Below are 108,544 nucleotides of genomic sequence, written 5' to 3' on the forward strand. Positions count from 1 at the left end.
CCTTCTCACTTCCGCAGTCCACCCAGGATTTGTGAAAACACAAATCCTCTCCCAGCCTTGCTTTCCACACCCAAACCCCTGATTAAGTCCCTTACCTTCCTGGGTATCATTGTCTAATCCCTAATCTCTTTCTCACCAGTCTCCAGTTGTCTCGGAGAGTCAAATCCCTTTAGAATAAGGTGGCCCAGTTAGCTGTGAACAGAAAGGCTGGGGGCAGGGAGCTGGGATCTCAGGACTCCACCCCCACCCCAGGGGACAAGAGAGTGGGAAGGGGGTTGGAGACCCCACTCCAGCTCTGGCACTAACTGGCAGGAGTCTGGAGACTCCCCATGGGGAGGGTGGGCCACCATTTCTACTTTTACCTCCTGCATCTAAGATGGAGTCTAGATTCCATCAGCAGGTTTGTTCTTTCCACACCAGAGAAACAGAGTGGCATGAGGGTGAGCCTACGGATTCTGAAGCTAGATGACCTGTGTCCAAGTCCTTGTTCCAAACCTTGAAAAGTTACCTGACCTCAGTGCCTCAGTTTCCTACCCAGAAAATGGCTGGGATGAGATCAAATGAGGTTTTTACAAAAAGGAGCTGGAATCTAGGAATGTATTGGCTGTTTTCTATGGTGTACTTCCTGTTTCTTCCTCCAGAAATTCTAGCCATTCAGACATCAGCCCACATGCCACCTCTCAGGCCTTCCAGCTCCTGGAACTGAGCTGAGATAGCCCCCAGCCCCCAAACCCTTTCTAAAGCTGTTTTATCTATCGCCTTCTTATGGCACTTAGTGGTGTATGTCATTAAGGTTAACTCTCTGTTCTCAAAGGCAAGAGCCATTGTCAGTCATGGTCACTGCTCTATGCCCGACACCTGGAACCTAGGAAGCCATTTGTGGGTACTGCTGGACACTCACCTGGAGGACTGGTCTGAGGAAAGGAGCAGGTGTCCCCTCTTGTCCCTTACCACAGTTGGCAGCTGTTGTTCTACATCTACCCTGTGTGATCAAGGGTGAGTTACTAGCCGGGGCAATGGTGCATACCTGTAATCCCAGCAGCTTGGGAGGCTGAGGCAGGAGGATTGCAAGTTCAAAGCCAGCCTTAGCAATTTAGAGAGGCCCTAAGCAGTTCAGTGAGATCCTGTCTCTAAATAAAATACAAAAAAGGGTGGGGGATGGATGTGGTTCAGTGGTTAAGAGTCCCTGAGTTCAATCCCTGGTAATAAAAAAAGAAAAAAAAAGTGAGTTACTAACGCTCCTTGGACATCAGGGTGAGTAGAGGGAGATAACTGGACAACCAAGGAACAATCTAAGATTTTTTTCTTCCTTTTTTTTTTTTTTTTTTTTTTGTGTGTGTGTGTTGTTGTTATCAAGGATTGAACTCAGTGGCGCTTAACAACTGAGCTACATCTCCATCCCATTTTTTAACTTTTTGAGATAGGGGTCTTGCTAAGTTGCTTAGGGCCTCACTAAGTTGCTGAGGCTGGCTTTGAACTTGCAATTTTCCTGCCTCAGCTTCCTGAGCCACTGGGATTACAGGTAGCACCACCACACCCAGCATAGTCTAAGATTTTTCTAAGACAATTTGTTTCACATTTTGGGGTTCATGCCTACAAGGGCAAGGGACCTCCAGGAATTTCCAAGTAATAAAAATATCACCCTCACCCAGCCTAGCCTTCTCTTGTTGTCAGTGGGCCTGAAGCTACCACGGGTGGTGTGATTCTGTGAGTCAGGCACTTCCTTCCTCAAAGACCCTTTTTGTAAAAATTGGACCCCAGTGTGGCCCCTTTCTCTGGGGGCCAGTCTGCCACCTGGTGGCAGTTTCATAACATTGGCCCTCTTTGTGGTTTCTGGAACAGACACTTATTCCAAATGTGGATTTGCCTTTCCTGTCCTTGGTTCTTCTGCCAGAACCACCATTCCTGGACTCATGGCAAACCTTGTCCTTTTCATAGCGGTCTGTACAGCTTGGTGTCTGACTGAGGAACTCACTTCCAGGAAAGAAAGAGCAGAAGAGGACTCATGTTCATGGAATTCATTGGCCTTACTGTGTACCTATTCCTCTAAAACTTTCCAACACTCCATCCCATCCACCACTGGAATATACATTCCATGCCTGGTCCTTTCATTGACAGTTTCATTTATTTCAAGGTTCCCCTGCAACTTTAGGGCTTAAGGAGAGACAGAGGAATTAGGGTCCCCTCCACATAGGTCATAGCCTAGGGCAGGAAACCTTGTATTCCAAGAAACAAGCTACTTGGAATCACAGAATGTCTGATGAAAAGCCTTCCAAATCCTTTTGTCCAAGTTCCCATGTTATAGCTGGGGACACAGGCCAATAGAGAAGAGGCTTACCTGGAACTACATGGTAAAAGAGTGACAATCCTCTCCTCATTGACTCCACATCTTGTCCCAGAAGTCAAGTAAGTTAGGATCTGTGGGCTTAACTGCTCTGAGGGGGCCTAATGGGCTGAGCATCCTGTTTGTCCATTCCTGCCTCCTGGGGTCCTCCTCACTTGCTCCACTCAAGGCAGGGCCTCCAGGTCCCTCATCTACTTGCAGTTAATTCTGACCCTTGGTTTCTGGTTGCCTCCCTTCTTGGGATTATGCTCTTTCCACCTCATACTACTACATATTTCACAGCTCCTTCACATGCCCACAAATCTCACTGCACAGCATCAGGTCCCTGGCTGGGCTGAGCTATACCTACTCAGATTGAGAAGATATCCTTAAGTTCTTGTTCTCCAGGATAACCAAGGGCTACCTCATGAGAGGACAGTCCACAGGGTACCTCTGGTTACTGACCACGTTTGTAAGGAGTGGCAGCTCCTACTGACAAAAGCCTAGGATGTGGGTATATGTATGTGTATGTGTGTGTGTGTGTATACACACACACAATGTATATATACATGTATATACATATATGTTGGTATGTAGAAATGTTTCCTAGGAAGGAACAATTTATGAGTGATGATCTGTGTTTGATTGGGGCCTATGCTGGGGATAGGTGATCAAGAACCCCTGCATGGGTGGAGCAAGGGCAAGAAGAAAGTAGTTGGGAAAATGATAGGCAGATCATGGAGTCAACAGTCAGACTGATGACAGGTATGCCCTTGTAACACTGTTATCGGGGCTGAAAAATGGGCTGGGATGTTCACAGAATGGGAGAAGCAAGACTTTCCAAGGGCAGCAAAGAGCCTCCAGAGTATACATTGCAACTTATTATTATTACTAAGTATTAAGGATTCAACCCAGAGGCACTTTGCCACTAAGCCACATCCCCAATCCTTTTCAAAATGTGTTTATTTTGAGACAGAGTCTCACTAAGTTCACCAACCTGGCCTTGACTTGGGATCCTCCTGCCTCAGCCTCCCATGTAGTTGGGATTATAAGTGTTTGCCAAAGCACCCAGTGTATCACCATGATTTCCTTCATAGTTTTGTTCCATTTGAAAATATGCCTAAATAATATAGTCAGTTCCATGTGTTGGATCATTTTTCTTGTGGTGAAATTCACAGAACATAAAATTAACCATTTTTTAAGTGAAAATTTTAATGGCATTTAACACATTATTGTGCAACCATCACCTCTATCTAGTTCCAAACATTTTCATCACGCTGAAGGGAAACCCTGTTTCCGTTAAGCAATCACTCATCATTTCCCCCTAGCTCTCCAACCACCAGTCTACTTTCTATCTCTATGAATTTGCCTATTCTGGATATTTCATATAAATGGAATTATAAAATATGTGATCTTCGATATTTGGCTTCTTAGTGTAATGTTTTCTTTTCCCTCCCTCCCTCCCTCCCTCTCTCTTTCTTTCTTTCTTCTTTCTTTCAGGAATTGCACCCAGAGGTACTTAACCCCTGAGCCACAACCCCAGCTCATTTTATTTTATTTATTTATTTTGTGTATGTGGTGCTGGGGATTGAACCCAGGGCCTTGTGCATGCAAGTCATTTCATTTTTAATTTTGAGCAAATTCTTGCTAAGTTGCTTAGGGCCTTGCTTAAGTTGCTGAGGCTGGCTTTGAATTTGCCATCCCCCTGCCTGAGCCTCCTGAGCCACTGTGATTACAGGTGCATGTCATCGTGCCCAGCTTAGTATAATGTTTTCAAGGTTCTATGATGCATCATATATCAGTACTGTATTCCTTTTTATGGCTCAGTGTTATTCCATTGTATGTGAATACTGAATTGTTTATCTATTCTTGTTTATGGACAATTGGGTTGTTTCCACCTTTTGGGTATTATGTATAATGCTACTGTAAATAGATGAGTATAAGTATTTGTTTGAGTCCCTGATTTCAGTTCTTTTGGGTACATACCTAGAAGTGAAATTGGTGGGTCATGTTAATTCTATGTTTAACTTTGTAAGAAACTGCCAGCCATTGCTGAGGGCCATTGCCAAGTAGGAATGACGCATCGAAATTTCCTTGCCAGCGTACCCCATGTTAAATGGACTTGCCTTGGAAATTCGCTGTGACATTGGCATGTGTGTTTGAGAAAAGTGACCCTGCTCAAGGACCAGGGTGGATCCAGGTTTAGGGTGTATCCTGCAGGTTTTAGGAAGTATCTTGCTCCTTGGGTTTAGGGCGTTCAAGGTTTAAGACAATCTGGGTTTAGGGCAGTTCCAGGTTTAAGATTATTCCTGCTGGGAATAGGGCGTATCCTGCTGCCTGAGTTCCTGTTGAGTTCTCGTGGAATTCAGAAAGTATTTTGGGACGTGAATGCGCGGCAGAACTTGGATTTCCCCAGAACATGTGTAGAGGCCGGTGTGAGTTCGGGAATAAAGAATTGCTGTTTGAATCTACAAGGTGTGAGTGGCTCATGATCTTGTGCCCAGCCAGACTGCGGCAAGCCATGGACAAGGTTTAGATTTCCCAACATTTTCATCGACACTTATTATTTTTTCATTTGGGGGGAATAGTCATACTGTTATCCACATTTACTATACCAGTTCACATTCCTACTGTTGATCTATTATGAATTAATTTTTGTACATGGTGTTAGGTAAGGGTCCAACTACATACTTTTGCGTTTAAATATTCAGAGCCCCCATTTCTTGAAGAAACTGTTCTTTCTCTCATTGAGGTATTGGCACCTTTTCAAAAATCAATTCCATGGGTTTATTTCTGAACTCTGAATTCTCTTCCATTTGTCTACATGTCTGTTTTTATGCCAGTACCACACTGTTTTGTAAACAAATGGAAGAGAATTCAGAGTTCAGAAATAAATCCATGGAATAAATAATAAATAAACCTGTTTATAGTAGGTTTAAGTCTTCTAACTGTGTTCTTTTAAAATATTTTGCTATTCAGGGCCCCTTGCAGTTCCATATGAATTTTGGGATATGTTTTCCATTTTTAAAAAAAAGAACATTAGAGTATTGATAGGATCTGAGTGCAGTTGCATACACTTCTAAATCCAGCAACTCAGGAGGCTGAGGCAGGAGGACTGGAAGTTCAAGGTCAGCCTTAGCAATTTAGCAAGGCCCTGAGCAACTTTCAAGACCCTGTCTCAAAGTAAAAAATAAAATGGGTGGGGATGTAGCTCAGTCCCCAGTAAACCCCCCAACACACACACACACACACAATTTCAATAGGGATTAGTTGGGCATAGTGGCACATGCTTGTAATTCCAGCTACTCAAAAGACTGGGGCATGGGGGCTGGGGTTGTGGTTCAGTGGTAGAGTGCTTGCCTGACATGTGTGATGCATTGGGTTCGATTCTTAGCACCATAAATAAATAAATAAATAAATAAAATGTCCATCAATAACTGAAAAAACCCAACAACATAAAAACAAAAAGACTAGGGCAGGAGGATCACAAGTTTGAGAACCACCTGGGAAACTTAGACCATCTTTTTTTTTTTTTTTTTTTTTTTTTAAAGAGAGAGGAGAGAGAGAGAGAGAGAGAGAGAGAGAGAGAGAGAGAGAGAATTTTAACATTTATTTTTTAGTTTCTGGCAGACACAACATCTTTGTTTGTATGTGGTGCTAAGGATTGAACCCAGGCCGCATGCATGCCAGGCGAGCGGGCTACCGCTTGAGCCACATCCCCAGCCCCTAGTGAGACCATCTTAAAAATATAAAGGACTGGGGATATAGCTCACTGGTAGAGTGCTTATCTAGCATGTGTGAGGGCCCCAGCACCATCAAAAAAAAAAAAAAATTGAACCTGTAGTGACAATTCATTAGTTTGACTGTCTTTTCATTTATTTATTTTATTTCAGCAAGGTTTTGTAGTTTACAGTGCACAAGCTTTATTTCCTTTTTGTTTTTATTAATTCCTAGGTATTTTATTATTTCATATACTATTGAAATTGGAATTGTTGTCTGAATTTCCTTTTTGAATTATGGTATATAAAACCACATCTGATTTTTGTGTATTGATCTGATATTTTGAGCTTAGCTAGTACATATTATTTGGAGACCCTCTTTTGTGCTCAGCATTCTGCAAGAATTTATCTAGGGTGCTCCTCATAACTGGTTCATTAATTTTTCCTGTTGTATAATATTCTACACATAAAGATACCAAAATATATCTTTAGCTATCTTTTCATATTTATTGGCTCTTTTGTTCAATGCCTATTTGTTTCTTATGCCCATATCTATATATTTACTTATTCTTCATATGAATCATTTGGTTGCAAATATCTTCTCCCAGTTTGGGACATTTTCTACCACTTTATTCTGCTGTTTTCATTAACAGGAGATTTTTTTTCATTTTATAATGGATACATTTTCAATATTTTCCTTTACAATTTTGCTTTTATGTCATAAGGAATCTCTTCTGACCTTGAAGTATTGTCCTATTTCTTTCTAAAAAATGTTTGAAGTTTTACTTTTCATGTTTAGGTTCTTAATCCAGAAGGAATTGATTTTCTGTTTATGATATACAGTAAAAGTCCAATTTCACTTCTTTTTCTAGTGGTTAAACTGATTGCTTAGCAAAAGTTTTTTCTTTCTTTCCTTTTTTTTTTTTTTTTTTTTGTACCAGGGATCAAACCCAGGGACTCTTAACCACTGAACCACATTCCCAGTCCTTTTTGTATTTTATTTTGAGAAAAGTTCTTGCTAAATTGCTAAGATTGGCTTTGAAATTTTGACCCTCCTGCCTCAGCCTACCCAGTTGCTGGGATTACAGGCATGCGCCACCACACCCAGCTTCTTAGCAAAATTTTGGAAGGGTCCACCACGTATCTCCTTTCATTTCCCAAAATGCAACTTTCCCTCTGACACACCAGGTTTACACTTTGTCGGTTTCTGGCCAGTTTCATGCTCCATTTGTCTGTTTTTGCACTGATATCAGGCTATTTTAGTCTATCTCACTATTCTTCAGGAATACTTTGACCATTGATGTTGATGGCTGGATCGGAGTTCACTGTAAGATTCTTTTGTTTTTCTGTTTGAACTTTTTATATTATGATAAAATAGGTGAGGTAGTGTCAAGATTCATCTGGCCTTTTTTCTTTTTCTTTCTTTTTTCTTTTTAAATTTACTGTTCAATTTTTAAAAGCCCCCTGAAGCTCAACATTTAGAGAAACGGACCAATTTTAGGACAGTAGTGAAACCTTCGCCTTCCAATAGGCGTTAAGAGATTATTTGTTGGGGGTAGGGCAGTCCTGATTTTTGTCAAGCCCCTTTCACAGATGAAGTAAATGACGAAAGTGACCCGCCTCTTTGCCCCATCAAGGATCTGTGTGCTTGGGCTAGTCCCGCGCCCTCTAGTCCCTCTTCCTGTCCGCCGGGGACCCTTCTATCTGCTACCCATGTCAATTTCTGTCTTCTGACCTTTGGTCAGATGGAGATAAACCCAGGGAAGAGCGGGTGTTAACATGATCCTGGCCACACTATGGGCCTCCACAGAGCAAGGGCCAAGACCCACAACCCCAAATGTCCCTCGCTGCCGTCCTTCTCAGGCCCTGATTGCGATTCTGCCTCTCCGGATTACCCTTTCCAATTATCTCCCTCGGTCTACCCTGCGCCAGGAGGACTGGACTGTCTGACAATATTGCTGGCTGGCCAACGCTTGGTCTTTCTCACTCGCGCCTCGAAACCAGGACCCGGGCTCCGCCCCCTTTCAGCTTCCGGCCTCCGGGGCCGGGACCCTCCTCAGTCACAAGGGGGCGCGCGCGGCCCAATTAGGGCACGGAGCCTCCAGGATCCGTGCCGCCCCTCTCGGCGCCCCGCCCCGTCCGGCAGTGGCCCCGCCCCCCCCCCTACGCCCCGCCCCGTCCGGCGCGGCGTAGCTCTCTCAGCTATCTCCGCCGTGCCTGGGACCCTAGGTCCCTAGTCTTGCTAGCGCGCCGGGTTCGGCCATGGGGCCCGCCGTTCGCCCCTCGCTGAAGTCGCCTCCGCCCCCGCCACCTCCGCCAGCCCCGTCGCCGCTGCTACTGCTGCTGCCTCTGCTGCCGCTGTGGCTGGGCCTGGCGGGGCCCGGGGCCGCGGCTGACGGCAGCGAGCCGGCCGCTCGAGTGGGGCGGGGCGGAGCCCGCGCAGTGCGGGTGGACGTGAGGCTGCCGCGGCAGGACGCTCTGGTCCTGGAGGGCGTCAGGATCGGCTCCGAAGCCGAGCCGGCACCCCAGCTGGGGGGCCGCCTGCTGCTGGTGAGCGCGCCTCGCCCAAACCCCCCATCTGATACCCCGCTATAGACCCCGCATCCAGAACTCACCTTCACCCTGGACCAAACCGAGCTGACAGCCCAGCGCTCCCAGCCCAGGCTTCCTAGGCCCCCAGCATTCAGGCTTCCAAAAACTTATATACTTCTGCAATCTCGTTCCCAGACCCTGACCTTGTATTTTCTGTAGCCGACCCTTCCACCTCTCTTTTCCACCTTTCCCTGCCTTCCTCTTCTCATGGCCCTTGCTATACAGATGGACATCGTGGATGCTGAGCAAGAGGTGCCAGTAGAAGGCTGGATCGCAGTGGCATATGTGGGCAAGGAGCAGGCAGCTCAATTTCACCAGGAGAATCAGGGCAGTGGGCCGCAGGCCTGTCCCAAGGCCCTGGTCCAGCAGGTGCAGAGGGTGTATGTGTGTGTGGGGGGGTGGGGGGTGGAGGGCTGGAGGAAATGGTCCTCCAGCATCTGCTAGTGCCAGGCTACCACATGGCTTCTAAGGAACTTTCAGAGAAGCCATGAGCATGCGTGGGTCCCCTGTTTGGAGAATTAAAATAGTATGGTGTTGAAGCAAGGAGGTGGAGGGAGACAGGAAACTGGACCAGGCTCTAGAAGCAGGTGATGGGAATCTGGGTTGGAGTGAGGGGACTGCCTTGCTCAGTCTAGGGAAAGGACTAGGATTTTGAATTCTATAGAGCGGAAGGAAGGAGAGTTTCCTCCCTTGACTTCAAGGAGCTTATGGCTAGTCTATCCAGAGGGAACACTCATTGCAGAGCAAGGAACTAAGAGCAGCTGGGGCCACAGGTGTTGAGACAGGTGTGCGGCAGGGTATATGCTAGCTTCCCACCTCTGTCCTCTTGCAGATGCAACGGGCCCTCTTCCTGGGAGCCTCTGCCCTACTGCTTCTCATCCTGAACCACAATGTGGTCCGAGAGGTAAACTGGAGTAGGCTCTGAGGGTGAGCAGGTTGGAGTAAGAGCAACAACCAAGGCCTGCTGACCTCCCTGTTCCCTACAGCTGGACATATCCCAACTTCTGCTCAGACCTGTGATTGTCCTCCATTATTCTTCCAATGTCACCAAGCTGTTGGAGGCACTGCTGCAGTGAGTTGGAGTTCGACCTCAAAGGACTGGGCCTAGAACCTGGGTGTGGAGTGTTCTGGCTCTCCCAGAGGGTTCTCAGAAACAGGACTTAATCTGTTCACCTTAAGACTGTGCTCTCCCTGGCTGAAAAATGGGGGAGGAAATAGGATGGACACATGGGGCCTGGAGGGAGGGGGTGGCTTTATGGGCAGAGAAGACTGGTCCCAGCAAGGAAGAAACAGGATACCTAATTGATGTGCTCTTCCTTGGTATGAGGTGAAAACTAGAAAAATCAACAGCCAGGAAAGGCCTGAGAGCCAAAGTGGAAAGCCTACAGGAATGACATTTTGGTATATCCATGCAGGAATAGGGTGGGTGAATGAGTGAGTCTGGGCCTTTTTTTCCAAGGGCCCTTCTGCCTGCCCCCTATGTGACTTTCCTTCCTAGGAGGACCCAAGCCACAGCTGAGATCACCAGTGGAGAATCCCTGTCAGCCAACATCGAGTGGAAGCTGACCCTATGGACCACCTGCAGCCTCTCCAAGGATAGTTATGGAGGATGGCAGGACTTGGTATGCCTGGGAGGCAGTCGTGCCCAGGAGCAGGTAAGTCAGGTGGGGCCACATATATGCCTTGTCTTAAAAAATCCTGTGGCCGCTCCTTGCCTTGATGACACGGATAGCCCTTCTTACCTCACAGGGCTTATGTGTTTAGTGACATGGTACTGTGGGCTTTCAGTGACACATCTGGCCCAGGGACATGTGTAGTTAATTTAGCTCTTTCCATGATCATCTTCTCCTACCTGGTAGCCTTCCTTGGCTTTCCATTATCTTCATAACAAAGTTCTGACTCCTTAGCCTGGATTTCGTAGCCCTCATCACTTATCTGTTTTTTGAGTCTTCTGTTTATGCTATGGCTCCACTGTGCCAGTCACTGAGCTCCTGCCTCTGGGGCTTGTCCATGCTTGACTTTAGGCATTGATACTCTTTTTCTTCATCTTCATATGTCTGGCAGAACCTTCCCAGCTCATCTTGCCTGCCTGCTTGAGAAAGCTCTGTACACTCTCTGTTCAGCCACAGCTGTGCTTTGCCAACCTTTTACAGGCTTTTAGGACAACCCATAATGTACACGCACGTGTTGGGGAGCATGTGTTTCTCCTGGTGGCCAGTTTTGCCTCTCAATTTCCTGATATTTGGTATTCTCTTGGGTTGGGGGTGTAGTTCAGTAGTAGAGTACTTGCCTAGCATGCCCAAGGCTCTGGATCCAAGTCCCAGAACTGCAAAAAGAAAGTATATCCTCTCCTTAAACATATCTGGAGCCTCTGCTTTGTTTAGTGTGCACACTAAGTAGCTTCAAGTCAGATAGGCTTGGATTCAAATTTTGGCTCCAAAACCTTAGCTGAGTGATTACAGACCTAGTATTTAACATCTCTGGGCTCATGTTCCTCATTTGGGAACACGACAGTATACTGTTGATTTTTTCAACTTTGGCCATACTGCTTTTATGGGGTGTGCCCATTATAAATGTTGGGTGGCCATGGCAATTGGGGTGTCAAGGGTGACTGGTCAAACATTTCAGCCTGCTAGCCTGATGGGCTATTCTGTAGTGGCCACTCAGCAAATCCTGCCACATATCAGTCTGTCTCGGCATAGTATGGGACACAGAACTAGGCAGGTCCAACTCTGGGCTTGTAGGGCCCAGTCCTGGAGGCAGATATGCCAGAGATGCTCTGTCAGATATCTCTGCTGGGATGCCATGCTGGCAGTAGCATAGGACCTTCCAGGTCATAGCAAGGTCACCTGAGCTCAACTTAGGGAGCTTTAGGAGAGCTTCCTGGATCAGGTGCCAGCACCCCACTGCAACTGGAGAGGAGATATAGGCAGGCTCACAAATACCACTTGGTAGTATTCCCCAGAGTGCCCTTGTCTCAAGCAAGAACATCTCATGGCATTAGTAGCCCCCAACCTGGTCTAGAGTGATGGCCTTTAACCATCAAATTACTTCTTAGCTCTTCTCCTCTGCCATGGTGGAAGTTTAACTTCAACATTGGTTGGGAAAGAACATGAAGGCACAAAGCTGCTAGGAATGCCAATAGTTTTTAAATGAATGTTTATTAATAAGAACACATATCCAGGCTGTGTGAAATAGCATGCCTGCATGGAAGAGAATGATGTCTTACTCTGCCACATCATTTCCTGAGCCAGCTTCTCAGTGATCAAAGACTAGTAGCCAAGTGGTAGAAGCTAAGTTAAGGTCAATGTTCTTCTCCCAGTAGGTTTTATAATGGTTTTTCAGTCATGTTTCCCAGCACATTCATTTCATGACTAGGAGAGGCACTGAGGATATAGTGTGACCATGTCAGAAGTGGTTCCTCCCACCAACAGGAGCTTGTGGACCACTGAGGGCAGCAGCAAGGAAACACGTGATTAAAGTGACATGAGGAAAGGGCGGAGCAGGTGGAGACCAGAAGGGAATATCACCCCAGTGGTGCAAGAAATGGGGTCCAGCTAGGCGCAGTGGTATACCCTATAATCCCAGTGGCTCAGGAGGCAGAAGCAGGAGGATTGCAAGTTCAAAGCCAGCCTCAGCAACTTAGTGAGGCCCTAAGCAACTCAGCAAAATCCTGTCTCAAAATAAAAAAGGGCTGGGGATGTGGCTCAGTGGGTAAGCACCCCTGGGTTCATTCCCTGGTATCCTCCACCCCCTCAAAAAAGAAAAGGGGTCCAAAGGCACACTATTTCAGGGGAGGGGTAAGGAAGAATAGTTTCTGAGAGAGGGAGCAGTACATGTGTGGAAGGGCACAAACATGGAAGGAGCGAGGAGTATGGAACAAGGAGAGAGGCAGTGGGTAAAGGAGGGAAACTGTGCTATGGGGTCAAGTTTGCAGGTGAGATCCCCTGTCTGTGGGTGGGAAATGGGTGGGCAAGGTTGAGGACCAAAAGGTCATGGGATGGAGGAGGGGTGCATGAGACCTCTAGGAGAGCAAAGCAACAAAGCTCTGGGGCTGGCTTCAAGATTGAGCGTGTGAATGTTCAGCCTGGATGGAGGGGAGTGGGAGATGGCAGTGCCTGAGAAAGCAGTCTAGGAGGATGTGCAAGATAAGAATGGGTAGAACGATGCCGGGGACAGATATGGCTTTCCTTGCAACTGGGTGAAGCAAACATAGCTAGAGGCAGATCCTGAGGATCATCCAGGTAGGAGGGATGGAGGCTTCAGAAGAGGAAGCCAGGAACCTGGGGGGACACAAAGGCCTCCAGGGCATGTCACCTGGCTGGTCTCTGGCCGTGGATATTCCTAGGGAAGAGTGTGGGGCAGCTCCAGCACCCTTGACACCCACCTCCCTCCCCAGAAGCCTCTGCAGCAGCTGTGGAATGCCATTCTGCTAGTGGCCATGCTCCTGTGCACAGGCCTTGTGGTCCAGGCCCAGCGACAGGCATCTCGGCAGAGCCAACAGGAGCCCAGCGGCCAGGTGGGAGCCAGACTGAGGGAGCCCTGGTGCCCACAGACCTTGGGCCTGCAAGACTGTGGTTGTCCTCTCCTGACAGGTGGACCTGTTCAAGCGGCGTATAGTGCGGAGACTGGCATCCCTTAAGACCCGGCGCTGCCGTCTCAGCAGAGTAGCGCAGGGCCACCCAGAGCTGGTCACTGAGACCTGTGCTGTGTGTCTGGACTACTTCTGCAACAAACAGGTAAGTGCCCTGGGCAGGATCAGCTGAACTTGGCTTCCTCGACCATATTCCTGAGAGAGCTGGAACCACCCCAACCAGGACTTTCTCTTCCCAGCCCCTAACCAGGGCTACAAAAAGCAGAACTGGGATGGAGGAGGGTGGTAGGCAGGCCCCAGGGGGTTTTGGTTTCCCAGTTCGGGTGGGGGTTATAAGCCTGGGGCCCCCCCTTATGGAATCCTGTCCCTGTAGCTTGAGCCCATTTTCCCCTGCCCTTGTAGTGGCTCCGGGTACTGCCCTGTAAGCATGAGTTCCATCGAGACTGTGTGGACCCCTGGCTGATACTCCAGCAGACTTGTCCGCTGTGCAAATTCAATGTCCTAGGTGAGCATCAGGGGGTGGGGCCCTTGGCTGACCCCTTCTATCTGACCTACCTGATGCCTTTCTCCATGTTCTTTCTCCTTCCCTGCAGGGAACCACTACTCAGATGAATAGCTGGGGATTCTGGATGTGGGATGGAACCTTCCCACCTGTACCCTGAGACAGGACAGCCTGGACTTCTGGGACAGGACAGTGGGGTGGACAGGACTGCCAGTCCTGTGGATGAAGGAAGGATATTGCTCCCACTGTGACCTTGTTGGGAAGAAGGGTCCTTCAGCCCCCAGGACAAGGATGCAAGCCAGGACCCACCAGGCTAGGGAGACAGGTCACTCTGGGATCTTTCTCTATAATCCTGGGACATCTGTGTCTGCCCTTGTCATGGGTAGCTCTGAGGACCCTGGGGAAAGAGAATGTGGGGCCCAGTGCTGCTGTCTCCAGCCCCGGGAGCTCTCAGTGTCCCTGAGGCTACAGAGGCCGGGTTTTATGCTTATTTATTGGGGGGTGGATTGAGGGAAATGTTCTCTGACCTTTGGGTACCCTGACCTAACCATGTTTCAGAATATGTCTTGGTCAAGGCTGTGATGTTAAACCCAGAGACGACTCTACTGCCTGCTGCCGTCAATCTGGGGCACTGGGAGCCATGGGTCCTGCTGCTTGTTCAGCTGGGCTCCCTTCCTGTGCCTGGCTAGGACCAGAGGCCTCAGAAACCATCCAGTCCTGTTCTTGGTTGGGCTGTGTATTGCTGATCAGGTTACTTGAAGCCACAGGATAAAAGTGGAACATTTTCCAAGGGCATCCATTTTTTAAGAGTTAGGGTAGGGAAGTTTTAATAGTAAAATAAATGTGGATATATTTTAATATGTAAAATTTGAGTGAATGTTGCTGGTGGTAGGTGGAATTCTCACATGGCTCCTAAGGTCCCCCCCATTCCTACCTTGTCATGAACATGCCTTGTATTGTCTCTGGAATGGTGACTCTTAAGGGATTTTACCCCTATGATTAGCTTATGTTATATGCACAGTTGACTTTAAGGTAGGAAAAGCACTCAAGTAAGCCTGACCTTGACCTGGGCCTGTTAAAAGCAGAGTTTGCTCTGGTTGGTAGAAGAAAAAAGGAAGTCAGACACTTGATACCTGAAGGGGATTCAATACAGGGGACAAAAGTCCTGGCCCTGCCTTTGGTGGCCCTCCTGAGGCTCTGACTTCCAGGACTTAAGAGAAATCCTTCATAACCAATTCTTAAAGGCATGGAGTTCCTCTGTGAATGAATGCCTGGTGTTCTTGGGTCCTTAATGCCCCAGACCCAGGATCAGAGCCACGGTGGGAGGCTGAAGGCACTGCTGCACTCTGCTTGCCTCAGTGAGCCCTGAGCCAGCATCCTAGCCTCTGACTCATTGCTTGCCTCAGATGCCCTCACTGGTCTTTCCCCTGTACATCCCCCACACCCTGATCTTCCTCTTTGTAGGTGCCTGGACTACTTCTGCAACAAAGAGAAGATAGAGACCAGGTTTACCCCTTGGTACTTGCTGTGAGAATAGTAAGATTTCTTCACCTGGCCCAGGTGCTAGAAGCTTCTCTTTGTGATGTGCTCTCCTTTCCCCAAGTCTATCAAGAGGGAGTCGGGAAGCTCCTGCCTACTGATGGCCCACAGTGCCAGGTCTCTGCTCGTTGAAGACCTGCATGGTATGGCCTCAGCCTCCAGTCTGGGCAGGGAAGGAAGGACTCTTTGTCCAGTTTAGCCATTCTGTGAGGCCAAGATCATCTTGGTTAGATGGCTGAGCCTTTATTTCATTGGGAGTTGCCAGCTACTTGTCCTCTATCCCTACCTCTACCACAGCCTACAAGGGTGGTTCCTGGGGCTGGTTTGCAGTACCCTGGCCCCGGCTTGGTGACAGTCTCCTCCTCAGCTTGGCCAAGGTCCGGATGGGGTTCTGGGTACAGATGGCAGAGTGGGTCATGTCCTCTAGGGAGGATTTGTTGGGCCAGGTGGAGGACTGCCGAGGTGGGGATGCTCGAGACTGGCCTGGCAGAGTCCTGCCTGCACTGCTTGTCCTGCTGCCAGGAGGGTGCCACCTGCCTAGAGGCCTGAGGGAAGACAAGATCACAAAATCCCCTGTGAGCAAGGGGGTCTATACCACTCCATCTGTCCTACATTTGACAAAGACTCACTCACCCTGGGGATGTACTCTGGGCCTGGGCCCGGGATGCTGCTCCTTGGGTTCCCTTGCTGGGAGGGGACCAGAGCTGGTCCTGTGGAATCATCTGCAAAGAAGGCCAAGCTCTGTACCCTACCCACTGTACAAAGAGGGTATCTTAGTAGAAACAGGGAGGGAAAGCCTGAACTCATAGTTCCTTCCACTAAGTGGTATGACCTAGGAAGCTGTCCAGGGCTTTCCTCAGCAGCAAACCCTCAGGCAGGCAGTATATATGGGAAGGTTCCTCTGACATTTGATGGTATTAAAAAGTCTCTAAGGGTTTTTGGAGATAGAGGACACTGGAACTTTAACATCCTCACACCTTGAGTGAAGTTTCACAAAAGCACTGCTTAAATACCAAATGAAGATGGCTTTCAGCAGGCTCCCAGGCAACCTGAAGATCTTAATGGGTAGAGGCCTCCTCCAAGTCCCAAAGGGTTACCCTCTCAGACCCACCTTGAGGGCCCCCTGCTGGGCCACCTCATGGATTTTGGACAGCATTGACTGGAGCCGCCCGTTCTCCTCCTGCAGGACCCGGATACGGATGTCATTGGCCTGCACCTGCCTCTCCATGTCATCTGTGACGTTGCCAGAGTCTGTGGAGACATGATATCTGGGACCCCACCACATTGGGTCTGCCTCTTGTGCCCAATGGGACAGGACCTAACAGGACAGGCTTGGAGCTAGGCAATGCACTGTGCTTCCCATCCATTGCATCTTCATTCTCCTAGGGCCTTGTTCGAATTCACAGTGATTTGGCAAAAAAATGAAAGAGTGGATCTCTTATCTCCAGCACCACAAAAGGGAAAGAGAGAATCCCTTCCAAGGTCACCTGTTTTTGTTGTGCCAGAAATACAGTGAATTTGTCCTAAGAATCATCCAGGCAGCCCTGGATAAGTCACAAGAATTCAGCTTGGATGTTCTTTCCCATGCTTGCTTCCAGCTGTGTAAACCTGGGAAAGTTACTGCCCACTTTGATTTCTGGTTTCCTGGTTTGGAAAAAGAAGCTTCCTGCCCTCAGAAGGGCCTGTCACTTAATGCTCAGAAATGATCACTTATAATGATCAGCTAAATTACAATGCATCTTCCCAAGAGCTCTGTGACAGGATTCACTCCAGAGTCTTAAAGGGCTGTTAGGGGCTGAGAGGAGAAAAGAACCCGTTTGCCTGACACTTAATCCTGTGCCAATGTGGGTACATAGCACTCCTGAGCATGGGCTCTAGCACTTTGGAGAGTGGGGGGCTGTGTTTTATTGGAACCAGCTCTGTAGTATGGTTTGGGGAGAGAACCAGAAAGGGAGACACAGAAAAGCTGAGCAAGGACTGGCACGTGATGTGGTGAAAACCATGCACTATAGGCAGCTAGATCCATTTCTAGATTCTGCTGTAGCAACCATAGGCAGTCACCTCACCTCTGGGTTTCCATGTCCCCTCTACACAAGCGGTGGACAACACATAAAGCATGTTATGTATTGTCATGGTGACTCTAAGGTCTGCACTTCTAGTTGTCACACCTTCCCCACTACCACGTACATTGTGGACTGAGGGAGTTGCAGGCCCAGTGTTCTGCCAAGGTGAGTCTTTAGTTGCCCACTCAGGCCCAACAATGTCTTTGGCAGCATTCCTAGGACCCTACTTGGGATCTGGGCCTCCATGGGCTTGTGTAGGTCAGGAAAGGCCACCAGCAACCGCTCTCGCTCCCTCAGCTCCGCCAACTCCCGTTGCAGTTCTGAGATGGTCAGTCGTAGATCTGTTGTCACCTGCTCCATGTCCTGCTTCTCCCGCTGCAGGCTCTGCAGTAGCTCCTGGGGCAGGGAGAGGTTCAGATCTGGTCCCAGGATGGCTCCCCTAGGGTCACTGCCCCACCTCCAGACATAGGACAGGCTCACAGACACTTAACAGGTTAGAGGTTCCTCTGATGAAAGGGAAGCCCCCCCCCCATCTCACCCTGCCCATTTTCACCTGCTGGGCCTGGAGCTGGCACTGTTCCTGCTCCCTCTGGCTCTGCAGGTTCTGTAGCTGCTCCTCCACCTGGGCTCGTTGGGCCTCGGCCTCTTCCAGACTGCCCCGTAGCTCCTCACGCTCCTGGTCCAGGATGTCCAGCTGCTGTAGCAGGGCTCGCTGTTTGGCTTGCAGGGACTAGGTGAGAAGGATGGGCAGGGAGGCTGTGAGGTCCACCAGTCTAGGCCAACATGGGACTAGTATCTACAACCCTCCCAGTTCCTTCCCTTGTGCCATGAGTCTGTGTACAGGGGTCTGTGCACATACATAGAGGGAAAGTGGGCAGAGGGGAGACAGCAGACATGTACACCCAACCAGATCCAGTTCAAGTCCCCAGCTTGCAGACCCTCCACCCTTGTAAGGCAATTAATTGGCTGACCCTGGAAGCCTTCGCTCCCACACATTTTTTTCAGTCATACACAGTCCCTACTAGAAGAGGAATTCTGGCAAATAGGCTTCTCTTCTTTTCCTCCAGTGTCATATCAGCCTGTCATTGAAACTCTTACTGCCTGACTTGCATTGACTGTAAAGCAGTGAGAACCACTGTTAGTGTGCTGAGTCTGGCTCTGCCTCTTAGCTGTACAGCCTGGGAAGCTTCCTTAATCTCACCGAGCCTCAGTTTCCCCATGCATGAATGGGAATGACAGGAGTATGTACTGCCTACTATTGTGGAAGGGAGTAAGAACAAAAGGACTGCAAAGCCTGAAGCCCAGTGCCTGGTTGAGGGTCTTACCTCCTGATGGCGAACCATGCTGTCGACACGGGCCTTCTCCTTGTCCAGCTCTGTGCTGGCCCAGCGGATCTGCTGGCCAGCACTGTCCAGCCGCCCTGCCAGCAGCTGTACCTGCTCCTCCAGCTGCTGCACCTGCCTTTCAGCCACTGCCCTGCGCTCACTTTCCTCCTGCAGCTGCTGGGTCTTTGCTTCTGCAGGATCCAATGAACAAGCATGTGTTGAGGGGGCGGGGTAGGGCACTGGAGCCTTTGGGAGGGAGACCCTGGACTACCTCTGACCCAAGATGGGACCCAATGGGAGGTCACATTATGTCTCTAGGCTTGTGTTCTCAGCCACAACATGTAGCTCTGGACCCCAATGAGGTGGGTCTAGAAAACAGAAGATACTTTCTGGGTAGGAGGTAGTACCCCAACTCAGGTCATCGCCCAACAGTGTGGATGGTCAGGTACACCCTCCCTTTCTCTTTGCCCCAGAAGCTCAGGGAACAGAGATGGAGGATGCTTGTACAGTCACCACTGGATTGAGATATGGCATGGTAACATGCAATGGGGTTCCTTACCCATTGCCTGCATGGACTCCTGTTGCTGCTTCAGCTCCTCCTCTAGGGTGGCCACCTTTGTTTTTAGGTCACATGTTTCTAGAGCAGCAGAGAGAGAGGTCCTTCAAAGGGTCTTTTGGGACTAGCCATCAGCCCTCATACCCAATGCATGCTGCAGAGCAGAGGCAGCCATGCAGTGTGGAAGAGGCCACCAGATGTTGCCAAAGAAGCCCTGGGGAGATGCTTGAGCCCCCAACCTGCTTCTCACTGGCTGGCTGCTGTGTGCCTATACCTCTCTAGGCCTTGGTGCCTTCCATGGAAGTAATGGTGAGGCTTGGACTTGCCCCAGTTCCTCAGGCTTCAAACCATCAGAGGATACTGAGAAGCTCCAGTGCTGGGAGCTGTATCTCTTTGGTCAAAGCCAGAGAGACTGCTCCACTAAGGGGAAAATACTAGGGGAACAAGTTCCCCAGAAGTAACCCTCAATGACCTCCAGGAGCAAGTGGATTAATATCTTAGCTCCCTCCCCTTCTGATGGGACTACTCTGAGGCACATGTACCATCCATTATCTCCTGGTGTTCCCCAGTGGGACTGAGCTCTAGCTGCTCCCAGTGTCACCAGCTGGATGGACATGCTCTTCTTTGCTACCTTCTCCTCCTTGCCTACTCCCCAGGCCAGGTTCCTTCCACGCAAGCTGTGTCAGGGTCTACCTCAGAAAGTGTCCATGGCAAGACTTTAGCAGAGCCCATGGGCACTGAATACCAGCCTTTGGGATACAGACCTGCAAGTAAATGCTGCCTGTCACACTCCTGCTGGGCCATGTGCTGCTCAGCCTCTTCTGCCCGCCGCTGCCGCTCGCCCTGCTCCTGCTTCAGGGCATGCTCCAGCTTGCCCACCTGCTTCCTCAGTCCATCCTTCTGTCCCTCAGCCTCCTCCAGTTGGGCCCTAAGGGGCCCAACAAGTTGAGTGAGAGTGCTCACATGCTTACTGAGGCGTGCCAGGTCTTTGCTCTGCTCTGTTGCCCAGTGGCCCATGGTGGCAGCTGGTAGTGGCCTGAGCCCCATGCTGTCCTGTACCAGCTGCTGGAACTGACCCAAGGATGAGGGCAAGTTCTGGCTCTGACACAGGCTGATGACCACTTTGCCCACTTCCCAAAGGCTGCCCTGGACACTGGTACATGCATCACAGGGTACCAGCGCTGTCTCGATGGTCTGGGACTGGACGCTTTTGGTGTTCTTGGATGTCCCAGCTGGATACCTCAAGGAGACTCTGACAGGGATTCTCTGTGGCCCTTGGTAGGTATGGGTCAAGCCTGATGTTGGGGAGGGAGGCTTGATGAACTTGGCAGTCATACATTCAGGACTCCTGGCTGGCTCTCCCTTGGCTGTGGGCTTAGAGATGGGAGTCTCTCCTTGTTTTGCCCTTTTCTGGGGTTATGAAAAGAAAGGGAAAGCAGGTGAGAGAGAAATGGGCCTGGGAAGTGACCAGTTCCCTGGGGATGTTCTGTAACAGCCTTGCCCCAATGCTCAGACTCTCAAATGATATCTGACAAAACAGGAGTAAGAGAAAATGTGACTTTTCCTGTGACTCAGCTTACTAAGCCCAGGCTTCCTTTCTTCTGCCCCCACCCTCACCCCAAATTTGATGTGATGATATACATGGTATTGGGAGAGTAACAGTGACAGGAACAGCAGCCAATTACTGGGCCCTTGCTTGCCGCCATGTCATTATCACCATTCATTTAATTTCTTCCTCCTCATGGTGACAGATGTCCTTCCCTACCAGATGGTTTGGAGGACTATGGGATAACCCATACCACATGGGGCCTCATCTTAGCCCTACTGTACAGATGAACAAACTTAGAGTCTGAATAGGTAGGATTCTCCTAAAGTCCCATGGCGTAAATGGCAGAGCCAGGAAGCACAGATATGACCAAAGCCTACTTTCTTAACTGCTGCGCCATGTGGGCCTTGACTGGGAGGCTGCAGAGTTTACCCTGCTCCCTGTGAGCAGTAGGGAGTCAATGAAGGATGCAGTGCACACAGTGGCACACTAGGAAGCTGAAGTTGAGGCAGGGTGTGAGGGGTATCACCATTGGGGGCTGGGGCCCATTCACCTGGCCAGCCACCTGCTGGTAGAGCATGCCCAGCCTTAGCAGGCTATTCCAGAAGCGTCGCACTGTGAGCCCCACGGACATGCAGGGCCCTGCAGCCTGGGCAGGGGGCATTGTCTGACCTGAGCCAAGGTTCTCCAGGTAGCTGGCGCAGCTCTGAAGTAGCAGCAGGAGCCTGTAGGCAGAGATGCCATGGTGGGCCAGGATCAAGATGGGCTAGTGTGCCCTCACACCACACAACTGGCAGCTTCAGTCTCTGGGAAAGCGGCCCAGGCATCAGGAACTTGGAGAGTCTCTGAATCTGCTGCTGGGTCAGCTTCAATGACAACTCAGTGGCCACTGTCTCCAAGAAGCCCTCCCTGGCCCCCAGCTCAGCTCATGTGCCTCTTAGGAGCCTCCTGGTGGCAGCCCTTCTGCCTGGTTGTTCCCCGAACTTGATCAGGGAACTCAGGGAGGCCAGCCTGGCTACATATAAGGTATATTCTGAGTGCCTGGAAGTTCTGGGTGAGCAACTACCTTATATCAAGTGCTCTAGAATCTTTACAGATGACACAGCTGAGACCCCAAGAAGTCAAGGCCCTCCACAGCCACAGGGTGAGCAGGGCAGGAAAGATGCACAGTGCAGCCTCCTGAGTGTAGTCAGGGGCTTCTCCCACAGGCTGACCTACTTTTATGACAAGGGAGACTTGGGATGAGGTCTCTGTGCTAATTTCCAAGTTCAAAATTAGAGGCAGGCATTAATTTAAGAAAAAAGGGTGTTGAAAAGATAAGTTTACATTTGCATGAATATGGAGTTATTTAAAAGGTATTGTATTCACAGCATATGCAGGAAGATAAGAGACCTTTTCTTATTTCAGATGCAGGAAAGGTATCCCAAACCCCTGGGGTTTGGGGAGGAGATGCCAACTGCTTCCTGGCCTTGCCCCATCTGTATCTTGGGGACAGTGGTGCCTGGCATTGTGCCAAGCAGCAATGGGGAATGGGGACACATCTGGAAAGAGGGTAGAACATGGCCTTGGCACAGCAATCTGTGCTCAGACAGACCCTAATGGTGGAAGATGCTGTGCTGTCTTCATCCTTAGCTCTGATTCCATTCCTTGAAATGACCTGAGTACATCTAAATGCCACACTGGGGGCTAGAGGTCAGGGTTCCCAGGCAAGTCTGAGTCTGAGGTCCAGTGGTCTCTGGCAGGAGTTACTTTTATATACACAGGAGCCCAAAGGAAGCTCTAGTTAATTTGGCCTGAAGTGGGTAGGGGGGCATTTCAGTAACAACTTCACAGAGAAGGAATGGGTCAACAGAGCTTTGATAGATGAGAGGGGCTTGGTCAGACCAGCAGGGAATGGGTAGAGCACTGAACAGGGGGATAATGCGTAATGCACAGTCACAGAAGAAGGAAGGTGTGTTCTAGACTCATATTTATCTGGCTTCTTATAGGTTACAAATGGTGCTTTCTTACCTACAGCTCCACCAGGTCTCAGAGTAGTAATCCTGCCTTCTCTGTTTCCGGGTGAGTCATGCTGCAACATCCCTGCTGCCTGTCAGGCCCCCATGGCTTTACTGTCATATAAGTTTTTTGAGTACCAAGAGCCTAGGTTGCAATTTCCAGGAAGTAGAAGGCTAATGACCACATTAATTTTTTAATTGTTGTTGTTTTGTATGTGTGTGTGCTGGGGATGGAACCCAGGGCCTCAAACATGCTAGGCCAATAGGCTCTACCACTGAGCTACATCCCCAGACCAGTCATGCTAACTTTAATGACAGTGTAGAAGTGGTGGGGGCTGTAGGGAATCCACTAGCCTTTTCCCAGCAGGACCAGGGAGTGGAAAAACATCCCATGTCTGGCCTTGTGATGTGTAGAGGGAACAATACAGCCCACAAGACACCAGGAAAAAGAGCCTGGGATGGAAACTCTGAGCAATAGCTAAAGAGTCCCAGACACAGAAACCCTGAGACAGTAGTTAGAACTGTGGTGAACCAAGGACTGAAAGGGGTAGGTGGCAACTCCCTGATAATAGAGGCAATAGGACAGCACAGCACTGAACACAATAAAAAGGTGAGGTCATTTCAAGGGTCCTGAGCTGATGTAGCCCCTGACAGGTACTCAGTAAATGGTGATTCTTTTACCCATGTCCTCACCACCTCTAGAAGGGGTTCCTACAGCTGCAACTGGTATAAGGGGCAGATGCTAGCATCCAGGGATGTCCAGATTCTACCAAGGCCCTCACCTGTCAATGACCAGCTCTAGCAGCACTGCATGGGACAGCTGCGTGAATTCGGGATCATCTGGCACATGGTCATAGTGTTCCAGCAGGGCCACCATGTCGAGGTCACAGGCCACACGGTCAGGGAACTTCCAGGAGGGGAAGCGCACAGGCCCAGCACGTGAGAACACATCCACAATAGCACCCTGCAGATCAGTGAGGTCCTTGCGCAGGCTGTCCATGCAGGACTGGCTGCCCAACAGATGTGCCATCCCCACCGCTCCTGAGGTGGGCAGAGAGAAACCCTGTTAGTCAAAGTTAGGTTATTGCTGCTGAAGGAATCTTTGGAAAACCCTAATCTTCCTGGTTGCTTCTCAGCCAAAATTCTGCCCCTGACCTTGGGGAGAAGTCTGTTCCCAATCCCTAAGTAACAGACTTTTCAGGACCTGGTTATGGGTGGCCTGGCCAGCCTCCCTCTCATTCACCCAACCCTGTACCCACCCTACCTATCCCATTATTTCTCAAGTACTTCCTGAAAGCCTGCAAATGCTGGGCCCAAATGTTGGGTGTATACAGCTATGAACAGGAATGTGTTTATCACCTTTCCCTCCTAGGACAAACTCTCAAACAGGGGTATGGACAATTTAAAGAGTTATAGCTACACCATGACAGGGAGTGCTGGGATATACCAAACCACTGCCATCTCCTGCCTAGACTAATGCAGCAGCTTCTGGCAGTCCTACACTTTGATCTGCTGCTGTAATTTGATCAACTTTGGCTTAAGAGATCTGCACCAAACTCTATCTGACCACATCAGCTGGCCAACAACCCCTCAGGACTCCCTATGGCTCTATGGCCCTTGGGAGAAGGCCATATTCTCCCAAGGGCCATAGAATGGCCGCATTCCTCACCTCATAGTCTACCCTGCCATATTCCACTCCTTCCACCATCAGCTGTGAGCAGCAGTCATGTGCCCTGCACACTCATTTTTGAATCCTTGCTCATCTGTCCCAGTCTGAATCATGTTTCTCCATCGGATTCCTGTCACCTAGCTAACTCCTTTCATCCTTGAGGGTACCCAGGAAGGCTACCCAAAGTACCCTCCAGGCTGGGTTAGATAATCCCAAATCAGCCCTGATCCCTCACTGCTGTAATAGCCTCCTCTCTGTGTCAATAGTCATTGTGGTATCTTCAGCATGGTCAACTGGGGCCTTGCCCATTATAGATGTTTACTGGCAAATGAATGATTGAGTACTGAATAAAGAAAAAAAATCACATAGGAAATTTAAAATGCACTGACTTTGGGGAAAAATAAGGTCTGAAGTGTAAGAGATGAAAACCTGGAAACTTGTATGGAGACCTATTCTAACCAACCTTGTTCTTCCTGGCTTCATGGCCTCAAGCAAGTCACAACAGCTAGCACTGAGGACTGGAACACTTCCTGGTCTCATCACCCAGAATGTGCCCATATCTCATACTTCCTCTAGATAAGATACTTCCCTCAGATTTCTACCCCTATGTCCCCTCTTCAGGAAAGCCCTCCAGAACCCCAGGCTGAGTGAGGTCCTCTGTTATACATTGTTTTTAGCACCCTGTCTTTTTCTTCCAAGCATATGCCACCACCAGAATGGAATCATTAAATATCTGTATGTAACAGTTGTCTGTCTCCCTGTGTGTAGACCTTGTCCTTTGAGTATGACCTGACCAGTTGGGCTGAGGCCTGAGGACCAGTTCGTTCACAGGTGCTGGGAAGCTCAGGTACCTGAGGATGATACTCCATAGCTGAAGGGAACTCAGTCTCCAAGAGAACTGGGCTCTGCCCTCACCTCTCACATGTGTCTGCCTACAGTGCTGGAGTGACCCACTGAGTCTGGTTCTTATACTCTGGGTCTCATTCAGTTGCCTGGCTTCCTGTATTTGCTGCAAGACTGGCCTCAAGCTGCCCTTCAGTACCTGGGAATGGATGAAGGCAAGAGTGAGTGAGTACATAGTCAGGCAGGAGTTCCTGGGGTGGGTTGGAAGCTATCTAGGAAGAAGGCGCTGGAGAAATGGGGTGAAAGGGTGGGTGGGATGCATGCTTTGAGCCTAAACACAATGGGTGTGCTTCAATAGTACTAGCTTTGATTAAACAGCCTACTGTGCCCTACTTCACTGAATTTCCCTCCTTTACATAGAAAAGGAAACCTAGGCTCTGGGAAGCTAAGAGGCTAGCCTAAGGTCTCCTAGGGAGCTGGGATTCTGAATCTAACATCTCTGCTCTTTTGTTAGGTCATGCTCTTTCAATAGCAGCAGTGTCTAAGATAAATAAAATGCAAGGCACATATGGGGTTTAGATTTTGTACTTGCCACTTATGGGGTACAGGAACCCTATCTCAAAATATGGCATCTTGGAAACTGAGAAACAGAAGCAGGAAAGCCTTCTCACCTTCCCTTCATCTTTCTTCCCTAAAATGGGCCATACAGCCTAGAGAGGTCATTCAATGACCTCCTCCTTCCCTTCTCTCCTAAAGACCTGGTGTGGCAGTTGTCCTCTCCTATATAGCAGATTGGGAAAGAATGTCACACAAGAATGACAAGAAAAATATGAACAAATAGTCCTTGCTAAGTGTCTCCCTTTTTGTCCTATCATACTGTGATATCAGGATGATTGTGAATGAAAATACACAGATGTCTTGGTGTCTTTGGGTCTTCGCTTCTAAAGCCTTGCATGTCATGGAAAACTTTAATTAAATAAGTTGGTATGCTCTTCTATTGCTAATTTGTCCTAGTTATAGGGTCCTCAGCCAAAACCCTTGTGATGGGTAAGGAAAAGATATTACCTTTTCTCTCCTATACCACATTAAGAAGAGTAAAAAAAAGTGGCGAATTAATTTTAACAACATTTCTTTACTTGAATATACTCAAAACATTATTTCAACATGAACTCAACATACAATTAAGACTTTTTTTCACATTTTAAAAATTAAGTCAGCCGGGCGTGGTGGCACACACCTGTAATCCCAGTGGCTTGGGAGGCTGAGACAGGAGAATAAGCCGGCCTCAGCAACAGCGAGAAGCTAAGCAACTCGGTGAGACCCTATCTCTAAATAAAATACAAAACAGGGCTAGGGATGAGGCTCAGTGGTTGAGTACCCCTGAGTTCAATGCCCAGTACACACACAAAAAAAGGCACCTGCTGGGCATGGTGGCACACGCCTGTAATCCCAGCAACTCAGGAGGATGAGGAAGGAGAATCTTGAGTTCAAAGCCAAACTCAGCAGGTTAGCAAAGCACTTAGCAACTCAGTGAGACCCTGTCTCTAAATAAAATATAAAAAAAGGGCTGGAGATGTGGTTCAGTGGTTAAGTACCCCTGGGTTCAATCCCCTGTACAAAAACAAAAAATAAAAATAAAGTTACCTAGTGTCTATTTGACCTTTATTTACAGAGCATCTCAATTTGCATCAGACAGTATTCCATGCTTTTTTTTTTTAATTTTTTTTTAAGAGAGAGGTAGAGAGGGAGAGAGAGAGACAGAGAATTTTTTAATATTTATTTTTTAGTTATCGGCGGACACAACATCTTTGTTTGTATGTGGTGCTGAGGATCGAACCCAGGCTGCACGCATGCCAGGCAAGCGCGCTACCGCTTGAGCCACATTCCCAGCCCAGTATTCCATGCTTAAAAGCCATATGGGCTGGTAATTACAGTTTTGTACAATGCAGATGTAGAGGATCAGATGCTGCATTCATTCAGCAAACAGGGACTAAGTATCCATACTGCTATGTCCTGTATCAAGTCTAGGGACAGTGGTGCATACCTGTAATCCAGCAATTTATGAGGCTAAGGCAGGAGGATTGCAAGTGTGAGGCCAGCCTGGGCAACTTAGTAAGACCCTGTCTCAAAATGAAAAATGAACCAGGGTTATCTTAATGGTAGAGCACCCCTAGGTTCAATCCTCAGTATGGGGTCAGGGGGGAGACAAGAAACAGAGCAGGACATACAGATATCTGTCCTCTAGGAAACAATTATATCTGAGGGTCTCTGAGGGTAAACTTGGGTGTGTCAGATTCACTCAAAGGCTAGGAAGATGCATACATGTGTTGCTTTGGCAACTGCCTCTTGGGAGATAATGCTGCCTAAGAGATTTTTGTCCCTAAGGAGTGAAGTGGAAACAGAGAAGAAAAACAGAATGCAACATTTGGGTTTCCTTCCTGGAATGAGCATGAAGGAGATAAACAAAGAAAGCAAAAAGCCCCAACTCAGGAGGAAGCAAATTCAGGGGTAAAGGTCCTAGAACTCATGAGCTTTCTGGTGAAGGTACCAAGAAACACAGGTCTGTTCACCATCAAATTACTCCAGCAGCCATCTCAGGTCATCTTGGATACCAACTCCCATTAGATTCTGGTTCAGATAAGTAGCAGCAAAAGCTAAAGCATTAAGAATATCCAAGGTTGGGCTGGGCTGATATAGCTCAGTGGTGGAGTGCTTGCATTGCATGCACAAGGCCCTGGATTAACCCCAGCATGAAAGAGAGGGGGGGGGAGAGGAGAGAAGAGAATATGAATGAATATGAATATCCAAGGTTATCTTTAATCATTTCTTTTGAAAACTGAGGTTATGCAGATGTGTGATTTGAGAAGCACTTAGTTCACAGGGTGGACTTCTGACTCCCAGAGAAAGGCAAGAGCCTTTTGTTCACTCCTGTTCAACATTCAGGCCCCTCCTCTTTCTCAGAACTAGCCCCTTATACTACAGGTAAAGATTATGCCTACCTCCAACCAGTGTACTCACTGAAATTCAAAGTCACCACCATGAAAACACTATAGAAACTCTTAAACTACCTACATGGCAGTTGTCATCCTCTAACCTGAAACTGCTAATTGCCTGGATCTCTGGGGACACCAAAGAGATCCCAGCCTTGACTAAAGACAAAAGAATAACCATCTGCACTGGTAGAGAAGATGGGCCTGAGTTTAGACTTCCACCTATCAACTCTGAACTTCATGGTTTTTATCTATAAATAGGATGCTATAAGGAACAAGTGATTTAACCCATGTAGTGTTTGGCACTGGGTCTGGTTTGCAGTAAATACTTAATAAATCCTAGCTTGCTTGCTTTCTATTCATTTACTTACTACAGGGTCTTGCTCTTTTGCTGGTTTTCAACTCCTTGGCTCAAGTGATCCTCCTATCTCAGCTTCTGGGGTAGCTGGGACTACAAGCACGTGCCATTGAGATGGGTTCTAGCTATCATTACCGTTCTACGTTAATAATAACAATGACATTAATAAGGTAAAGTGTGCAGACAGGGGAAAGAGTCTTGGGAGAGAAACTCTTCCTATCACTGCCCCATCTCACAGACGAGAAAATTAAAGTCCAGCAAGGGCTCTAAATCAGCTCCCTGCATTCCGGAGTTGAGAGGAGAGGGGACATGGATGAGAAGATCTTGGCAGAGGGAGAGAAGCTTGCACGATTGAAGCGTGTCTCTGCAAAACAAGGAGTACGGTCTGCAAGGCCTAACCTGTGGGAGTCAGGGTCAGAACCTGACCTGATCTGAGAGGGTCCAGTGGGGCTTGAGGAGGAGTCTAAGGAAGGCAGGGGTGGGACTTAGAAAAGGTAGACCCACGGGTGTGAATTAAGGATGTTAGATTTGAGAGGGGGCCCTGGAGGAAGTGGGCCTGAAGCGAAAGAGTCTAAAGGAGTAAGAAGGTGGAGTTTTGAGCCAGTGGAACTAAGTGGCCGGGGCTCTCCACCAGGAGATGCCAAATCTGAGGAAGCGAGCGGGAACCTTGTAAGGCGGGGTCGATGGGAACACGGAACTGGCCTGTGGAATAAAGCAACAACCACGGCCGCGAGGTTAGACCGGCGGCTGTCCCGAAAGTAATGTGGAACATCTCACCTGTCTTTGAAGTCCTGGCCTTAGCTTCGGCGTCTAGCTGGCTCATGGAATTACACCCAGGGCGCCTGCAGCTCTGACGATCCTTTGAAAACTCTAGCCTAGCGTCAAGAGTGTTGCCATGGCAACGATGCCGCGTGCGGCCGTACCCACCCGGAGGAGCAGGAAGCTCGCCATAGCCAGGGGAGGGACCGGAAGTACGCCAGTCGCGCCTCCGCCACGACAACCCGCTTAGCCGCCGCCATCTTGTGAGCTCGTCGTACGGTGGGTGCGCGAGTCTGTCTTGACGCAGTACCAGTCATCGATACCGAGGCGGACTGGCAGCCCTGAGCGTCGCAGTCATGCCGGCCGGACCCGTGCAGGCGGTACCCCCGCCGCCGCCCGTGGCCACCGAACCCAAGCAGGTACCGCGTCCCCCACCTCTACCGCAGTCCGCGCCGGAGCCTAGGCCTGGGCCCTCCCCTCCAGCCTTCCTCACTCCCGCAGAAAGAAGCGGCCCCTTTGGAGGGTTTGGAAGGACTACAAGTCCCAGGAGGCAACGCGCTTTCCGCGCTGTGCGGCCTTCCCTCTAGAACTCTAGTTCTCAAAGTAGTCCGCAGACCAGCAGCACCGGCATCACCTAGAGCTTATTAGAAATGCAGTCACTAACCCAGACTTTTTAAGTAGACATTTTTAACAAGATCACAGTGATTAATTAAAGTGTGAGAAGCACTGATTCAGCCCATCCACTAGGCTTTTGTCTTGTAATTCCTAATTTCCCTACCTTCGTGGTACCTTTTTGGATGTTAATTCTTAGCATCTACTCTGCACTTACTGTGCTGGGATTCAACATTACCAAAATGAATGAGGCACTACCTCAGCTTTAGGGAAGACGAACAGACTAGAATACCCACCAAATGTTTATTGCCTTGATTAATATAAATGATGAAATGCCACTCACCCCTAAAGTGCTCAGTCGGCTATTGGTGAAACAGATGCATCTATATGGTGTGGTATCACAATACTAGAAGTACTGGATACAAAGGAGCCGTTAAAAGTTCTTGCTGGGGTAGAGGAGAGATGACCATAGTTGAAGTGCACAGTAAAGAGAGGTAAATTATTTTTAGAAGGATTAATAGGAGTTCACCAGGAGGATGATTAGGGAAGGAAAATGGCATACTGTAATCATTCAGTGAACATTTACTGAGCTCACACTGTATGTTGATCACTGCTTTGGATTCAGAATACTCCAAGCAACAAGACAGAAAAGACCCATGTCCTTTCCACCAGTATTTTTGTGTTCTTGTCATTTTCCTAGGCACTAGGGGAAAATAAGGTAATACCAGGTCGTAAGTTCAAAAGCAGCAAGATAAGAATCAGATAGTGCCTCTCCCTGATCAAGGGTAAGTGAGCAAGTGTGACTGAAGTGCAGGGTGGGGAACATGGTAGCTGGAGATATGATTCTTAGGATTTGACCTTGTCCTTATAGAAAATGGGAAAAATGGAAGAATTTCTAGGTAGTAATAGTTCTGTTTGAGATTCAGGTGGTCAGGCAGTAATGAGGGGAATTGCTAGGGGGATCAGAGATACTGAGGAGCTAGGCATTGTGGGGCCCACCTCTAATCCCAGCCTCTTAGGAAACTGAGGCAGGGGGGATCCCAAGTTTGAGGCCATCCTGGGAAACTTAGAGACTGACATAAGTGCTGGGGATGATGTAGTTCAGTGCTAGAGCACTTGTCTAAAAAGCCTTGGGTTCAGTCCCCAGTACTGGGAGGGTATTTACTTCATAGGGTTCTTATAAGGGTTGTAAGAGTTAATACATTTAAATGCTTTTAAAAGACACCTGCAACCTACTTTGTTAGGCTTTTACAAATAAATAAAATATTTACAAATAAATATTATCATTGTGGAGGCCCGGGTTTCTGGCCTGTGTGAGTTGGAGACCATCTATGAGGTTAGAAATGAAAAGTGCAAAATGCCAAGGAGTAGGCTGCACCTAAAGCACTGTGGCATTCCAAAGTGATCTGGATTGATTTGGCTGGATTGTTCAGCCAAACAGAGGAAGTAGGGGACATAGTTAGGATTGCCTCACTAATGTGAATTCAGTAAAGAGAACCAAAAGCAAAATTTTAGGGGTCTCTAGCATTATAGGATAGGAGGCAGGAAGGAATCATGAGCAAGAAGGAAAGATAGAATGAGGCTTTGGTTAAACAGTTTTGTGAAGGGATAGTCACTGGTGTTGTCCAGATAATGGTTGTAGTTGATTATTGGCAGTTGTTTTTTACCTTGGCAAGAGCACTTTGAATGTGGATCAAATGGGAGGTAAGGTAGTGGAAACTCAGGATGTTAAGCTACAGTAAGAAAGGGAGGGAGAAGGCAGCAGTGGAACAGAACTTGAAGGCAGGGCATAGATTTTATTTTTCTAAGGTGAAGGACTTGACCCTTTGTTTATTACTAAGGGAAAGAAGCTACTGGATAAAGAACATGATAACTTACAGGGAAATTCGGCTATTCCAGGGGTGCTTCACAAAACATCAGTGCATTGAATGGTGATTAAAGCTATGGAATAGATACAGAGAGAAAGGGAATTCAAAGCAGAACGAAGCCGCCAGCAAGGAATTACCCTTGTGGGTGTTGGGTGTTGGGTCCTAGGAATTAAACAAGGCTTTATACATGCTTAGCATATATTCTACCATGAGCTACACCCCAGCCTTCCTGTTTCTTTATTCAGCAATCAATACGACTGGTCTGCAGATTAAATGTTCTGTGCCAGGCACAGTGCTGGGTGCAGGGTTACAAACATGATCTTCTGGGTTCTGGTCATCTTCTCAGAAGTAACCAGAGCTGCTGCATCTGAATCACTTGAGCATTTGGTTAAAATGCTGGTCCCACTGAGACCTGGAGGGGAGCCAAGGAAGCTCCCCTTTTCCTTGATTCCCAGGAGAAACCTGTGTAAGCGCCATGCAGGTAAGAGAACTGCTTTTCTGAAGCAGAGGGTTCTAAGGAAGTCTGCAGGGCAAAGTTTGTGCTGTAAACAATATCCTGGAAGGGTATAATGAGTTGGGATGAGGGAAATTCTTCCCCAGACCTGGGACTTCAAGACTTTAATTTCTATTTTCACAGCCAACTGAAGAAGAAGCACCTTCAAAGGAAGATTCCACCCCTTCCAAGCCAGTGGTTGGGATTATTTACCCTCCTCCAGAGGTCAGGAATATCGTTGACAAGACTGCAAGCTTTGTAGCCAGGTAATGTAACTACTTCTGCACAAGTGGGTCAGAGGTGGTTTGTGGCATGAAAAGCTTCTGAATCATCACAGAAGTAACCTGTGTTACAAAAGATTTTATTGGCTTGGATGTGTTAGTTTGTCCAAAACTACAACATGGCAGTGAGGTAGCCAACAGATAGGACTGACATTTCCAACATAGCACAGAGTCTCACCCTCTGTATCCAAAACAGGCCTGAGTAGATGCCTGGAAAGCTATTCTATCATAGACAGTTTGTCTGAGCTGCTGGCCCGAGAAAGGTAAAAAGGAGTTGATCATTCTCATTGTACAGGGACCATATTTCACCAGCCTCAAATGACCCCTCTGCAAAGTTGAGTCAATGAGTAAGCTGATTGGACTGAATAGAGCTCATTTACGTCATGCAAATGTTAGCTGCCTTCCCAAATGGGATGGAAGTTGGTCAGCCTTCCTCCTGGCTCACCCCATTGTGCTTATTTATATACACTCACATATCCTTAGATGGAATCTTCTTGACTCCAAAGAGCAATACATCCCCTGGTTTAGGGTATTTAGAGTATTCTTATGACAGCCAACAGATTATATCCAGCCTACAGTTGTTTTTGTTTGCCCTCACAGTATTCTTTTAAAACTCGAATTAGTTGTCAGTGCTTAAAAGGGAGGAAATTTCACAATAAATTTGGATTTCTGGCTTTCCTTTGGGGAACTGGCACCTTCTTTTTTTAAAATATTTTTTAGTTTTTATAGTTGGACACAATATTTTTATTTTATTTATTTATTTTTTATGTGGTGCTGAGGATTAAACCCAGTGCCTGGAATGTGCTAGGCAATAGTGCTCTACCACTGAGCCACAACTCCAGCCCTGAAACTGGCACCTTCTTGCTGGAAAGCTATAGCTATCCCTGAGAAGATTATTGCCCTCAGTTGGGGAATGTGTTCTCCAGGGGTTCATGCCTTGACAGTCACTTCTTTTAAGGCAGAATCCTTAATATTTTATGTAATTTAATGGATATTCCTTCCTTTTCCAGCCTCCTAATAAAATGAAACAGAATTACTCTAGTTGATATCTTTCACTGTGTCCCCCGTGTACGGATTCATCTCATCACATATCAAGGGCTCTGAAACTGCTGCTCTGTTCTTGATTGAACATTATTAGGCCATTATCAGATTTCAGGCATCAGGTGTTGTTTAGAAAAACTTTTAATGTCTCACAGCTCCCCTTGTGTCTTGCCCTTTTCCCCTGATATTTTTAAAACAACAAAGAAGAAAAGGATGTTGGGTGAGGAATCACTATACTCTTACTATCAGAATAGTTTCTGCCTGTTGTTTTCAATTTTTCTTCTTTCTTTCTGGGCCTTGGCATCCATCCATTTTGAGATCCTTGTGATACTAGCAGAGATCCTTTAACAACTTTCTTTTTCTTTTGGTGCTGTGTTGTAAGCCCTTCTTCATATTGCTCTGTAGTCTTCCTCATGCTGTGTGGAGTGTGATTTTCTAAAAGGAGCTTTTCTTTCTGGGTTGGGTCTTCCCTGCATTTTCTTGTCAGGCCTTCTGTTGACAGGATGCATTGTGTGCAGGTGGTGGGTCATCTTTGACTTAGCTAACTCCTTTCTATTTTCCTTTGAGATTGTTTCCAGTGTTTCCATTTGACCAACAAAGCCACAGGGGAGTCTTGGCATTTTCTTTCCCTTTTAGATTGTTTCCTTAGAAGAAAATACCACAGTCTACGATCATTTTAAAATTATTTAAATTTTTTTTGGTAGTACCATGTGTTCTCCGGAGCATTCTGCCTCCAAGCTACCACTCCATCTCTTTTTTAAATCTTAGTTTAAGACAAGGTCTCACTAAGTTGTTCCACGTTGGCCTTGAACTTGAAATCTTTCTGCCTCAGCCTCCTGAGTTGCTGGAATTACGATCTGTTCCACTGCACCTGGCTAAAAAAGACTTCTTAAGGGCTGGGGATGTAGCTCAGTGGTAGAGCAGTTGCCTAATATGTGCAAGGCCCTGGATTTGATCCCCCAACACTACATTAAAAAAAAAAAAATGAACAAACAAAGTAAAACATTTTGCCAAGTAACTTACTTTCCAATAAAGTATTTTGTGTAATACTTTGCTTCCATAGACATAATAGTTGGCCTTATCTAGTCCCTTAAAAATAAATATGCCTCCATGTGTAGGTGAATTTTTAGCTACTTTGATTGCTTTTGTACGCATTTTTAAAATACATGAACTTGCTTTTGTTCACATAGCAATGAGGGGATAGGCAAATTCTTCACTCTGGGAGAAAGCCAGCATGTATGACTCTTATCGTGTTTTTGCCAAGGTTGTACACATATTTTGGAGCAAGCAGTAGAATCTTCAGTGGAGTGTGATTTTCCAAAAGGAGCTTTTGTTTCTGGGTTGGGTCTTCCCTGCATTTTCTTGTCAGGAAGCTGAAGTGGAAATTACCCTTAAAAAGTCCCATCAGCCGGGTTGAGTCAGAATCACATCTTTTTCTGCTGAAATCTATTACTCGTGTTGGAGGGGGTAATTCTAAAATTACACTCAGCCAACTTAACACCACAGAATAGCTTGGAATGAACATGCGTGCCTTCTCAGCATTGGATCTTTTCAGTTTCCAGATGTGGCAAGGTTGTGGCTTAGGAGGCAGTGATGTGTGGGGACAACCAGAGCCCCCTTTTCTAGTAGTACTCAGTCTGCTTTGGGCATTTGCTGTGCATGATGACCTACTTTAGCAGGATTTAAGTGTGCTTTCACCCTTCTCCTCGTGTGTGGTTTGCCTTATGTAAGGAGGTAGAAAAATGCTTCTTCCCAAAGCATGAGGTTTCTGTTGGGCTAGTGCACTGTCAAATTGAGACCTCATGGTGTTAGTCACACTATAGGATGTGACCAGACTTGCTGAGGCATTAGTCTGGGTGTTGAAAACCACCAGCATGGTATAGATTGTTGTGGCTAATCTGGGCCATAGAGTGGACTGCATTCTCTTGCCCTCTTTGATAGAGCCAGGTGTACAAAAGTCTGAGGGGAGTAGAGCAACATGACTGGCAGCAGCCCTGAAGCTGTGCCTTGGTGTGTTCACCTTTGAGTATAGGGCTCTGGCCAGAGGAGCAATAAAAGCCCCACACTCCTCTCCTAATAACCAAATCGTCTTGAATGTTTATGGAACTGGCACTTCTACCCTTCATAGGAGTAATAGCCTCAGGCATTTACAGGCAAATCTATGATTCAAAAAGACTGGTATCTCCTGAAGTAATTTGATTTTCTCAGTAGTACTTCAGGTTACAGAGGCAAGGTGATGTTAGCCAAATTTTACACACAGGGAAATTGAGGCAAAGAGTAGTTTAGTAACTTGCTCTAGGTCATAGTGAGTTGTTAGTGAACATGAAACTTCCATGTGTCTTTTAAGGTTTGTGTGCTTTCTGACTGACACAGGTGTTATGTGTCAGCGTGGCACTTTGAATTGTTACCATCAGGACTCTAAAAATCAGGATTTCCTAAATATCATGTTAGAGACTTTTTTTTTTTTTCTTTCTTTCTTTTTTTTTTTAATTATCCTGAGGTTTTGAAGGCATGCATACTGGGAACATGGGGCATACCTGGAGAACCATCCCAGGCAAGGAGAGCAGTAAGGAGAAACCCCCTAACTCTAGCCAGTCTCACCACACCTGTCATCTGAATGTGCCCTATACATTCTCATAGATTATTTCAATTTCCATGGTTTTTTAGTCCTTCTCATTACCTGGAGGACAAAGTCTCAGTTAGGAATTAATATATTTTTTAACACCTCGCCGAGAACTAGTCTCAGGAAACTTTGAGCTAAACTTTAACAGCATTACTCTGTTGACCTCACTTTGGGCTATATTTTGTTAGTAAAGGCATACTAGTATTTATTTGGGGTAGTAATATGTATCTTTTAAGTGTGTTTTTTTAAACTGAATAATGTTTATTAAAAGCAAAAAGTGATAGCTTGGTTGGTTTGTGGAGGTGGCAGACCAAGGACCTAAAGAGTGATAGAAGTTAGGGTGGTCTATAGGTAGAGGTGGCCTAGGCCAGGCCAAGTGAGTCAGATGGCACTGATTGCTGGTGCCTGGAGGCTTGAGGAGGAAGTCTGTTGTTCTGAAAGATGGGCTGCTTTGAGCAGGAAGTGATGGCAAGAAGAGGCTGGAATGGATGATGTTTTGAATCTGAGCAATCATAGATACTGTGGTGTTAATTCTTATGTCTTTTTTTCTTCCAGAAATGGGCCTGAATTTGAAGCTAGGATACGACAGAATGAGATCAACAATCCCAAGTTCAACTTCCTGAACCCCAATGACCCTTACCATGCATACTACCGTCACAAGGTCAGCGAATTCAAGGAGGGAAAGGCTCAGGAGCCCTCTGCAGCCATCCCCAAAGTCATGCAACAGCAGCAGCAAGCCACCCAGCAGCAGCTTCAGCAGCTTCCCCAGAAGGTTTGGAGCTTACTCCTTTTCCCCAGATTGAGAGGGAGGCAAGGACAAGGGGGGTGTGGCACATAAATAACTGTTGTCCACATCTCACAGCCACCCAGGGGGACAAGGGAAGCTGTTATCCCTATCTTAAGGAAGCAGGCAGTGCTCAAGCAATGAGGTACTGATGACAGTTGGCATTTCCTGATTACTACTGGTCATACTTTGCTCTGTGCTTTATTGACACCTCTGAAGGTCTGCATTGCAAAGGCTGATTGAATGATTATTTTACAGATGATGAATCTGAGGCCTGTAGGACTTTGATTTACTCAAGGCCTTCTCCATGGTATGAGGGCAGTGCTCAGTGTGTGAAGGACCTCCGACCTCCTGCCTGATTAAGCTGAAGGATATGGTGTGGCCTAGGCCTCTTTGTGCCATTCCTTCCCTTCAGTCTGGGCTGTCCTAATACCACCCTCCCTGCATTGGGCTCAGGATCATGGAGTCCACCACTAAGGACTACTAGGGTTGTAAATAAAGACAGGAAGGGCCAACACATTTTGCCTCTTGGATAGTCCTGGCCTAGTCTGTTCATTTTGCTTTCTTGCCACCTGGTGGAAAAAGCTTACTTACATGGGAAGTAAAGATTAAAGACAGGTTCTAAGAAATTGTGTCACAATTTACTACTCCTAGAGCCTCAGATTACCTCCGTTTTCTCATCTGTAAAAAGGGCTCATAGTAGATGATTCATTTACCTTTATATAGTGGGTTTCTGTGCATGTACATAGGTCTTACTGCATTTCTATCCCCCTTAAGTAGGATTTAGTAAGTCAGTTTCTGTCAATATTCTGTCATGCACTTTTGGTCCTCAATTTCAGGGCAGGGTCAGAGATACAAATGGACACAGTCTCTTTTAAAGTCATTCAGGGAGTTGAGGCCACAGTTGACCAAGAAATTAATACTCTTTTGAGTTAGGATTCTCTCATGCCAAGTGCTGGTGGTGTGTTAATAGAGCATAATAGTCCACAGCCATTCTTCTGGGTGGTGGTGCTACCTCTCTTTCTGGAGCTGTTCCACCCCTATGCCACTCACCTCATACTTCCTCTATATTTTAGGTCCAAGCCCAGGTGATCCAAGAAACTATTGTGCCCAAAGAGCCCCCTCCTGAGTTTGAGTTCATCGCTGACCCCCCATCCATCTCAGCCTTCGATCTGGATGTAGTGAAGCTGACAGCTCAGTTTGTGGCCAGGAATGGGCGCCAATTTCTCACCCAGCTGATGCAGAAAGAGCAGCGCAACTACCAGTTTGACTTTCTCCGCCCACAACACAGCCTCTTCAACTACTTCACAAAACTGGTGGAGCAGTATACCAAGGTATCTAGATGGGGCTGGGTCATGTGTTGGGCCCAGGGAGGGAAGGCATCTCAGCAATATCCATTCATTGTCTGCAAGGATACTGCTTGTCTGTGAGCTTATGGGCAAATATTATGAAACCCAGTTTAAAGTAAAAATCCTGTTTAGTTATTTCTTTAAATTCAGAAGAGATGTCTTATTTATAAAGAGAAATGAAACATATGCTTGCATTCTACCAATAGCTGATTACCCACTATGTGACAAGGCCAGGTTGCTAGCTGCTTCTAGGTACATGTACCTTTTCAGTTTTCCTAGTATAGAACTTAAGAGAAAGCAAGCCCTCACTGGGTCAGTGGCACATACCTATACTTCTAGCTACTCTGGAAGTTGAGGCAGGAGGATTTCAAGTTTGAGGTCAACCTGGGCAACTAAATGAGAATCTATTTCAAATTAGGGCTGCAGGAGTAGCTCAGTGATAGATCCCCCCTGAGTTCAGTACCTACTATTATGGAAAAACAAATGAACAGAGAGAACCTGGACAAGTCAATACTGGTATTTAAAATTATCAGCTCATTAGTTTATTGTTAAGAACATTGGTACAAATTTGCCTCGGGCACATTTTTCTTGGTGCATATATAGCTCAGGTTGTTTTCCTTTCTTTTTTAGTGAAATGGTTTACATTTCTATTTTTGATCAATCTAAAAAAAATATGTTTGATCTAAGTTGAAAAGACTCGGGGATTTCCTCAGACTTCTTTTACCCTAAGTATATAATTTAAAAAAATTGTAGAACTGTGTATTTAGAAAATTACCAAATCTCTGAGCATGATAGTACACACTGAAGACCCGGGATATTACTGTGATAAAGCACCCTTGGGTTCAGTCCCCAATACCAAATAACCAAATCCAGAAGCTAGTAGAGTAGCTTGATTATAATCATTGAAGAGTACTGTAAGTACACGGGATCCATTTATGAGAGTGCTGGATTCCTCAGTGACTCCCTTAACATCCCTCAGTGGACTGCCTCCATGGTTAAAGGTTACCATTATTCTGTTACTTTTCTGTTTTTTTTTTCAAAACTTGGTATTTGCATTTACAATTCTGACTTGAAGGCCCTAGTGTCTCTCTAACCATGGAAGACCCTATCAGTAGAGATAGATTCTAAGGCTAGAGGTAGAAGGAAGAGCAGGGTGGGGTCATCCTTTTTGCTACTGGTAGTAGAAACTATTGAAACAGTTATAATGGCTAGCTGTCCAGAACAAAGGTAAGGGCTAGGGATGTAGTTCCGTGGTAGAGTGCTTGTGTAGTGTGCTTGAGGCCCTGGGTTCAATTCGTAGCACTGCAAAAACAAAATGGTATTCCTTCTCTCAGTAAATGTAAATGTCAGATGGTATTCAAGGTGCTGGAAATGTAGTAGTGAACAGAAGACAGAATTTCCTGTCTTCATAAGAGTTTCTAATCTAGTGGGGAGGAAACAATAGGTACAACATCAGTCTATGTCAGATGTGATAAGTACTATGGAGAAAAAGAGGATGGAAATATAGGGATGTGGGATGAAGAAGTCTGAGTAGCATTTTCAAAGGATAGAGCAGACTAGTGTTAAAGAAGCAGCCATCACATGCTGACCATGTTTTGGGTAACCTTCCAGTATTTGCATACTTTTTCTGCTAATCCTTGAGCAACCTTTTTACATTGGTGGTGTCATAATTTTGTAGAAGGAAGCCAAACTGGGATTGTTAGGTAACTTTCACAAAGTCCCCCAGCCAAATGGATCTGGAATTGGGACCCAGAATCCCTTACTCTTGCCCAGCAAGTCTGCCTTTCCGTCTTGTGATATAATAACACTAATGTTTGCTTTACCTCTTCTATTTTAGATCTTAATTCCACCCAAGGGCTTATTTGCAAAGCTCAAGAAAGAAGCTGAAAATCCCCGAGAAGTTTTGGATCAGGTAAAGTGAATAAGATTTCTTGTGACCATTTAGTAAGTGGGGGTTCAGGTTCTACTCTGTGAGTTCTGTGTTTAGAAACACTCTGAGGTAGTATAGGTTGAGTGTCCCTAATACAAAATGCTTCAAAAGTCCAAAAATATAAGAAACCATTTCTAGGCTATGCGTTTAAGGTTCATGTGAAAAGCAATTGGATTTTGTGTTTAGATGTGGGCTCTTTCCCCAGGATATTTCATCATGTATATGCAAATATTCTGAAATTCAAAACATTCTGGCCCATAATTATTTCAGATAAGGTATGTTCACAGGATGGTTAGAAGAAAGGCCTTGTGGCTACAAAGGCCAAAGAAATCAGGTTTCATATGATGCTACATTCTTCTTTACTCTTAGCTTCAGTAGGTCTGTTTTCTAACCAGAAGGCTATCTTCCAAGCAGATTCTCTGATGATGTATGCCTAAAAGCTCCCAGGCTTTCAGAGTTGAGAAGGTGTATTGTTGCTAGCTGATCTTAGTGGATACTTGAAGGTTTTGTTTCTCGGGTTTTTAACATTGCTGGTTTTCTTGAGAATACTAGGTTATCATTCAGACTTCCTCAAAGATTCTCCTACTCCGAACTCAAAACTCAGGAAGTCCCTTGGCAATTGAAGAATACCAGAACTTGCCCTTGGCATCATTCTGGTGTGAAGAAGATGCTAACTTTGGTGGATCCCAACCTTATTCGGAGTAGACACTGACTGAGATCAGTACCATGTTGTTTCCTATCCCTGTAGGTATGTTACAGAGTGGAGTGGGCCAAGTTCCAGGAGCGTGAGAGGAAGAAAGAAGAGGAGGAAAAGGAGAAGGAACGGGTAGCCTATGCTCAGATTGACTGGCATGATTTTGTGGTAGTAGAAACAGTGGACTTCCAACCCAATGAGCAAGGTAGGTCTGTGAGGAGAGTGCCTCCAGTTGGGAACTTGGAAACCCCTTTAGATGTTTCCAGAGGGATTTATCACTGTTTCCTCTCTGCTCCCATTTTATTTCTACCACTTTGCCCAAATTAAGTGCAATTCAACAAGTGTTTTGCCTTATCCTGAATGGGCCTTTGTAGATAGAGCAAGGAATCAGAGTGCCAACCCTTGGAGAACTGGACCGGCAAATAGGTGGGCCTTTGATGTGGAATCCTTTTGACTCTGGCTCATATCCTGTTAGGGAACTTCCCTCCCCCAACTACACCAGAGGAACTGGGGGCCCGAATCCTCATTCAGGAGCGCTATGAGAAGTTTGGGGAGAGTGAAGAGGTCGAGATGGAGGTTGAATCTGATGAGGAGGATGAGAAACAGGAGAAGACCGAAGAGCCTCCTTCCCAGCTGGACCAGGACACCCAAGTGCAGGACATGGATGAGGTGAGCTCTCAGGTGGCTTGTGTGCTGACCTTTCCCCTGAAGCCCAGGAGATCAGGGTGATGCTATTCCCCGAGTCAAAGGTTTAGCTTCCTTGTGAGCCTCCAAAAGAGGCGTGGGCCCTAAACAAGGCTGGACTGACTCTATAGCTGCCCAAATCCAGGCAGCACAGAGCCTCTTTCCAGCTCTGATAACAAAGATGCATTCACAGGCAAGGATCTGAAAGATGTACTGGCCCTGTTCTGTTTCTTTCTCTTTGCCTTAGAGGCCCTGCCTCATGCCAGCCCTTAGTTAGGGAACTCTGCATCACCCTGTGCTTTGATGACTTTTGAACTCTTAGGTCCAAATGATCAGTAGTTCTCCATAGCTTTTCTAAATGTAGCCTATAGTCTAAAGGGAATAAATCAATAAAAAAAGAAACAAAGAAATGAAATGTGGCCTATACTTTCTTTCAGACATCCCTACCCACTTCCAGCCTGGCCCTCCAAATAAGCACAGTCTCCAGAGTCAAGCTGTTGTCCCCGCTCCCGCCCCCCTCCCCACCCAAAGAATTTGTGTGCAGCCTGAGAAGAAAGGGTCCTTGTGTCTGTGGGAATTGAGTTTTTCTCTTCCTCCCAGCATTGCTCTGTGAGCAGCTAGCATTGAGTGTGGACTCTCCTCTTGCACCCCTCCCCTGCATGTTAAGTGTTCTTGGCCTCTTGGGACTGCCTGGTGCCAGCTGCTAGAAATGCCTGGGAGGAGTGTTAGCACCATGGCCCCTGGTGCTCCCATTCATGCTGTGAGGAAGTAGTTTGGCCTGCTGCCGGCTGGCCTCAGCTGCCCTCAGCTGCCCTGGGAGGCTTAGCACATGGACGTTGGCTGGCAGAGGCCAAGGCTCCTTGCCACCATGAGAGCTGCCAGAGCTCAGCTGTAGGTAGCCTCTTGTCCCTTTTCTGAGCCCTGCCACTGCTTTGCTTTTCAGGGTTCAGATGATGAAGAAGAAGGGCAGAAAGTGCCCCCACCCCCAGAGACACCCATGCCTCCGCCTCTGCCTCCGACTCCAGACCAAGTCATTGTTCGAAAGGACTATGATCCCAAAGGTATGGTCTGCTTTCTAGCTCTTGGGCTGCCCGGGAAGGTCCTGCCTGTCTTTGTGTATTTCTTAGATTGGGCAATTTCTAGGAGGTCTTGAGGCATCTTTTTTTGGTAAGAGCACTGATAAACCTATCTATTATAGGCCTCAGGGTAGGAAATAAGATTTAGTCATTGCCAGTGTCCTGGAACCAGGTATAGGAGTGTGCTCACCAGATGCATCATCAATGAATGATGCATGAATGAAATACCACTGTTTTACCTCAGCTGCCACCCTGTTTTCTCATTTGGACATCTCTTTGCCTTTTAGCTTCCAAACCCTTGCCTCCAGCCCCTGCTCCAGACGAATATCTTGTGTCCCCCATCACTGGGGAGAAGATCCCAGCCAGCAAAATGCAAGAACATATGCGCATTGGGCTTCTCGATCCCCGCTGGCTAGAGCAGCGGGATCGCTCCATCCGGGAAAAACAGAGCGATGATGAGGTTTATGCACCAGGTGAGGTGGGGTGTTCCTAAAAAGACTGTGCAATGTCTAGGTCATAGTCACCTTGCTTTATACAGATAAAGAAAGCAGCAGTTGAAGTTAATTAAAGCTTTTGAGGGTAGGTCTAGCCTATGATTTTGCCAAAGAACTTCTCATTTCTAAGAAATACTCTCCAGAGGAATCTTCCAAAGGCAGGCACTGACATAGGTGACATGTGCTGTTGGCATCTCAGCAGAATCTGATCATAGCTGGGAATAATACTGGCTTCTGAGCTTTCTTAGACTAATGGTTGAAGTACCGTGACTCCTAGAGGACCCACCAGTCCTCTTTTAACTACAGTTTGGGAAGCAGCAGAGTAGGGAGGGAACTGCCAGGGGCAGAGCACCAGGCTTTTAGTCCTGATTGCTAATTGTTCTCCCATCTGCCCTCTCTGGCCCATTATTCTTTTATAACTCAGGTTGGACAAGTGTTGGGTCTATAGACTTAGGGTCAACTGAGCAGTCCTTCTGCAGGCTGAAAGGGTAAGAGTACAGTGTTAGACTGAGTGTCAGCCTTGCACTGTGGATCCAGCTTCTGTCCTACACTCCCGGAAAGCTTCTGCCTTGTTTGAAGAGCACTGAGTTTAGCTTCCCTTTCTCTCTTCCCATTGTGTGGCTGCATAAAGGTCTGGATATTGAGAGTAGCTTGAAGCAATTGGCTGAGCGGCGTACTGATATCTTTGGTGTGGAAGAAACAGCCATTGGTAAGAAGATTGGTGAGGAGGAGATCCAGAAGCCAGAGGAAAAGGTATAGCTTGAGTGGATCCTTTTGTCTTCCTGTTATCTGTCTCCTACACTTGAGCTCAGTTTTAGAGATCCTGTGGCTTTGCTTTACTTTGCAGGTGACCTGGGATGGCCACTCAGGCAGCATGGCCCGGACCCAGCAGGCTGCCCAGGCCAACATCACCCTCCAGGAGCAGATTGAGGCCATTCACAAGGCCAAGGGCCTGGTGCCAGAAGATGATACCAAAGAGAAGATTGGCCCCAGCAAGCCCAATGAAATCCCCCAGCAGCCTCCACCTCCATCTTCAGCCACCAACATCCCCAGTTCAGCCCCACCTATCACCTCAGTACCCCGCCCACCTGCGGTGAGCTAGCAGCACTCTGATCAATTTTGGGGTTGGACACAATTGACTGAGAAAGGAAACTACCTTATAGTGAGGCCTGAATGCTGTGTGGGTCAAGTTAAAAGATAAAGAACTTTTTAAATGAAAGTGGGGATTGCTACCCTGATCTTCAGTCTGCACAGGTGGATTGGAACAGGGAAGAAGACAAGTGACAAATGTGAAAAACATGTTTGGTTTAAAGCACAGAAGAGCAGTGTGACTTAATGGGTCTTTGAAGCCTGCTAAGCCGTCACAAGGAGGCTTAGTTGAGGTTAACCCTTTTAGTTGCTCTCAGTGTCTTCTAGGAGCTGCTAATTGAGTCTCACGTGGTGAGAGTGTTCACCCTGGGCCTCAGTGCAGTTTCTGTCATGTGTCCAAAGTGAGGCTGTGGTCTTTTGGCACCAGGGGACTGAGTCAGAGCTGTCCAGCTTCCGTTCTCAGATATAGGTGGCCAGTTGCCAGCTATGTGTGCCCTTGGAGTCAAGTCGAAGCTTCCTGTGACCTGTGGATTTCTTTCCCCCACAGATGCCGCCCCCCGTTCGTACTACAGTTGTGTCTGCAGTTCCTGTCATGCCCAGGCCCCCCATGGCATCTGTGGTACGGCTGCCCCCAGGCTCAGTGATAGCTCCTATGCCGCCTATCATCCATGCACCCAGGATCAATGTGGTGCCCATGCCTCCCTCAGCACCTCCCATCATGGCACCCCGCCCACCCCCCATGATTGTGCCAACAGGTCAGTCTCTCTTATATCACTTTACAGGCTACTGAGTCAGGGACCACAAGCTAAGCATTATCCAAAGAGTTGTGGCTAATGTTAGTGGCAATTCTTCTAGCTGGGTGTCTAGCCCGGAGGAGAGCCCTGGCATCCCACATAAAGTATTCCTGAGCCAGGAGCTGGGAACCACATCTTCTAGGGAAGTGTAGGAGTCTATAATGGTATAGCTGGTGTTTGCACCCAGGGGTCAGGCCCCAGACAAGCTCAGAGGCCTGAGCAATGCTTGTTGTTGGCTGGCAACTGCTCCATCCATCAGTCCTGCTCCTCAAGTGCCCTGCTGCCTGATATGGGCAGCCTCCCAGGGCCCCCAGCCAGGGAACCTATTAACTGCCAGATTGAGCAGAGAGTAGCATTTCACACCTCTCCATGGAACCTTTGAAGTCTCTCCCTTCACTTCCTCGCCAGCCCTGTTTCCCAGGCTCCTCCTCCACTCAAGGGTTGTTGTTTCCTCTCTGCAGCCTTTGTGCCTGCTCCACCTGTGGCTCCTGTCCCAGCTCCAGCCCCCATGCCCCCTGTCCACCCTCCACCTCCAATGGAAGATGAGCCTGCCTCTAAGAAGCTGAAGACAGAGGATAGCCTCATGCCTGAGGAGGAGTTCCTTCGCAGGAATAAGGTCTGTGATCTGGAGTGCTCTCTGGCCTGGAGCATCCAGGTCCAAGCCACACATTCCTTCAGTCCCCCTTTTCTACTCCTATGGTTTTAGTTTTAGCTTCTGAGGTCTAGACTAGCCATTAGAGTCTTCACAACACATATTCAAATGTGGGGTTAGCAGCTGGGGGAGCAGAGAGCAGTGGTGATGGTGGTGGTCATTGCCCCTTGGTGTGTATTCCTGTAGAAGCCAATAGGGGACCCAGCTGCACAAGCAGCATGACCTAGGTATGACAGGAACCTTGGACACTTAGAGGGAATCTGGGCTTGCCTGTAGCTCTACCCCAAAAGGACTGCTTGTTAAGAGTACTGATATTAGGGTAGATAGAATCCTGGACATTGACAGTCCCTAGGAAAGCTATTATGCTCCTGTGAGGAGGCAGAAAGTTGCTACTTCTGCTTTCCTAAAGGATTTGACCCAGTCTCTTGTTTTCTAATACTAAGAAGTATTTTTAGTAATTCTTCTTCACTCAAGTTTGGGGTAGAGCTAAGCACATCATAGGTACTTTCTTTTTAGTGCTTACAATGTCACTGTACCACACTTGTGGCATTGAGGTTCAGACCTTGTCAGCTATGATCACAGGCACTTTCTGTTTAGTGTTCACAGTGTCACTGTACCATACTTGTAGCATTGAGGCTCAGACCTTGTCAGGTGGGAAGCTGATTTGTTAACATAAGTCTTCTGGCTTGGGTTAATCTTTTTTCCCTTTGTGCTACTTGGGGTTTTCAGAACATTTTTACCTAACTGCTTCACCCTACTTCCTGACTCAACAGGAGACAGGGCAGGTAGGGATCCATTATTTAAAGAAAGAAACAAAGTCTTAGGGGAATGACTCATGCCATGTAGTGAATTTGGGGCCAGACCCCAGGAGAGGACAGGTGACATTGTCTGGACAGTACTTGAAACAGCAGAGCATAGTTCATTGTTGGCTCAGGGATTCCACAGGCATAATAACCACCTCCTTTTTTGCAGGGTCCAGTGTCCATCAAAGTGCAGGTGCCCAACATGCAAGATAAGACGGAATGGAAGCTGAATGGGCAGGTGCTGGTCTTCACCCTCCCGCTCACAGACCAGGTATCGGCTGCTGCGCCCAGTTGATATCAGATGCGTGGGAATCAAGATGTCAAGAAACAATCTCCTCTAGCTGGCCTTAGCAAGTGGGTGAATGACCTCTCCTTTGCCTTACAGGTCTCTGTCATCAAGGTGAAAATTCATGAAGCCACAGGCATGCCTGCTGGGAAACAGAAGCTACAATATGAGGTGAGTCAGAATGTCCCAAGTCCTGCCTCTTGAGTCCCATGGAAAAGAGATTTGGATGTGGCTGAGTCCATTCCAGTGACATTGCTGGCTAGGAGTCCTGGTAACTGATAATGGGAGGCCCTTGTGTGGGGTTCCAAATACCCTTTGCTTCAGCAACTGGGGGAGATCCAGAGACAAGACTTGGGAATCCTCTGGTAGATTGCTGATTCAGTGGTGAGGCCTGCCACACTGGTGTGTTCTCAGGTGGCCTGGCTCTGTGTGGACACTGAGGAGATGTCTGGCCTAAGTAGGTCACATGAAGTGCTTCATTCACCTCTTTGGACTTGAACATGTCCACACTCTGGGCCTATTTCCTTCTCTATAAAGTGTGGCTGTTGGATGAGGTGATCTCTAATGGTCTCATGATTTGAGAGTCAACCTCCATGGGCTTGATCAGGATCAGCATCTTGCAGAGTTGAGCTTTGAGCTAAATGTCAATGAAGGGAAAAAGCATCAGTTGGAGGAAAGGCAGGAGAAATCATTCTAGGAGGAACCAGAATCCTCCCATGTATCCCGCCCTAGTCTTCCCTCAAACTGCTAGAGTTCAGAGTGTGAATAGGCCAAGTTCAGGGTTTTGAAGCTGTATTAAGTACTCAAAGCTAGGTGCCATGTTCTATAAAGTACTCCCATCTATTTTCCAGGGCATCTTCATCAAGGATTCCAACTCACTGGCTTACTATAACATGGCCAATGGCGCTGTCATTCATCTGGCCCTCAAGGAGAGAGGTGGAAGGAAGAAGTAGAAGAAAAAGCCCTGCTTTCTGGTGCCATTTGGCTGGCCTCTCATGTCTTCTACCCCCATCTTATACCCAGGAGCCCACTTGGGGCCTCAGGTGCTCCCTGCACATTTGTTCCTTTTAACTCAGTTTGGATATTCAAATTGTCCTGTATAGCCCCACTCCCCACCGCATTAGTAAGAGTAGCAGGGCTTTCTGAACCACTCTCTGGAATCCCTTTGTGTTAGAGTCTTGATTTGAAGTCCTTCGTTTCTTCCGGCACCCCATTAGGAATTGAGAACCCAGGGATGTCCTACAGAATAGTTTCATAGTGCCAAATGGCACTTGGTTAGTAGAATATGATTGATATTGTCATTTTGTATCTTGCAGTGGTCTAATAAACCTCTTAAACTCTTCTTGTGAAAGCATTGTAATAAGACTTGGCCCTTGTCCACCTGTGCCTCTCCACACTAAAGGCAGTAGGAACACTGTACAGGACAGAGTAGCTCCCCTCAGTTTGTATCTGAATTCTTACATTTTATGTTTTATATATTAGGGCCAGATACAGGCTGTTATTTTTGGAATCACACTATCACAGGGAGGTAGGTGCTGCTAGGGGTGTTCAGAGGGCAGAAAGTGAGAGTGTTGAGAATTGTTTCCTGGTTTTAAAACCTATGTTGTGAAGAGCGCATGTGTTTGAAGATTCTGAGAGTTCTCCATACCTTTTTTTTTTTTTTTAAGTTGTTGATGAACCTTTATTTTTGATTTATATGCATTGCTGAGAATCAAACCCAGTGCCTCACACATGCTAGGCAAGTGCTCTACCATTGAGTTACAACCTCAGTACCCCCAATGCCTTTTTTTTGGTATTGGGGATTGAACCCAGGGATGCTTAACCACTGAGCCACGTCTTCAGCCCTTTTTTTTTTTTTTTTTTCCATAGTTTATTTAGAGACAGGATCTTGCTGAGTTGCTTAGGGCCTTGTGAAGTTGCTAAGGCTGGCTTTGAACTTGCGATCCTCCTGCCTTAGCCTCCCAAGCCACTGTGATTACAGGCATGTACCACTGTGCCTGGCCCCCAATGTCTTTTATTACAGTCTTTCCATTTGGTCCTCCTTCTTGCCCAATTAGGTCCTTTTCAGGACACAGAGGGGTAAGACCATTCCCAAGGTCACAGAATTGGTATTCTGATCACCCCATTCCTCTCAGGCAAGCAAGCTCAAAGCTTCCAACTGCAAACCTATGGCTCAGGCAGTACCATTCATGTGGCTCCATTACAAACTGCTGTCACATTTTTAACTTGGTCAGTGTGATTTCATTCCTTACCCTCTGACATTTATTTGCCTCCAACCCAGTTGCTAGAAGTTTGCCCTTTGGGCCAATGCCAAAATTTGGCTTCCTGAAGTGGGCTTCATGGTTTGATGCCTAAAGTTAGCCCACTTGTTTCTTTTCCATAGACAAGGCCAGAAATCCTCTTGAACACTACCAACTGGGCCTTATTTCAAGAGGTAAAAGGGGACCAGGAGACCTGGGGGAGTCTCATACTCTCAAGTTCTCCTTTCTGGGAGTAAAGGCTAGGGCAAAGTGTTAGGGCACTAGTCTCCTCCATAGATTGGCAGATCATACACTGCCTCTGTAGCTGAGGCTGTGACAGGAATCCAGGAATGCTGCTGGGTGGAATGTGAGTGAATGGGCCCTTTGAGCTGCCCTGCAGGGAATGAACCCAGTTTCCCGGAGCTTCTGAATGAACATCTGTCCTGGCCCCCTCAGTTGCAAGAGGCCCATTGACCAGGAGGCCTTGTGACCATCAGTGGCTATTGACCCAGCCACTGCATCCTGTAGGTAGCACCTTGCTATTTACAGAGTTGCTTGCAGAACTATTCTGGTTCTCATTGCTCTTGCCTGAGGATCATCATCTTGTTTTTTAACATGAGGTAGAATATCCAACATACATAGCCAGTGAAGGCTTTGGAACACCAAAGTAGCCCATGCATTCCTGGTCACCACCCTGTCTGTGCTGTACCACCAGAACAGACTGTGAAATAGAAAGAAATGTTTCTATTTTGGGATCACTGGGAAACCAAGTAGGACTGGAGTCTTTGAAAAGTTGCTGTAATTTTTTGTTTTTAATAAAGAGTCAAAGCCATCTCATTATCCTGCCCAGACTGACCTTAAACTCCTGGCTTCAAGCAATCCTCCTGCCTCAGCCTCCCAAGTAACTGGGGACTTTTTTTTTTTTAAAGATTTGCATTCAGAGGCTCTAGAAGCACTAGAAATTAAGGAATTTCCTTTTCAGTTCTACTTGCCGTTTGAAATAAGTGCTCAACACATATCCCTGGAGAGGCCAGTAATCATCAGTCCCATTTCACTTTATATATTAGAGAATATGTTCAATGGTTATATTAGGTAAATGTTAGAATATATCCGTAAATGGAAATACATAGTATAACTATAGCAATCATATATGTTATTTGTCCCTGTTATTTAAAAAAATCAGGCAAAGTAATAACAGGTCATATTTAAGGGTAAATACATACACATAAGATTTTTAGAAATTTACTTTTTAAAAATAAAAAGTCTTGGGGCTGGGGCTCAGTGATAGAGCCCTCACCTGGCATGTTAAGGTACTGGGTTCAATCCTCGCCACCACATAAAAATAAAAAGTATTGTGTCCATCTACAACTAAAAATATGTATTAAAATAAAAAGAGGTGGTATTATGATTATTAACTCTACTTATTTGGGGAAATTGCTCTTAACTATTTTGCATTACTATATTTTAAAAAGAATAGGTAAACAGTTCTACGTACTTTTGGACTCTATAGTCCAAGAAGCAAGACAAGATAAAATCTTATGGTGAAGAGAGTACTGTTCCCTTAAGCTGAGTTAAATTAAGCCATCAGTGTTCCTTATCCCTGAGCTGTGGTGACTAGATCAGGGGTAGGCATGTGACCCAGTATTAATGTTTGACATACTAGGAAATGCAGGCTTCTCTCCATTTGAACAGAAGCTACCAGAAGACTTGTGTGGATATATGGAGAAGGATGTGAAGCCTGGATCTGCTGCCTTGAGGGGCTCCAGTTAGAGAATGAAGCAGCCATAGGGAGGTCAAAGATATACAGAAAAAGAAAAATGAAGCCATATCTCTGGTGACATAATATCTGGATTAAACTGCTCCTGAAGTCTTCCCTACCTGTGAATTCTTTTTAAACTTTGGGACCCACTAAATATTTGTGGTTTAAGCTTACTTGAGTTGTGTTTTCTGCTATTTGTACCAAAAGATTATCCTCTGCATTGGGATAAATAAGCTATTTATAGCTTGCCTGCTCTTCATAGGCTCCTTGATACTGATCATATCTTCTGAGCCTCAGAAGGTAACAAAGGCACTTATGTGGGCTCATGGCCCATGCTCATAGGTAGCACATGTAAACTGCACGTTGTAGCATGTTGGAAGAGTGACCTATGTGAGCATCAACTTGCAGGAGTCACCTCTGCAGGATGAGACTCAAGGATATCAACAAATTCCTATTTCCTTAGTAAGTATCTCTTATCTTCAAACGAATGTCCACAGTAGCCAGGCAACCAGGTCTCATAGTATTGCCTAAGACTTCTCGTACTTTGCACTCTAGTGAACCACATAAATCTGTGGGTCTCTTATTCATTTATTCATTTTTTTCTGAGGTATTATGTGGTCTCACTTTGTTTCCTGGGCTCAAGTGATCCTCCTATCCCTGCCTCCTGAGTAACTGGAATTGCAGGTACCACTGCACTTGGGACTCTCGTTCATTTATTCAGCCCTCCCCCTTCCTGCTCACTCCAACCTAACCACATCATCTTATGAACCTCCTTCTTCAAGGAGAAGCTTTGTACCTCTGCTCTGCTTCTTGTATACTGTTTTCCCAGTTCCCACAGAAAGGCTCCCTCACTACCATCCACCTCCCACTCCCATCACTGCCCCAGTATTCTCTGTGTCTCACCCAGTTTTCTTTTCTTCATACTGACAAATGTTCTATGCTTATTCATGTTCTCCCTCTTCCAGTGGACCATAAGTTCATTTAGGGCCAGGACTTTCATACCTCTCTCTCTCTCCCTCTCCCTCACCCCCATCTCTTTAATGGTGCTAAAGATCAAACCTAGGCCTCACATATGCTAGGCAAGTGCTCTACCATTGAGCTCCTCTCCCAGTGCTTTATCTCTTGTTCACTAGAGTAATGCCTGGCCCATAATATATACCTATATAAAGAACTCTAGAATTTAAAGGAAGTAAAGGAACTAATATATCCTGGAGACTTCAGAAACAGTCCATGACACACAAAGTAATTTCTATTTTTCAGAAAAGGAAAATGAAATTCTGAAAAGCAATTTTATATAAAAACATCCAGTATTGGGGCTGGGGCTGTAGCTCAGTGGTAAAGCACTTGCTTCACATGTGTGAGGTGCTGGGTTCAATCCTTATCACCACGTGAAAATAAATATACTGTGTGTTCATCTACAACTAAATAAATGTTTAAAAAAAAACCCAACACCCAATTTTGAGGGGTACAGCCATAAAGCAGCGTTCTAAACCGTATGCCATTGATTAGATTTGAGTTAACTTCCATACCGTGGCCACAGGCTGTGGTGGGAAATAAGACAATAATGAATTTGCAAGTGCTTTGCAAACTATAAATGCTGTTATTCCTGTTTGCTATTTACTGGGCAACTCCATGTGCCAGATGCTTAGATTATATTGTTACACTGAAGTTTCAGAATGACTCCTCCAAAGGGGTATTTTTTCAGTAATTCATTTTACAAGTGAGAAAATGGCCTCAGAGAAGCCAGATATGATAGTGTGTGCTTGTAGTCCCAGCTACTTAGGAGACATGCAAGAGAATTGCTTGAGCCTAGGAATTTAAGGCCAGTCTGAGCAATAGTGAGATCCTCTATCCCCTCCCCACCCTTCACCCCCCCCCCCCGCAAAAAAAAAAGAAGGAAGAGAAAAAAAAATGGCCTCAGAGAGAAGTGATATGCTCAAGGACACAGAAGAAATTTGAATCCTGAGTGGGCTGATTTAAGATAATTAGAAGATGGGGCATCAAGATTTTAACTGAAATAAGGTATAAATAGTCTCTCAAAGAAAGACACCAGGTGTCTTTAACCTGCTTCTACCTACATTCCAAGTATTGTTAGGAAAATGTCTCCTTATGGGCTCAATAAAATATGTTTGAGGTGTGACCCTAAGACCAAAGTTATGAAGCCAAGGGCTGTAGATTTTTTGCTGTGTTTGCGGTTTCACATCTGCTCCCAAGTATATTTGGTTCCTTTCTCTCCCTTTTCTGGAATAGGCCTATGCCCCCATGCAAGGCCTACTCTGCCTCTCCTGGAAACTGGGACCTAGAGCCCACCACTCCCTCTAGAACCGTTAGAAGATACGTCCTTCCAGACTGAGGGTTTAAGATGAAAACAACCTAGGCCCATTCCCATGCTTGCCATTGTCCTATTGAGTGTTGAAAGCACTTGAAAAATAGTGTATATCTTTTTTGTTTATGGAAAACCAGAAGCCCATGGAATGTGAAAACTGCACAGTAAAGACTTTAGGAATATCTGGGCCATGTGGTGTCAAGGAAACATCTGTCAAAATCAAGGTTTAAGACCTCTTGGAGTTTGCTTTGTGGCCTTTTGCTTCCTACCTTGGTCCCTGCCCCTCAGAGCTAACTTTTCTAATCTCTTCCTCTTTCTGGGCCTGTCTACCCCTCTGGTCTGTAGGGGAGAGTCATATCATACCACAGTTGTAAGTTTTAAACCATAGAGTACTAGACTTAGGTGAGGAAATATCATTAACAATCTCTGGGGTCAGAAGTTGGCTACTTGCAGAGTGGGTAAGACCATATAGATATTATTGGTCTTTTACCCGGCATGGTGGCACATGTCTGTATCCCAGCCACTCCAGAGACTGAGGCAGGAGGATTGTGAATTCAAAGCCAGCCTCAATGGAATGTGACGGACATCATTATCCAAAGTACACGTATGAAGACATGAATTGGTGTGAACATACTTTATATACAACAAGAGATATCAAAAATTGTGCTCTATATGTGTAACAGGAATTGTAATGCATTCTGCTGTCATTTATTTTAAAAAATCAATTGAAAATAAAAAGCCAGCCTCAGCAATTTAGGGAGGCCCTAAGCAACTCAGTAACACCCTGTCTCTAAATAAAATACAAAAAGGGTTGAGGGTGTGGTCAGTGGTTCAGTGCCCCTGGGTTCAATCCCTGGTACCAAAACAAAAAATGGTGTGTCTTTCCCAATAAAAGCAGTAAGAGCTGGGTTCAAATCTTGTCTCTACCATAAATTAATCTTGAGACCTTAGGCGACTGACTACTTTTTTTGGTACTGGGGATTGAACCTGGTACTTTATCACTGAGCTGTATCTCCAGTCCTTTTTATTTTTTATTTTGAGACAGGGTCTCTAAGTGGCTGAGGCTGGCCTCCAATTTGCTATTCTCCTGCTAGGATTTTAGGCATGTATCACAACATCTAGCTCAATGGACTACTTCTGAGAAATTTAGTTCCTTTTCTTGTGAAATGGGATTAATAATAGTATATATCTTTTTTGTTTGACACTGGGGATTGAACCTAGAAGCACTTATTACTGAACTACATCCCCAGACCTTTCTATTTTTTATTTTGAGACAGGATTTCTCTATGTTGCTGAGGGTCTTGCTAAGACGCTGAGCTAGCCTCAAACTTTTGATTCTCCTGCCTCAGCTTCCTGTGTTAGTGGGATTAAGGTATAGACCGACAATAGTATATATCTTATTGCTAAAAGATTACAAGAGATGGTACAACCAATTTGTACAGTTTTCCAGTTCCTCAATGGTTAAACAGAGTTAATGTTATAACCCAGAAATGCCTCTCTTAGGAATTTCCACCCAATAGAAATGAAAATGTATGTCCACAGAAAAGCTTGAACCTAAATGCTTAAAGCAGCATTATTTCTAGTAACCAAAAAATGGAAATATCTAAATGATCATCACTGAGGAATTGATAAACAAAATGTACTATATCCATACAATAATATTATTAGCCATAAAAAGGAATGAAATACTTCTGGGTATGGTGGCACTTACCTGTAATCCCAGAGATTAGGGAGGCTGAGGCAGCACGATTGCAAGTTCAAGGCCAATCTCAGCAATTTATTGAGGCCCTAAGCAATTTAGCAAGACCCTATCTCAAAACAAAAAAATAAAAATATGCCGGGTGCAGTGGTGCACACCTGTAATCCCAGCAGCTCAGTAGGCTGAGACAGGAGGACTACAGGTTCAAAGCCAGCCTCAGCGACTGTGAGGTGCTAAGCAACTCAGTGAGACCCTGTCTCTAATAAAATACAAAATTGGGGTAGGGATGTGGCTCAGTGGTTGAGTGCCCCTGAGGTCAATCCCTGGTACACCAAATAAATAAATAAATAAATAAATAGGCTGGGAATGTAGCTCAGTGCTGGTAAAGCACCTTTGGGTTCTATCCCCAGTACCACTTAAATAAAATAAAAATAAATGAAGTACTGATAAGTGCTACACATGAACAGATCTTGGAAACATTAAACAAAGAATCTAACACAAAATCCACATATGAGCCAAGTGTGGTAGCATAGCACACGTCTGTAATCCCAGCAGCTCTGGAGACTGAGACAGGAGGATGGCAGGTTGGAAACCAGCCTCAGCAACCTAGTGAGACCCTGTCTCAAAATAAAAAAAGAGCTGGGAATGTGGTTCAGTGGTTAAGTATTCTTGGGTTTAATCCCTGGTACAAAAATCCACATAGCGTTGTTTATATGAAATGTTCAAAGAAGGCAAATCTATAGAGAGAAAATAGATTAATGGTTGCCAGGGACTGGGGAAGGAAGTTAATGGGTAGGAGTATGTTTTGGGGATGATAACATTTTTATGTTCTAAAAATAAAGTGATGGTTGCACAACTTTGTAAATATGTTAAAATCACGGAATTTTAGCTGTAAACAGGTGAATTTATGGCATGATAATTATATCTCAATAAAGGTGCTAAAAAAAAAGTTTATCAGAGCTGGGCATGGAAGTGCATGTCATCCCAATCCCTAGGGAAGCTGAGGCAGGAGGATGCCAAGTTAGAGGTGAGTCTGAGCAACTTATACCCTGTCTCAAAAAGCGGGGGGCAGCTCAGTAGTAAAGCATCTCTGGGATCAAACACCAGTCCCACCCACCAAAAAAAAAAAAAAATTAACGCGTAGCTAAATAAATGTGGCCTCCCCTCACTCCCCCCACACCCCATTGGGGATTGACTGCCACAGATCTACATTCCTCCTTTTTATTTTTTTAAATTTTGAGACAAGAGTTCACTAAGTAAAAACAATCCCCACCCATGCTCCTAAAGTCTCTCAAGGAGCAGGCCCCAAGATGCAGATGCGGAATCCCTGGGGAAATACCTAGGCCTTCAGCCTGCAAGGTCTGGAGGGGACAGGCCCAGCCCGCGTCAACCGGAAAAGCCAGAGAAATCCTCCAGGTGAGTTCTCATGATTGGCAGCCTGGCGGGGGAGAACTCCGGGTGACGGCTGCTCCGCCCCCTCACGTTGGGCCTGTTGGCGCCAGCCTGGGGGAGGTGGGCGGGGCCCGGGGTCCGCAGCGCCCATCGGGCCTGGGGGGAGCTCCCCGGAGGGCTTGTAGCCCCGCCCCGGGCCTTGCGGTGGCCAATGGACGCGGGGCGTGGGCGGGGCGTCGGCGGCGTCGGCAGAGGCCGGGTGGCTGAGGTGGCTGAGGTGGCCGCTGGGGCTCAGGCGGCGGGCGCGGCTGGGATGGCGAAGAGCAGCGGAGAGAATGGGCCGCGCGCGCCCGCGGCCGGTGGGAGCCTGTCCGGGACTCGGGAGAACCTGGCCCAGGGCCCCGACTCCGCAACAGCTGATGAGCTCAGCTCTCTCGGCTCGGACTCGGAGGCCAACGGCTTCGCCGAGCGCCGCATCGACAAGTTCGGCTTCATCGTGGGCTCACAGGGCGCCGAGGGCGCGTGAGTAGCTTCGGGGGTCTGAGCCAGGGGTTGGGACTAGGCGCAGGACTCACGCGGGGATGGGCCTGGACTCGGGCAGAGCTGCCCTCACGACTGATCGACTTGTTCCGGACCCTACCTACCCTAGACAACCGAACCCTTTTTTGCCTGCCCCACCCCACTTCGTCCCTCCCCCCCCCCCAGGCCCACCCCCTCGGCAGTTCTACTTCCGACCTAGGAGCAGTCAATCCCACCTATCCTCCCCTTTCCCTATTCTTATCCCCTAGACAAACTGATCTGTCCCACAGGAAGGACCCACAGTGCCCTCCCAAATAAGGAACAACAACCAGCACCTGCTTTAAATCCACTTCTGCCACTGTGACCTTAAAGCTGATTGACTTTGCCAACTCTGGGCAGGCTCACAGATTTGGGACCCCCCAAAACACAGATGTTCTCCATTTCTCCCCTCCCTCACAGAACCACAGAGCCCCTGTCTCACAGGTCGAAAAGGACCCATTGCCTTGCTCTTGTCCCATCCCAAGACAGACTGATCCTTACTTTAAGACAGACACAGACTTCTGGATGGACTGACACTGGTCAGCTCCTTCACAGACAATCCCATCCTGAGACAGTTGGTTCTTTCCCCTCATGGAAGGCTCAGGGGGTGTTTCCCTACCCCATCAAAGGCAGCTTTCCCATTGTCACTGGCAACAGGTGGGCAGACACTTCTCCATTTTCCAGTACCTATAGGGTAGCAGAACCTTTTTGGGCAGACACTCAACTACAGGAGCTAGCAGGCAGACTCCATGGATGCTGTGGGAATGTACACACCCTCCCTGAGGGTAGGCAGGGAGAAAGCAAGGTACCTGCTCATATTGTAGCACATCAAGGTGCCCTATCCTAGAACATTCAAGCATCCATCTGGCAGGCAGAGAAAGCTGAAGCAGTGTAGCATCATCTTCCCTCCAACCTGGGTAGGCTGGGCAGCCCCAAAGAACCAGTCTTCCCAGAGAGTGTATGTGTATGCTGGTGGTCTGTAGAGAAGATAGACTCCAGACCCCACTCTCATCCCACCTGTTGTGTCACACAAGACTAGTGCCATGTACAGAATTGACAAGCCTCCTTCCTAATGTGCCTTCCATTCAACAGAGAGCCCTTTGGTCACCAGTGGAGACCCTACTCCAGCAATGACCCTATTCTAGAAGGTCTTCTTCCTTTCTCTGACCAGTTAGGACTGCCCAATGCTCCCTTTCTCTTATGACTTCTGTTAGTGCTTTGACTATCTAAGAACCCAACCCCACACAAGCAGCCCTGAAAAAGTCACTTCCGGGATTTTCTCCAGCCCCAAAGCCTCTTATTCACCAGGCCTCCTTCTCTCTAGGAGAAATCTAGGCCCCTCCCATAAGGGGAGTTTCCTCCTTCCCCTCTGGATCTGTCTCCTTCTGCTTCTCCCCAGTTGTTCACAGCAGCTGGTTCAGTCCAGGACTCAAGAGAGTGCCCCTCATTTCCATCTCTCACCCTGACTTGATGTTTTGTCCCAGTTTCCCAGGGATTTGCTGTGAGAACCTAAAGGGAACTTAGGTGTGGCTTTGATTTGGGGTGCAGTCACCAGGGACCAGGGTACAGGGAAGGATGGGATCTTGAGAACTAGGAAAGGAGTTTGCAGTTTCATTGTGATGTCTTGAAAGGAAGACTTAGTACTTGTTGGTGAGTTATGGAACATGAGAATTCCTACTACATGCTTACCAGGCTGTTAACCAGAGCTCAGAATGCAGAGTAGTGTAATGTAGTGGGAAAAGACTGGACTTAGGAATCTTATATGTTGGCTATGAGACCTCAGGCAAGATCTGAGCATGTTTACTCATTGTAAAGGGCAATCATAACATCTGCTTCCAACATTACTGAGGGAATTAAATGAGAATTGGATATACAAAGTTGCCTAGCACAGTGCCTGGCACAAGTGGTGGCCCAGAAAATGTTAATTTCCTTTCTTTTCCTTCTAAGGGTCTGGGAAATGAGGAGAAAAATGAGGGCGTACCTCTGGTATTTGTGGGCAGAGAGAGGCCCAGTGGGAGTACCTCCCTTTGGCTGTAGTCCCCAACCAGGCAGCCAGACATCTGTATTCCCCACCCCACTAACCACAAACCCGGGATGTGGCTCTGCAAACGCCCTCTGCATCTCTGGTTCTGTAGGACTGGGGCTGATGTGGGATCCCAGGTCTGCTCCTTTCTCTCCGCTTTGCTTGCTTGAGCTTTTGGGTCAATAAAATCTGTGTATCAGAAAGCTTGGGTGTTCCTTGTTTAGTTTGAATTGTGGTTCCAAAAAAGCCAAGAGTAATTCCCTGCCCAAGGCCAAAGAAGGGAAGTTATGGGAAGTTTCAGGGTGACTGCCTTGAACCCAGTCTTGTGGTTGAGGGCTAGGAGTTCATGTGCTGTCTCAGAGAAGTGAAACATTAGCACTGATGGCTATGGTGGAGATGGTGGAGACTCTGGCTTCAGAGTAAAGGTCCATTTCAGCCACCCTGGACCAAAGGTTGTCTCAAGAAAAGTCAAGTTTTGGTAATTGCCAGGGCCTGGAGGAACGGGGAAGAAAATAGATCAGTCTTCTTGCTCAAGTAGCTGTTAGGTACCAGACCTGAGTAGATCATAAAATCATAGACTGAGCTGGAAAGAATCTTTTTTTTGTAAAAAAATATTTTTTAGTCGTTGATAGACCTTTATTTTATTTTTTATATGTGGTGCTGAGAATCGAACCCCAGTGCCTCACACATGCCGGGCAAGTGCTCTACCGCTCAGCCCCAGCCCCAGCCCCTGAAAAGAATCTTAAGAAATCAATCAGGGGCTGGGGTTGTGGCTCAGTGGTAGAGCGCTCGCCTCACATGCGTGAGACACTGGGTTCGATCCTCAGCACCACATAAATGTAAAATAAAGACATTGTGTCCACCTATAACTAAAAAATAAATATTAAAAAATACAAATAAAAAAAAAAGAAATCAATCAGCTTAACCTTTACCTAAACTTCACTTAGAAGAGAAAATTGAAGCCCAGAGAGGAGAATAACTTGTTTAAGATCACAAGCATATGCCAGACACAGTGGTGTACATCTGTAATTTCAGCAAGTAGGAGGCTGAGGCAAGAGGATCACAAGCTTGAATCCAGTCTCAGCAAGCTTTGAGGCCTGTCTCAAAAATTAAAAGGGCTGGTAATGTAGCTCAGTGGTTGAATACACCGAGTCCAACTTCCAGTACTGAAGAAGAATTAGAAAAATCACAAGTGTATTAGTGACAGAACTGGGACTTAAACCTAGGGTTTCAGACTCCTAGGACAGGATACATTCCACAACCTTCACCAGATCAGATGAGTAGAACTGAAGATACCTAGCACAAACCTGTCTGCCCTCTCCTTCCCTAGCTTAGTTCAGCACTTTTTACTATATCAGCACTGTATAAGGCTAACAGGAAGGGTAAGAGTGTGTTGTCATTACTAGTAGATTAGCATGATAGGTTGGACTAGGATCAGGCTTATTCACCTTTTTCTCCCTCAGGCCTGCAGTAGAATAAATGCACAATATTTATTTACTTATAGACATTCCAAGTCAGAAAGCTAAAGTGACCCTGAGAGATGGCCATTGTCATATAGATAGGTAAACTGAAGTCTAAGAGAAGTGATTAGCCTCTACTCTTATCTGTCATATGAGCCTATTGTGCAGGGAAGGTTTAGTGAGACAGAGGGATTCCTGCCTGCTCTTGTGCAGTAGTCAGAGGCAAGAAGGCAGCCAGCCCGTGAGTGACCCTGTGGGTGGCATAGGCACAGACAGAGATGCTGGCAACATTAGTTCTTGTGGTTTGACTGGAGGCTGAGCTGGGCATTGAAGGCTGGGTGGGCCCAGGTAAGGGGAAAGAAGTGTTCTCAGCAGGGAAGGGTGGGAGGAGTGCTGTTACCCTTCCTATCACTTGGTGGGTAGGAAGAGCAAACCTGTTAAGTGTCCCTTCTGCAGCCTAGAGGAGGTGATCAGGAAGGGAAAGAAGTATACAAGTTGAATGCCAGGTCTTTTGGCCTGAAGGAGATGATGAAAGGTGTATCCCTTACTTTCTTTCTTTTTCTCATGTGGTTGTTAAGACTGGCCTCCTGAGGCTAGAGCTTCCCACCCAGACCATGCTCAGTCTGCAGGCCAGATGAGGTGAGGAGCTATGCTCTCTGACATCCCGTGGGCGTTGGCTTCCTGTTAAGGGAACAAGGGATCTAAACTGGGCTCAGGGAGAAACATCTGGAACAGCAATGTTGCATTCTTCAATTCCTCTGTCCCCTGGGTCCTCTGCTTACAGCCAACTGTGGCAGCTCTATGACTTTGGAAATCAGAACTGGCTTAATTGGCATCCCTTATAGATTGTGCCAGTTTTGGTTGAGGTGAGGCCAGGGCCCTCTTGGCAAGCCAAAACTTGACTTCTTGCCCTCCCACTACCTTCTCTCATTTTTAAGCTCAGAGAATCCACTTTTCTTGAGCTATTACAGGTCCTGGGAGAGCATGGAGCTGGCAATAAGTGGTCCCTGGGTGACTCATCTGGAAGGAGGCAGTTATACATGTGGGGCCCTGGTCTGTGACTCTAGACCACAGGCCCTCCCATTTTCTCTCCTCCTTCCCTTCTCTCAGCCTCAAAAGAAAATCCGGTTTGGTGGCCCTGTGGGTGTTCTAGGGCCTCAGACAAGACCTGACTTGGTAAAGGCGGGGGCAGGCACCAGCTGCTGCCCTGGGAAGGTGCCTGTGTGTCCGCCTGCTAGGAAACCTTAAGCTGTGGGAAAGAGATAAAGTGGTGGGACCTGCTTGATGTTTGGTCCTCCCAGCATCTGTCCTGAAACAGGACCTTCAGGGGACAGTGAGACCTGGTTTTGTTCCAAGCATCCAGTCTATTTACACTGAGCAGGGAGAAAGAAAATGTTCCCTCCTCACATGAGCTCTTGAGTCTGTCTGTGTGACCATGGATGTGTTGCTTCACTTCTGAGCCTCAGTTTCTCACCTGCAAAGTAGTTGCAATAATACTGGCTTTGCAGTATTGTTGTGAAGTTTAAATGCACTAATGACAAAAGCCTGGCACAGAGTAGGTGATCAGTGAATGTTTTTCCCCCTCTTAAACCCTGGAGTAATTAATTAGTGGTCTGTCTTTCCATTTTCTGAGGTCCCACACCCAGGGCAGGAATTAGCAGAAACCTGGCTACCTCCCCATCCCAGTGTGGAGGGCAAGACAGGTTTTAGTACAGTGAAAGTTCATGGCTCTTCAAGCAGGAGAAAGGCCTGGAGAGAAGGATCCTTGGGGAATCCCTGGAAGTGTGGCTTAGCCCTTCCATAAACCAGAGTCTACATGGTATTGGTGTTGACTCCAGAGTGCTACAAAATGGCAATCTGATTTTGATATCCAATCTGTACCTTTTGGAAGAGGTATTTGTAGTGTTTGTAGGCAAGGCAGGAATTGTGTTCTTGTACCTGTGAGGAATCTGAAGCTGGGAGAACCTTTGCATTAGTTCACAGTGGAGACAGACCAAAGAGGGATCCCAGGTGTTTGACTCTCAGTCCAGTACTTCTCTAGCTATATGGCACTGCCCACTCTTACTGGCCTGTTGAGTCTCCAAGCACAGGATGCATTGTCCACCAGACCAGGACCCTCCACCATTCGTCTGCAGTCATGTCCTAGTTGATCATTTTCTTTATGCTCCTGGCAGCACACCTGATGGAGAGATGGTCTCCTTTAGCCGATTAATTTGCCCTTGGCAAATCTGCTACTATTCTGGTTCAGGGGACCTTCCCTGGCAGGGAGAAAACTGTCCTGGATGTCCCACTGGCAAACCAATACTCCTGATACTTAGCCTGCTTTAGAAGCCCCCTATCCAGGATTTGGGGGTAGCTGCCCACTTTGGCTTTCTGTCTGATCTTCCCCTTCCCCATCTTTCTTACCTTGACCCCAGCCTATTCCATTCTATGCCCTGTCTAGCTTCTCAGAGACTGTCACAGCCTAGCTCTTTGCTCCTCTTTAGGTAGGAAAGTAAGTAACAGACACAACAGCCTGAGAAAGCAAGCCAAAGTTTACTTTTGCTGGCTTAGCCATTTCAGCAGTGAGCTTACTTACCAAACATTTTTTGAGTACCTACTTTGCCAGACCCTGTGACTAGAACAAGGTATACAGAACTGAACAAGATGTCTCTATCTTGTTGCCCTCAAGGAGTTCACAGATTGGTTGGAAAACAGAATCACAAACAAATCTTTACAATATTGAGTGATAGACGCTGTAATTGAAGTCTGTGGTTGTTCTGGGAGTATATAAGAGGAAGCAGCCTTTTCCACCCACAGGAGCCTAGAAAGAAGTGGCATTTGATCCAAGACTCAGAAGGGACAAGCCAGGGCAGTCCATTGGGTGAGAGGGAACACATGTGCAGCATTCCCCTCAAAAGTCAACAGTTTGAGAATTGTAGATACACCAAGAGCAGAGGTGATAAGAACAGGCAGGAGAACAGAAGTAAGGGCTAGGAAAGGAAGATGGGTTGACAAGGCTAGTCTTGGATGTCAGACTGAGGCCTCTTGTTTCAGAAAGGTTAGTCTAGGTCTGGTGTGGAAGATGGCAAAAATCTGTATCACAAGTAGAAAGACCTGTTGGGAGAATCCATGATAGGCCAAGAGCTCTAGTGAGACCTGGAAGAGGTCTGGAGCCATGAGGAGGAAGGGCTGGCAAATCATTAAGGCTTGGTGTTTAACTGGCTGCATGGACTGGAGAGGTAGGAAGTCCTTCCACAGAGCCCATCCTAGCATCTTCTGGCTACAGGAGGCAAGGCGGGCTGCACCTTACTCTGCAGTGGTCAGTGGGCTGCTGCTGACTTCATTTTGGCATAGCACTGGACTCCTCAAGGTACCTGATCTGGCTGACATGTCCAGGGCAAATCAAGGGACTCTTTGTCTCCCTTCAAGCAGGAGAGCAGGTTGGCTGACCTGGTTGGAGAGGGAGTTGGGTGAGTACTGACCTTTGTGGTCTCTGCCTGATAAACATATTGGATGGCAAGGAAAGCTCCAAGGAGTGCCAGGCTCCACTCAAAGGAGAGAGGAATGAGGCCCAAGGACAGGGAAAACAACCTTAGGATGTGTGGCAGTTGGGAAGGGTAGGTTTGGGCCTTTGGACATAGCATAAACTGGTCAATGGGAGGCAGATGATAGCTGAGGCCTGGCTTGAACTCACCTAGTATCTTTTTTTTTTTTTTTTTTTTAATATTTTTCCCTTAGTTGTTGATAGATCTTTATTTTATTTACTTATACATGGTGCTGAGAATTGAACCCAGTGCCTCACACATGCAAGGCAAGGGTGCCATTTCAAGGCCAAATCTAGTATCTTTATCTGTTCATGGAGCTGGTGCCTTAATTGAGATAGTGGAAACAAGTCCCACACCTTTGAGAAGGCAAACTCTTTATCATTTAGGGGTACCACCAGAGCTGATGGCTGTATAGCCTTTCTTCCCCTTCCTTGAGCCTTAAGACCTCAGACCAGTTCCAAGTTTATATCTTGGAGATGAGAGATTCTAGCTAGAAATGTCGATTCAGGCTGATGTGTGGGGAAATTCTGTGAATCAGGCATAGGGTTCCAATCCCAGCTTTTCCACTGACTCTTGTGGTTTGTGACGTATGCTCATCTTCTCATCCAACCCCTTAGCCCTCACTTTGTGTACAGTTCTGTGCCAGGCTCAGGGTAGACATTGATCCTACCCTCACAGGACTTAGAGCCTAGCAGGGAATTCAGACATTAAATCAGTAATTACAGGTGTGGCTGTGTACAGAGGACTGTGAGGATCAAACACAATAACTGGGTTAGGAACATAGTGTGAACAAAGACTGCTGTACAGGGATCAGGAGACCCAAGTCCTTGGCCTCGCTGACCCCCTAACTAGGTGTGTGACCTTGAGAAGCTTGCTTAATCTTTCTAAACCTCAGTTTCCTTCTCATATAAAATAAGGCCATTCTACTGGCATGATGTTGAAGAACATTCTAAGACTGACCTCAGAGTATATGAAAAGTGCTTTGAAAGGTTCTTTATGTGGTAGTTTTTCTACTGCAAGGGGTCATTGTGGCACATCATATAGAAGCCAGTGCTTCCAGAATATTGTGTTACCCTGTGAGTAGACCCCTCTTTTTTTTGCAGGACCAGTGGCCCTCACATTTTGGGAAGTAAAACCAGATTGAAGGATACTTTGATTTGCCTGGCTCTCTAATCCATAATGAACTTTCATTCTCCTATTACTTTGTAGTGACCCTTATGGAGCAATGGGAAATTGGTAGACTAAGGTTTTTTTGTTTTGTTTTACCTTGTTAACAGGTAAGGAAACCAAGGCTGAATAAGTAATGAAATGGACTTGGAATCTTGGATTCTTCCAGTTTTCCATCTCACCAGAGCTGTGGCTGTATAGCCTTTCTTCCCCTTCCTTGAGCCTTAAGACCTCAGACCAGTTCCAAGCTTATATACTTCTTTTTTTTTAAAATATTTTTTATAGCTGTAGATGGATAGCATATCTTTATTTTATTTGTTTATTTTTATGTGGTGCTAAGGCTCGAACCCAGTATCTCACACATGCTAGCAAGTGCTCTGCCACTGAGCTACAGCCCCAGCCCTTGATACTTCTCTTAACAGGCTTCTTGGGTTGTTTCTGTCTGAGTTGTTATGAGAGATGGCACAACTCCTGATCCAGGTCTGCCCACACAGCTCCTCACATGTACTCTAAGGTGAGGTGCGAATGGCTGGGTCATAAGGAGCCCAGTGTGGGAGTGTAAGTGTAGGGAACTCTTGCTCTTCCTCAGTGTACTCTGGGCCCTGGATGCTCTGTGTTCAAAGCAATCCTTCCTGGCCGGCCACTTTAGGAGGATGCTCCTTCTTTCCCTACTCTTTCTGTCTTCACTTTATAAGAAAGGACAACCTAAACTGGCCTGGGAGAGCCTAGGTTCAAGACACCAGCAAATTCAGCTTCAAGTTCTGGCTATGACCCTTCCTAGGCATGTGACTGTTCTGAGTCTGTAAATGAGCCATTGATGACATTGGTGGAGGGTGGGGGGCATTAAGAGGATTAAGGGAGATGGTGTTGGAAAAACACCCAGCACATAGTCTGCCATAGTGTAAGTGCTCTGTGTCTGTGGTACATGGTGACTTTCATACTTCAAGTGTGTATTACCCTCTGAGATTTCACTTCAGACCTTTGGTATAATTGTGAGGAAGCAAGGCAGCATGGGAGTGAAGATCTGGCTTCCCGCACGTGCTCTGACCACCCATTCTTGGGGTTGAGGCAGGAGCCAGTCCCTCTCAGTTTGTAGTGAAGACTTGGGCTTGCCAGGGCAGGCTGGGAATTCCCCCATCAGTTCCTCATTGAGACATTTGAAGCAGGGCCCTCAGCCAACCCTGCTCTTCCCTCTCCTTGACTTGTGATGAGAAAGCAGAAGTGAGACAGAGGTGGGCCTCCTGAGAGCTTCAACCCAGCATATGACCAAAGGACTGCCTGGAGCCTTTGCCCTCCTGGGTTGGGGCAGTCACCTGGGAAAGAGTCCAAGCTTGCTTCATAATTACCACTGCCATCCTCCTGCATGCCTTGTAGACCTTCCTGCTGTACTTCTGTCCTGCCTCTGAGTGGCTCCCTCTGGCTTTCCAGCATTGTCCTGGCAATGCCATTTCACAGAGGAACCTGTATGGTGGATCAGACTTTCAACTACCTCACTTCATTTAATTCTCTGATATGTAGTTGTCATCATAATCCCCATTTTACAGAAGCATAAACCAAGAGGCAATATGACTTGCCAAGCATCACCCAGCTTGTGGCTGTGAGTCCATTGAGCTCCAAGCTCTTGGAACAAGGCTTGTGTGCACTGAGCTGAGCAGACAGCATTCAATACTATAGTTGGGTGACACAGCAGGAGAAGAGGAAGACCTGGATTTACTTCCCAGTGCCATCCCCTGCTTGCTGTGAATCTTGGATAGTTACCGGCTTACCTGAGTTTTCTCATCTATAAAAGGAGTTTGATAATTAGAGGACCTATCTCATGGGCTTGGTGCCAGGATTGAATGAAATCATGTAAGTTAAGTGCTAAGTAGTGTCTGGTGCATAGCAAGTGTCTTGTGTTGTAACAGACCTTCAGTTAAGTTAATTGACTATTAGAATTGTAATGTTGTAAAAGGCCATCATCAAGCAGATGTGTGCAGCTCTGTGCTGGCTTTAGAGGAAGATCCAGACCTGGTATCAGGCCAGAGAGGGAGTGCTGTTCATCAGGCTCTTACTGTGCTTGATACTACTGGTTTCCAGGTAGAGTTCATTGCTGAGAACCCTAAAATGAATAGGGCCTGAGCTCACAAAGTTAACAAATTGTCAACACACATTTATTGAGCACCAGCTAGTTGTCTGTTCTAGCAGATAGCACTGTTCTTGACCTGAGACACACTGCAGAAAATGAGACTGACAAAGCCTCTGCCCTCCAGAATTCCTTGATTTCTAGGGAGGCACCTCCTTATAGAATGCTTCCTTAGCAGACTGGACAGTTGGGTAGGGAAGCTGTGCCTCTCTACTGGACTGTCCACATTCCCCAAACAAGTCATTCCCTTTCCTATTAACTTGCACTTGCACGTACTGGGCCTACTGCCTGGTGTGTCCTTTTCCCTTTCTTGGCCTGGTCACTTCCTGTCACCCTTCAAACCCCAATTTAAAAGTCAACTCCCCTTTGAAGCATTTCCTAAACATTCCCACCCTCATCCTAGGGACTTCTTGCAGGCTCTTCGTCCTTTTCATTTCTGTTTTTTTTTTTTTTTTTTTAATGGTACCAGGGATTGATCTCAGGGGTACTTAATTACTGAGCTACATCCCCAGCCCTTTTAAAAATTTTAGACAGGGCCTCACTAAGTCCTTAGGGCCCCTCTAAGTTGCTGAAGTTGGCTTTGAACTTGTGATCCTCCTGCCTCAGCCTCCTGAGCCACTGGGATTACAGGCATATGCCATGGTGCCTGGCCTTTCATTTGCTTCTAGGCTAGCACTTCTGTGCAGGCTAGTTATTTACCAATTCATTTATCTCCTTTGCCAGATTGACCTCGTCAAGGGCAGAGACTGCATTTTATTCATCTTTTAGAGATTCAAGGCTTAGAGCACAGCTCTAGAGAGAAGTGTATGGAATGTAATGATTGTGCTGTCTCCAGAGCAATTAGGAGAGGCATTGTAGAGATGAGAGGCAGATCTGAATGGGGTCTACTAGGATGAGAGGAACCAAATTAAGAGGCTGGGGGCAGGGAGGCTGAAGAAGGGTGACTCAAGGGGAGGGCTGTGTAGATATGCAAGTAGAGGTGAAAGGAGTGATGTGCAGGAGGGCAGAGAGCCTGGGCCTGAAGCTTTTCTTGGTGAAGGAGGACAGTAGGCAGCCATGAAGGAGTTTAGGCAGAGGTTGGGCTTTGTGCAAGCAGTTGAGACAAGAATAATTTGATAAGATCTGTCAATAAGATCTAGCAGTTTGGAAGGGTGGGTGAAGGGGTCATGTGTGAGTCAGGGTAGCCCCCCGGGTGCCTGCAATGAGATTGTGATCCAAGGACCCAGTCACTGGCAAGGAATTTTATGTATGTATGTATGTATTTACTTACTTACTTATTTATTTTTGCAGTACTGGTGATTGATTTCAAGGGTACTTTATCACTGATATCCCTGGCCCTTCAAATTTTATTTTTGAGACAGGGTCTTGCTAAATTTCCCAGACTGGCTTCAAACTTGAAATCCTCCTGCCTCAGCTTCTTGATTACAGGCATGCACCCAACACTGGCAGGGAATTTAATACACCACTCTGCTGGCAGAAGTTGAGGTTTGGGGAAGGGATATTTTCTGTGGAGAACAGTCTCCATAGCTTTCTGTGTGTGCCAATGAGGTCTGCTGTAGGGTTTCTGCTGTTGTCTGTTCCCTTCCCTATCTGAGCAAGGCAGAGGAGGAGGGATGCCTTGCTTTTTGGGGCCAACAAAACTGATGACTAAGGAGACCATTTTTTTTGTATCTCACACAGAGCAGGGTGGAGCTGAGCAGAGTGCTGAGGGCACTCTGCCCAGGGCACCAAGGCCAGTGAAGGGTGGAGAAAACCTGTTTACCACTGTGCACTGACCCAGAACCGGAAGGAGCAGAGCCAGGGAATGCCTCATGGGAAAGAGAGGCAGGTCCAGCACTCCTCTGCACTAGGAATAAGGAAAGAAAAGCAGGACCTGTTGATGGCCAGCCAGATCCAAGGCAGGTGGTCAGACAGCTACAGACCATCATACTTTCCACACTACTTACAATGTGGTCTTAGGCAAGTCATTTACCCTCTGGGCCTCAGGTGCCCCGTCCCCTACAGCTTTCTAGGGATTGTATAGACTTACTGGGTGATCTCCCAGGCCTGATTGTCAGCCATTTGCACACCAACAGCCTACCCTCTCCTGCAATCAGGTTTTCTATCATCACATCTTTTGGAATTGGGGTAAAAGCTATTTTAATTTCAGTTGTTACCATCCATCTCTTGGGGTAATGAACTCTAGAGGCTGTTGTCCAGTGTGTAGATCAGTCTCTTTGCTTATCCTTGCTTCTATATCCAATTCTGGGTATGGAAGAAGACGCTCCTTTACCTTCATTGCCTCTGGGTCTGTGATTGGTTGTCTCTGCACATCCACTCCCACACTTTGGTGGGACTTCCTCCGGTGGTCTCTTCTTCGTCCTGGAGACTCAAACATGAAAGTCTCCTGTTATATCCTTTACTCCTGCCCTTCTCAGTTCCGAGAGTGGAGAAGAAGAGGGAAGCTCTGTTGTGTGCAGGTCACTTAGTATCTATTGGATAGGTTAGTGCTCAGGTAGCAACCTTCACTTCCAGGCTATGTAACCATGGGCAGATTACTCAACCATGCTTAATGTTAGTCTATTGACTGGAGATTAAAACAAAACAAAAAAAAAGCTACTTCCTCGGGGAGTTATGTGTCCATGTGGTGCTTGGCAGAGTTAGTACATGGCGAGTGCTCAAATTGTGTCAGTTCTTATTGCCTCATGCCATCTTTACCACTGCTCTCCAAGGAGATTGCATGGCTCATGTGTTATAAATGAGGAACTGAAAGCTCAAAGAATGGAGAAACCCTTCCCCATTTCACATAGCTATACAGTGGCAGAGCTGAGATGACAAGACAGGAATTGTTTTATTTATTTTTTGCATTACAATTCTTATTACACATATATACCACTTTTTTCATATCTCTGTTTTTATATAAAGTATGTTGACACCCAATTTGTGTCTTCATACATGTACTTTGGATAATGATGTCTATCACATTCCATCATCCTTGCTAATCCCCTGCCTCCTCCCTTTCCCCGAGAAGACAGGAATTATAGTTTGTATGTAAATTACACAATCTTTTGGAGCCTCAATTGCTTCCTAGGTAAAATGGGGATAACCCTGCCCTGTCTACCTCCAAGACCTGTGTATGGGGACCAGTCAGATTAGAAAAGGGATGTGAAAGTTCTAGCTAAACTACATCAGTTGCCTAATAGCTGCCACTTACTGACCACCCAGTAGGCTGGACCAACAATACATTTATTTCTCACTGAAGTTTTATGAATATGTGGTGTGCATTATGGTCCCATTAAAGATGAGGCTTAGGAGGTCAAGTGTTTGTCTGTAGTCTCCTGTTAGTAGATGGAAGAACTGGAATAGGTACCTCTGTAGGTTGACTTCAAAGTCCCTGCTCTGTTTATTCTCCCTCATGTCCCACTTTGTCTTCTTGATAAATGAGATGATAAGATCAACTGTGGTCTGTGACCTCAGGGTTTCTGCCTGGACTGTGTTTCTCTTCTTTTGGGCAGACTCAGGGAGTAAAGTGAAGTTTGTTTCTTTTTCTTCTTGACTTTTTTTTTTTTTTTTTTAATACTGAGGATTGAACCCAGGGATGTTTTACCACAGATACACATCCCCAGCTCTTTTTATTTTTTAATTTTGAGATAGAGTCTCACTACATCTCACTAAGATGCTGAGGCTGACCTCAAACTTGTGATCCTCCCGTCCTCCTGCCTCAGCCTCCTGAGTTGCTGGGATTATAGTTCTGTGTTACTATGCCTGGCCAGGAGTGAGGTTTGGAGAAGGGGTTTAGATTAGTTGCTTGGGTTTACCTTTCATCCTAGGATAGAGGGGTCCTGGGCATGGGTACCACTTCTACTGAGTCTGCCAAGCCAGGAGGTTGAGAAATGATGTCTAGAAGTACAAACCAAGAAAAAGCCCCAGTTTTGGGAATGAGTCTTGTGCTTCTGAGGTTTTGGAAGCCTTCAGCCTCTGGGTTTTGGGAGAAGGCTAGGGACTTGGAACCCTGCAGAGAATGAGGTCTGTGAAGTGTTACTGCCACCTTGGGCTGTTGTATGGCACAGCATGGCTAAGCCTAGCTCAGTCTGGGAGCCTGACGGGATCTCTAGTCAGCTGCCACCTTTGTCTTCTCTGACTGAGCCTTTTCTACTCAGGAGACAGGGCTGCTGACAAATGGCAGATTGCCCAGGCTTACCATCTCTGAGGTTGGGCTTGTAAAATGCCATCTGGCATATTGGCCTCACTGAGCATTGCTAGACATGGACAGACCACTCACTGGGGCAGTCAGAACTGAAGGAGGGGGTTAAACTGTCTCAAGGAGTAGGGAGCCAGATTCAGTCACACAGCAGAATCTGGAGAGGGCCTAATTTCCTCATAGCCTTCCCAGGGGAATTAGAGGCAACACACAAGTCACTGTGGCAAAGGAGAAGATCTTGTTCTTTTATTTATTAGCTTTGTGACTTTGCCCAAGTCATACAACCTCTCTGACTGAGTCAAGTCTCTCATTGGCCAAACAGAAATGGTCTGTGAGGACTTCTCTTTACATGGCATTAGGGGATAAATAAAATTGCTGTATGCAGAAATGGTTTGTGGACCTGAATGCAGTACAGGTGGAAGTAATGATGTCATGGAGAAAACCACTTAGGCATCTGTTGAACACCTGTGAGGGGTGTGGTGGGAGTTATTGAAGAAGTTCAAGATCCAGTTGGGGAGAGGCAATGCTGAGCAATGGGCAAATTATAATGAACTGTTCATTTCAGACTTCATGTTTTAATTTATTCATGAACTGGTGCTAAAGTCAGTTTTACAGAATTGTGACCAGCATTTAATAAAAGAAGAAAAAAAAAGTAAAAGCAGAATATAATATTATAAAATTGAACTGAAAATATCAGTGTGCATTGGTACATGTAAAGGCAACTTGTTTCATGAAACATATTTAAGTTATATATGTGTGTATACACTCAGTATGAAATGTATTTCAGTTTAAAAAGTACGAGAAATGGTGTTCTAAGCCAGGATAAAGGTCTCCAGATTGGAGGGCAGTTAATGACATCTGGGCTGGCAGGTGTGCTGGCTGTGTAGGGGCTAGGGGTTTGGAGTGGAAGAGCATAACAAGGGTCAAAAGCATAGACTGTGGAGTCAGAGAGGCCTGGATTTGGTTCCAGCTCTTCCCCTTACAGCTACATGGTCTTCAGCAAGGCACTTTGACCTTCCTTACTAAGTCTTGGATTCTACTGTGAAATGGGGAGAATATTAAGCTAAGGGTTAATATGAAATGTACATGTGATAAATGTACATAAAGCATTAAGAAATTAGTAAGTAGTAAATGGTGTATGAATGGTAACTACTATTGCTGATGTTTGTTGTAATTGGGTTTTTTTAATGGTACATTGGTCCCTGAAGTACTGTAACTTGGAGAGGGACGAAGAAGAAAGGAATGAGTAGGTGACAAGGGATAAGCATTGTGTGGCCTCAGGAGAGGATGTTGAGATTGTAGGTAGAAAATACCAGGACAATTTTGTCATAACACGGGGGAGAAAATTTTAATGTAGAAATTGTTCAACAATTGGGTGGCTTCCTCTGGAGATAATAAGGCCCTATCCCTGCCAGAATTCCAGTAGAGGCTGGGCCCAAGAGACTGTTTCAGTAGGCTCTTTGGTTGCAGAAACTTCCTCAGGCCACCAAGAGCGGTTTGCTGGAGGGTGAGTGAGGTCCTGATCTGAGGCATACCCCATGGACCACTTGGTTTCTTTCTTTTTTGTTTCCATTTTTTGTTTTATTTTTATGTACATCTTAACCACTTGGTTTCTTAATATGAAGTCAACTTTTCTCTCACCAGAAATTGGCTCATGCCCTCTGTCTGCCATCAAGAGGATGCCACCTCAAGGCCTTTACACCATTAAGCTTTTTGCAGGGACCCACTCCCTCCTACCCCCAATCCCACCCAATTGACTTTAGGTTCTTCTCACAGCCCCTTTCTGGGCATTCTTTGAAAGTCAATTCATAATGCAGCCTGTCTAAACATATAGGGAAAATGAGGCTCAGAGTAAGGAGGAGACTTTATTGTGTAAAAAGTATTCTTGTATCAGACAGCAGTTGTACCAGGTGCTTTCTGGAATCCTGACTTATTTGATAAAAGGATATGTGAACCTTCAGGTTTTTGTTTGTTTATTTTTTATTTTTTATTTTATTTTTTTAAAGAGAGAGAGGGGTACAGAGAGGTAGAGAGAGAGAGAGAGAATTTTAATATAAATAAAATAAATTTTTTAGTTATCGGCGGGCACAACATCTTTGTTTGAATGTGGTGCTGAGGATCGAACCCGGGCTGCACGCATTCCAGGCAAGCGCACCACCGCTTGAGCCACGTCCCCAGCCCTGTTTGTTTGTTTTTTTAATGGATAGTCTGCAACTACTCAGGAGCATATCCTGTACAGAAAGAGACATCTGCCTGCCATTAGAGAGTGTGCTGAGTGGCCAGGTGTGGTGGCACATGCTTATAAGCCCAGCAACTAAGAAGGCTGAAACAGAAGGATCAAGTTTAGGGCCAATCTGGCAACTTTTAAACTCTGTCTCAAAAACAGCATAAAAAGAGCTAGAGAGATAGCCAATGGTAAAGTGCCTCTGGATTACATTCTTAGTACCACACACGGACACAAAAAGAGAGTGTGCTGAGTGCTGAATACACCCAGACCTCAAGTGTCTTCCTTCTCTCCATTCCTAGGTAGATTAAACTCCTCTGTTGTAGAGGCCATTTAAATGACCATATTTCCTCAAATTTAAGGTTTTAAAAATTAAAACATCACCAGGCATGGCTGGGCATGGTTGTGCACGCCTGTAATTCCAGCAGCTCAGGAGGCTGAGGCAGGAGGATTGCAAGTTAAAAGCCAGCCTTAGCAACTTACTGAGGCCCTAAGCAACTTAGGGAGACCTTGTCTCAAAATTTAGAAAAATAAAAAGAGCTGAAAATGTGGTTCAGTAGTTAAGTGCCACTGTGTTCAATCCTTAGTACCCCGCCTCCCTGCCAAAAAAAGAAAAAATTAAAATATCTTTTGATTGATATGTTTATTTGTTTTGGTACTGGGGATTGAACTCAAGGCACTTTACCACTTTCCAGGGTCTTGCTAAGTTGTTGAAGCTGACCTCAAACTTATCATTCTCTGCCTTAGCGTCTCAAATCTCTGGGATTACAGGTGTGTGTCACTTTGCCCAGCTGACATGTATATTTAAAGCAGTGGAAGTTTTTATTGTTTATCCATGAGAAGGTCTTACCAAATGATCAGCTAAATCATGTATCTTAAAATCAGAGGTATCTTAGAATCCAGGAAATATGGTTATTTGTTTTGTACCCTTTTGAAATTCCGGTTTGAGGTTTGAAATTGAGGCTTTGAAACTGTCAGAGCTGTTATCTGACATCAGTTAAAAGAACTCTTAGTATATTCCTCTGTGTATCTATAGTTGAGAGAATGGGTATCTTGGAGGCCTTGCAATAAGATTTTTGCCACCAAAGTTAGACTCCAGGAATAAGATATCAAATGGGTATATATTTAATCATGTGGGAATTCTTTGAAACTGATACTCTCGGATAAAAGTCTTGCCCTCTCTGAGCCTCAGTTTCCTCATCTGTGTAACAGGGAGACTGGATCTGATGTTATCTATATCCATAACGGCCAGAACTTCCTGTTGACTCTGTGAGTGCTTCTTCAGTTAACTTGCTGGCTTATCTCCTGACTTATTGCATAAGCAAGTGCATTATGGGTGGTGGAAGTCACCGTGGCCTGGGGTATGTAGGCCTTTGGTTTCTGCTCTCTGGGGTTTGGGGGTTGCTGAAGATGGCATGTCCTTTTGTAAAGTACCTGACCAAAAGATTTGAACCCTACTTTACTTTATCAAGAAAGGAAAGAAAAGGAAGAATGTCCTTGTGACCTATTTCTATCTCTAGGTAGTGAGCAGGGCAGCAGTTCAAGCTGTGTCACTGTATGCAGGGTCCCTGTTTATCCTAGGCTATAGTCCCTCCTCAGTTGTTCAGCTCCAAGACTGCTGTCAGGCTCCAGCAGTTCCCCAGATGAAGTGCACTGAAGAGGAGGACTTGCCCTTTTGTGTCCCAGAGGCCTCGGCTCTGCCAGGGCCCCTCCCTCTGCTCTTCCAACCAGTAAAAGTCACAGCAGCACATTTCCTTCCGGTAGAGAGAGAAGCAGAGACTAAGTCTGGGCCAGGCCCTAGCCCCACCACATCCTGTTCCTGAGAGCTGATCTCCTTTGAGTGCCTCCTACCCTGTGCCCATTTCTGAATAGTCAGGCAAAACTGAGTGCCAGCCATCTCTGGGCTAGGATCTGTCTTAGAAATGAGTCCCATTTTCCCCACTGGTTTGCTGTTTGGCTTTGAGTAAGTTACCTTCCTGGGTATCTTACCTCTTTGAGCCTCTGTTTCTTATCTCATTAATATTTCATTTTCTTAACATAGTCAACTACTTTCTTAATTGAAAAATATTTTAAAAGTACAACAAAGAAATGTAAAATATCTGTAATCCACTACTTAAAAAAAATAAGAAAACAGTGTATATGTGTGAGTAAGAGATGCATACATATATTTTGTGTTCTTCTTTGTTTGCTTTCCAACTATTAGTCTCAAGGCTAGATAGGAAATATATGTAGAATACATAGACTACAGATATTAGTTTCCTTCTTTTCTTTGTCCCTCAGAGTTGTGTAAACTCTTTTTTTGGGGGGGTGAGTACTGGGGATCGAATTGCTCAATTCAGGGGCACTCAATTACTGAACCACATCCCAGCCCTATTGTATTTTATTTAGAGACAGGATCTCACTGAGTTACTTAGTGTCTCACTTTTGCTGAGACTGGCTTTGAACTCATGATTCTCCTATCTCAGCCTCCAGAGCTTCTGGGATTATATGTGTGTGCCACCTTGCCTGGCTTCTGTGAACTCTTTTGAGTTCCTAGGACTCACTCCTTGGAGGAAGCCAACTCAGTTGATGTACCTCTGGCTAAGCCAGGGATTTCCACCCAGCTTACCTTCATCTGCTTTGGTGCTGTTCTACCTGCCTGGGTGGATCTCAGTGCTCACTAGAGTGTCTCCACAGAGGTCAAGAGTTTGTTCTAGTCATGGGCACACATCATCTTAGCCCACCCAAGGCCCTGGCCCTAGGTCAGTGCTGACACAGTGTGATAGCTGCTCAGTTGATACGTGTTGTACAAATATAAATGATGTTGTTTGAAAGGGCTTTGAAGTATAATATGAAGATTTTAATAGGAGATACAACTTGGAGAGCATTCCTGCCAAGGGATTAGAAGTATGAGTAAAGGATAAGAGGTGGGAAAAGGCAAGGGTGTAATTGGGGAAACTCTGAGTAACTGGTTCAGGTGAAGAGGTAAGCATATTTCTGTACTTGTTTGGCTAGTTTTTGTGTCCAACTCTGCTCCTAGCACACAGGCCTTCTGAAGAGCCTTATTTATATTTACTGAGGCAGGCCCAAGACAGGAATGCTTGGCTTTGATGTACAGATGTACATATTTAGCCTCTGCTTCAGAGAGGCATGGTGAACCCTGGCCCTTTGATACATTTAGGGAGTAGGTATTTGAACCTGGTTTCTCTCTGGCCTCTGCCTTTCACGGAGTGGGGCACCATTCCCTCTCCTGTGCAATAGAGCATTCATGAGTTCACGGTCCTGAAGGGAAGTTCAGGGATGAAGGTCAGGGAGGATTCAGGTCTGGCTAGGCTGGTGTCTGGGGCTGAAGCCAGGGCCTTTGCTTCTCTTGGCACATCTGATGGGTGCTGCCCTCTGCTCCACAGGCTGGAGGAAGTCCCCCTGGAGGTGCTGAGGCAGAGGGAGTCTAAGTGGCTGGACATGCTCAACAACTGGGACAAATGGATGGCCAAGAAGCACAAAAAGGTGAGGGGCCTGACCTCGGGCCTTGGGCTGGGAATTGGTAGTCTGAGGAGGAAAAGGAGGAAGAGGGAGGAATATCATCAGCTTAGGAAAGCAGGGGCTCTCCAACTACCAGGCTGCCTTCTTCCATCAGCCAAACAGGGAACATAAGCTGGCTGGTGAACAGAGGGAAGGTTGGGCCCTGGTAGATGATTTCAGAATCAAAGAACTTTGTCCTGGAGTTAAACTTCAAAGTTGCTTGTAGCCAGTAGCACTTATGGGCAGCTTTGCTCTAAGTGTAGTGAAAAGGCCTAACATGCTTAGCAAATCAGAATTTATAATCCTAATAACAGCTAACTTGTAGGGATTGTTGGCAAAATGCTGAGCACTTGACCCTAAAAATCCTTTCACTACCCCATCAGGATGGTAATAGTGGCAGGATCTGCACTGATGGATGACCTACAGAATCAAGATTTGAACCAGGAAGTATAACTTTAGCACCTGCCATCTTAACCACTACAGGAAAGGCTTCTTCACACTTTACATCAACTTGCTGATTTCCCTTTTGTCTCCTGGACAAAATAAAAAAAAAGTACTCACAATTTACAAAATCTTATAAAAATGAAAACTACTAGGAGTCTTTTTCTAGTCAGGCTATCCTTAGGCACTCTCTCTCACTCTGTGGGAATACACTTGCATTCCACTCTGAAGTCTGTGTGTGTCAATGTCCTCAGCAGGACCTAGTTATTCCCTGGCCTAAAGGAGACCTGCTGAGACACTTATGGCTTACAAGTTGCCAGTCCACAGTGATCCCTGTGTTGTCTGCTGACACACTGATCTAGTATCACTGGCTCAGTGGACTAGTGGAAAGCTCAGGAGTAAGTCAGGGATAGGCTTTGGCCCAGTCTCATGCCTTTCCACTTTTCATGCCCATGCCTAGTTGTATAACTTTGGGTAAGTCCCTTCACTCTTTGAGCCTCAGTTTCCCTGGTCAAGTGAGAGAGAGAATTTTGTTGCGAGGGTCCTATAAGGTGGTGCTTCATAAGACTATAAAGCCTTGAACTATGGTTTGAGAGGCTTGTGTGGACCCAGGTTCTTTACTGCTAATCTACATGGGGCACTCATTTTTGACTTATAAGAACATCTTTCAAATGTCAGTTTCTCTAAAAAAAGATTTTTTTTTCAATACTGGAGATTGAACCCGAGACCTCATGCATGTTCTACCTCTGGGCTCCATTCCCAACCTTATTTTTGAGACAGGGTCTTACTAAATTGTCAACCCCGGCCCTTAAACTTGTGATCCTTCTGCCTCAGGCCCCTAAATAGTTGGGATTACAGACATGCACCTTTTTGCCTAGCTATTAAGATATTTATATTTCCTCAACTGTTTCCTGCCTGACTTTATGATGTTTTCCTTCCTCATCCTTCCTCAGGCCTTTCCCTGAGCTATAGCTTGTTCTCCAGCTGTCTGTTGTGGTAACAGACTGCTCTTGTGAGCAGCATGACTCCTCTTCCTCACTGCCTGCAGGAATCATGGCTCTGGCTTTCTCTCCCTGGCCTCCTTTGCAAACAGGGAGTCCTGAGGGAACCCTTAGGGAGTTTTCTCAGCAGGACCATTCAGCAGTTTTCCTTTTGCTCTTTGCTTCCCTGGCACTGTGCTTAGAGCCCCAGGGCTGCTCATGCCCAGCAGAAGATTCCACAGGCCTGTTTTAACCCACCATACCTGGAGGCCATAACCCACTGCTCTGCTTCAGACCAGGACCACTACAGAGTACCCATCTTTCCTCTTTGGCTGTGGTTACCCTGGACAAGCCCCAGGAGCTCTTTCTGCCTGGCTGTGGAGGCTGTGATCTCCTTTGGTCAAGAAGTCACAGCAAGGAAAATACTATACCTGTTTTGGGAAGTGTGCTCAGATCCAACACTCCTCCTAGATGACTCCTGCCAGGAGAGGAGGGTGGCTTCCCTCAGCACCCTCAGCTGTGTCCAGGACAGAAATCTAGACAGACAGGGCTAAATTGCTAGAATACAGTCTTTCCCCATGGGTCCCTGACTTGGATTTGCTTAAGCAGTGGCCCTGCCCTCCCAGAATTCAGCAGGCAAGGGTGTGGCCTTGCTCAGCTGTCATCAGAGCCCCTCTATCTCAAGGTGTTGCCTAAAAGATTGGTAATCCTTATGCTTTTTGGGAACACTTTCTTGTACTTGTTCCTAACACATCCCTACCATCCTCCCTGAGGCAGGCAGAGTGGATGACCATTTCCTTATCTTTGTGCTGAGGAGAGTAAGAGGCTAGATGGAAAAGTCCTGAACACCATCTTCTTTATCCTAGGTTTCACTCTTGGTTTTCCAGCCTTAGCTCCCTACCCTGGGCCTGTCTAAAAGCAGAGCCTCTTGGGGAACCTCAGTGGACTGAAAATACTCCAAAACTCCCTTGGAGTAGGGCACATGTGACAGAGATCTGTGATGATGGAGCTGCCTGCCTCAAGCTGGGCTTAATCAATTTGTGTGGAAGCTTGAGGGATCTGTGACTCTGGGCTGAACAACAGCCAGTCAGTTGCCAAAGCCTGGCCAAAGTGACTTCCTTAAGGTGACCCTTGTCCCACAACAGCAGGAAACTTCCCAGTCAGGGGCAGTTCCCCTCCACTCCCTTCCTCTCTCCCTTTTCCAGGCAATTCCAGCAGCTCAGTCTTGGCTCTTATGAGCAGCCTGATTCCTATTCCTCACTGCCTGCAGCCTGTCTCCTTCCTGATTCTTGACTTTCTTTGACCCTTGGAAAGTTTTCTCTTATTTGTGCTGATCATCAGGAAGGCCAGGTCTTATGTTCTCCCTCTTCTGAGAGTTTCTAGTGGGACTGTTTGAGGGGTTTTCCAGGTGAGGGAAAGTTAGGTATGAGCTAAGGCCCCAGAGCTTCTGTGTTAAATATCCTTCTGTGATGGAGGGCCGAGAAGAAGCCATTACTTATTGAACACAGATTGTGCGTCAAGCCCCACACTGAGCACAGTTGCCCCCTTCTAGTTCAATCCTTTCAGCAAGTCTGAAGTGGTAGGTGACATCATTCAGATCTTAGAGTTGGTAAGAAATGATTGGCCCAAGGCCAGTACAAGACTCAGACCTACATCAGCTACTCTCATGCCCTGTGTACTCAGCTCCTTTATCTCAGGCCAGACTGCTTAGTGTATGGGGCTGAGGGTGTACCCCAGTCTTATATGCCAACATCTCATAGTAAGGGCTGCAATCAGAATTTACTCCCAGCCAGCTGCCTCTTTCCTTGTCACTGTCAAGGTCCTCTCCGGAGCTCAGGGTCAAGGAGAGAAGAGAGGGAATTCCTGACCAAAACAATGAGAGAGCCTTCCTTTTGAGTTTTGCTGAGAGTTCTCCAGGCTGACTGTGTCCTACTGTACAGCTGCTTAAACCAACACCCTCCATGAAAGTGTTTGGACCACACCTTTGGATGTATTCTGGTTCATCTTGTGAGCAGCCTTTCCTATGGCTGCAACTGTGCCTTGTGTGGTGCAGATCCCTCTCTGGTGACAAACTATGGGGTAACTCAACTTGTATGGTTCCATTTTGATTCAGAAGTACAGTAAGCCCTTAGTATTTGTAGGTTCACACCAGTAGATTCAGCCAACCACAAATGGAAAATATGGTTAGGGTTAAATGATTATATCTACTGAATATGTAGACTTTATTTCCTGAACAATACAATATACTATTTACTTAGTATTTACATTGCACTAGGTATTATAATAAATGATCTAGAGATGATTTAAAGTATATGGGAGGATGTGCATAGGTTATATACTCCCTTTATATAGGGTACTTTATATATTCTCCTTTTTATATGGAGGATTTGAATACCAGAAGAATCTGGTGTCCATGGGGGTTCTGGAACCAGTTCCCTGTGGGAGATTGTAGTTATGGGCAACCAGAATTCTGTGACAGACCTCAGGAATACCTTTTTATTTATTTATTTTTTTTTTGCAGTGCTGGGGATTGATCCCAGAGCCTCTTGCATGCTAGGGAAGCGCTCTACAGGAGCCACATCCCCAGCCCAGGAATGAATGCCTGTTTTGTCACTGGACCAGGAGATGTGCACTCTGCCATCCCCTGGTGGTAGCATGTCTAATTTCAATCCCCCTGTTCCCACTGTAGAATCTGCATTATAGTAACAGTAGGAAAGTCCTCCCCTCTACCCCACCCTGCTTTTCTGCACTTGCTGATATACTGGGTGAGGGTCCACCAAGCCCTGAAAGACGAGCCTGGCTCAAGGAGCTGCCAGGGTGGATACATGGTCACAGCTGTCTTTTTGATTTTCAGATCCGCCTGCGGTGTCAGAAAGGCATCCCACCTTCTCTGCGGGGCCGTGCTTGGCAATACCTGTCAGGAGGCAAGGTGAAACTGCAGCAGAACCCTGGGAAGTTTGATGTGAGTTTGCCTTCCTTCCTTCACCCCACCCTTCCTTCCATGTTTCTGGGTTGGGCGTCCTCCCGTGGCAGCAATTCCCCATATGCTAACCTGGACCTCAGCCGAGGGCCAGGGATGGGGGCAACTGACAGAACCTCCAGTCTTGTGCTTGACAACACAGGACTAGCAGACTGTTTTGGCCCAGTCTTGGGAAACCATGACTCCTGGAGGCTCTGTTCATCTGAGGGTGTAGCCTTGAATAGACCTTAATGGGATGGATAGATTTGCCAAACCCCCAACTCAAGTTCTTTGTCTTCACAATTACTCAGGTTTGTTTTGGGGTACTTATTGAGCTACCTCCTAGTTCTTAGTCATCAGGAGGGATAATCAGAGCATTTCCCTGTTTGGGACCTGTGCTCTGGGCCTCTATGGGGCTTGCCTAGCAGGACCACAAGACCCTTGACACTGTCTGGCCTTTCATCCTCTTCTCTTCCTCCTACCTCCAAACCAGACCAGACATGCTGCCTGAAGGGGTCATCATCCCTGAAGGTAGCAATTCTAAACTCCCTTCAGGAGTGAGAGGTGACTCTGTGGCCAGAGACGGTGCCCTCTGTATCCATGCCTCCCTCTGCCCTACCCCTCTCTTGCTGCTCCCAACTCAGTGACTGGCCAGAGTACACTACCCCTCCATTCACTGACCTGGGCAGTTCCTCCAACCTACTCCCCTGGGGAACTGGGAGGAGGCAGTTGGCTTCCCCAGAATTGCCCCAGCTTACCTGCCAGACCTCATCCCAGGCATCAGGGTTTCTCCCAGGCCACTGGGACTAATAACAGGCAGTGAGACAGAACTGTCAGCCACTAGTTCTTTGTGGACATCCTTCATGCTTTGGTGAACACTCCTGTCTGGCTAGACCTGCTCTCTGAAAAAGGAGGATAGGAGCACAGCAGGGCAGAGTTTCTGTTGTTGCCCTGAAAAGGCTGAGAGCTATTAACTGGCAGCACTTGGCCCCAGGGAAAGAGGTACTGGTGGGACATCTGCTGGGGGAAACTGTGAATCAAGGAAATTGGCTATTCCCATAGAGCACCAATACCAGGCCACACTAGAGTGGCTTTTCAACTCCAGTGTCTTCTTCCCAGTGGCTACATCTCCATTGCAAGGGGCTACTTTCTGGGTAGGGTGGGGAACTCAGGGATGAGAGCCCTGCCCCAAGTCCATAGCAATGTCTGGCTGCCAGAGCACAGGCCCGAGAACCAAGAACATGGGGGTCTGGCCAGCGTCCTGGTTGCACAGTTCAGCAGGTCCTCAGTGGGTGTAGCAGAGCAGGGTTCTGTACATATATGTAGAGTGGTATGTCCAAAGAAGAACTGGCTACCCGCTGTGACATTTGCAAGGTTGCCTGTGCAAGGAAGTTGATTTGCTGAGAAAAGGCCTTCTTTTTTTTTTTGAGGTGATTTTTAATTTGTTTTAATTAGTTATACATGAGAAGTAAAATGCATTTATGCACTTTGATATATCATACATAGATGAGATATAATTTCTCATTTTTCTGAGTGTACATATTGTAGAATCATATTGGTTATGCAGTCACATATATACATAAAGTAATAATGTCTGTTTCGTTCTACTATCTTTCCTATCTCCATATCCTCTCCCCTCCCTTCACTTCCCTCTACCTAATCTAAGGTAATGCTATTCTTCTCTGGTACACCCCACCCCACCTTATTGTGAATTAGCATCTGTATATTAGAGAAAACATTCGGTCTTTGGCTTTTTGGGATTGGCTTATTTCACTAGTATGATATTCTCCAACTTGATCCATTTACTGGCAAATGCCATAATTTCATTCTTCTTTAAAGCTGAGTAATATTCTATTGAATATATATACCACATTTTCTTTATCCATTCATCTATTGAAGTACACCTAATTTGGTTCCATAGTTTAGCTATTGTGAATGGAGCTGATATAAAAATTGACATGACATCTCATTTTAAGCAATCCTAAGTAATCCTGTGAGGCAAACATTATTACTACTATTCTTATTTTATAAATGAATATTGAACTTATCAATTAGTAGATGCCAACTATTTGGAGAAGATTTGGTTATGGAGAATATAGTCAATTAGATAATTGCCAAATATATGCTTTGTTTTCATACCTTTGTGGATGAAATATAGGAGATTCTGCTACTTTGATGCTGGATTTGAATGTTTGACTTTAATTATCCAATGCAATTCTGGCAGACAAGAAATGAATAGAGATTTGAAATGTGCTCGTGCAATCTGACTTGCTCTTCTGCACTTCTGCTATCACCATGAGCATAACATGCTCATGAGGACCCACAGGTATCAGAAACATGGAAGACATGCAGACGAGACTGGACTGACTTGCAGCTTGGTGCCAACACCTGTTGAGCGTAGCCTACAGCTATAAAATGCTTTTAGTTTGACCAAACTCAGGTTTGTGAATAAGAAGAAATGATTGTTGTTTTAAACTGATGAGCTTGGGATGGCTTGTTAATGCAGCGTTATTGTTGTAAGAGCTAACTGGTGCAGAGAGGAAGAGAAAATGTAGAGTAAACTGCCCATAAAAAAGAATAAAATGAATTCAAATAAAAAAATTGACATGGATGCATTACTGTAGTATGCTGATTTTAAGTTGAGAAAAGACCTTTTTTTAAAAAAATATTTTTTAGTTGTAGATGGACACAACCTTTATTTATTTTTTTGTGGTGCTGAGGATCAAACCCAGTGCCTCATACATGCCAGGCAAGCACTCTACCACTGAGCCACAACCCCAACCCCGAGAAAAGGCCTTCTTGATGCTCTGAATCTGAGCAGTGGGTCCCTGAAGTAGACTTGGGAGCCCAGAGATTGGTTTGCTAGCAGATTTTTGGTTTGCTAGGAAGGACTTTTCCTTTAAATGACCCAAAGGAAACAGACAGGAATGGGAAGCTCTCTCCAATGCCTCACATGCATGAGCCATGGCAGGAGTCTAGGGAGTGGGCTGTGGTATTACTGGGTCTTCCAGTTAACACAGTGCTCTAGGTAGCTGGTTCCATCTCAACAGTCAGGACAGATTCTATAGGACTTAGCTACTCCATTTTTTCCTGCACTTGCTATTTCTTGTGTCTTTCTTGGACAAGGAGGACTTTCCTGTTCTTTTTTTACCTGTTTTTCTTCTCTGGTTTCACCTCATGATGGTATCAGCACTGTGCAGGCTCAAGAAGGTCCCAGGCCCAGTGATGGCAATTCTGGCTTCTCTGTGGGTGGCCCCTGCCTGGCTTTGATTCCCAGCACACCCCTTCTCCCAAGAGTGATTGCAGCTATCTCTTTTACCTTTTCATCAGCCTGAGTGTGATTAGGTAGGTACCTTGGGCTGCTGAGGTACCAGATGAACACATTCTAGGAACTAAGTTTAGGGGTTTTTAGGTCCCTATACCTCATGGGAACCACCAGGAGAATTTGTGGGGATCTTCTCTCCTTCTGAAAAAAAAAGAAAAACTGGATTTTGCTAGGAATACACAGCACACACACAGGCCCTGTCTCGAGTGTTCGTGGGGCTCCAGAGGATAACACACCTTCCTTCACTGTGGAAACCCCAACCCCTTCCTCTCCCTCAGCCTTCTGTACTCTTTCACCTTTCCTTTCAGTCCTTACTCTATGGTCAAATTTCAGGCATCCTAAATTCTTTAGTTTAATACTGGACACCCCTATTAAGGGCATGAAAGGGAGAGGGACTTGTATGAGGTCACCTGGTGGTATCTTCTTAGGATATTTGCTGAAACCTCCTTTCCTTCCCAGCACCTTCCCCGATGCTGCAGCTTGTACTTGGCTCAGCTTCCCTGCTCAGCCCTTTTAGTTTCCTTCATATTTATTTTTCTTTCTTTTCTAAATACTGAAGCATAACTTTATATAGGGAAAAATGTACAGATCTTGAGTGTGCTGTTCAGTGAGCTTTGACAAATAATACTCATCCTTATAACTGACATGAAATTCAAAAAAAGGAGCATTAAATATTATTCCTGGGACCAGCCAATTCTGCCAGGAATGCTCCCCTCCACTCTCCCTAGCCCCTTATATGTGCCTTTGTCTTTGTTTCTAGGAGCTGGACATGTCTCCCGGGGACCCTAAATGGCTTGATGTGATTGAGCGTGACCTTCACAGACAGTTCCCTTTCCATGAGATGTTTGTGTCCCGTGGAGGTCATGGGTGAGCAGGACTATAGGCTGGAAGAGGGGCTCTAGGGCCTGTCCCTCAGTGGGCAGAGTGGGTGCAATGAGATTGGAGGTATCCTTGGGGGCCCAGAAACCAGGTATACCAGTATCCCAAATTCTGTCAGTATTTCCCTTCTTTTTTTAGAGAGAGGATTTTTTTTAATATTTATTATTTTTTAGTTTTCGATAGACACAACATCTTTATTTTATATTTATGTGGTGCTGAGGATCAAACTCAGCGCCCCACTCATGCCAGGTGAGCGCACTACTGCTTGAGCCACATCCCCAGCCCAGTATTTCCCTTCTTTGATTTATGTTTGATAGAGTTCTTAGCATCTCCTCTGGGCAGCTTTCATCATTTATTCCCCAGAGTGCTAGAGCTTGCCCACTCTGGTCTTCTGCAAACAGGTTTTTGTTGTAAAAAAGGGATAGTGAGGATTGGGTAGGAAGAGGGTATGCAGGAAGGGACTGACTGGGACAAAGCTGCCAGTGGAGCTGCCAGTGAGGGGCTCTAGCCTCCAGCCTGATACCTTACCCTGTACCTCTCTGACAACCTGTCCCAGTCCTTCCCCTTTCCTCCCTCACTTGTCATGGGGGAATCTCTTCCCACCTTCCTTCTTAGTCAGGTGAGAATCCATATGCTACAGTGGGAGGCCAGCCCCTTGTTGACCACAAGTAGGTCACCGCCCCTTTCCAGGAAAGTGCAAATTCTGAAGGAGGTCCAGTCCAGTGGTTACAGGTGGGGCAGTGGATGGCAGAATCAATCTTTCATGGCTGTCCTGCCTGACTTCTCTACAGCCAGCAGGACCTGTTCCGTGTGCTAAAGGCCTACACGCTGTACCGACCTGAGGAGGGCTACTGCCAAGCCCAGGCGCCTATTGCTGCTGTTCTACTCATGCACATGCCTGCTGAGGTATCATCAGGCCTTGGACACATGGGTGGGCAAAGGGACCAACCCCAGTAGCAAGGCCTGATGTTTTTCTTGCCCATAGCAAGCCTTCTGGTGTCTGGTACAGATCTGTGAGAAGTATCTGCCTGGCTACTACAGTGAGAAATTGGTGAGTACTTTGCTGGCCTGGGACCTGACCCCAGCTGGATGCCTCTAGGCTCTTCTTTCTACAGTCATTCCAGGCTGAAGTCCTGGAGTCTGGTCTCCCAGACCCTGGTGTCATAGGTGCTACATCTCTCCCTCCAACCACTTGGGCCATTTGGCAGGACTGAAATTCCTCCAGAGCACAAAGTTCTTCCTGCCTCTGCTGTGGTGGCGTAGGAGTAAACTTCTGCCTGAAGCTCTATTCCCCTCAAAACTCCTCCTTTCTCAGCTTTCAGCTTGTGTGGAGCTTTCCTTGGCCTGAGCAGGGAGAACCCTCTGTCAGGTACTTGTTGAGCATTCCTGTTCCTGCCATGTTCAGGGCACTCAGCACTGTTATCCCCTCTCCTAGTCCCTTTTCACTATAAGTTCCATGAGGGGACCAGCTGTCTAGTTTGCTCACTGCAGCTTTGGTCATGACCCCATGGCCTTGATGTCCCCCCAGGAGGCGATCCAGCTGGACGGCGAGATCCTCTTCTCATTGCTGCAGAAGGTTTCACCTGTGGCCCACAAGCACCTCAGCCGTCAGAAGATTGACCCGCTGCTCTACATGACAGAGTGGTTCATGTGCGCCTTTGCCCGCACCCTGCCCTGGAGCTCTGTGCTGCGTGTCTGGGACATGTTCTTCTGTGAGGGTAACCAGGCTGGCCTGGGGGGAATTTCAGAGCCCTGGTAGAGGCCTCCTTGCACTCACCATCTGCTTCCCATGCAGGAGTCAAGATCATCTTCCGGGTGGGGTTGGTGCTACTGAAGCATGCACTGGGCTCCCCAGAGAAGCTCAAAGCCTGCCAGGGCCAGTACGAGACCATCGAGCAACTGCGGAGCCTCAGTCCCAAGATCATGCAGGAAGCCTTCCTGGTTCAGGAGGTTCGGCCCACACTTGCCCCTTGTGGCGACTAGGAGGGAGGAGGATTTGGTAGGGTTCTGCTCACAAGGATGGGCTACCCATGCTGGGCCCACTGCTAAGCAGCCCTGAACAGGGCAGATGGACCTCACCTTCCTGTCTCGGTGGGGCACAGAGAGGCCTTGGTTTGTAGGACCTTCCTTATCCAAGCCACTGGGGAATGAAGAGGAGCTGCAACCTATAACCTCTTCTTTCCTGGTCCCACATTCATGGCCTGGGCTTTATTTTTCCTTTTTCTTTTTCTTTTCCTTTGTGGATACCACTCTCTCAGGCTACAATGAAGTGATACATGAGTGGCCAGCTTCTATGGCTTGAGGCCAGGGGATAGGGCTGATGCCATTGCGTGGGGAAGAAATAGAAAGCAACAGCCCATTTTTGTACTTGCTTTACCAACAACTGCTGAAGACTGTGCCATTATCCCTATTTTATGCATGAGAAAATGGAGGCTCACAGAGGCAGGATCATAAAGTGACTCCCCCAGTCACCAACCAAAAAGTGGCACAGCTGGAATTAGCCCAGGAGGCCAGGGTGCCCTAGGCAGTTGGGGGGCAGGGCATGTGGGCCAAGAATGGGTGTTGTCCTGAGCCTTATTTCTCTTGCCCAGTAAGAAAGGCAAATTGACTTGTGTGTTGTGAGCAGCTTTTTCCTCAGAGGCAGTAGGTTTCATGTCCCTGGCACTCAGCTCTGGGACTTGTGACCACAGCTTGGGACCAGATTCTCATCTTTGCTGGGTTCAGCTGTTATCAGTGAGAGCTGGGAAATGCTGAAGGGAGAGCAGGGGTCCAGGCTGAAACAACTGGTGATGGTCCTTCTTCTTGGTGCCCACCTGCCCCTCACTGCCCCTGCAGGTGGTAGAGTTGCCTGTGACAGAGCGCCAGATTGAGCGTGAGCATCTCATCCAGCTGCGGCGCTGGCAGGAGACACGGGGTGAGCTGCAGTGTCGCTCCCCACCCAGGCTGCATGGTGCCAAGGCCATCCTAGATGCAGAGCCCGGCCCCCGGCCTGCCCTGCAACCTTCACCGTCCATCCGCCTACCCCCAGATGCACCCCTCCCTGGCTCCAAAGCCAAGCCCAAGCCTCCCAAGCAGGTTCAGAAGGAGCAGCGGAAGCAGACAAAAGCAAGTGGGCAACTGGATAAGTCCCTGTCCCCCAACCAAGCCGCGGTAGTGACGGCTGCAGGAGATGCATGTCTCTCACAGGATGTGCCCTCAAAGGACCTGGCTTCTCAGGACCCAGCACCCCAGGACTCAGCACCCCAGGACTCAGCACCCCAGGACTCAGCACCCCAGGACTTAGCCCACCACTGCTCCCAGGAGAGCCTGACATCCCAGGAGAGTGAAGATACCTACTTGTAACCCCGGCAGCTCAGGCCTCCAGGGTGGGGGTCTCCACACACCTACATGATTTGAAGACTGATGCTCCAGGTCCTGCTCACCCAAGGGTCCCACTGCTTGGCCACTGGGCTGGGAGAGTCTGGCTGGACTAGCACAGATTCTGCCTGAGCCTCCTTATTTATTTTCTCTAGAGTGGAGCTCTGGCTGGCCCAGCCAGGGCAGACAGAAGCCAGGGCCAAGTGGGTGGGGCCTCATTCAGCACCCTTCCTGGATGCTCCCAGGATTAGGGTGCTGGCATGAGGAGAGAGGGTGGGGTGCCCTTTGTGTAAAATAGAAATGTGATTTTGTACAGAAATAAACAGGCTTGTGTAGAGAGTTGGTGTGTAGCTAGGGACTGGGAAGGGGTGACACCCTGGTGCTTAGCATCTCTTCTCCACATCTCTTAACCCAAAACTATCCTCTTTGAGAAGTACCTTTGGCAGAGGAATTGCCAATTCCAGGACCAGCCCCTCTTACTGGCTCCATCTTCCCTGACCCCATCCCTTTCCTCTGCCATGGATGAGGGACACCAGGGCTTGGGGCCCACCACTGGATCAGAGCAGGGTTATGATTTCCTGGACTTAGGTCCCTATTAATAATCATTGAAGGGTAAGGGCTTCCTGCAGAGGTGGCTTCAAGCTCTTTCCCCTCCAAGGCCTAGCCAGATGCCACTTCAGGTCCTGATTAGCTTCTGAGTGCTCATTGGAGATTGGGAGCTGGCACCAGGGGTAAGGAACCATGAATGTCCTCATGCTCAGCCCAGACCTCTGTCAAGAGGCAGACAGGTGAGGGGAGAAGTCTGGGTCCTTGATAAAATGCTGCCTTATGTTTACTGAGCACATACCTGTGGCAGGCAGGCTTGGTTGTGTGGTGTGCCTGAGAGGTAGGGAACTGGAGCCGAGTGGGAAAGGAGCCTTGCCTTCCGACATGAAGAGTCACACTGGCACCTAGATCCCTTCACTCATCTCCCTCTCCTGACCAGTTTTCTAGTGATCCTACTGCCACTGAGAGGCCAGGCAGGCATTTGGTCACAACTGATGACTGGCAAGACTGAGGACAGGGTGTCCCTGGGAAAGGCCCCCCCCCTTTCTGCTGAGGAAGCAGCTTTTCCAGTCAAACAATAGAAGCTGTTCCTGGCAGGAGACCAGGCTGGGCCAGGCCATAGTGGGTGGGGAGGGTGGAGGGAGGAGCAGAGCCTCCCTGTGAGCTTTTAGGCATTGGTTGTGTATGAGACATCTTTTTCTGGTACAGCTGGGGATATTGAAGCCTAGGGAGGTGAACTACCAGTGGAGGCTCAAGGGAGACCACCCACTTCCTACCCCTGCCCATTACCCTGTGTTTTCCCACCCTATCTTCACCTGCCCTGGGTGAGATGGGCTCAGTCTGAGAAACACTCCTCCTTCCTCCAGTTCTCTAGGGGACAGGCCAGGATATCATGGTTGCACAGAGTTTCCTGGAATACCTACAAATCCAAGAATGCAGGGAATAGGTTTAGCGTGATCCCAGGTGCTTGTGGTGGAGGTTCCAGAACAGGTAGAAAGCCTGCTCACTATTACTTTAACCCACTTGGTTCAAACCCTCTGTTTGAGGCCAGAGGATGCTTGAGCCAAAAAAAAAAAAAAAAAGGCCCCTTGGAGCATGCTCACCTCTACCATGAAGCCATCTGAGCTTGCTGATGCCTGCTCAGCCTTGAGGTCGTCTTAGACCTTGCAGAGGTCTGATAAGAATCTTGGGTGCCAGCCAGTTCTGGGGGTGTCCTTGGGCCTGAAGCAAATTAAGATGTGCTTAGGCCAACTGGGTTCTGCTAATGCCTACAGGCTCTGGGAAGGCCTCTGCAGAGCTCAAAGCCCAGGCCTAAGGTCTAAGTATCCTGTGAGCCTTAATTGCATGGGTCTGTCCCTGCAGAGCCCTGGTCATCCCTAGCCCAGGCACTTCTGAGTATCAGTTTTATTCAGGGACCTCAAGCTGGGGCATCTTCAGTGCTCTACCCGACTGGCAGAGGTGACTTTGCCTTACCTCTGAGCTCCTGGTGGGGAGTCTTCTCTAGAACTGGGTGAGAAAAATGGGGCCACCAAGGCCTGGTGGCCCACTTGCAAAGTGGAGAGGGGATATTATCAATACCAATCCTAGGCAGCCATTGCTTTGGGAACGGGGGGGGGGGGGGACCTTTGTCACCACAACTTCAGTCAGCTTTGGAGGTTTTGCCTCATACGAAGCCAGAAAGAGGAAGGACAGAAATGCCTCACACCATCACACATCTCGTTCCGGGAATTTGGGGGCAGCATTCTACTCCCAGTCAAGCTCTGGTTTGTCACAATGCCCACGTGTGTGCCCCAGAGGACAGAATCAAACCCGTGTCTACTAAACAGCGGCCAGCTGGCGGAAAGGGCGGAGCCTAGGGGTGGGGGCGCGGTCAAGGCGGGGCCCAGGGAACGCAGCGGGTGGAATCAAGCGGTGATTCGGGAGCTAGGGCTGGGGGGTGGAGCCATCCGGGGTGGGGCTCGGAGAGCTGGAAGAAGCTGGGTGAAGTACTGGTGTGGAAGGCGTGGCCACCTTGCATAGGCTGCGCATCTTGAAGGGCGTGACTGTCAAGTAGCTGGACGCCCAGCTGAGTGCCCTGTTGGGCGGATCTGCAGTGTTGTGAGCGGCGTGTATAGTCCCGCACAGCGGCTCCTTTAAGTCCGGGGCGCCACCCCTGCCGCCCCGCCTCCGGCCTCGGTTTAGCTGGCGGCGGGGCTGGGGCCGCGCGAGCCGAGATGGAGCTGCACATCCTAGAGCACCGGGTGCGGGTGCTGAGCCTCGCCCGCCAGGGTCTCTGGCTCTACACCCACCCTCTCATCAAGCTGCTCTTCCTGCCCCGCCGTAGCCGGTGCGCTCCCGGGTTCGGGGGCGCCGATGGGGGGGGGGGCTCTTCACTGTCTCTCCCGGCCAGGGTTGGAGGATTAGGATCGTCGCGAGGCGGGCGGGAGCGGGAAGGCAGGCGCTCCCCCTCCGGCCGCCATCCGGCCTGGGCCTACCCTCCCGGGGACCGCCGCCTATCCGGTCCCGGAGGCTGCATCCCAGGGCCAGTCAAGGCGCAAACAGCCTGGAGTGGGCAATGCTTAACTCCGAATGGTGTGAAGTGGGGGCATTCCTACCTGGCCACTACGGAGAGCTTCTTCTCGACGCCTCCCATCAGGTCAGAGGGGCCGGCCTGGGGGCCCAAGGTCCGATGACCCTGGTGTTGTCTCGGGTGTGAGCCTCTCCTCCCTGGAGTAATGGAGGGGCCGGAGGCTACGGGGAGGGAGTTTTGGAGGTGGACAACAGCCCTTGCCTGGGGAAATGGGGCCCACACCCCTTTGCCAGGGGAAATTGAGCCTGCGGATGGGGGCCCGGGCAGGAAGGCGCCTGGCAGGGGGTCCTTTGGGAAGAATTGAGCTCAGTCCACCCCCACTGCCCCCTTCCCGGGAGTGCTCCACTCCAGGCTGAAGATCCTCCCTACTCCCGACCAGGTGTAAATTCTTCAGCCTGACGGAGACCCCCGAGGACTACACGCTCATGGTGGACGAGGAGGGCTTTAAAGGTGGGGTCTAGTCTCATGCTTCCCTTAATGCAGGATTCCTAACGGATGCTGGGATCCAGATCCCAAGAACTTGGGCCTTGAAAGGCAGATGGATCTGGGTTCGAATTCTACTCCACCACTCACTGGCTCTCTTGATGAAATCACTTTCCCTGAGATATTTCCTCTTTAGTAAAATGGGTATAGTTACGGTAGTGATCTAGCAGGGTCCCAGGAGGGTATCATAAAAGTGAAACTGTCAGGGAGGGGTCACTTAATAGCCTTAGGCCAGTAAGGAGGGGGGCAGGTATCTTAGCTACAGGTCCGGACTTGAATGTGTGGGGTGGGGGAAGGAGGTTCCTGCTGCTGTTTTAACCCCTGGGCATTGTTTTCTGTTGGACTTCCCCGGGTATACATCAGCTCCTCCCCTGCTGGTCTAGGAACTCCTGGAGTCTGAGGGTTGAGAAAGGAATGCAGGAGCAGGCAGCCAGGGCAGGGTCCTGGGGGCCTCCTGGCTGTGCCTCTGGGAACAGCAGCAAACCCGGCCCTGGCCCTTGTTCAGAACTGGCCGCCAGCCTGGTCCCTCCCTGGGCCCTGGAGCTGCTGTCTCTTCCCACTTCTGCAAGAGTTACATCCTTACAGGCCGGGGTCAGACTAACCAACTGGAGGCCGTCCTATCTCCTTGCTGCTCCACTTCAGGCCTTGGGTTCCAAGTTGCTACTTAATTTCAGGGAAGTCTGGATCTGCAAACGAGGAAAAGCCCTTCCACCCACAGGCTAACCCAATCTGCTTGCGCCCCCCAGTGGTGCTTTGTGATATAAAGCCTCTGTTAATGCTCAAAACATTACTTTCGTCCCATTTTACAGATAAGGAAACAGATCATTTGCCCCATAATAAGTAATTAGCAGAGCTGGTATTTGAAACCAGTTAGTTGAGTCTGGAGTTCAGATTTTAATGGGAAGGTTCAACACCCCCCCTCCCTTCGCCAACACACACACAGTACCCAAAGCACTTCTCAGTCTGCATACCTATGGGTATTACTCTGCAGCACTAGGGCGAGACAGCTCTCATCTCCAGACTTGCCTATATATTGCTGACCCTCCAAGGCACAGACAGGGAAATTAAGTCTCAGAAAGGGGTAGGGCTAGCCCTGAAGGCCCTTACTAGGCATTTGCCTCCTACTACAGAGCTGCCCCCATCGGAATTTCTGCAAGTGGCTGAAGCCACCTGGCTGGTGATGAATGTATCGTCGCACAGTGGTGCAGCAGTGCAGGCTGCTGGGGTCACTAAAATTGCTCGCTCAGTCATCACGCCACTGGCCGAGCACCATGTATCTGTGCTGATGCTATCCACTTACCAGACAGACTTCATCCTGGTAAGTTTCCCATAGGTATAGGCACAAGGCAGCATGGGCATGGGTGCCTGGGGGCATGTGATGTGCCATATGCCTATGGCCCAGGTGCGGGAGCAGGACCTGTCTGTGGTGATCCACACTCTGGCCCAGGAGTTCGACATTTACCGTGAAGTGGGTGGGGAGCCTGTACCTGTTGCCAGGGATGATTCCAGCAACGGCTTTCCTCGTGCCCAGCATGGTGAGGTCTGCCTCTTGACACCTAAACTTTCCAGTGGGGCTCTTCCCTTATGCTGGTGGGTCTGGGGGCATGGGAAAACCAGCAAACGCTAACTGCCTCTTGAGCTGGGAGGAAGAGTGGGAGGTCCCAGGCTGGTTCCTGGAGTTTGAAGTAAGCCGGCCTGGGGTTATTCCCAGACTGACCATCAGGGGTCGCCCCAGCCCGTGAATGCCTTTTCATCTGGCGCCCTGTCCACCTCAAGCAGGGCCCAGCCCCACAGTGCATCCCATTCAGAGTCCACAGAACCGCTTCTGTGTTCTCACACTGGACCCTGAGACACTGCCAGCCATCGCCACCACCCTCATTGATGTCCTCTTCTACTCTCACAGGTGGGTTGTGTGTACATTTGGTCTTTGTCCTCACACCACTGTTTCCTTCACTCTGACTCACCTTTGTCCTATCTGCTTTGTCTGCACCCTGTTCCCTTGCTGTGTCTTGGGGTTCCTGGAAGCCCATGGTTTCTGCATGCCCTTCACTGATATTCAGGGAAGGTCTTAACCTCAAAGTTAGAGCCTTCTCCTGTGGTCAGCAGAGCCACTCTCATCATTCCCTGGTCAGATCCTCTACCTCTGGGGTCTTTCATCTTCATCATGGACAAGGCTTATTGTCCTACCCCATCCCCACCAGCACCTCCCAGTAGAGATTGACTGTAAGTAGATAGAGTGGGCTGGGTGTTTGGCAGAAACCCTGACCCTGCTGTCCCTCCCTAGTGCCCCCAAGGAAGTGGCCCCAGGCAGTCCTGAGCCCAGCTCCATCCAATTCTTCGCCTTCTCCCTCATTGAGGGCTACATCTCTATCGTCATGGATGCTGAGACACAAAAAAAGTATGATTCCTGATTCTAGGTGGGCAACAGACCCTATGCTAGCCTGGGGAGGGAGAAGGCAGGGCACCAGACTTTTTGAGGTCTGCATGCACACCTGCCCTAGGGACTCACAGTGGGATAGGGACAGATGGGGGTGCCCTGCCTATCACCCACATGCCTCCCCAGATTCCCCAGTGACCTCCTGCTGACCAGTTCCTCAGGCGAGATGTGGAGGATGGTGCGCATTGGTGGACAGCCCCTAGGCTTCGGTGAGGCCACTCCCTGTGTTGGGGGGTAGGGAAGGCCTATGGTGTAACCACAGTGGCCAGTGTAAGCCTTGTGTGTTCCTCCTTATCCCTTAGATGAATGTGGGATTGTGGCCCAGATTGCGGGTCCCCTGGCTGCTGCTGACATCTCTGCATACTACATCAGCACTTTCAATTTTGACCATGCCCTGGTGAGTACCATGAGTTGGGGCAGGGGATCCTGGAGGGAAACTGAGGCCCAGAATGGAGGGGCCATAAGGAAATCCCAACTGGGCCAGGCAGGACATCTGGGCATTCCTGATTGGATTCAGTCCTGGCCCTCCTTCCTGATCATTTGTCCCCAGGTGCCTGAGGATGGTATCAACAGTGTCATCGCAGTCCTCCAGCGAAGGCCAGAGAGCCTGGCCTCCTAAGGCCTGTAGGGATCAGGGCAGAATCCCAGATATTCTGGGTTTCTAGAGACTTCTCTAAGCTATTTCCTCAAGCTCTGGGATGATTTCCCCTGTTCCTGGCGGGGGAACCCTCATTCCACTCTCTGTATATAAGCTGTGTGCTGGCACCGGCTCTCGTGGACACGTGTACACGCACAGGTGGAATGGGCAGGTGCTAGCCCGACCGTGTGTCTACCCATGCGGGGAACATGGTGCTCTGGGGCTTAAGCCCCCAACCCATCATTCCCTGTAGTGGCCTCAGCATTTGCACAGTCCCTGCCTGAGGCCTGAGCCATCCCCCTCACCTCCCCTGAGGGCCAGCTGCCCCCACTGGGCAGGGTCCCATGTCTGGCTGGATCGCCTCCAGTCAGGCAAAATCTTGACAGTGCCTCCCCCCTCCTGGGGCTTCCAAGAAAAGTGTTTTTTTACTTCTGTTTCACTCTCTTTCTCTCTTTTTTAAAAAATCATCTGTTAATAAAAGACTTTATATTGACTAGACTGGGCTGTGGTCCATGGGGCTTATCTAGGGCTTACTCTCAGCCAGGGCAGTCCCCAGGCCTTGTTCTCTCCCTGTGTAGCTGTTGAGAATTGGGCTCACCTCACCTCGCTTGCTGCTCATGATAGTTACCTGAGCAGAACGTGAAACATCACCATGTTCCAGATGAGGAACCGAAGCTTTGAGAAGTTCACAAGTGATAGGACTCAGTGAAGGTCACATGACTCCCACCCAAGGCTGTCTGCCTTGGAAGTCTGGGCTCTTTTTCATTCCTTGCTGCTTCTGTTCCCACAGAGTTCCTGGCCTCATGTCCATCAGGGGGGTCTGAACATGGGCAGAGACTTCTGGATCCTTCTGTCTGGGCATCCCCCAAGCCATCTGGGTACAAGTGGGCTGGTATGAAACCCATAGAGGAGGGCCCCAAAGCCCCTTTCTTCCAGATTGTGGCTTGCTTGCTTTTGGGCCTCACCTGAGTTCTGATGGTCCCTCTTGTTGGTGGAGAGGTGAGGTCAGTTCTCACCACCAGGGCTTTTTTAGAGCAGTGGAGGCAGGGTCCCTGCATGCTGGGAGGTCCCTCTGAGGCTTGGGAGTACGGAACAGGTGAGCCCACCTAGAGCCTGCTCGGTCATCAAGGGCTGCACGCCTGGGCACATCTGGGCCTGGATTTCCTGCCGTAGGGCCCGCCTTCCCACTCTGCAAGGCCAGGACTCTGCTGTAGTCCACTTGAGCCCCCCCCCACCAGATGCACCCAAGAGGTTATCAGGTGCCTTCAGCCTAGACCCGCCCATGTTAGGAAGGGAAGAAGGGTGTGACTTCTCTGTATTTGGAGGTCGTGGTGGCTCCCCAGAAAAGCCAGAACAGGGACAAGTCCTCTGGCAGTATGCCCGTCCTCCCTCTGGGAACCCCAAGGCTTGGGACTCAGGGTGCAGATCAGGCTAGCCGAGAGCACAGTCCCGGCCCGGTGAGTGAGTGGTGGGGACCTGGCCAGCCCCTTCCCTAAGCCTCAGTTTTTCATCCTCTGCCTCCCGATGCATAGAAATGTGGGGAGCAGCTCCTTCAGGAAACCTGGGAAGGGAGGATTTCTTTTCTTTTTTTTTTTTTTTAAGTTTCTCTGTGGTAGGGGTAGGATGGTGAAGTCTTGCTTATTTCCTCTGGAGAGCTGGTGTAGACACTGGCTTGGGAGGTGTCCTGGACCGGAGGCAGAGCCTTCAGAATCAAGATTCTTGGGGCTACTTGTGTGCCTACAGAGTTCCTGGCCTAAAGTCCAGTGTCGGGGTCTGACCATCTGTCTCTCTGCCTGTGAGTCACTGTCTGGTTGAGTGTTTCTCACTGTGGCTCTCTAAGGACATCAAGGTCTTGACAAGTCCCTTTAACTAGGTCCCAACATGGCCTTAACTAGTTTGGGGGACTGATCTGGGTAAGGGCTACTGGCAAGGCCCAGGAGGCTGGTCTGACATGGACCCAGGCCTAGTTGTCAGCATATCCACCTGTGTCTCTGCTACATATCTGAGTGTGTCCATGAGGAGGGTTTTTAGTTCTGAGGGTAATAGAGTCCTTGGGGGGTCACAGGGCTAGACCTCAGCCTCTAGCAAGTCACAGAGATCTGCTCTTGGAATGTTAAGGAGATTCTGACCCATCTGGGGTCAGGCACAAGGTTTCCCAGGAACAGGGGAGTGCCTTTCAGGGAGGTGACCCTGGACCTCACACCAGGCTGAGCCTTGAGTTCTCCAATATTGAGGCGAGGGATCAGGCAGCCACCTCCCTGTCTCACCCAGGCCCCCAGGGTGTCCTATGGCAAAGGAAGCTAGTGTGGTCAGCCTGGGCCTGGGATTGGGCTCAGCTTAGATCATTCATAACCAGAATTGGGGATACTTGCTGGGTCACAGCCCACATCCTTGACTTCCCAGCCCTGTGAACCCCCGACTACCTGTCCACATCACAGACAGTGAAACTTAGTGTACATGACCTGCCCACTGTCCCTCAGGTAATACTAAGTTGTTCTCGGGCTTCTGGTGGCCCTCCCAGGGTCCAGCTTTTGCTGGGAGGATGTGGGCCTGGGCGGGGGAGGACGTAGATGAGGAAACTTCAGGCGGGGAGAGGCAGTGGCCCATTTCTACCCTTTCTGATCTTCCTGCCCATACAGAGGAAGTGACCTCTCAAGCCTTCCTCAAAGATACGGGAGAGGAAATTTGGGGTTTAAAGACCTCATCTCCATCCCTGCCAGGAAGAGCAACCTGGTCTTGTGCAGGCCAAGTTAGTCCACACATGGCTTCTTGGTCCTCTGTAGAGATGGAATAAGAAACTTTGATGTCCTTCTTGCCCCTTGGGAAGGGCCTGAGCTGGAGGTAGATGGAAGGGGCCAGAGGGGAGGTGGTGAGGGTCTGCAGCTGGTTGACTGTAAGGGGATGAGGAGGACTCTTCTGTCATTTACCTGTGTGTGTATAGGGGAGGTGCACTATTAATTTATGTATATATTCAATGTAGGTTTTTGTCATCTCCATTTTACACAGGTGGAAAGGAAGCACAGAGAGGTAAAGTGACTTTCCCCAAATCACAGCTGGTCATGGCAGAACCAGAATTCCAAAAGAAGGTTAAATGTGCCCACAGGAGCCTGGGGAGTTTCCCTGGGGGAAAAGGCACTTTAGCTGAACCCTGAGGAATGGGGAAGGTTTTGCAAGATTCTTGCAATCCCTGCTGTCTGCGTTGGTGGCCTGGTGTCTGCTGCTGGTGGCAACGGATGCGTGGGCAGGCACGCGAGGCCTGGCCCTGGCTCCTCCCTGACCCTGGGCTAGGCAGGGTGGGTGTGTTGGGCAATGGCTGCGGTTTGAGTCTCACTTTCCCAAGCAGCCCCTGGTGCTGGGGCTCTAGAACCAACATTGCCTCTTGTGGGGGTACCCAGGGTTCCTTCCCAGGAGGTTAATGTAGGCCATGGATGTGGGTACTACGTGGGCATGCACGTGTGGTGCACGGGTATGCATGTGCTGCCTGGGTTTATGCTCTGTGTGTGTGCACAGATGAGTCCATTTGGGAAGGAAAGTGTGAGGGTATGTGTGTATATGTGTGTAAAGTAGCCTACACCTGGGTTGAAGGGACAGTGTGTCCTGGCACGGCCGTTATTTGGACCTCTGGGGTGAGCATCTGGATATCCATGTCTGTTTATGTGGGGATGTCAGCTGTGGGCCTGGCTCCGTCCCTGCCTATGCACCTGTGTGTGTGTGTGTGTGTGTGTGTGTGTGTGTGTGTGTGTGTGACATGTGAGCATGGAAGTTCTGTGTTACTGTGTATTTTTGCATGTTGTGAGCAGGTGTGTTGCACATGTTGACATCTTTCATGTTCACGTGTTCACATATGTGCCCGAATGTATCCCACATCTCCTGCTTCTGCCTGATCGGTAGATGGGTTTGCTGCTCCACCTGCCACCTCCCTAGTGCTGGCTCCAGTGGCCGGCTGTCAGAAGGACAACTCTCCTGTGCTCACTAGAACAATTGCTATGCCTCTGTCCTACCCCATATCCTCCGCCTTCTGCCCTCCTCCCTTCAGCCTCAGCCTCTCTAGTTTCCCATCTACCTCTCCACACACTCTTCTGCCTCCCGTCCTGCCTGCAGCCCCTGCCTTCCTCTCCAGGTCCCTGCCCTGACCCCGTGAGACACACCCCTGTCTCTCAGGCCCCATGCTCCTCCCATACTGGGGACCCCACACTTTCTAGAGCCCCAATTCAGTCAGTTGTCCTCATCTTTGTTGCTGCCCCTGGCTTCCTGCTGGCCTCAGTCTCCCTTTCATTTGGCTGCACAGGCATGTGCATGTCCCTTCCCTCTGCCATCACAGCCCCCTGCTCAGGAAGTCGCCTTCAAGACCTCCCTGCTTGGCCTGCCGATTTCCCCCACCCTGCCCCTCCAGTGCTCACCCTACACTTGTTCTCCCTTAGAGCTGAGAGACTTCAGGGCACTGTGGTGCACATCTATAAACCCAGCAGCTTGAGAGGCTGAGGCAGGAGGATTGCAAGTTCAAAGCCAACGTCAGCAATTTAGTGAGGCCCTGTGCAACTTGGTTGGCTCCTGTCTCACAATAAAATATAAAAAGGGCTGGAGATGTGGCTCAGTGGTGAAGCATCCCTGGGTTCAATTCTTGGTACAAAAAAAAAAAAATGAGACTCCTCTCCAGGCTACCATAAGGCCCTCCCCTTCACTGGCCTCTGAAATTTAAGTTAGCCTTTTCTAAGTCTACAGAGAGCCCTTGGGCCAGAGGTCACTAGGTAGCCCAGCAAGAAAGGCCTTGGGGTGCTGTGTGTGTGTGTGTGTGTGTGTGTGTCAGTGTCAGAGAGAGAGAGAGAGAGAGAGAGAGAGAGAGAGAGAGAGACAGAGAGAGAGAGACAGAGAGACAGAGAAATAGAGTTAGGAATGGAACTCAGGGCCTTGCTAGGCAAGTGCTTTACCATTGAGCTACACCGCAGCCCTTTTTATTTTAATTTGAAACAGGGTCTCAACTAAGTTGCCCCACCTGGCCTCAAACTTATAATCTTCCTGCCTCTGCTTCTCAATTTCCTGGAATTATAGGCATGCACCACAGCACCTGGTATTAACTTTTTTGAGGTTCATCCACATTGTAGCATATGCCAGTACATCATTCCTCTTCATGGACAAATAAGATTCCATTGTATGGCTTGACTACATTTTGCTTATTATGTTTTAATTTTTTTTTATCCAAGAATTGAACCCAAGGGCACTGAACCACTGAGCCACATACCCAGTCCTTTTTATTTTTTATTTTGAGACAGGGTCTCGCTAAATTGTAAATTGCTGAGGCTTCCTTTGAACTTGCAATCCTCCTGCTTTAGCTTCCAAGCCACTGGGATTTCAGGCATGTGCCACCATGCCCAGCTTCATTGTCTTTTGAAGGACATTTGGGTTGTCTCCACCTTTCTGCTTCTAAGCTCTGCCTTCTAGACTGGGGAGGTGCCCAGCATTTGAGTAATGCCATATTGTACCATCTTCTTTCCAGGAACATTTAATGGACAGGGTGAACTGTCCCCAGCTGATCATACTCCATCACCCATTGAATGGCCACTAGTAGGTCATTGGATACAGCAAGCCTTGATGACCTTGTCTCCCCTCCCCCCATAGGTTTTTTTTCTTTTCATTGTCTCAAGAATTCTTAGCCAGGTGTGGTGGCTAAAATATGCTAAGATTATAGGCAGCATATGCCTATAATCCCAGTGAATTGGGAGGCTGAAGCAGGAAGATCACAAGTTCAAGGCCAGCCTCAGCAATTAACCAACACCCTAAGCAATTTAGTGAGACCCTGTCTCAAAAAATGAAAAGGTCTAGGGATGTAATGTGGCTCAGCAGTTAAGCACCCTTGGGTTTAATCTCTAGTACCAAAAGTACCCCAAACAAACCGGAGGGTTTCCCCAGAATCTCCCCAAGAACCAGGGGGAAGAAAGGTGACGCCACAGCACCTATTCCAAGCCGTTTTCTCTGGTCAATGATTGGCAGTCCAGTGAGTGAGTCCCACCTGTGTGTCCCAGCCCCTGGGATCTGGCCTTTTCCCACTGCCTTTCTCCAATTGCCTTCTCTGTGGAGCAAAGTTGTGACTCTTCTGTACTTAATGTGCCTGTGCAGCTGGCACCAAAAGGAGGCTCTGAGCCCATCCCACTTCCTTCTGCCTTGCCCTCCCCCACCCTGTGGCCATCCTCAATTTTGTGCAGGAAAAAGGACTCCCAGCTTCAAATGCCAGAAAACCAGCTCAGCCAGCAAAAAAGAGATCTGCTTCCTGTTGACATGCCATGGGATTGGACCTGCTTTGACAGGAGCCAGGGCTCAGGCTCTGCCTCCCTGTCTGTGCTGGCTCCATTCATTCCCTCTCAGCAGGAAGGTTGGCTTTCCATAGCTCCATAGTGGCCTAAAGGTGACATTTGGGTCAAAATCCTCAGCCATCAGAGGTGTGCTTCCTATGTCCAATGTCAAGCCCAAGGAAGGGTTCTGATTGGTCCTGCTAAGGACACACAGGGGCAGTGTAGACCTCTGTGATACTGTGAAGGCCAGCTGGACCCAAGCCCCCTCCTCTAGACTGGGGTGTGATGAGTGTCTGATGAATGGGTCTTCCCAGCTCTTGCACGTGCTGGGTATTGGTTCATATGTGAAGCGGGAGAAATGCTTTGACTTTTTCTTTTTTGGTTTGTTTTCCAGGAAAGTGTTGCAATCTGCAGTGGGTGAAAAGGCACGTTTTGAATTCGTTTTTGTTTTTTTTTTTAAGTTATCATAAAGGAAAAAGTCAGCGTCTTTAAGATTGAGGCTGCCCAGAAATGGGATCACATGCTTTGTGTATGGGGAATGGCAGAAATAAGATTTCCTTGGGAAAGGGAACAGGGAGAGCACATGAAGGATCTCCACCTGGCAGCAAGTGGCCCTGCAATTCTAGAAACCTGGCTGCAGGTGCACCAGATGTGGGACAGGGCTATATCTGGGTCCTAAAGATTGGGAGCCATAGATCACCTTTCCTGAGGCTTCTTCAGATGGCCACATCTGGATAGCCATGCATTCATCCCTTCACCAAGAATTTCTTGAGCACCTACTACATTCTGGGGCCCTTGCTGTACTCCCAAAAGGCAATGGAGAGCCACAACCACAGTGCCTACCTCTTAGAATTTATAGTCTCACTGTGAAGAAAATTCATAGTTGTAAATATATACACCACTGAAGAGTGCTACACATGGTACTCTGGGAGGGTCACAGGGATAGAGGAAGGTGGGGGAGGTTCCCTGAAGAGGCAAAACTTGTGTTGGACTTAAATGTTTATATGGCAATTCAGTAGGCAGAGTGTTTAGGAAATGGAAACAGCATGTACAAAGGCCCTGAGGTCCACTGAGGGACCAAGAAGGGTCATAGAAGATGGCAGGTGAGGGAGGTTCAAGCGAGGCTGGGGAGGTGGACAGAGCCTGGTGGCATGGGAAACCAGGGAAGTGTCTGCAGCAAGGGGATGCAAAAAGTCTGTGTTGTATAAGCCCCTCCCTGAGGACCACAAGGGTAGGAAAGCTCAGTGTGTATGAATGACCCATTCCCTCTGTCCAGCACTGTGAGCACTGGCTCCCCTTCTACCTCCTAAGATGGTCATGGGGATTCAACAACGTATCCCTTCATGTCCAGAAATACACATGTCTTGGTGTCAGGGGCATCCAAACATTGTAGGCAAGAAGGATGTTTCAGAATAAGTGTTTTATGTTATCCTGGTGAGAAAGGTCAGGGCATAGTTGGACTCCGTCATCCTCTTTAACGTTTAGAGTCGTTTTTATTTAACATGACAATTAAGATTTAATGCTGGTAAGGGACTCTGTGGGTTTGTGGGCCCTCTCTGGTCCTTTTGCCTATCCCTTCACCTCCCAAGATCTGAGAGGGCAGCAGGGGCGTCCCAGACTTGCCCTGAGAATTAATGGCAGGGCAGCACCTCGTCTCCTGCCACACAGTGAATGTGCTAATTGTCATCCCACTTCCTCTCAGCCAGGGGGTTCCCTGTGATGGGGCCTGGTCTGAGGAGTCATGAACATGACCAGTAAGAGGTCTTTTCTCCCCCGCCCCCTTTCTCCCTTTGTCTGTCTGGGTCTCTGTCTCTGTTGTACTTCCTGAAGAGGTGTTCCTGCCCTAGGAAGTGGGCGGGTCAGTTATCCAACTTTGGGGAGCCACTGGGCACAGGGGGCACATGATTTCCTGTACCTGTGGACTGTCTAGGTCCCAGAAGAACCTGGTGGCAGGTTGTGAGCTAAGGGATGCCCCAGGCTCAGGGTGACCTTGCTGACCTCCCAGTTGGTCCTTGTACACTCTGGGGTTTATGTAACCCTGCCTTTCCTAATCACCCTCAAAGTCACCCTGTGACATAAGCAAATGTACGCTTTTGTCTGTCCCAAAGTGTTCCAGACACCTGCTATGGGTCAGGGTCATCTTACTGAATGACACTGGACACTGACTACCCTAAGATGTAGCCTTTGCTAGGAGGTTTTAAAATTTTCAGACGCAATTCATATATCATCAAATTTATGTAATTCAGTGTTTTTTAGTAGATTTAAGGTTGTGTAATCATCACCACTATCTAATTCTAGAATATTTTTTTTTACCACTTTCTCCAAAAAACCACATGTCCTGTAGCTGTCATTTCCCATCCCTGGAGTCCCCACTCCCTAATCTACTTTTTGTCTCTAGATTTGCGTGTTCAGGACATTGTGTATAAGTGGCACCTTACAATATGTGGCCTTTTCTGTCTGACTTCTTTCATTTAGTAATGTATTTTCAACGTTTATCTGTGTTACAGTAAGGTTAGTGTTTCATTTCAATTTGTAAACATCCCATTATATTATTGAGCAGGCCAAATTCTGTTTATCCATTTTCTACTGACAAGTATTTGGGTTGTTTGTGCTATTTGGTGATTGAAAATAATTGCTTCTGCCAATTATTTTGTGTGTGGATATGTTTTCTGTTTTCATTATTTATTTGAGATGTATGTTTTCAGTTTTCTTGGGTACAGATCTAAGTGGAATTGTTCCATCATATGATCTCTCTGTATTTAACCATTTGAGGAAATGCCAAACTTACATTCTCACCAGTAGTGTACAAGGCTTCCAATTTCTCCCTATTCTTGCCAACACTTGTTATTGTCTATCTTTGATTACGACCACCCTAGTGGGAGTGATATGATCTCTCAATATGGTTTGGATTTGTATTTTCCTGATGGTTAATGATTGAGCATCTTTCTTGTGCTTCTTGGCCATTTGAATATTATTTTGTTTGTTTGTTTGTTTTTGGTACTGGGATTTGAACCTGAAGTACTTAACCTCTGAGCCACATCCCTAGCCCTTTTTATTTTTTATTTTGAGGCAGGGTCTCTTTTTCTTTTGAGACAAGGCTCTATGTTGCTTAGGGCCTTGGTAAATTGATGAGGTTGGCCTCAAATTTGTAATCTTCCTGTCGCAGCTTCCCAACTTTCTGGGATTACAGGCATGTGCCACCATGCCCAGCCTGAATATCCTTGTTTTGAGAAATATTTATTCAACTCTCCCCACCCCTTTTTTTGAAGCACCCAGGGGTGCTGTGTCACTGAGCCACATCCTCAGTTTATTTTATTTTGAGATAGAGTGTCAGTTAAGTTGCCCAGACTGGCCTCGAACTTGTGATCCTTCTGCCTCAGCCTCCCGGTAGCAGGAACTACAGGTGTGCATTACTGGGCCCAGCTTTCTTTGCTTACTATTATATTATTACTATTATTATTATTATTATTGGGATTAAAACCAGGAGTATTCTACCACTGAGTTACCTTCTGAGTCTTTTTTTTTTTTTAAATAGGGCTTCACTAAGTTGCTGAGGCTGGCCTTGAACTTGCCTTCCTCCTACCTCAGCCTGATGAGTCTCTGGGATTTCAGACATGTGCCATTGCACCTGGCTCCTTTGTTCATTTTTAAATTGGATTGTTTTATGTCACTATGTTTATTAAGGGGAAACTGAAGCTGAAAAAGAGAGCATGACTGGACCAGGAACACTGGGCTCTGGAGCAGATTGAGGCCGGAACTTGAGTTGTTCTCCATCTCTGATTTGGCAGGTGGGGGGGCCACCTTCTTTCTACCCACTGGAGCACCCCATCTCCCATCCCCAGTTTTGATCTGCTTCCCCCAGGCCTTGGCAGGTCCGATTCTTGCATTTGAAGGGGCAGGGCCCCCACAGCCTGAGGGTGAGCCGGAAAGGCTGGGAAACAGCCATTCTGAGGAACCAAGCCTGTCCTCTCTTCCTCTCCAAATCACGCGGACCTGCCTGACGTGGCCCAGGAAGAGGGGACAGCCCTGGGCCCTGTGGTTGGGGATCCTATTTATACTGGCTGGGCCATGTTGCAAGCTTTTCCTGCTGGCGAGAGGGACGTCACTGGGCACTGACCTCACCAGAAACGCTGACGCACCTTCCCTCACGCTTCACTTGAATGGTCCTGAGGCCAGGCTTCCCTACCTTCTGGCCATTCCCTGTCCTCCTATATCACCTAGTGCTGAACCCTCAGCCAGTGTCCCCACTCCTGAAGCCTTCCCACAGTGCCTCCTCTTGCAAGATGTTATGGGCTGAATCATGGCTTGCCTGAATTCATGTGTCTAAAATCCTCATTCACATGATCTCAGAATGCGACTATATTTAGACATAAAGCTTTTGAAGAGGTAATTGAGGTAAAATGAGGCCATTGGTGGGCTCTACACTGATATGACTGGTGTTTTTATAAAAGAGGAGATTAGGACACCAACAACACAGACCAATAGGTGACCAGGTAAGAAGACAAGAAGACAGAGCCAGGTATGGTGGCACACATGTGTAATCCCAGCAATTTGGGAGGCCGAGGCAGGAGGATTGTAAGTTCGAGGTCAGCCTCAGCAATTTAGACCCTGTCTCAAAAAAGTAAAAAAGGGCTGGGGATGTGGACCAGTGGTAAATCACCTCTGAGTTCAATCCCAGTACAGAAAAAGAGAGAGAGAGAGAGAGAGAGAGGAGGGGGGGAGGGAGGGAGGGAGGGAGGGAGGGAGGGAGGAAATGACCATCTACAAGCCAAGGAGAGAGACCCAAGAAGGAACAAACCTACTGTCACCTTGAGTTCAGATTTCTAGCCTCCAGAGCTGAGCTGTGAGCTAATAAATTTCTGTTGTCTAAGCCACCTTGCCTGTAACAGAGTTGGCTCTCTGTATCGGGAGGTTCCACATCATTAGATTCAACTACCTGCAGATGGCAATGTGGTTAGGCCTCTGATGGTTTTGTCTGTGCTGAACATGTACATTTTTCTTCCTGTCATTATTCCCTGAATAATATAGTCTAAGAACTGTTTACTAAGCATTTGCTTTGTGGTATTAAAAGTCATCTAGAGATGACTTAAAGCATAGGGGAGCCATACATGGTGGCTGCACACTTCCAGTTCCAGTGAGTCGGGAGGCTGAGGCAGAAGGATTGCAAGTTCGGGGCCAGCCTTAGCAACTTATTGAGGCTCTCAGCAATGTAGCAAGATCCTATATCGAGATTTAAAAAAATAAAATAGAAAGGACTGAGGATATAGCTGGACTGGCAGAGTGCCCCTGGGTTCAATCCCCAGTGTCCCCAATACACACACCCACAAAAATACATGGGAAGATGTGTCTTAAATTCTCTGCAGATACTATACCATATAAGGGACTTGAACAAACTCAGATGTGACAGAACCAGTCCCTGTGGAAGCCCTGGGATGTCTGTATTTCTATTATGGTAGGCCCAGCAAACTAATATATAAGCTGTCCTTGCCTTTGGTGACCCTGGTCCCTGTGGCCTGGGCACAACACTTTGTCTAGCCCCATGCTAAGAATGTTGTCCTTTGAATTAGGCCTGGTTTGAATGCCCTCTTAACTGTTTGCAGGGTGGCCTTGGGCAACCTCAGAAGTCTTGGAACTGGTGAGGGAACATGGCCTCCTTGAACTGTGGGCAGAATAGAATAAAGCAGAGGTGTGACTCCCCAGGTGTGGCGGGCGATCAGCAGTTGCTGAGAGGGGCATGAAACTCTGTGGCCCCATCTGGCTCTCCTGCCCTGATTAGGCCCCTGGACTTCTGGGAGCTTCTGTCTCCTCATCAAAGCGAGCTAGGGAATCTTCCTCTAGAGACTGTGGCAGGATGAGATCAGGGATGTGAAATGGAGAAGGATCCTGACTTGGCCAGGGCCCCAGGCATTGTGGGGGTGGATGAGAAGGGGAATTTAGTGGAAGCGGAATTCTCAGGATGAGAATCCAGAACTGGCCCCTGGGGGTGGTGACGGTGGGGTATTGGGCCTTGTGCAGGGAGCGGATGGGGGTATAGAGCAGCCTCTTGGGCATGGAGACTGCCTGATTTTGACTACTGTTGAATCCTCAGCGCCTGGAGGTGGCTGGCACAGAGCAGGGCCAAGTCTGTTGAATACAGAGGTGGCAGGGGCCTGTCTACAGAGGTGGAGAGCAGGCGGAGGGGCCTCTATCTGGCATCACTGGCTTTCGGTGAAGGGCTCTTTAGGAGTGATGTACCCGCTGCCTGCAGCCCAGGCCTCTCTGCCAGCCCCCAAGGGCCCACCCTGGCTCTTCAGCCTTATGAGATCTGCCTCTCAACTGACCCCTTTCTAAGCCTGTTACTTGTGTGGGGCTGCCAGGCATGGCCTGCAGGCCCCTGGCTAGTCCCTGAACCACCTTGTCCACCCTTGCCCTGGACCTCAGTTTACCCCACAGTAAAGTAGCAGGTTGACTAGAGGGGCATTGTCTCCAGGGCGCCTTTCTTGTCATGTTCAGATGCCTTCAAGAAGCAGAGGACCAACCCATGATCGCTATCTTTCAG

The 108,544-nt window shown here is 47.7% G+C and overlaps 5 protein-coding genes and 1 long non-coding RNA gene across 16 annotated transcripts; 4 read left to right on the top strand and 2 right to left on the bottom strand.

Annotated features, from left to right (window-relative positions):
* The first annotated feature begins 8,203 nt into the window (after nucleotides 1–8,203).
* On the top strand, nucleotides 8,204–14,597 carry Rnf215 (ring finger protein 215). 3 transcript variants are annotated; one of them, XM_005341885.5, is made up of 9 exons: nucleotides 8,204–8,592; nucleotides 8,860–9,003; nucleotides 9,467–9,538; nucleotides 9,621–9,706; nucleotides 10,133–10,289; nucleotides 13,034–13,153; nucleotides 13,230–13,373; nucleotides 13,631–13,733; nucleotides 13,822–14,597. In XM_005341885.5, exons 1-9 carry the CDS (start codon nucleotides 8,305–8,307, stop codon nucleotides 13,842–13,844), a joined length of 1,137 nt encoding a protein of 378 aa, XP_005341942.2. In that variant the 5' UTR covers nucleotides 8,204–8,304; the 3' UTR covers nucleotides 13,845–14,597. The 3 variants fall into 3 exon arrangements, with proteins under 3 accessions (XP_005341942.2, XP_077895741.1, XP_077895742.1); XM_078039615.1 differs by lacking the exon at nucleotides 13,034–13,153; XM_078039616.1 differs by lacking the exon at nucleotides 8,860–9,003.
* Nucleotides 14,598–15,492: 895 nt separating this feature from the next.
* Nucleotides 15,493–29,565, bottom strand: Ccdc157 (coiled-coil domain containing 157). 4 transcript variants are annotated; one of them, XM_021721161.3, is made up of 11 exons: nucleotides 29,394–29,565; nucleotides 23,539–23,797; nucleotides 21,313–21,484; nucleotides 19,978–20,623; nucleotides 19,217–19,294; nucleotides 18,658–18,848; nucleotides 17,886–18,062; nucleotides 17,560–17,728; nucleotides 16,381–16,520; nucleotides 15,903–15,991; nucleotides 15,493–15,814 (listed from the first exon to the last, which is right to left on the bottom strand). In XM_021721161.3, the coding sequence occupies exons 1-11, from the start codon at nucleotides 29,437–29,439 to the stop codon at nucleotides 15,568–15,570; spliced, it is 2,214 nt and encodes a 737-aa protein (XP_021576836.2). In that variant the 5' UTR covers nucleotides 29,440–29,565; the 3' UTR covers nucleotides 15,493–15,567. The 4 variants fall into 4 exon arrangements, 3 of the variants coding, with proteins under 3 accessions (XP_021576836.2, XP_021576837.2, XP_040147956.2); XM_021721162.3 differs by lacking the exon at nucleotides 15,903–15,991; XR_005736678.2 differs by lacking the exon at nucleotides 15,493–15,814 and having other exon boundaries at nucleotides 17,457–17,728.
* An 87-nt stretch (nucleotides 29,566–29,652) lies between these two features.
* Nucleotides 29,653–48,279, top strand: Sf3a1 (splicing factor 3a subunit 1). Its single transcript, XM_005341887.5, has 16 exons — nucleotides 29,653–29,794; nucleotides 32,493–32,614; nucleotides 36,849–37,065; nucleotides 38,154–38,411; nucleotides 40,264–40,338; nucleotides 41,105–41,255; nucleotides 41,526–41,719; nucleotides 42,678–42,795; nucleotides 43,098–43,283; nucleotides 43,936–44,057; nucleotides 44,152–44,397; nucleotides 44,941–45,148; nucleotides 45,649–45,803; nucleotides 46,812–46,913; nucleotides 47,028–47,099; nucleotides 47,780–48,279. Exons 1-16 carry the CDS (start codon nucleotides 29,732–29,734, stop codon nucleotides 47,879–47,881), a joined length of 2,391 nt encoding a protein of 796 aa, XP_005341944.2. The 5' UTR covers nucleotides 29,653–29,731; the 3' UTR covers nucleotides 47,882–48,279.
* LOC144375303 (uncharacterized) lies at nucleotides 46,660–56,598 on the bottom strand. The gene is made up of 2 exons (XR_013434987.1): nucleotides 56,292–56,598; nucleotides 46,660–47,565 (listed from the first exon to the last, which is right to left on the bottom strand). It is a non-coding gene; the product is annotated as an uncharacterized LOC144375303 (long non-coding RNA).
* Nucleotides 56,599–56,657: 59 nt separating this feature from the next.
* Tbc1d10a (TBC1 domain family member 10A) lies at nucleotides 56,658–89,386 on the top strand. Its single transcript, XM_078039614.1, has 9 exons — nucleotides 56,658–56,866; nucleotides 76,992–77,091; nucleotides 81,382–81,489; nucleotides 85,572–85,678; nucleotides 86,482–86,596; nucleotides 86,676–86,741; nucleotides 87,219–87,408; nucleotides 87,486–87,640; nucleotides 88,526–89,386. The coding sequence occupies exons 1-9, from the start codon at nucleotides 56,658–56,660 to the stop codon at nucleotides 89,030–89,032; spliced, it is 1,557 nt and encodes a 518-aa protein (XP_077895740.1). The 3' UTR covers nucleotides 89,033–89,386.
* Nucleotides 89,387–91,651: 2,265 nt separating this feature from the next.
* On the top strand, nucleotides 91,652–96,217 carry Castor1 (cytosolic arginine sensor for mTORC1 subunit 1). Of its 6 annotated transcripts, none has more exons than XM_078039621.1 (9): nucleotides 91,661–91,919; nucleotides 92,542–92,612; nucleotides 93,776–93,963; nucleotides 94,048–94,180; nucleotides 94,422–94,548; nucleotides 94,930–95,043; nucleotides 95,209–95,291; nucleotides 95,385–95,479; nucleotides 95,633–96,217. In XM_078039621.1, the coding sequence occupies exons 1-9, from the start codon at nucleotides 91,807–91,809 to the stop codon at nucleotides 95,699–95,701; spliced, it is 993 nt and encodes a 330-aa protein (XP_077895747.1). In that variant the 5' UTR covers nucleotides 91,661–91,806; the 3' UTR covers nucleotides 95,702–96,217. The 6 variants fall into 6 exon arrangements, with proteins under 6 accessions (XP_077895745.1, XP_077895743.1, XP_077895746.1 ...); XM_078039622.1 differs by having other exon boundaries at nucleotides 91,665–91,919; nucleotides 94,425–94,548; XM_078039617.1 differs by having other exon boundaries at nucleotides 91,658–91,919; nucleotides 95,385–96,217.
* The last annotated feature ends 12,327 nt before the right edge of the window (nucleotides 96,218–108,544 follow it).

The sequence above is a fragment of the Ictidomys tridecemlineatus genome, chromosome 2 (assembly GCF_052094955.1).
Source record: "Ictidomys tridecemlineatus isolate mIctTri1 chromosome 2, mIctTri1.hap1, whole genome shotgun sequence".
Classification (NCBI taxonomy): Eukaryota; Metazoa; Chordata; class Mammalia; order Rodentia; family Sciuridae; genus Ictidomys; species Ictidomys tridecemlineatus.

Coding starts and splice junctions, on each gene's coding strand:
- Tbc1d10a (XM_078039614.1), top strand. CDS start 56,658: ATGGCGAAGAGCAGCGGAGAGAATGGGCCGCGCGCGCCCGCGGCCGGT. Junction 56,867..76,991: donor TCACAGGGCGCCGAGGGCGC/GTGAGTAGCTTC, acceptor TCTGCTCCACAG/GCTGGAGGAAGTCCCCCTGG. Junction 85,679..86,481: donor GTGTCCCGTGGAGGTCATGG/GTGAGCAGGACT, acceptor ACTTCTCTACAG/CCAGCAGGACCTGTTCCGTG.
- Sf3a1 (XM_005341887.5), top strand. CDS start 29,732: ATGCCGGCCGGACCCGTGCAGGCGGTACCCCCGCCGCCGCCCGTGGCC. Junction 37,066..38,153: donor TTCAGCAGCTTCCCCAGAAG/GTTTGGAGCTTA, acceptor TCTATATTTTAG/GTCCAAGCCCAGGTGATCCA. Junction 41,256..41,525: donor CTTCCAACCCAATGAGCAAG/GTAGGTCTGTGA, acceptor ATATCCTGTTAG/GGAACTTCCCTCCCCCAACT.
- Rnf215 (XM_005341885.5), top strand. CDS start 8,305: ATGGGGCCCGCCGTTCGCCCCTCGCTGAAGTCGCCTCCGCCCCCGCCA. Junction 13,154..13,229: donor AACAGGAGCCCAGCGGCCAG/GTGGGAGCCAGA, acceptor CTCTCCTGACAG/GTGGACCTGTTCAAGCGGCG. Junction 13,734..13,821: donor GTGCAAATTCAATGTCCTAG/GTGAGCATCAGG, acceptor CCTTCCCTGCAG/GGAACCACTACTCAGATGAA.
- Ccdc157 (XM_021721161.3), bottom strand. CDS start 29,439: ATGAGCCAGCTAGACGCCGAAGCTAAGGCCAGGACTTCAAAGACAG. Junction 18,063..18,657: donor GCATGGTTCGCCATCAGGAG/GTAAGACCCTCA, acceptor CTTCTCACCTAG/TCCCTGCAAGCCAAACAGCG. Junction 16,521..17,559: donor CATGGAGGCCCAGATCCCAA/GTAGGGTCCTAG, acceptor ATGTCTCCACAG/ACTCTGGCAACGTCACAGAT.
- Castor1 (XM_078039617.1), top strand. CDS start 91,807: ATGGAGCTGCACATCCTAGAGCACCGGGTGCGGGTGCTGAGCCTCGCC. Junction 94,549..94,929: donor GTCCTCTTCTACTCTCACAG/GTGGGTTGTGTG, acceptor GTCCCTCCCTAG/TGCCCCCAAGGAAGTGGCCC. Junction 95,292..95,384: donor TGGACAGCCCCTAGGCTTCG/GTGAGGCCACTC, acceptor CTTATCCCTTAG/ATGAATGTGGGATTGTGGCC.